The following is a 144,179-nucleotide window of genomic DNA, read 5'->3' on the forward strand; positions in this document are numbered from 1 at the left end:
TCCTTACCAGCACCCAGTTCCAGTTTCCTGTACACCTTTACCTACGTTCACGTTCACACATACTTCCATGCTGTTCCAGTCTTCCAGTTCACTCTTACCTTCATGCATCTGGTATCAGGTATCTCCAGCCAGTATTAGACTCCGTCTGCCTATTCCACCTTCCCACTTGCCCATAGGGTTCACTCATTCCTGCCTGCACCAGCCAGCATCTAGACTCTTCTGCAATCCTGCCTTTCTCCTCCCTGAGACACCCTCGGTAGTGGTGTTCACCACTCCTGGCCTGAGCCCATTCGTAACAACTACTCATTGCTGCTGCTTATATAAGGCTGCGTCGTTATGGAAACAAGTTAGAATCTTGCAGCTGAGCTGGGACTTGCCCGAGCAAGCTCTGGCATGATCAGGCAGAGTTTCTTGGTGTATTTTTTAAAACGTTAGTCTCTGTTACATGTTAAGTTGCTTATGGCCGTCAAAAATATGACATGATTTTTAAAAATCATAAAAATTACTGTCCAGCAAGAAAATATATGAATGCGAGATTATGTTTTAAAATTTCACAATTATTGTAACACAAAATTGGCCGTTTCTCAAAAACCTTACGTGGTTTACAAATTTCGAAGTAATATCTGTGATCAGCATCAAAAAATCTATTTGGAACACCAAAAAATCTGAAGGAAACAAAAACTTTGTTTACCAGTGTAATGTAATATTTATTTCAGTTCAACAAATAAAGCAAAGCAAAACCCGATAATCCCCCCCACCCCCTCACTCACACACACTACAACAAAAGAATGACATGAACGAAAACATTTTTTCAGTGCATATCCCTACAGGATAACACTGCTGGCCAGTACTATGTTTGCTATCAATCAAGTAATGGGCAACAATCCTTGCATTTTCATGATCTGAGATGAGTCCACAAGAGCACTGCAGCAAAGCTATTTAAAGAGGGCCTGTCTGTTGTTTGTCATACAGTCTCAGATTTAACATCTGCCTTTATGAACAGAGTAAGATGAGTGAGTGGTGGTCACTATTTTGTCTCCAGATATTTCAGGTTTTTCCCCAGAACATTATATTCATGCAGGATACATCTACAGTGCAGAAGAAATGGAAGATGGGTGTGTTGTTTTTTTTTTTACCATTTTGGATGCATAATTATACAAGTTCCCATTTTTAATCTAATGTTTTATCTTGTACATCGCTTAGACCTTATAGTGTTAAGTGATTTAATAAATTTTAGTAAATGTAAATTCAGGTCTCCCTGGTCTATTATCCAACCTCACAACTTTGTTCCTATCACTGCCCTGTATATCTGTCAGGCATGCCAACATTTTTCACACTATTGACCTCTACCACCTCTGTTGCTAGGTTATTCCAGGCATCCAACAATCTTTCATTAAGAAGGTTTTCCTGACATTTTCTCAGCCTCCTTCCCTTCCAACTGCCCTATCATGACAGTCCTTGAATTTCTTTCTCTGTGGAAAATTGTACCTTCCTGTAGTTTATGGAAGCTTGTTAAATATTTGACTATTTCTGTCATATTGTATCAATTGTATCTTACCCCAGCATGACTAAATAAAATTCTCCCAATACATGCTGAAAAGAGCGCATTCTTAAAGGAATCTTCAAGCATATATGGTGAGATTGCACACATATTCAGAAGTTCTGGTCAGAGGAAACAGAGGTAATCAATGTTGATTTGTCTAGATTAGTTAGGAAGTGTTATTAGTGTTGGGGCCTGTGGGGAGGGAGTGGATTCCGTTTTGGATATGTAATGTGGCCTGTTTTACTGCCCTGGTGAGTCTGTTTAGGATTATTAATTGATTTTTAATTCTATTTACTGCTTATACTCAAATGATATTGTAAGACTCCTGGGGTTTCATTTTTTGGGGAAAGAGCAGCATAGAAGTATGAAATGAAATATCTCCCTTTTCACGTCTTTTTTTTCCAACAAGTACGCTTGAGTGTCAGTGTAAGATTTATTTTACCGGACCTGTATCATTTTAGCAGTCCTTCTCTGAACTGCTTGGGGAGATAAGACTGCAAGAAAATAGATGGCTTTGTAGATCAAACTTCGCTGCCTAAGGTGACCTTTACTGTGTTGGTGTTTCCATTAGGCAAACTAGGCAGAAGCCTAGAGTGTCAGAATTTTGGGGACGGCAAACGTCTGCCAGCATGGAGGCCAAAGGGGGTGCTGTACCAGAGCCAATCCTACCAAAGTGGGGAACGTTGTGCTGGGGCCACTACTGCCGGTAGGAGGGAGAAGTGTGTTGTTCGAAGGTGTGTATGGCCAAAGGTTCACCAAATATTTTTGCACCTGCTCAGGTCACTACTAGTTAAACATGTTAGTAATTTAGTTTTTGTGCTATAGATATGTAGAAATAAAGGTCAATGAACAAGTTATAGGTGATACCTTTTTATTGGATCAAATACATTGGTAGCTAGCTTTTGAGAGCTAAACTTCTTTCATTGAATTAGTGCAGGATGAACTACAGATAATGCTGCCCAAATATAAGTAAATTATAGGTTGCTTTACAAGGATGGTGTGATGGTGGTTTTCAAAGCTGTAAAGAGCTGTAAAGTAAAAGGAAGAGGCACAGAGATACTGTTGATATTTGCCGAAATGTGAGAAAACTGCGGGAGACAGTAGAATTTACAGCTGTAGGAGGATTATGCCTGGTAAAGGCTGAGACAACCAATGTCTTTATAAGTTAATTTGTGTTCTTTTTAAAACCTTTGATCATTTTAGTTTTGAAAGTCTTAGTGACAAATGTATTAAGATAGTCCAATAAAATGGTATTGCCTATAACTTGTCTGTTGATCTTTATTTCTATGCGTCCTAGTGGACTAACACAGCAACCATGCTATTTTGTGCTATAGTTATAGTAAATAAACAGTTATTGAAGAACTCGATTCAGTCTGAGTGTATTCATCAGGACAGTTTGGGAACCTGCTGATAGCTACAGCCCTATTGTGTGGCTAATGTTTTGCATATTATACCCTACTCAGAGTACTAAACCCTTCTAAAGGGACGATATCTATCCCCCTACATAACCTTCCTATACACAACATTTCTTACAATAATTAATGCTATTTTGTATTTGAACTGTGTGAGAATGTAGTTTCTCTTCTCGTGCTGACCAGTAGATACCACAATTGCTCAATCATTATCTCAAGCCTCAAACTGAAAGCAACACACAAACAGCAGCACAGGGCAATTAATAATTTTGTGGCATACAATAATCATTAATACTGATCTTTAGAAAAACTCTAAGCCAGGACTTACCAAACCTGCCCTAGTGACCCCATAGCCAGTCGGGTTTTCAAGATATCCAAAATGAATATGTATAAGATACATTTTCATACACTAGAAATCCATTATATGCACATTTATCTCAAACATATTCATTGTGGATAGTTAATATAATTTTAATTTACGTTCATGTCTATCCTCCTTTTCCATAAACTGCCCAAGGCGGGTAGTATAAAATGTAAGGTTACCAGGACAGGTTTTGGAAATCTTGCTCTAAGCATTCATCAACCATACTTGATGAAAGTTTGGTTATGTGTATTGCCTACATAAATAACTTTTCTAATGAAAATATAAACTGATTTATTTATGTATTCTTTGGTTTCTCCATATTCCAAGAGGCTCAAGGACTTAAAACAAAGGTAAGGTGGTAGGTATTGATCCATGAAGTTGGAATAAATGTAATTCCTACTTCACTCATAATATTGCTCTATATAAGAGTAGTAGTAGCTTTAATTAGCCATAATGCCAAGGTCTAATTTCACCATTTCTACCACATTATTGTTTTGCATTTTTAATAATTAAATTGTGCTGAAAGGGCACATCTTGCTTTTCTCTACTTCCTGCCATTTTGTGTCCTGTGGAGATTTTGTATGCATTAATTTCTTTATACCAATAGTCAAAGACCGTGAAATCAGCTTGCATGCCACAAAAAGGTCTAAAATATGGATGTTGAGAGAAAATCATTCAGCAAAACATTGCCCTGAAGAGTCATATTATAAACACATTCATCCTGTATCAATTCCATAGTTGCCACAGTAACAACAGATGGCTCCAGACAAGAGACTAGGGAGGAGACATTACCAGACAGTAACCAGGAAGTCAGTCATAGACAGCGATGCTGGTACAGGAAAAAAACATTCCAGTGGTTGGCATTGTGGCTTGCATTTGCCAAGAATACCCACTGTTGGCTTAAATACTTGAATATATTGAAGAGGAGGGTGGGGGGGGGGGGAACCTTGAAACAAAACAGTAGCAGAAGAAGACTGAGTCAAGTTTTACCAGAAATTACACTCATGTGTGAATTTCCTTCAGATTTTGAAGAAAATTTCACTTTTTTCTCCATTATAGCTTTATATGCATTGTGCCTTAGAAAATTCCTGGAGGTAATATGAGAATTAAAGAGAAAAACAGTAGCCTGTATTGGGTATCCCATACTGTCATTCAAATTATGGTAGAGTGCTAATATTTACCCTTCTCTGCTTTTCAGTCTCACTTAGAGACAGTGGGCTCTGACATCTAAGTGGAAATGAAATGGAAGCCAATTAGCAAGTGATATTTCATACACCTTCCATAAAAAGATTGGCCCAATCCCCCTTGAAGATTCCAAAACCCTACATCAAGAACACCCCTCATCAAGCCCCCAACCCTCCCACACAGTTCAGCACCCACTCGGATCCAACCCAAGACCACCATAGACAACACAATCCTCTCTCCAACACCCCAGTGCAGTTCCGGCACCCTCTGAATCCCACATGTAGTCTGTAAGGGATTTTAGTCTTATATGGTTTATCTCACATTTAAAACAGATAAAATAATGTCCAAGTTCAAGTAAAGAGAGCAGAATATCCATATCTTTCTTGAGATGGATAATAATTTTTATTGTAGCAGCATAAAATATGCAGTGGCTTTATATATAGCAGATATTGTTTTGTTTCTGGTTTAACAGAGTAAATCACTCTTGTTACAAAGATTATGAAAACCCCTGAGTTTAACTCAAAGTTAACTTATACTTCTAAAATGCAATGCCAATATTCTATCCCAGCTTAAACTAGTAATTTATCAAGGTAATCTTATGCAGGGCCACATGAAGACATTGCAAAGACAGTTTTGGCTTTACCCCTCTCAGCTACAGTCAAATCCATCTGGAGAATCAGATTCCTGTCTTAGCACAGAGGGTAGCCAGCTGGACTTCTGGCAGGCAAACGACAGCAGACCCAGAACTTAAAGACGCCTTTGAAAGTTATGCAGGCAAAGATGAGGGGAAGATGGCTTAGCTCATCAGACTTAGGCAAGGATGAAGTCAGTAGGAGCGCCACACTTAGTGAAGTAGGGCTGTGCTGAGTTGAGCTGGGTGTCTAGTCTTAAAGCTTAGCTTTAGCTTTAGCTTTGCAAAACGTTTTGGGTGCTAGGTTCACAGGTGTGGAGTTTGTGTGAATGGCAGCAAGCAGTGCAGCAGTAGTGCGGCAGTGTGGTCCAAAATCTGTAAGTCCAGTCTCTTCTCCAGACTTCATATATGTGCATATGCATACGATCCAAACATTAATATTGATTCAATGCAACCACAGTCCACTGGTATGGGATTGGTGGGCCTCCGATATGACTTCATCTTAGCTGGTACTTGTTCTCATGAAGATGTTGACATAAGCCAGAAAACATATGGCGAACAATGCTGAGCCTCATTGCTAAATACAAAATTTGTCAAGGCCGCAAACTCAGTAAGTTTGTGTCTGGCAGTACCAGTTAAAGTGTAAGGAGAAGGCAGATTACTCAATATGAAGAATAGTAGCAGCTTCTCCTCCTGAGTGTAGTTATCACAAGCAATCACATTAAAACTGCAGGGATCATGTGGCTGGATCTCCATCTTATGTTGCTCAAGCCTGCAGAGTTTTTTTCAAACCTTATAGGGTGACTAACTTATCTCTACAAGTCCCAGCAACCTGAATACCTTGATTCTCCATGATGTAGTCTTAGCACTCCTCTTGAAGACCTTGCAGTCCTGGCATCTCACACCCCCTGAATGCAGACTAAGCCTCCGCAAGACAGTGAAGCAATCATCCAAAGGCAGACCAGACAAACTGCAAGACCTCACTGAAGGCAGAAAATTAATGTATCTAATAGAGGAGGTGATAAGTTTAAAAGGTTATAACAAAGCTATACCTCTTGAATCTTAAAATTAAAAATGCTTCTACCCTGGGTTTGATGAAACTGATGAAACTGATTTTTCAGGCTTCTTGTGAATCAAAGTTTATTTCATATAATTTTCTAATCTAGATTATACATATGATTTACAGTTGTATGTAAATGTTAAGGCACTCCTGGTCAAATGATGTGCTTCAATAAATCTTTAAGGGAACAGAAGTTTACATCGTTCTCCAATTTCTAATTCAAAATTGTTATTCATTTGTTGATTTTAACAGATCAAAAATAATAAAGTAGTGAATTTTTATGTTCATTAAAGATTTATTAGTCACCAGTACTGAAGCCCAAGGCGACATACAACTAAAACATTCATAAAGTATTTACATAAATAAAATATAACAGCAAAAACATAAACACACAAAATTAAAAAAAAATCAACTGGAATAAAATAAGAACTTCAATCCACAGAATACCTAGCAGTCATAGTCCAGCTGAAATAAAAAAGTCTTCAACATTGCTCTGAATGTTTTAACACAAGTTCTTAATCAAAGGCATTCAAGCAATGAGTTCCACAGCATTGAGGCTGCAATGGAAAAAATCCATTCTCTAGACTCTGCCAGCTACACTGATGGAACATCTAGAAAACCTCATTGTAACAATTGGAGGGAGCATAGCACTCACCCAAGGAAAGGAGTTGGATAAAAGCCTAGAAACTAACAGCACAATCTATTTCACACACGACCTGATTGTAGCCAATACAATTCATAGAATATGGGTCTATGCTCCCTCAGTTTCTTTCCTGAAATCACTCATGCTGTAGCATTTTAAAATATCTGGAGAGCTTTCAGGGCATAGACAGGCAACCCAACATAAATTGAACCTGCCCAATAGTTCTAAAACAAGATCCATGTAAAAGTAGTTATAGGTCCCTAAAAATAATCCATTGTACCTGAAGACTGGAAGGTGGCCAACGTAACCCCAATATTTAAATAAGCTCCAGAGGTAATCTGGGAAATTAGAGACCAGTGAGCCTGACTTCAGTGCAGAGAAAAATCATGGAAACTGTTATAAAGAATAAAATCACAGAACATTTAGACAAACATGATTTAATGGGACACAACCAGCATGAATTTACCCAAGGGAAGTCTTGCCTCACAAATCTGCTACTTTTTTTGAAGGGGTGAATAAACGTGGATAAAGGTTAACCTGTAGATGTGGTGTATTTGGATTTTCAGAAGGTGTTTGACAAAGTCCATCATGAGAAGTTACTAACAGGCCGATACAGTACAGTGTGCTCCGACGGAGCGCACTGTTAGCCTGCAATTGGACGCGCGTTTTCCCTTACCCCTTATTCAGTAAGGGGAGGAAAACGCACGTCCAACCGGCGGCACCTAATAGCGCCCTCAACATGCAAATGCATGTTGATGGCCCTATTAGGTATGCACGCGTGATTCAGAAAGAAAAATGTGCAGCCAAGCCGCACATTTTACTTTCAGAAATTAGTGCCGACCCAAAGGTCGGTGCTAATTTCTTCCGGCACCGGGAAAGTGAATAGAAAAGCAGTAAAAACTGCTTTTCTGTGCATCCTCCGACTTAATATCATAGCGATATTAAGTCGGAGGTCCCGAAGAGTAAAAAAAGTAAAAAAAAAAAAAAATAAATTTGAATTTGGCTCGCAGCTGTCGGGCCGAAAACCGGACGCTCAATTTTGCCGGCGTCCGGTTTCCGAGTCCGTGGCTGTCAGCGGGCTTGAGAACCGGCGCCGGCAAAATTGAGCGTCGGCTGTCAAACCCGCTGACAGCCGCCGCTCCGGGCCAAAAAGAGGCGCTAGGACACACTAGTGTCCCTAGCGCCTCTTTTTACCGCCAGGCCTAATTTAAATAAATTAACTTACTGTATCGCGCACACAGGAGAGTGTCCTGTGCGCGTGCCGGGAGAGCGGGTGCTTGTCCGCTCTCCTGCGTTTTTTACTGTATCGGCCCGTAAGTAAACTAAAAAGTCATGGGATAGGAGGTGATGCCCTTTCGTGGACTGCAAAACTGGTTAAAAGACAGGAAATAGAGAATATGATTAAATGGTCTGTTTTCACAGTGAAAAAAGGTAAATAGTGGAGTTCCTCAGGGATCTGTGCTTGGATCGATACTTTTAAATATATTTCTAAATGATCTGGAAAGGGGTATGATGAGTGAAGTGATCAAATTTGTAGATGACACAAAATTATTCAGAGTAGTTAAATCACAAGTGGATTGTGATACATTGCAGGAGGACCTTGTGAGACTGGAAGATTGGGCATCCAAATGGTAGATGAAGTTTAATGTGGACAAATGCAAGATGATGCATATAGGGAAAAATAACCTTTGCTTTAGTTACACGATGTTAGGTTCCATATTAGGAGCTACCATCCATTGGCTCAGTGTGCTGCAGCAGTCAAAAAAGCAAACAGAATGATAGAAATTATTAAGAAGTGAAAGGTGAATAAAATGCTGAATGTCACAATGCCTCTGTATCGCTCTATTATGAGACCGCACCTTGAATACTGTGTGCAATTTTGGTTGCCGCATCTCAAAAAAGATATAGTTGCACTGGAGAAAGTACAGAGAAGTTCAACCAAAATGATAAAGGGCATGGAATGGATCCCCTATGAGGAAAGGCTAAAGAGGTTAGGGTTGTTCAGCTTGGAGAAGAGACAGCTGAGGGGGGATATGATAGAGGTCTACAAAATCATGAAGGCACTTGAACGGGTAAATGTGAATCAGTAATTTATTTTTTCAGTTAGAAGAAAAAGGGGAGTTAGCAAGTAGCACATTTAAAACATTGGAGAAAATTATTTTTCACTCAACACACAATTAAGCTCTGGAATTCATTGCCAGAGGATGTGGTTAAGGCAATTAGTGTAGCTGGGTTTAAAAAAGGTTTGGATAAGTTCCTGGAGGAGATGTCCATAAACTGCTATTAATTAATAAGAAATAGCCACTGCTTGTTACCAGCATTAGTAGTTTGGGGTCTATTTAATGTTTGATTACTAGCCAGGTGCTTGTGACTTGAATTGGCCACTGTTGGAAACAGGATACTCGACTTGATGAAATCTTGGTTTGACCCAGTATGGCATATCTTATGTTCTAAAAAACGCAGCTTAAAAAATCCTGTTTTAACTACTGACTTAGGCCTGGATACATTATTCTCGCAGAGAATAGTGAATCCCGCGGTACCGGGGGTGAAGCCGGGGGGGGGCAGGCCTGCGAAAGCCAGCAGCCATCGCACCACTGCAGTGCGCTGGCTGCTGGCTTTCGCACCAAATAACTACACCATAAAAGGTGTTATTCGACGCAAAACTGGCGGTGATAAGGGCCCTTACCTTTTGCCGTCAGTGATCTTTCCACAGCATCGGCCCTGGTCCCACCCTGACTCCTCCTCTTATGGGGTCGACTCCACCCCGATCACCCTATCGCACGCAAAAAGGGACTTTTCGCGTGCGAAAGCTTTTGAAAATGACCCCCTTAGTTTGACTCTGAAAGGTCAGGTTAGAATCAATAAGGACACCCAGACTTTTAACTTGAGAAACAATAGGAATATCAATGGTGTCAACGTGAAGAGTAATAGGCACTATATTATTGTCAGAATGTTATAAAAAAATAAATTAAGTAATGATGGTATATGCAAACATTTGGACACTCTTCCAGTTGATTCATTAATACCTTTTTAAAATTTGTTAAAGCTCAAAAAATTTGATTGAATCACTAGGCCTTCACATAAGTGAAGACAAATCCATGATTAAACAATCTGACCCTTCTAACTTCAGGTTGTGATTGTTGTTCTGTCTACTTTCAACAAACAGGGGCTCCTCTAAGCAGCAGCTGTTTGGGAATTTGAAAATGAAAATAATTCATTCTTTCAAAGCAGGGGAAGGCTATACAAAATCTGTAAATGCTTTCAGCAAGCAATTTCAATTGGCAGAAATATTGTTTAGAGATGGAAGTTACATGGATCTGTTCATGTCAAGGAAAGATTGAGAAGACCAAGATAAATCTCTGATAACTATTCATATCTGCAAAATAGAACCAACAGATTACTGCAAATGACCTGATGACACTGGAAAAATTTCACAGTGCTTAGTATAGCACTGCTTATGCAACAATGATCTGCACATTAGATTTGTCAGAAGGAAACTTTTTCTATAAAAGTAATTGTTTAAAATATTCAAAATACAATATTGATAAGCCTGAAACTTTTTGGAACCAAATGCTTAGAGGTCAATTTTAATAGCCCAGCATGCGCCAAAATTAGGGGATGCACACAAAAATCAGGTTTATATACGCCCACCATATTTTCAAAGCACCAGGATGCTTGCGCATCTCAGGCTGCATGCACATCTCACTGAGATTCAAAAAGGGGTGGGTGCATGGGCGTTATGGGGCAATGCCAAGGGATGTGCCTGTAAATACTTATGCGCCTGGGTGCACACCCAGGTTCAGTGCCACATAAGTTTAGTTCTACTATGGATGAGGTGTAACTTAAAAAATAAAAACATTAGCCATTTCTGATGGGTTTAAAGGAAGTTCTGATGAACACGCCAAGCTTTATTGCATAATCTTATACAAGGCGCTATAGAAACAGGACAGACCTGTCACCTTAGATCAGATCTAAGGTGACAGGTCTGTCCTGTTTCTATTGCGCCTTGTATAAGATTATGCAATAAAGCTTGGTGTGGTCATCAGAGCTTCCTTTTAAACATGGTAACGTGCAATTCTGATTGGTTGCAGACACATAACAAGATGGCTGCTATACATTGAAACTCGGCCAGAGTCGGCCTTTTTTAACTATTGCTATTTTGTGCGAATAAAATAAGTCTGATCTAAGGTGACAAGTCTGTCCTGATCTTCATAAGTTAAATACTTCTTTCCTTTATCCAGTACTCCTCCTCTTAAAACATCTGTACATAAGTACTCTTCCTTCTTTCTTCTCCTGCTTCCCTTTATACCCTTCCCTGTTTATTGTATTTTCCTCTAAGTTCATTGTAAACCGATATGATGTTGTCATGAATATTGGTATAGAAAACTATTAAATAAATAAATAAATAAATAAATAAATAAATAAAAGGGAGCAACATCTGAAATAGAAACAAATCCATCTTTGGTGAAATTCCATTAATGAAAAGGAACCACTAGTTCAATAGATCACGACTGTCAGATGGATATGTACTTTATCTCAGCCTTCCAAGTTGAGAACTGTGTGAAGCCCCGCGTGTGCTACGCACTTTTTTCTCAGCTGTTGTCCTGAAGAAATTGTCGTGCCTTTTCTGGTGTATCCAGGACCTGAATTTGACCATTGCGCCATACTTTTAGCTTTTCCGGATAAAGTACGAAAACTGTATCTGTTTTTTGAAGAGCTCCGTACAAATAGGTGAGAAAGATTTCTGCAGTTCATAGACGCGGGTGGAGTAATCTTGGAACACTCGTATCTTTAGGCCATTGTAAGTCACGTCCTGGCATTTTCGATAGGATTGCCAGAGTTCCTGTTTGTGTCTAAAGTTCAAAATTTTTGCAATTATAACTCAGGGTTGGTTCTGCGCATCCGTTTTCGCTACTAATCGATGAGCCCACTCCACCACAATTTGCCCTTGCAGTTCAGGGAGCTTGAATTCCTCCAGCAGCCATTTTTCTAACTGAGAGCAAAGGTTGCAGTCTGCTACGGTTTCAGGGAAACCGAGATATCTGAGGTTTGCCCGCCAGTTGCGGTTTTTGAGATCATCCAGTTTGGTTTCCAATGAGGTAATTTTTAACTCCTGAGCCACTAGTTTAGTAGTATAAGCAGCGGAGTCATCCTCCAAAACTGCGATTCTGTTCTCCATCTGATCTATTCGAGGGGTGAGTTCTGTGAACGCAGAGTACATTTCTGTGAGTTGCTCTTCAATGCCCACTAGTTTTCCTTCAAATTTTTCATCTAATGCCGCTCTAACAGTTTCTTTAATATCGGCCAGGGTAATCCCTGCATTCAGGCCTTCCCTCGGGTTTTCGGGTCCAGCCGCCATTTTGAGGTCTGTGCAGCGTGGTTTTTCCTTCTCTTTTTTATTCCCTTTTGTGGCCATCCCGGGTATTGCTTTTTGCATATATCGGACTATGGACATATGCTCTTACCGTAGGTGGTGAAAATCGGATCGATGTTGGCATTGGTAGGTCAGATATTTATCAGTAGTGGGAGCGGGCACCCGGAGCCTGAAGAGAAACCTTTTTCCGGCTCACCACATCACATGATCTCCCATAGATGATCTTTATGTAACAAATGATGAACTTATCTCTTTTTAAACAATGTTTGACTGCACGACTAGAGTAAGGAGTATCAATTCACTTCTAGATTTAAACTATGAGGATGTATATATATATATAGATCCAAAATTGTTCACATTGGTTAAGGAGGGTCTCTCTGTCACCTCCTCTGGTGGACTGTACCATATGATCAATCACTGTCTAGCGAAAATCAGAATAAGAATGAGAATGCTCTACACAATGTTGTATAATAGGTGCTCTTAACTTCTGTGTAGACTAACAACTTTTATGCTCATTCAGAGGGAGGGTTTGGAGGTTTTTGACACATGATTGAATTATCTCAGGATTGTCACTACATGCCGGATTCTGAGGTCTTTCCTGCCCTTTAAATTCAAAAATCAGCTATTGTGTATGACTGGAAGTTTTGAATATTGGTGGTAACATCCTTTGTTTGGTGGATTCACAATAAGTTTCCACTTGCCCTTATTGTTTGGTATATGTTGATAACCAAGACTCTGCTGTAACACCTTCCTGAATGTAATTTATTTCTTGAAGCTGGGATAACATCTGCATAGTCTTGTATGTAAAATTTAGCCCATGACAAAAATGAATCTACAAGAAATGCTATTGGTTCTAACAAAGAACCCTTAGCAGACAATATAGGTCTGCCAGGAGGAGTAGTCAGTGATTTATGAACCTATTCTTACAATTTATTGTTTGTTGTTTGTTACATATAGCCTTGATTTAAACAGATAAGGACAAATTTTAAATCCCTTGCATGCATAAATAACAGGATTATGTGCTTGGCTGGGCCTTGAGTGCACCGCGCACATCTTTAAAGGGGCCCTGCCACACACGTAAACCCCATTGTGCGCAGAAGTAACAGGCTACAGAAAAGAGGCGGTGCGGTGGGTGGAGAGGGGTGGGGCTAGAGGCGGTTGGTACAGCGGCCATTTGCCATTATACTCGGGAAGGGATGGAAGGCGCGCGCAAGTTGCTACTGCTCCAATGCTACTTAATGCTACTTTCTATAGTTTACTATACTTTGTATCTGTTTCTTTGAATCTTCTTTTATTTTCATTGTTTTTTAAGTCAATTTTTAATTTTAATTTTAGTTTTAGATTTTGAATCTATAATTTGTTTAGTTTTTTATTTTATGTACATCACATTGATATACTTATTCAAGAATTGTGATTCATCAAGCCTAATAAATAATAAATACTACTACTACTACTAATAATAATAACCAACACAGGACAGTCTTAAAATCCAAGTGAAGACAGAGTATCAAGGAGTAGATGGTAGGGATGTGCAGCAGGGATGGATACATTCGATTCGGTATTTGTATTCGTCGGGACCCAAATCCGTTACATCAGTTTTCAGGGGACACTGATTCATCCATTAGTTACGTATGGTATTCGTTTCCCATTAAAGTTAAAAAAAAACCCCATCCCAACCCTTTAAATTTAATTAACTATAACCCCTCCCACCCTCCTGACTGGCACAATATGTCGCTGGCTGTCCTTTGCTCCTACCATGTGACAGGGGCCGACCAATGGCGCCGGTAGCTCCTGTGACATAGTAAGGGCAAAGGCTATCGGCACCATTTTGAATACCGGCAGCCGATGGCCCGAGTGCAGGAGATTGCTCCAGGACCCCCGCTGGACAACCAGGGACTTTTGGCAAGTCTTAGGGGGGTCAGGAGGGTGGGGGTTTTATTCGTTAGTGATACGTTGCATTCGTGGGGGTTCGCCATATGTTTCGGAACCCCTCAAATTTATTTATTTAACGTTAACGTTTCTTTTATACCGATGACCGTTCGCTGGAATGTAGGAAACAAATTCTGAATGTGAATCGAAGCTGGGCTTTGGTGCGCCTTACAAACAGATAAGAGGAGGGGTATGCATGTCCAAAGCAGAGGAAAGTATAATTGACTCAGACAATGTAGAGGAGAAGACAAGAGATGAGACAGTAGTGGAGAGGATACAAGGATCGATAGCCTGGAGATTCCTGAAGGTGTTTGTGGTGGCTGGTCAAGGCTGTGGGGTAGGATGGTTTAGTGTGAAAATTATTAGATGATGACCTGAGAGGGGAAGAATTGAGGTGGAGATATCTGTGAGATAGCAGTTGATAGAAATGGCTAGGTCAAAGCAGTGGCCATGCTTATGAGAAGGGGTTGTAGAATAGATGTTAGGATTAGTGGTGTGTGGGCCCTGGGCTAAGGTAAGAGATGGTACCGCCCACAGGGAAAAGCCCCGCGAGCCTCACCGTCCGTAGGCGAGGTCTCAGTGACATCAGACACAGTAATAGACTAGAGTCTTTATTAAAGAGAAAGAGTGACACATCCTGAGGAGTGGGGGTTCCAGAGAAGAGGTCTCACAGACCTGGAGACGCTGGGTCCAAGGATTGGAGAATACCCCAAGTGGATTCCTCTGTAGAGTGGTAGAGATCTGCAGAGTGGAGACACTGGAGATGTCTTCCGTAGAGATGGTAGTGGCCCGTGGAGTGGGGTACATCGAAGAAAGTCCTCAGCTGAGTCGGTAATGGTCCACAGAGTGGGGTACACCGATGAGGTCCTTGGTGGAGCTGATGAGGGTCTGTGAAGCAGGGTACACTGAAGGGAGTCCTCAGAGATGATAGCGGTCCGCAGAGCAGGCACACTGACGAGGTCCTTAGTAGAGATGGTAATGATCCACAGAGCGGGGTACTCACGGTGAAGGCCCTTCGTAGAGATGGTAGTGGTCCTCAGAGCGGGGTGCCCAGGGAGGTCCTCAGTAGAGATGGTAATGATCTGCGAAGCAGGGTACACCAAAGAAATCCTCTGCAGAACAGGAAGTGGTCTGCAGAACAAGGAACACCAGTGAGGTCCACAGTAGAGATGGTAATGGTCCGCGAAGTGGGGTACACCAGAGAGATTCTCAGTAGAACAGGAAGTGTTCCGCAGAGAGGTATACTCACAGACGAGAGTAGTGTAGGTTCCAGGAAAGCCCCGGGGAGCGGGGCAGGCAGAAGTCCAAGCGAAGGCCCTCTGAGGAGCGGATAGCCAAGACGAGGAGAGGGCCCCCAAGGAGTGGGTACCCAGGACATCAATGCTTGGAAGCAAGAACTGGAACGTAGATCCTCCTGAAGCGAGGCAGATTTAGCAAAGAAGGTTCTTTTTGCCAAGTCGTCGGTAGGCAGCGCCAGCAGGCTTAAATGTGGTGAAGGGATGACATCATCCCCTGAGGTTCCCGCCATGACGGCTTTAAGACTGGCCAATGCACGTACGTGTGCGCCTAGAGCAGAGCTTTCCAAAGTGTGTGTCGCGACACTTTAGTGTGTCGCCTGCAGTGTGCCGCGCAAGCCCGGTGCACGTGACACACCGGCAAGTGGGAGGTAATGTGGCCGCCGGTGGACCTCAACCCACTGGCGGCTGAGCAGTGAAGTTTCGCAGGGCTGGGCTGGGCTGTGCTGTGTGCTGGAGAGACACAGCAGGAAGATCGGCAGGGCCGTGGTGGAGCTCACATCACCACGGCCCGAAGAAAAAGGTTGCGTGTAAACGTGCAGGTGCTCCTCCTCCTTCCTGCCCACGCGGCCCCGGAAGAAAAATGTTGCCAGAGCTGCACGGGCAGGAAGGAGGAGGAGCATCAGCCGTGTGCAGAAGAGGAGCAGCGTTGTTGCAGTGGGCTAAGAAGAGGAGGAGGCCCGGTAGCAGGGTCCCCACCGCAGATCGGCCCAAGATGATCAGGGCCACCGCTGCCGCGGATCAGCCCAAGAAGATCAGGGCCGCTGCAGAGCCCATCCTGCAGCGACCCGTGAAGAGGAGGCCCAGAGGTAAGAGAGAGGCTGAGGGCCCGTAGAGTGCATGTATGAGATGAGTTGAGAGATTGTGTGTGTGTATGAGATGAGTTGAGCGATTGTGTGTGGGAGTGAGTGAAGTGGGAGTGAGTGAATGTTTGCAGAGACAGCATGTGAGAGCCTGTGTGTGTGTGAGAAAGACAGCATGTGACAGTGAGAGCCTGTGTATATGAATGATTGTATGAGAGAGAGCATGTGACAGTGAGAGCCTGTGCTTGAGCAAGACAGCATGTGGGAGTGAGAGAGAGCCTGGGTGTGTGAGAGTCAGACAGCATGTGCAAGAGAAAGACTGTTTATGAATGACTGTATGAGAGAGAGCATGTGAGAGTGAGAGCCTGTGTGTGTGTGAGAGAGAGAAAGCATGTGAGAATGAGAACTTGACTGTGTGTTTGAGGGAAGAAGATAGATGGAGAGAAAAGAAATAGAAAAAAAAGACAATATGAAAGGAATTGGCAAAAAAATAAGAAAGGGAACAAAAAAGCCTGTGACCAACCGATTAGAAAACTAAGATCAGACAGCAAAGGTAAAAAAAAAAAATTACTTTTTACTGATTGGCACATGTAATCTTTGGGAATGTGCAAGAGTAGCACTTTCTCTATGCGGATCTCACAATGTACGAGATCAACATGGAGGAAGTGGAAACCCACGGGGCCTGCACAGAGGAGGCAGCAGAATGGGCTTCAGTGCCAGTAGCAGCAATCAGCGCCTCCCCAATAGCCATGCAGCATCAGTGACAGTGGCAGCAGAGGAATGAGAGAGGCTCCGAGGTTGCTGGCAAAAGACAGAGAGGGGGGTCTGCCTTTAGTGTGCATGTGTAAGAATGGGAGTCTGCCTGGGGGTGTATGTGTGTGAATGCATGGGTGCCTGCCTGAGGGTGTGTCTGTGTATGAGAATGTATGGGTGTCTTCCTGGGATTTGTATGTGTGAGAATAGGTGCCTGCCTGTGTGTGGTGTATGTGTGTGTGTGAGAATGAAATGGTGCCTGCCTGGGGGTCTGTTGTGTGAAAATGAATATGTGCATGCCTGGGGGATGGTGAGGGAGTGGTGTGAAAATGAATGGGAGCCTGCCTGGGGGTCAGTTTCAGTGTGTGAGAATGACTGGGAGCTTGCCTGGGTGTGTGTGTGTTTGTGTGAGAATGATTGGGAACTTGCCTGGGTGTGTGTGTGTTTGTGTGTATGTGAGGGAGCCAGAGAGAGTGAGAGCATGAGTGTGTATGAGAAAATCCAGGGGAGTAAGAGTTTGTGTGTGTGTGTGGGGGGGGGGGGGGGTGGAGGGGGAGAGAGTGTCTTAGAGCCTGAGAGTGTGTCAGTGTCTGTGAGAGCGAGAGGTTATGGTGGATATAAGAGCATGAATGTGTATGTATGTGACAGTATATGTGTGAGAGAGAATGGAAATGTGAGTATGTGTGAGAGAGAGAGGATAACCTCCTAATCCTTGACAATATCAGGGTGACTGGAAATCAAGAGCTCCCACATATGGACAGCAGGGGCTTTTTAAAATCCTTATTAGTTTTAATTATTGGGTGTTATTTGATATATGTGCTGTTTTGAAATATTTTATTGGTGTTTGGGAAATTGTAAAAAATGTATATGATTTTAATTAATAGAAATTCTATTTATCAGTAGTTTTAAAATATTCTTTTATTAGTATGGTTTTACTATTATAACTGATACTTTATGTTTCTTGATTTTATTTGTTTTATGAGGAATGGTGGTTCTGTTTTTCCATTGTTAATACACAGAGTCTGGCTTCTTGGGGTTTCCATTTCAGTTTTTGTCTAATTTGTGCTCCTTTATTTTGTATTCTGTATTTGGTGAGGGTTTGTCTCAGCTCTGTGTATGTGACCATGATGAGAGATTCTGCTAGCATAGGGATCTATAGCAATCTGGTTTGTTTTGTTTCCTCAGTAGGTGGTGTATTGGTATTCTAGGACCCAGTGTAATATTTACCCTTGCTTTTTCACAGGTAGGGTTATTGTTGTTTGAGTCGTTGGTGTTATTACTGTTGTGTTACAATGGGATTGCAGTATAGATTTTGAGTGTCTTTTTTGCAAGGTTTACCAGAATTTGAAAATATCTTTTAGTATGATGAGCTGTAAGAGAAACATCCAAGCTCCATTGTTTGGGGGAATTTCAGTGGATGCACAGAGTTACAGAACTGGAGGTGCAGGATTTATATTGACATTCTGTCCCTTCCTATAAATTCCAGACTTCACTCTCATAGCCATATAGAATTAGTTGAATGAGGCTATCAAATAATTGTCTAGTGTGAAACTGGTCAGCTCTTTAAAATTACGCAGAAGACCCTTTGGACGTTTTTATTAACACCAAATATTCAAAAGCTGTGTTCATCCCATCAAGCTCATATTGCATGAATCCCGGTATATAAAAATGTTAAATAAATAAATAAATAAATAAATAAATATCTCATTAAAGAGGTAAATTGAAGAACACAATAACTTTGTTTTATTATTGTTATTAATAAATTATAACAATAACATTAATCTTGGAATATTATCTATTTTTAATATAAATGAAAGGTTTTCACAAGATAGGTTGTGTAACATTTTATTATGTATATATTTAAGGAAACATACATAAATTGTCGAAATACATTTTGTTCGTTTAACCTTTAACCTCTGGTTTGCTAGTAGACTGAATTACTGTGTCCCGAAATTATGTTTGTCTAAAAAGTGTGTCACCAACATGAAAAGTTTGGAAAGCTCTGGCCTAGAGACTACAGATGGCAAGATGGCGGTCGGCATCGTCTGTGCTGCCCCGGTAGGCCTGGGAGAGGTATGCAGGCCGTCAGTAACTGGCGGAGGCTGACAGTCTACCCCATGGAGTCAGGGAAATAACCAAAGAGGTGAGCAAGAGTGGTTGCAGCCGTCTGAGACCGACGGGATTAACAATAGAGTTGGAGATCAAATGAGGACATTAAGGTAAGGAGATTTGAGGCATAAGATTCAGAAGAATCATCAGCATGGAGGTTAAAGTCCCCAATAATAAGGGAAAGGGAAGATAATTTAAGGAAGAAGAAGAGCTAGGAATTATAGTTGGTGAGAAAGGAAGTGGGCGATTTATCAGAGGGTCAATAAATGACAGTTACCTGGAGAGTTAGTGGGGTGAATAGGTTAATGGAGTGGACATAAAATGGAATAAAAAATGGTTTGAAGTGAAAGAAAGTGTTGAAACCTACAGGAGGGGGAGAACAGCTCTCCAACACCACCTCTGTGGCCTACTGTGTGAGGTGTATGGGAGAAAAGAGAACCTCCATGACAGAGAGCTGAAACTGAAGCAAAGTCCTCAGGGAAAGCCAAGTTTCAGCCAAGACAAGAAGATGAAGAGAGATAAAGAGGACATGAATGTAGGCAAGCTTATTGAAAACAGAGTGGGCATTCAACAGTAAGCATGAGAAAGGAAGGAAAGAGGGAGGGTGGAGTGTAGAAGGGATGATTGGAAGGAAATGGTTTGATGTGCACAGATGTGGTGAAAGTTGTCTTGAAGGGCCAGAATTGGGATTGATATCCCCAGGTGAGAGCAGGAGAAGACAGAGAAAAGAGGTTTAGGTGTGATTACAGCAAAGAAGATGAGATGCTGTCAGAAAGAGTGGAGACGGAGATGGCTGGTTGAGAGGAAGGAAATATTGAAGCTCAACAGCAGTGGAAAGGGCAGAAGACAGAATGGCAAGTGAGGTAAAGATAAGGTGAATGGGAATAGTAACATAGCAACATATAGTAACATAGTAATGATGGCAGAAAAAGATCAAATGGTCCATCCAATCTGTGCAGCAAGCTTCGTATGGTAGTAACTGCTGCCCCGTGCAGGTTGCCCTCATATTTCTGTTAAGAGAAGTAACTTCCACTGCATGCAGGTTACCCCCAGGCCTTATGTTAAGGGTAGCAATTTAAAAAATCAAAACCAAGGAATTGTCAAACCCATAACAAAATTGTTGCTAGCAACATTTTACATGATGAGCAGCCTTCCTGATAATTCATACAATGCTGCTGCTTGAATATGCTTTCCTTTTGGACTTGGTTGTAGAAGCAGTCCTGCACTTTTCCCCTAACGTCTGCGTATCAGTACCCTGGACCAGAAAAGTCAGGGCCCAGCGTTGGTTGTCATTTGAATCCAATTCCCCCCCCCCCCCCCCCCGGTCATTGAAGCAGAGGATGATGCAACAGATGTGTCAAAATCATGTAAGATAATTTGTTAAGGGTAGCAATCTCCATGCCTTCTGTTAGGGGTAGTAGCTGCGGCTCCATGCTGGTTACCCGCCCCCCCCCCCCCCCCCCATTTTCCCTTTTCTTAATTTTCAACTCTAACCTTTAGGGATCCACAGTGTTTATCTCATGCCTTTTTGAATTCGTACACTTGATGTTAGCAGTGGCTTGCAGCAGAGAATAAGATTAAGGAGGATTAGCATCGGTAAATGTAATAGAACCATAAGAAATAAAGAAGGAAAAAAATCTACTGCCCTGAGGAAATGCAATGGCATGTACCTTCTGGCCAGCTGGTGGAATCCCAATGGGGTTGGTGTATCCTCTGAGATAGCTGGCCTGCAACTCCCCTATCTGGTCTGCTGAACAGGGAGAGTAGGATGGGAGCAGCTGAGTTCTGATGTGCCTTGTTGTGACTTCCATGGTTGGCCATTGAGGCATCTGGGAGAAGCATGCAAGTAGGCTAAAGGTTTACATAAATCTAGTTTTCTTAAATGTATTGCTAATACTAGAATTTGGGGGTTTAGCATGCTAGTTGATGATTCAAAATAATATGATCTTAATTATATAATTGATTCTCACCAATTAATAATTTAGGGACAATTTTCAATAGTCTGCCTAGGTACAAAGTCTGCAGGGATTTTGAGAGCATAGGGGTTTTTGTTTTTGAAAATTTGGTTGCAAAAAAGTTCCTGCATACTTTGCATCTTCTCTTTGTATATGTGGAGGAATGGGGAAACAAATGTCCACATGTGAATCAAAGTTCAGTTTCTCATGTATGCTTTACTCCCTTTACCTAGCTATTCCTCTGGAAATGCCCCTTTTTAATGTGGCTGAAAGTACAAGTGTTGGGAATCCTGCATGTACTTTTTAGCTGTTGTGAGGTGAAACAATTTTTAGCTAGGACAAGTTACATGGGTAAAAGGTTTTAAAAACTGTCCTCTTATGATTCAAAGAAAAATACTTAAGCTTCTGAATGGACCAGGTGTAATTAGGTTTTATATATTTATAAATATTATGAGGCCAATTATTAGCTTCTCCATATAACCTGGAGGCCCATGGAGTTTCCATTTGAAAATCTGTGGCCCAGCAGAGGCTGCAGGTAAATATGTACCTGCAGAATTTTCAGGTGCAAAGTCCCTGTCAGGAAATATATGCAGAGAGTTAAAAATAAACTGCCAACATGTTCATTACTAAGCCAACCGCAGTCTGCTCACAGCCCCACTCCTTTTCCAAACAGGGAATGTATGTGTGCAGTAGACATTGTGTGTAGTTTTCTCCACACAGGAGAGGGGACAATTTTCTAACTTTGATTTCTTCACAAAGAATGCCTTTGAAAATTGTCCTGTGTATGTGTGTGGGGGTGTTTATGGCGCCTTAAAATGGCTGAGTATAGAGGCCTAAATAAGACTCCTAATTAAGGCAGCTTAAATGGCTGAATATAAATTCCTAAATAGACTTAAGAAACCTAAATTTGATGATCTTCAACTTAGGTGAGGTATTGACTTTCCTAAGTTTGGGCACCTTATTTAGGTGCTTAATGTTAGAAATCTTTAACACTATAAATATACAAAAACTGGTACAATAATTGATAATTACTGTGACAATGTAAAAAATAATCACATATAAAATGAGTTTTATGACATGTTAAACCCTCATATTTCTGAGAATACCATACATATACACTGAACAAGCGTCTTAATTTTCAAAACACTTTCAAAACACTTTGAAATTATAGTGTTTGCTCAATATGTTTCAATCATAGGGTTTTTAGCATGTCATTTCTCATGCCACAATAGCTGTAAATTTTTATAATTTTTTCAAATTTTGTCAACCTTTTTGTTTTAAATTTTTAAATCTTTTCAGACTTTTTTTTCAAAAAGAAAAAACTATTCCTTCATCATTATAAATGCAAGATAAAGGTTTTTTTTTAACTTATCCTTCCTTGAACTTATCCTTTCCAGTGAACGTCTGTAGCCAAATAACCAATATCACAGCCCACGCCGGTCTTCTCTCGGCAAATGTTCAGCGCACAGTCCAATTTGTTTGAAAATGAACCGCCTGGTTTTTTTTTCGCTGGTGCTCAGCACGCAGTCCGTTGTTGGTCAACGACTGCTTTAACAGATAGCTCGACACCGCTGGTGTTTCACGACCTTCATCAGGGGCTAAAATTTCTACAGAAAAGAACAAAAAATGCAGTTCACAAGTGTTCAATCCTTTTCTCATGTGGAAAATTTTTTTAGGTCCATTCTTTTTGAATTGAACAGGTTATAGGTTCCGTGGAAGCGGAGATACTCAATGGTGGTATAGGGAGCTCCGATGCAGGTTTCCAATGAGGAGCTGTAGGTGAGACAGATTGGTAGATGTTAGATTACTCACACTCTTGTAGCTGTATTGGTAGAGTTCCCAGCAGGTAGAAGTATTGGTAGCAGGCACCAAGGTAGACAACTCAGGCCCTCGAGGAGCGAGTACCTGGATACTGGATAGGCACCTGGAAAGAAGCATAGGGCCCCTGAGGAGCGGGTACTCAAGTTAGTAGAACCCCGGAGGGTGGAGAGAGCTTCTAGCAGCAGCAAGAAGTGGCAGAGCAGCTTAGACCGGATGAGTCCAATCCTTGCTAACTCAAAGTCAGTCAGCAAATGGGCAGGCTAAATACCTGAATGGTGTGACGTCACTCGAGGGTGATGCCCCCGAGGTTCGCGCCATCGCTGGAATAAAGACGTGGGTGTCATGCGCATGCACCCTATGAGGCCCTCAGGTGAATCATGGCGAAATGCCTTGCCATAGCCGTTCCTGGGACGCCCTGGAGAGCTGCAAGCAGACGTGGCGGTCGCCATTTGACCGAGGCTGGTGGAGAAAGCATACATTGAGATGAGGCATGTGGGACGAAGCTGTCTGAGTCCGACGGACGCAACAGGGGTAATAGTGGTCTACCGCACACTATCGCCCCATAGCGCCATGGGAAAAGGTGTACTTATTTCCCCCGGTGCTGCCGGCAATAATGTGAAAAACATTATCGCCTGCAGCGCTGCCAGGAGATAACTCCGCCCAAACCCCCTCCACACTCTTCCCCATCCCCTAATTTGCATAATAACGCCACACGCAATATCAGCACATTGTACAATAGAGAATGACCCTGTGGTGATTTGACTAGCTAGCTTCTCGGTTTGTATTAGTGATATTTGTGAATAGGTTTCATAAGTTTATTTTATTTAATTTATCCTTTGTATAGATTATTTTAGGGAAAATTGTGTTTATTGTATGTTTATTATATTTATTGTATGTATGCTGCTTTTCTTCTTGTATACTGTGATGATAGTGTGCGAGTAAAGGCTTATTAAGTAATAAATGAAACCAACTAAATTAAACTAAACTACTCAGTGCCAGTGAAGAAGGGGGTATCACTTCTTTTAGAGACCATGCTGAATTATGTCAGACAAAATACATATTTTATTGATAGGAGCTGAACCAAATTTCACCAGATTTACCACATATGGTCTTGAGGACACCTTTCTTCTGATGAACAGGAGGCATGTTAGTCCTCAACTCTTATTTATTATATCTTACCTGAGAGTTTCCTGCTTCTTCTTTAGGCTTCCAGATCAATCAAAACTGGTCTAATGGGTTAAAGCACCATGACCATTCTTTAGCAATTACTCAGGGTTGTCTCCCCATTTTATAACCCTGTTCCCCTTCTAATTGAACCATTAAAGCAACAATCCTTGGCCAGGGGCATATGCGTGTCCTAAGTCTAGCCACAAGGTATTGCCAATTTGTAATAGTTGAAATTTCCTCTACTTTGTCTTCTTATAATCAATAGAAGCAAACACTCTTAAGACTATTCCGAGAAATGTTGTTATATGATAACGCAGTTCATGCTTTGTATTCTGCTACTAACAATATAATAAATCAAGCAGAATAATATTTTCTGATTTCAGACATCAATGAATCATTTCAGAGCAGAATATTTCATTCTTAACATACGAAACAAGGTTGTCTTAGGAATAACAATGCTGACATCCAGTGGTGTTGATGAAAGAATGTTCCATTATCTGAACTGTAAAATAATCCCATTGCATAGATTAATTCTTTATCTAAAAAAAAAAAGGAATATCATCCCATTCATTAATTAATCATAACCATAATTTATTTATTTTATTTAACATTTTTCTATACCGACATTCGCACGAGACATCACATCGGTTTCCAGATAACAGCAAATTCAGTCAACAGGGCTTTACATTGTAACTGATATTATAACTGGGGGGGAGGGGAGGGAAGGGGGCAGGGCAGTAACTTGGAACTAAATGAGTATGCTGGGAACAGAGGAGGGGAATAAGGGGGATTATTTACAAAAAGCAGGAGTTATTTACATTCTGTATACATTCTAATATGTACATTCAATATACACGGAGGGGGAGTGGGGGGGCTAGGTTAGAGAGGGATGGGAGGTAGGGGGGGTGAGAAAGGGGTGGTAGTGAGGATGGGGTGGGGGGTGGGGGGGAGGAAAGAGTCTGGGTGAGAGGTGGAGTGGATTAGGGGGGGTGTGGGGGGGGGGGAATGGATCTGGGATGGCAGTTTAAGAGTAGGCGTGCGTGAAAAGCCATGTTTTAAGTTTCTGTCTGAATTTCTTTGGACAGATCTCAAGGCGTAGACTGGTGGGCATTGAGTTCCATAGCTTGGGACCAGCTAAGGAGATGGAGCGTTGTTTGGTGGAAGCGAGGTGGGATAGTTTGGGTGTAGGAGTGGGTATTTTTGCAAGGTATGGTGATCTGGTTGGTCTTGATGTAGTACGAAGGTGTAGGGTGTCGGAGAACCAATGCATGTTTGGGTTGTGGATGGCTTTGTGTATGAGAGTTAGAGTCTTAAAGATGATTCTTGAGGATATGGGGAGCCAATGCAGTTGTTTAAGAATGCAAATATGAATGGATCCACAAATATCAGGAAATAAATGACATCAACAATTTATAAATGATTCCTGAAATAGAAGAGCGGTGGGAAGCTCATGGAGACCTCATATATTAAATGCCCAAAAGTTAGGCTAATGAGAGCTTATAATGGCGTAAGCTTGTCTTTATTTATAATCATCGGTCTCGATGAGCACATTTGAGAGGGCGCCATATAAAGTATAGCTGCCCCAATTATGCACTTAGAGTCAATTGTACTATGATATTGTACTTAACTTGCGAATTTTAATCTCCGGCATCGAGGTCCAAATGCTACTGAAGTTGATGGTAAAAGTGGAAGAAACCGACTTTAATCCGACACGCCTCCGAAACACGGCGTGTCGGATTAAAGTCGGTTTCTTCCACTTTTACCATCAACTTCAGTAGCATTTGGACCTCGATGCCGGAGATTAAAATTCGCAAGTTAAGTACAATATCATAGTACAATTGACTCTAAGTGCATAATTGGGGCAGCTATACTTTATATGGCGCCCTCTCAAATGTGCTCATCGAGACCGATGATTATAAATAAAGACAAGCTTACGCCATTATAAGCTCTCATTAGCCTAACTTTTGGGCATTTAATATATGAGGTCTCCATGAGCTTCCCACCGCTCTTCTATTTCAGGAATCATTTATAAATTGTTGTTTAAGAATGGGCATGATGTGATCGTTTCTACGCGTGCCTGTTAGAATGCGTGCAGCTGCATTTAGAAGGAGCTGCAGGGGGGTTGTGGCATTTTTGGGAAGGCCTAGTAAGATGGCGTTTGCATAATCTATTTTGGATAGGATGAGTGCCTGAAGCACAGTTCTGAAGTCACTGGGATGCAGGAGTGGTTTTAGGTTTTTGAGTGTAAATGTAAAGTGAATATAATGTAAAGTGAATAGTATGCTTTCATTCACCAGTTTTTAGATTTTGCTAAAAATATTTATAAATCTTAATGTTACTATCAAGGATTCATGAGTTTATTTTTTATTTATTTATTTATTTAGTGTTTTTCTATACCGGCATTCGCAATGGGAATCGCATCATGCCGGTTTACAATTAACAAAGGGGTGAGAAGGAAGAAACAATAAAAACATAAACAGGTGCTGAACAAAAGGTTGCAGTTACAATAAAACAGGGAATTACATAACTTGAAGCAGTGAAGAGGCGATAGGAAATTAACAAAGAAAACAAAATTACCAGTTAATGGTACTTACTAAGTTATGGGATTTTGCAAAGTTATTATTTAGTAGGTTAAAGGTAAAGTCTGAGTGTCAGTTAATGGTGCATTTGTTGTCATACCTTATTTATTTATTTATTTTAGATTTAAATCATAGGGGTGTACATTTGATTTTAACAAATGTAAAAAAAAGCAACAGATGAGGCCGATTTCAGTTCCTCAAAAAACTCAAGAAGTGTTATTTTCCAAAATGTTAGCAACAATTCAGGAGTTGTAGCTAAATAATCTTGGAATCACTGGATGCTTCTTAAAGGGCCACTCCAGCCCTAAAGATTCCCCTACCACCATGTACAAGAGCCCTCTGGAAATCTTGAGGGAGTCCTCCCCCACCTCCCACTGCCTCTAGAGGTGACCCTGAAGTGAAATAAAGTATTTAAAAGCTGTAAATTGATGCACCTTTCTACCCAAACCCCTTTTCCAAAAAAGTAAAACCCCCCATTCCATACACCCTATATAGAAGGCTGCCAACCCCCTACTAAACATTGCCCACCCTCCCTGCCCATACCTGGTAGTCTAGTGGGACTCTATTGGTATAGTGAGGCATAAAGGGCCTCTTAGACTCTGGGCCAGCAGATCGCTAAATATAAAATGGCATTGCTCAGCCTTTGTCCCATCACGTAATAAGGGCAATGGTTGAGTGGCACCATTTTGAAAAATGGAGCCTAGGGTATGGACCTTTAAGAAGATAGTGGCTCTCATGGTACTTTTCTGTGGATTATTTTTCCTCTCTGTGGAAAATTACCATGGCATATTAAATGTCCCCATAAGTTTGTACCTGAGGGAATGGAGGATGAAACAACTTGCTTAGGGTCAAAAGGTGCATCAACAGGATTTGAATGCTGGTTTTTTTTATGCCTAGCTCACTACTCTAACCAAAAGACTACTTCTCCACTACCTAATGCTCATCTTTATTACAATACCATTGCTTTCCCACTATAAATGTTTTTCTATTTTGTGGATAATTATGAAGCAGATATTTAAAAAATGAGGTGATGGGCCTAGAGGCCCATTTTGTTTTAGATGGAGAGTAAGGAATCAGTTTGGAGGTAAGGCTTGGAGGTCCTTTGTGTTTCAGGGTGTGAGACAGAGTCTGGAGGCCCACTGTGTTTTGGAAGGTAGGAAGGGTTTGGCGAAGGGTCTAAAAAGGCAGATGATGCTTTCTAGGATGTATGAAGTGAAAATAAAAATTGTTTTGGTTAGTTAATTTATTTTGCGGGCACCTCAATTTGTTTCTCTAGTTTAAAAATAAAGGAAAAAATTAGTTAATTTCTTTAATTTATTTTTTTATTTTACAATGACGTCAATAGGGAAAGGCCTCATTCGCTTCACTGTTAAAGAAAAATAGACTGGGCTCCATTGACTTAAATGGACTAAAATGGACTAAAATTGACTAAAAATAGACTGGGCTCCATTGACTTAAATGGACTAAAATGGACTAAAATTGACTAAAAATAGACTGGGCTCCATTGACTTAAATGTAAAAGAAAAATGGAAGGCAGTCCAGACCTGAGGCTGGGACACAGCCCAAGGCCAACGCCTGGATCTAGGTCTAGGCCCTATGTTGGGGCCCAGTCCAAAGCCGGGTTCTGGTCGTCGAGGGCCAGATAAGTTTTAACCCCTGATGAAGTCGCTAGTGGATGCTTGATTACATTGTCAAAGCCCAGGTCTAGGCTTGGGTCTGATGTTGGTGCCTGGCTCGAGGCCAAGTCTTGAGCACCAACGCTAAGGCTTAGGCCTGAGGTCATGGCACAAGTCCAATGCCAGAGCTTAGTCGAGGCCAAGTCCTGTTGCCAAGACCTGGGCCTAGGCTTCGGCCTCACTCCAGGGCCCAATCTGAAGTTAGGGCCTGGTCGCTGAAGCCAGGCTAACCACTGATCTGATGCCAGGGCCTGGCCAAGGCTGGGTCTAGGTTGCTGAGGCCCAGGCCTAGGTCTGAGACCTGCAGTCCGGCTGATGCTGGATCCTGTCACTGAGACCTGGGCCAGGGCCTAAGCCTAAGCCCAATTTGCATTCCAGCTCGAGGCTGAGTTCCAGTCACTAGTCCTAGGCCTGTGTTGCGACCGTCACTTCCCGATGGCTTCACTCCGCCTACCTTCCCTTTTTTGCGGCTCCTCCTGCTCTTCACGGATGCCTGGCTGCCGCGGTGTCCACCTGCCATCCTCTCCGGCGTCCCCGGACCAGCTTGGGCACTGCCTCCCGCCATGTTCTACAGGTACCTTAAGGCGCGCATACCGCGCTGCCCTCATTCTTATTTCCTCATTGTTGCATTCCTCAGGGTCATTCCCCCTGTCATGACATCATGCTGCCCAGATATTTAAGCCTACAGTTTATTGCTTAGCTGTTGAGTTAGCAAGGGGATGGGATTCACTCTCCATACCCAGCTACTCTGCCTCTACAACTTCCATTGGACTCTTTCTGCTAACGGGTACCCGCTTCTCGGGGGCCTCTTTTGCTTCTTTCAGGTCGCTATCAGGTAACCGGTACTTGCTCCTCGAGGGCCCATGTTCCCTGACCCGCTGTCTGCATCTATCTCTTCCTCTTCTTAGAAGAATTCGCTACAGACACAATCAGTGAGTACTACTATCATCTACTCCTCAGAGCTGTCTCCCTAGAACCAGGTACTCGCTCCTCGAGGGCCTGCCTCTATTCCAGTGCCAGTGCCATCTCCTACATGGAACCACTGTGTGAGTACTTTGCCAATGAGTCTCTCTGCTCCCAGGGATCTAGTACTCGCTCGCTCCTCGAGGGCCAGCTCTCCCTATCTCGGGGCTTCTCCATATTTGGGACTCTGTGAATGTTCTATTGTACTCATTCTCTCAGTTCTCTCCACTACAGCACTGCTACCAGAGGAACCGCTGTTCCAGCGCCCTGGGGAATACTAGCCCAGCCGGGCTACATCTTCTACTCACTACTGCCACCTCTGGTGGCTTCTCAAACTGTCTAAATAAAGAACTATCTGTGTTTGTGTCTCCAGAGCTGAGCCTGACCTGTGGCCCCTCACGGGACTTCCCCCTGTGGGTGTGGTCAGCTGCCACAGTGTCCAAGGGTCCACCAAAACCTCACTAATTATAACAGATTGCTAACTCCATGGATCTGGCACATCTCAATGCCCTGCAGGACATTCCAGGCCTGGCCCTGCTCATTGCTGAACAACAAGACGCATTGGAGAAACTCACTTCTGCGTTCCCTCAGCTGCACACACAGAAGAATCAAGGTGCTGCGTCCAGTAATGAAGGTCAGTTACCTGAAGTAACTATAAAGGTTATGGTAGCTCTGGCTGCTCCAGTTCGTTTCTCTGGAGAGATTCAAAGAGCTAGATGTTTCCTAAATCAGTGCTACATGCATTTTGCATTACAGCCTTCTCACTTCCCCACAGCCTACGCCAAGACTACTTATATTCTATCTTATCTTGATGGAAGGGCCTTGTCTTGGGCCTCAATGCTATGGGAAGGTAAGGATCCAAATCTGCAGGATATTGACGGATTTTTGGATTTATTTAAATCCATTTTTGATTATCCTGCTCGAGTGACTGTTGCTGGTTCTGCTCTGGTAGACCTGAAGCAAGGCAACCGACCACTGGCTGATTTTGCAATAGAGTTTAAGACTCTTGCTACGGAATTATGCTGGGACCCCAAATGTCTGAAAACCCTCTTCTTCAGAGGTTTGGATAATCGCTTGAAAGACGAGCTGGCCGCTCGTGAGACACCTGACTCGCTGGATGAACTAGTGGCTTTGGCTATTAGAATTGACCACCGGCTTCGTGATAAGGTGAAAGAACTCAAGCCTAGTAAAGGACTAGTTCAGAAGGAGGTTCGTGCTAAACCTGCACTGTGGATAGTTCCAGCAATACCTGTTGCCAGTGGTCGCAGTCACCTGACTTCAAAAGAGAGAAGACTTCGGAAGAGGCATGGCCTGTGTATGTACTGTGGACAAGCTGGTCACAATGTCCCAACATGCCCAATTTGTCCAGAAAACGGACGGGCCTAAGTCCTGCAGGAGGACTGTTCTTAGGCCTTACTATGCCCTCTCCTCCGCTCTCTCTCCCAGTCTCCCTGATCTGTGGACTGTCCGAACTTCAAACTCTGGCCCTGGTGGATTCAGGGGCAGGAGGCAACTTTATACTTCGATGCCTAGTGGAACATTTGAGGATTCCCCTCATCACTTTGAAGGTTCCACTGCTCTTATCATCTATCCATGGAAAGCCTTTGCCGGGTGACGTGACCTGTCACGCCGAACCGGTGACCCTTTGCACCGGAGCCCTCCACACTGAGTCAATTCCCTTCTTTGTATTAGAGAAGGCCATGCACCCTATCGTTCTGGGGTTACCCTGGTTGCAGTTGCATCAGCCTCAATTCGACTGGGCCAACTTGGAATTCACCCGCTGGGGCCCAGGTTGTCATGGCAATTGCCTTAAGGAGGTTTCTCCTGTCCTTTGCATGCCTACAACTCCAGTGATGTCAGGACTGTCACCTCAATACGCATCATTCTGTGATGTGTTCTCCAAAGAAACTGCTGACATCCTTCCTCCACATAGATCTTACAACTGTGCCATAAGGCTGAAACCGAACACTTAACTTCCTAAAGAGAAGGGCAACCAAGAAGGTGGAGGATCTTCATCGGATGACGTACGAGGAGAGATTGAAGAATCTAAATATGTACACCCTGGAGGAAAGGAGGAGCAGGGGTGATATGATTCAGACTTTCAGATACTTGAAAAACTTTAATGATCCAAAGACAACGACAAACCTTTTCAGACGGAAAAAAATCAGCAGAACCAGAGGTCACGAGCTGAGGCTCCGGGGAGGAAGACTAAGAACCAATGTCAGGAAGTATTTCTTCACGGAAAGGGTGGTGGATGCCTGGAATGCCCTTCCGGAGGAAGTGGTGAAGTCTAAAACTGTGAAAGACTTCAAAGGGGCGTGGGATAAACACTGTGGATCCATCAAGTCTAGTGGGCATAAATATAGAGGAGGTGGTAAAACACTGCACGGAGCGGCAGTAGCCACAGAGGCATTCACGGAGCGGGATGCCAGTGGCAAGTAGTTGTTCCACCTTCAGGCAGCAAAATACTGCACGGAGCGGCAGTAGCCACAGAGGCATTCACGGAGCGGGATGCCAGTGGTTTGTGTTCCACCTTCACGGAGCGGAAGGTTGGAGGGCTGCCATCTCCAAAAAAACAAAAAACAAAAAAACCAAAACAAAAAAAAAAAAAACAAACAAGCAAAACAGAGGTGGGTAAGAGTATGGGGCAGGGGTGTGGCTGTTTATTGTGGCAGTTGCTACCCCTGATTGAACTGGATGTTCATTGGGATGCGGATACGGCACTGCTCTCTGCATTGGTGGAGGGGTGGAAGGGAATTGGGGCCGGAGGGTGCTGGAAGCCAATAGTGACGGGGGAGGGGGAGAAAAAAAGGGGTGGGGGGGGAGATAAAAAAAAAAAATGGATAAACTGCGTAGCTTGCTGGGCAGACTGGATGGGCCGTTTGGTCTTCTTCTGCCATCATTTCTATGTTTCTATATATATATATGTTTCTATCCACTCTCTGTAATAGACAATAAGGCTATGTCCGAGTACATCGAGGAGAATTTACAGAAAGGATTCATTAGACCATCAAAGTCTCCAGCCGGCGCAGGCTTCTTCTTTGTGGGCAAGAAGGACTGTACTTTACATCCTTGTATCAACTATCGAGGTCTGAACGAGATCACGATCAAAGACCGATATCCCCTGCCTTTAATCTCAGAGCTGTTCGACCGGCTTCAAGGTGCCAAGATATTCTCAAAACTTGACCAGAAGGGAGCCTATAACTAAGTTCGCATTCACAGTGGCGACGAATGGAAAATAGCCTTCAACACTCAAGATGGTCATTTTTAGGGATGTGAATCGTTTTTGAACGATTAAAATTATCGTCAGATAATTTTAAAATCGTCCAAAATCGTTAGAGTACACGATACAATACAAATGCCCCGATTTATCGTCAGGGGCATTTGTATTGTTTCGTTAAATAGGGCACGGGAATTATTTGGGGGAGGGCGGGAAAACCGGCACACCAAAACAACCCCTAAACCCACCCCGACCCTTTAAAACCAATTCCTTACCCTCCCCCACCCTCCCGAACCCCCCCAAAATGTTAAGTTACCTGATGGTCCAGTGGGGGGGGGGGGGGTCCCGGTGTGATCTCCCGCTCTCGGGCCATCGGCGCCATTTTGGCTGCCACTAATTAAAATGGCGCCGATGGCCCGATAAAAAAAAACAAACACCCGACCCTTTAAATCGACCCCCCCACCCTCCCGACCCTTTTTTTTATGGAGGCCCGCGCCACTAAAAAAACAAACAAACCACCCGACCCTTTAAATCGACCCCCCCTCCTGACCCCCCCAAAACCTTTTAAAATTACCTGGTGGTCCAGGGGGGCCTCGGGGAGAGATCCAGGGGGGCCTCGGGGAGAGGAGAGATCCAGGGGGGCCTCGGGGAGAGATTTCTTGGCATCAGCTGTTCTAAAAAAAAAAAAATGGCGCCGATGCCCCTTTGCCCTTACCATGTGACAGGGTATCCGTGCCATTGGCCGGCCCCTGTCACATGGTAGGAGCACTGGATGGCGCTCCATCTTTAAAGATGGCGCCGTTTATCTAACTTATTTATTTCTTCTCTCTGTTGACCCAAATCCTTTGTATTTTGAGATAAAGAATTAGAAGTTTTTAAAACTACATCCATTAACTTACATATAGAGGCATCTAGTTTTTCCATATAGGACCATAAGCTTTCCATTGTCACATTTAGAGGTTTTGACCACATTTTATCTGTCTTAATTATTATATCCACATTATCACATTTACTTTTTACAGATTCAACATTTCTTGGGGTACTAGTTTCTATTAAATCAGAGGTATAACTTTCCACAGTACTTAGTTCTTTTTGATGTTTCACATTATTAACACCCACATTCTCATTAATCTCCCCTATTTCTTCTCGAGAACCTTTTGGGTTCAAGATTTCCTCAGAGATACCACTCGGTCTACTTGGGGGTATTACCCCTTCTCTCCCGGGCAGTGATGGAGGCTCCGGCTCCCCTGGGCTCAAAGCTATTTCAGTAGCCAGGGAGGAAACACTCCGTTCCAGTGTAATTCCTCCAGCGGCTAACACCTGAGGGGATTTCAATGGGTCAAGCCATTCTAATACGGACTTTTGCCCAACATCAGGAGTTGCCACCTCACTTGGAGGCCGTAATATGGCCTTCCTTTTAGTGTGTGGCATTGTTCCAGTAGTAATAGAGTTACTCCAGGCAGAAGAACAGTATTAATGGAAATGTGAGTACAATAAACTAAGATTTCACTAGGGAGACCAGAATAGGTTAAGATCAACCCTACCTGCAAATATACTCAAAGTATATCAAATATTTACTGGCAGTAGCGGCATAACCCCGGCAAAATCCCGGCAAAGCCCGGCTAAGTCCTGCTTAACTGCGCGCCCCTTTAGCGCGCGCGGCTTAAGCAGCGCGCCGGCGTCGACTGCGCGCCGCTAGCAAGTCATTTTTATGCAGTCACTTCCGGTCTGGTACACTCACGTGCCTCCGGATAGGAAAAGAAACAGCTGATGATGATGACCCTGCAATCCATCGGGGCAGCATCTCTACCCCCGGGTGCTTGCAGCTGAGCAGGTAATGGCGGTCTTTCTCCTCTGGCCTCAGAGCTACACCGCTAGCAAGTCAGTTTTATGCAGTCACTTCCGGTCTGGTACACTCACGTGCCTCCGGATAGGAAAAGAAACAGCTGATGATGATGACCCTGCAATCCGTCGGGGCAGCGTCTCTACCCCCGGGTGCTTGCAGCTGAGCAGGTAATGGCGGTCTTTCTCCTCTGGCCTCAGAGCTACACTGCTAGCAAGTCAGTTTTATGCAGTCACTTCTGGTCTGGTACACTCACGTGCCTCCGGATAGGAAAAGAAACAGCTGATGATGATGACCCTGCAATCCGTCGGGGCAGCGTCTCTACCCCCGGGTGCTTGCAGCTGAGCAGGTAATGGTGCTTTTAACTCATGGTTCACTCTAGGTTTATAAGTGAATTAAAAAAACCCTATGCACACTAAAGCCAGGAGATACGCCCATAAGTTGGGCCGGTGAGTGCCTAGCGGATTTTAAAAGCTGCCCATGGACGCATGTATCTCCCTCTATGCACAACAAGTCAAAATTTTAGAAAAAAGGGGTGGGGTGGGCATGCTCTGGGCATGGGCGTGTCGAGAGAAGGCAAAGAGATGTGCGTGTAAATACTTAGGTGCACAGGCACATGCCAGGGTCCCCTGGCTCATTACTTTACTACTGCCATGGGTGGCATGTTAAGTAAAAACACACAAAAAAATCTAGGCTAATCAGGGGGAAAGGTTGGCTAGTAAATTTGGGGGGTTTGGAAGTAATATTCCTTAAACTGGGTGAACTGGGAACAAACTGGGAAAACTAGCTATGGTGTTAGTGCGCGTCCCTTATAAAATGTCCCTACTCATGCGGGAAACACAGCATTTGTGTGCACATGAGCGCGTCTATTTAAAGTTGTGCGCACATTTATGCACATCCAGGCTATTTTATGGCATGTGTGCACACACGCGTTTATGTTATAAAATGGTCGCGTCTCTGGACACGGGCTAGCAAAGGCATGCACATGTGCACCTGCATACCAGTATTAAAATTACTGTCTTAGGAGGTAATTTTATAAATGTTTGTAAAATTAAGTGGAAAGTGCATGACCATATATTAGCCAGTGCTTCTCAACCGGTGTGTCGCAACACACCAATGTGTCGCCAAGCACCAGCTGGTGTGTCGCAGCTCCCGGTGTCCCACAGCCCCAGTTATACTTCCCTTTACCTTCTTCCTGTCCAGGTGGGCCCATTGGAAGCCTCCTCCCTTCTTCCTGCTAGTGGGAGGAGGAAGCCTCTGATTGGCTGGTGGGGCAGGAAGAAGGGGGGCATCTCATAGCCCGGGGGGTGGGGTGGTTTGAGGGGGGCTGGGAGGAGTGGCAGTGTACAGGCCCGTGGCAACGAAGAAGCCCAACACTATAGCCGCCACGGGCAGGAAGTGCTGAAATTAAACACAGCAGCGAGCCACAAAGAAAAGAGGCCAGCCGCGCCAGGAAGCCCGATAGAGTAGGGATTCCCCAAAGCGGCTGTGAGCTGCAAGCACGAAGAGGCCGGTTGCTCCGGGGATTCTCTCCACCCCCCCCCCCCCACACACACACATTCAACAGTGAGCGTGGCAGAACTGCATTTAAAGTAAAAGTGGCCCTCAGCCATGCTGATTACAGATGGGGCAAATGGAACTCTCAGCGACGGTAAAAGCAGGCAGATGGGGGGCCGCGGGAGTCTAGGGATATCCCGACAGCCAGAAGAAAGGCTTGAGTGCTGTGGCATATTTTTATAAAATAAATGTTTGCTGCTTCAGTGGGCTGAGAAGGCAGCGGCAGCACTGGGAAATCTGCCACTGCAAATTAAAGGGGAACACAGCATTGGGGCTTTAAGCAAAGTGTGTGTGAGAGACAGAAACTGGACAGGGAGGTGACTGTGAAAGATAGAGACTGGGCAGGGAGGTGACTGGGGTGTGTGTGAGAGACAGAGACTGGGCAGGGAGGTGACTGGGGTGTGTGAGAGAGACAGAAACTGGACACGGAGGTGACTGGGGTGTGTGTGAGAGATAGAGACTGGGCAGGGAGGTGACTGGGGTGTGTGTGAGAGACAGACTGGGCAGGGAGCTGACTGGGGTGTGTGTGAGAGACAGAGTCTGGGCAGGCAGGTGACTGGGGTGAGTGCGAGAGACAGAGAATGGGCAGGGAGGTGACTGGGGTGTGTGTGAGAGACTGAGACTGGGCAGAGAGGTGACTGGGGTGTGTGTGAGAGATAGAGACTGAGCAGGGAGGTGACTGGGGTGTGTGTGAGAGACAGACTGGGCAGGGAGGTGACTGGTGTCTGTGTGTGAGACAGAGACTGGTCATAGGGTTTAATTGGTGTGTGTGTGTGTGTGACTTGTGGGCCCTAAAGAAGAGGACCGTAAGGACAGAGTAGGAGAGTTGCTGGAGAGGGTAAGTAAAGGTGGCTTTTTAAGTTTATGATTCATGATTGACTGCCATTTTAATTATTGACTATTATGTGATGTGTCTGCTGTTTTGAAATATTTTATTGATATTTTGACAATTTTTAATACTTTTTATGAGTTTTAATTGTTTGATGTTATTCTGTTCATCAGCTGTTTTGAAACATTTATTAATATAGTTTTACAGTTATTTCTGTGTGGGGATCTAAAGCTGCTTGCTAGTTCTGTTTTCCTAATAAGAGGTGTATTAGTGTTTAGGACCTGATTTAATATTTGTAGTGTTGCCTTTTCATAGATAGGGTTGTTATGTGTTCCATAATGCAGGTGTAACTTTGTGCAGATTAGTTTCTGTGCATTTATTATTGCAGATCCTGGGACTGTGTTAGGTGCTATATTTCTCTTTCCATTTCTCCAGGTTTGCACTGCATGCAGAGTGGCTTCTTTTGGTTTTCTATTCCAGTATCTGTCTCCGTATTTATAATGTGTGGTCTTTCTGTACTTTGTGGTCGGTTCTGTGTGTGTGACCGAGGTGAGGTATTTTACTAGCATGTAAGCAATTGTATCAATCTTATTTGTTGTGTTTTCTCAATAGGATATGCATTAGTGGTAAATTATTAATTTTTCATAAGGAGGGCTATTGTGCCTGGGAGTTTGCTTTGCTTTTACTGAGTTGTCATCAGAACCAGAATACCTTTTTTTTGCATGGCGAGTTCTATAGATAATGCCCTAGATCTGCTCTGCATCCATTGTTAGGGATCAAGTGGGTTCCCATGGATGCAGAGTGCATGTTTACATATAGCCCCGTGACGGTCATATGTTCAGTGTGTCACGCATGTGAGAACCATCTGTCAGGTGTGTTCCGGCCGAAAAACTGTATTAGACATTGGTAACAGACACAAAAAAGGGGTTGAATTAGCACACGTCTGAAGCTTGAGAGCAGTAGCACCAGTTGTCAAGGTTCCAACCCTGACTGCTGTCCATTTGCTCATCTTTTGCATACATTCAGAATTCAATCATCTTGCTTAAAAAATCTATCTAAAGTGTGTGTGTGTGAGTGAGTGAGGGTGCTAGGAAAAAAAGCGCATGATTTTAAAGAAGTTGGGATGCAGTCCTATAGAATGAAGAAGCTAAAATCACAAAATATACAGCCAAAATTACATTGCCACTGATCCTGCCATAATCCTCAACCTGTGAGTGTACCAGGAGTACTTTTAATTTATTGGACAGCCTAAAAACCTAAAAAGAATTAAAAAGGTTTTAAAATGTTTATAGTCAGAGGATGAAGACTGCAGCAGGATCTGAAACAATGTAGGGGGTAGATTTTCAGACCGCGCGAATAGGCGTACTTTTGCTGGCGCATCAGGCGCAAGCAAAAGTACGCGGGATTTTAGTAGATACGCGCGTAGCCGCGCGTATCCGCTAAAATCCTGGATCGGCGCGCGCAAGGCTATCGATTCTGTATAGCCGGCACGCGCCGAGCCGCGCAGCCTACCCCGTTCCCTCCGAGGCCACTCCGAAATCGGAGCGGCCTCGGAGGGAATCCTCTAACGCCCTCCCCTCACCTTCCCCTCCCTTCCTCTACCTAACCCACCCGCCCGGCCCTGTCTAAACCCCCTCCTTACCTTTGTCGGGAGATTTACGCCTCCCTCTGGGAGGCGTAAATCCCTCTGGGAGGCGTAAATCCCCGCACGCCAGCGCCGGGACGCGACCTGGGGGCGGGTCCGGAGAGCGTGGCCACGCCCCCGGACCGCCCTGGGCCGTAACCACGCTCCCGGGCCCGCCCCCAAAACACTGCCGACACACCCCCAAAACACCGCGCAGCTCGGGCCCGCCCCCGACACGCCCCCGACACGCCCCCCTCGGAAAACCCCGGGACTTACGCGAGTCCCGGGGTCTGCGCGCGCCGGTGCGCCTATTGAACATAGGCGCACCGGCGCGCAGGGCCCTGCTCGCCTAAATCCGCCCGGATTTAGGCGAGCAGGGCTCTGAAAATCCGCCCCTATGATTCTTGCTGTATTTTTTTGTGATTTTAGCTCCATTCCATAGAACTGCATCCCAACTACTTAAAAAAAACATGTTTTTTTCCTTGCCCCTGCTCCCATCTCTTCTCTGTGCAATCACACCCACCAACCAACTGTTCACCTATTGATATCTAAGGCCTGGATTTTCTAAGATCGCAGGCCTTTATGAATCACGCAGTACCGGGGGGCGCAAAGCGGGAGGCGGGCCTGCGAAAGCTGGCAGCGATCGCACTTCCGCAGTGCGATCGCTGCTGGCTTGCACACCCAATAGCGCCACCGTGAAAGATGGTGCTGTTGGGCGTGCTGCTGGCAGCGATAAGGTGTCCTACCTTTTCGCCGTCAGTGAAGTCATCGCGGAGTCCGCCCCGCCGCCGCCTCGACTCCTCCTCTTCCGGTGCGGACTCCGCCCCCGACTTAGCTATCGCACGCGGAAAGGGACTTTTCACATGCGATCCCTTTGGAAAATGACCCCCTAAATTAGGTGGCAATTTTCAAAGCAGACTTCTGTGCAAAAATCTGCATGGAAAGTGGTCCCGTCAAATATACCTACTCACAATTACATCTGCTATAAAGTGTGCACAAAATTTTCAGGAAGATTTATGCGCATCCTTTTGAAATGCAAAAGACTAAGGGGCTTATTTACTAAGCATTTTTCCCATAGACACTGAATGGGAGAAAAGCCTTAGTAAATCAGTCCCTAAGTCCAAATGCTTCCCCAGTTCTGCCTCCCAGGAATTCCTCTGCTCATTCTGGGTAAACGTATGTGCATACAGTCTGCCTGCATATCAGGTGGGCAATTTTATAACAGTCCATTTCTGTGGGTAAAGCACTGTTTTACCCTGCGGAAATGCCTTTGAAAATTATCCTCTTAATGCTCTTTAACGAATCATGGTTTAGAAGTGCTGCTAACGCTCATGTTAAAATTGTGCATTAAATAGACTCCTAAATAGAACTACTGTGAATTTAATTCAGCAACTGATCTTACAAGATCTAGACCTACTTTCTGATTGTTTGCATCTACAAGTCTCTGAAAGCAGCAAAAAAATGTAAAAAAAAGTCTGAAAAAAATAGTTTTTTTTTTTTTTACATAACTGTCAAGTAATTTAGTTTAGAATTATTGTTAATACGTGGAATTACTTTGGACTGTTACATTCTGGATCATCAAAGCTGTGCTGCTGATGAAACACACGCTCATCAGTTCATCGAGCACACTGTGACTGTCTTTTCTTAAACATACACCAGATGTCACTGCAACTTCACAGAAATGTAAAGCCTCTAGTCTAAAGTGTACATCAATAAAAAAAAATAAGCTAATTTTAAAAGCTGTTTGGAAGTTAACCAAAAAGTTATAACAAGATAGGTCTTACTGTGTGCACACCCAGTTTCATTTTAATGACCAGATGACATGCAGGCTGAGAATTCTGCAGGCAGCATTGATATCCTGTATCTTCCAGGAGACATCTGCTGCATTTTCTCCTTTTTACTTCCTGGATTTCTTCCTGAGCCTTTTGTCTCTGGGCAGCATCAATCCTGCCACCATGGAGCAGAGAGAAACTGCAGCAGCAGCAGCAGCAGCAGCAGCAGCAGCATCCTGCTTGGGTATAACGAGCAGGCAGAGAAAGAGTGGTGCAGGGACTGGCAATAGAGCTGGTAACTTAATAGCAGTAGATGATGGCAGATAAAGATCATCTGACTCATCCAATCTACCCACTTTTTCCAGTCCACATTGCTAAGGATACATCCCACCTGCAAGCTATAGAGGCTTGACTACTTAAAGAATATCACTCCTTATCCATGCCAGGTTTTGTTGTCTTCCTCATTGGTCCTTATGATCCTGAATAGACGAGCGTACAAGCTCCCAAACATAGGGGCTGATGCAATATATTGTGCTTAGCCTAGTGCACAGCTTGACGCGTGGTTGGCTGCGCGTTTTGGACATGCTAGATTAACTCCTGATGCAATAATGGGACTAGCACATCCAAAATGCACATCAAAATCAGCGCATAGCTAATAATGCTCATCACATGTAAATGCCATGTTGATGAGGCTATTAGCTATTACCCTGAAGCAAAAAATCCCTGGGCCAGATTTTGTAACCTAAGCGCGGGCGTAGATTTGTGCGCGCAACCCGGCGCGCACAAATCTATGCCCGATTTAATAACATGCGCACGCAGCCGCACGCATGTTATAAAATCTGGGGTCGGCGCGCGCAAGGGGGTGCACCTTGCCGCGCCGAACCCTAGGGGAGCCCCGATGGATTTCCCCGTTCCCTCCAAGGCCGCTCCGAAATCGGAGAGGCCTCGGAGGGAACTTTCCTTCCGCCCCCCCACCTTCCCCTCCCTTCCCCTATCTAACCCGCCCCCCAGCCCTATCTAAATCCCCCCCTACCTTTGTTTTAGTATTTACGCCCCACTGTGGTCTGACGTGCACTCTATAACATGCAAAAATTAACACTAGTCCTGGAGCTGGTGTTAAATCTTGATGCACCCCAAGCCTCAACAAAACAAAAAATACTGCTTTTCTGTGGTTCTTCTTACTTAATATCATCGTGATACTAAGTAGGAGGAATCAGAGAAAGCTGCATCATGAAAAAACAGTCTTGTTGGCCATCAGGTTGGGAATACGGACACTCAGTTTATGAGCATCCGTTTTCCTAACCCGTGCACGGTGATCTTCCTCTCCTCTTACTATGCCTCAAAATAAGTACCTGGTGGTCTAAGGTCCCCCTAGACCCCTCTCCCATCCCTGGACCCCCTGCATACCTTAAAAACAATCACTGGTGGTACAGTGGAGTCCAAGAGCGCCTCCTAGCTTCAGGCCAAGTCAAAACCATTTTCCACAATGGCACTGACCAGCCTTTGCCCAGGCCACATTACAGAGACAAAGACCACTTGGCACCATTTTGGAAAATAGCATCTATAGGGTTTGGAGCTAGGAGGCTCTCTGGGCCCCCACTGCACCACCAATGTGACTTTTTAAGGTATGGGGGGGTCTGGGGTCCCTAGACCACCGGGTACCTATGTTTTTGGAAGGGGGGTTCCAGGGGGAAAGGGGATTGTGAGGGCAGTGGGGGGGGGGGGGGGGGAAGGGAATACTACCATGAGGGAGGTCTTTGGTTGGGGCAGAGGGGGGTTTTAATGCTAAGGGGAAGGGTTTGGGTAGGTGGGTGGGGTGTCTGTCACTGCACGAGTTCTGGATCTTTTTTTTTTTTTACCATTTTATTGCAGGTCTGACTTGACAGGTGCTCCTGGGTGGGCAGGGCTCTACCAAGTCCCCTGAGAGACATTTTTACATTTTGGGGGGGGGGGGGAGTTTCCTTTGGGCTGGGAAGGGGCACCATCGCACAGGTAGTTTCCACTTTACCTTGTGATTTTTTGTTGTGCGTTTCTCCTGTGATAAAAAATCATGCATCAAGATTGCTATGCTATTTTGCAGAGGAGAGGCAAAATATTGCAGGAACACCCCCTGAAATATTTGGCCCTCCCATGATGAAGCATTATGCCTTAGTAAATCACCCCTTTAATCTAATAATCAGTTGCCCCTCCTCCATTTTATGATCAAGTTTGTAATAATCTAAACAGCTACCAAACAGCTCGATCCAGTAAAGTCCGTGGGAGAGCGGACTAACGCCCGCTCTCCCGGCGCGCGCACCGGCCCCTCGCCGGTGCGCGCGATCCAGTATTTAAATTAGGCAACGCGGTGCAAACGAGGAAAAAGAGGCGCTAGGGACACTAGCGCGTCCCTAGCGCCTCCTTTTGGCCTGGAGCGGCGGCTGTCAGCGGGTTTGACAGCCGACGCTCAATTTTGCCGGCGTCGGTTCTCGAGCCCGCTGACAGCCACGGGCTCGGAAACCGGACGCCGGCAAAATTGAGCGTCCGGTTTTCGGCCCGACAGCCGCGGGCCGAATTCAAAATTTTTTATTTTTTTTTTTACTTTTTTTTTACTTTTGGGGACCTCCAACTTAATATCGCTATGATATTAAGTCGGAGGGTGCACAGAAAAGCAGTTTTTACTGCTTTTCTGTGCACTTCCCTGGCGCCGGAAGAAATTAGCGCCGACCTTTGGGCGGCGCTAATTTCTTAGAGTAAAATGTGCGGCTTGGCTGCACATTTTACTTACTGGATCGCTCAGGAATACCTAATAGGGCCATCAACATGCATTTGCATGTTGAGGGCGCTATTAGGTGCCGCGGGTGGGCCGCGTGTTTTCCTCCCCTTACTGAATAAGGGGTAAGGGAAAACACGCGTCCAGAGCAGGGTGACAGTGCGCTCCGACGGAGCACACTTTACTGGATCGACCTGAAAATTAGTAAACCTGTTACTTCGAAACTAGTGAGGCAGTTGTCTGAATATCTGACCATCTAGGACTCTATGGCCTTGCTGGACGGTACTCATCCAAAACCAACCTGCTGGTATTGAGCTGGTTGGTTTTTGGGGAGTTGTAGCCTACCAATTACAACTTGGCTATCCCATCCCCTGCGATGTTGCCAGGACATACTGTACTTTTAAGTCAGGGCTACTTTCTCCATCCTACCCCTTCTCTCTGCAAATTCCAGGGAGGGAGTCCATGCTGTGGGAAATCCTTTTTGGCCCAAGTGATAGACCATTTCTCCTTAAGTGTGTGCTTTTCTCTGCTATGGTATTCTCCTCAGGGACAGACATGCCTCATCTCTATTTCAGCCTTCTCCATCAGCCTCGGGAGAATGGCGTCCATAGCGTCTCCTTGCCGCACCCTCCAGCTTCCCCGGAGCGGCTTTGGCGCGGCGTCCCGCCATGTTTACCTGAGGCCTCCTAGAGCACGCGCGGACGCACACCTCACATCTTGTAGCAGTGTTGGCATGAAACTCGGGGGCGTCCCTCTTGAGTGACATCACTGCTTCCTACTACAAAAGGTTGCCCATTTGCTGACTCTCGCCGAGTTAGCAACGGATTGGATTCGTTCCGGTCTGAAGCTGCTTTGCTGCTTCTGCTGCTGCTGGAAGCTATCTTATCTTCCGGGGTTCTACTAACCTGGGTACCCACTCCTCGGGGGCCCTTTGCTTATTTCCAGGTGCCTATCCTGAATCCAGGTACTCGCTCCTCGAGGGCCTGTGTGTCTATCCTGGTGCCTGCTACCTAGTCTTCTACCTGCTGGAACACCACCTATCAGCTACAGAGAGTGAGTACTACTTCTTCCAGTCTGTTCATCTACAGCTCCTCGTTGTCTACCTGTATCGGGCCCTACACCTCCATTGTGGGATGGGTCTCCTTTACAGAGGCTCACAGACTGTTACTATCTAATCCATTCTCTACTGCCACCTCTGGTGAACTACACAAGCTGCATAATAAAAATATATTCTCTGTGTTTGTGCATCTGAGTCTAGCCTGGTGCTACAGTTCCCTACGGGGCTCCTCCCTGTGGAAGTCACTATCACTGTTGCTTCTAAGAATCCACCAAACACCTCTATATCATAACAGATTGCTAATTCCATGGATTCGGCTCAGCTCACTGCATTGTAGGCCATTCCAGGCCTGGCCCAGCGAATCACCGAACAACAGAACTCGCTGGATAGCTTGGCTGTGGCCTTTAATCTACTGCACTCACAGATGAACGCTTCTACTACCTCAAGTAAAGAAGAAACACCGCCAAAAGTGACAGTTAAAACTGTTGTACCCCTCTCCGCTCCTATTCACTTCTCAGGGGAAGCCTGGAGATGCAGGGGATTCCTTAACCAATGCTGTATGCATTTTGCACTTCAGCCTAATAATTTTCCCACAGCTTATGCCAAGACCACATATATCCTGTCTTATTTGACGGAAGGGCACTAGCTTGGGCTTCACCGCTGTGGGAGCGAGATGACCCCATCCTGAGGAACCTTGCTGGGTTTCTAGAACTGTTCAAATCTGTATTTGATGACCCTGCCAGGTACACAACCACAGGATCCACTTTGGTTCATCTACAGCAAGGTAATAAACCTTCACCAGACTTTGCCATCGAGTTTAAGACTTTGGCTTCAGAGTTGAATTGGGACTCAAAATACCTGAAGACTCTTCTTTAAAGGCCTGAACTCCCGGCTGAAAGATGAATTGGTGGCTCGAGAAATGCCTGAGACCTTGGAGGACCTGATGAAGTTAGCCACAAGAATTGACCTACGACTTCGGAATAAGGTTCAAGAGGTTACAGGTTCCAAGAGACCTAGCCAGGGAGAAATTCGAGTCAAAACTATACCTAAGCCTATTCTCCGGTTGCCGGCGAAGAAGAACCTATGCAACTTGGCTGTAGTCACCTGACTTCTAAGGAGAGAAGAACGCGGAGAAGATTAGGCCTCTGCATGCATTGTGGTCAAGCGGGCCATGCGGTACAAACATGCCCTATCTGTCCGGGAAACGGTCAGACCTAAGTCCTGTGGGAGGACTCTTCTTAGGTCTAACTGCACCTTCTCCTCCACTCTCTCTGCCAGTCTCTTTGATAAACGGACCTCTTGAATTCCAGACTCTTGCCCTAGTGGACTCCAGGGCAGAATGGAATTTTATACTGAGACATCTAGTGGAACATCTGCGTATCCCCACTATGACTATGACTATTAAGTCTCCGCTTCTGTTATCCTCTATCCATGTGGAGCCCTTACCGGGTGAAGTAACCCTACAAACGGAACCGGTCAGTTTAAGGACTGGAGCTCTTCATAAGGAATTCATTTCCTTCTTCATGCTAGAAAAGGCTATGCACTCCTTAGTACTCGGGTTACCATGGCTACAAGAGCACATGCTTCAATTCAACTGGGCTACTCTGGAGCTTTCACGTTGGGGCCCAGATTGTCATGGCAAATGTTTGAAGGAAGTTTCACCATTACCCTGTATGCCTACGACTCCTGTGATGCCTGGGTTACCACCTCAATACTCATTGTTTCAAGATGTGTTCTCTAAAAAAGCTGCTGATATACTTCCCCCACACAGATCATATGACTGCGAGATCAATTTGAAACCAAATACCGAACCACCTAAGGGAAGAGTTTACCCCCTCTCGGTGGTGGAAAATAAAGCGATGTCAGAATACATCCAAGAAAATCTGCAAAAATGTTTCATAAGGCCATCCAAGTCTCCTGTAGGAGCAGGGTTTTTCTTTGTGGGGAAGAAGGACGGAACCTTACGGTCCATGCATTAATTATCGTGGTCTAAATGAGATCACGGTCAAAGACCGCTATCCCTTACCACTCATCTCAGAGCTGTTTGACCACATACAGGGAGCTAAGATCTTCTCCAAGCTGGATCTTAAGGGAGCATATAACCTTGTTCGCATTCGTTCAGGAGACGAATGGAAGACAGCTTTTAACACCAGAGACGGACACTTTGAGTATTTGGTGATGCCCTTCAGCTTATGCAATGCTCCAGCTGTCTTTCAAGGCGTAATGAACGACATCCACTTTTCCTATGAGAATTGCTGCAAAGTCTGTGGATTAAAGCCCCCTTGGAGTGTACAAATACCAGTACTGCTTTGAAAATTGTCCCCTTAAAAGATAAATCAGTCTCTAGCTACAATACTAACTTTAAAGGAAAATTAAAGATGTTCTATGTAGTTGGATAAGACAATATAATTAAACTCACAGGAAAGGTGCTGAGCCAAATTCTTGATTACCATATCTGGCGCCAGGAAAGAGTTTTTCTGTGTGTTGCCAGATGGCTGCAGATGCACGGTAGTTTTTAATTTTCCTCTGGATTGCCAAATAAAACTAAGTAAAAAGGATGGACTTTGGTCTTCTTTCAACTTAACCAACTATCTATATTTATTTTATCACAATCCTGGGATTTTTTGAATGGTCCTAATTCTTTGAGTTTCAAGGGAATACAAGGAACTAATTCTCTTCTTTTAGGTTTGGCTCAAACCTAAAATGCAAATGCATGGCATCCAAGACTTTCTTCCCTTATGAATTCAAAATTATAAAGCTAATGAAAGGTGCCAATTGATTGATTATGATAGACATTATTCAGACTCAGATGATGCCTGCTAATGAGGTGCAAAGTCTGCGTTTACTCTTTTAAAAAAATTATTATTGTTTTTAAATCCAATCTGATCATAGAAACAGTTCACAATACAATTTGATGTCACCTCCACAATACATAATGCTATAAAGCTGACAAAAATCCATTGCCTTTTCTCCTCAGAAGATTATTTCAGGTCAGGTCCTATTCTCTCCCTCCTCCTGTTTTTTCTCTTTTGTAATTCCCTTTAAACCCTACCTTCCATTCTTCCTCTTATTAACACTCAAAACACTTTTATACCTCAGTCAGTCATTAGAGCCTTTTGATTATTGGGTTGTAAAGCAACTTTTCATCAAATTCTATGAAGCTACTAAGATCCTTTTGCACAGAATGTGTCCCAGAATCCTATCTAATCTTTGCCACCTACACCTTCCATCCAAAATGCCAGTCTTTCATATTTTGCATGTGGTTTTCCCAAAGCTGGTTCTATTTCTTTCTTCCATTCCATCAGTATGCTCTGTTTTTGCAATTAATACGGTTGCAGAGAGAAGCTTAGCAAGCCCTCGTACGCCCTGTCCCAGGGTCATTTTACCCAAGATTCTGTGTGAATTCTACATGTGCATACTTTCCCTTTGAAAATTGCCCATGGAAAAAGTACCTGCAAAGATCTATAATCTTCATTTTTCTGCAGGTGCACTACCCAACCAAAATAACACATGTACTTTTGAAAATACAAAGCTAGGTGCATGTTTGCCTTCCCTGACTTAACCCTACCCTGGGAACGTCTCCAGGATAATGAGGGTAAAAGAATGCATGCTGTGAAACCTGCATTCAGGGTAGGCAATTTTATAACAGCCTATTTATGATATAAGGCTCCTCCCTGGGTCATGCCGTGGTCCAAGGGCTCACATCACCAGCTTTAGAGACGACCGCGCCTCTAAAGGATCCTGCTACTACAAAGTAGCACCGCTGTGGACACAGGGCCATCAAAGCTATGTTCTAATTTCACAAGGGCTCTATAGTATCATGCTACAGCAATATAGTGCCGTTGGGGGACACAGGACCATGAAAGCCTTACTCCTCATGTTATCCTGCATTTGATCCTGATTGCAGATGAAGTTCTCAGCAGTGCGCTGAAGTCCTGCTCTGTAAAAGAGCAGGTGTAAAAGAGCAGGTGTCAGAACCTCCCTCCCACATTTTCCTATATCGTTAGTGCTCACATGTATCATGACAGCTGGGTCCTCCACAGCACTGTCTAATATCCTATCTAGGTGATGCATGAGGTCCGCCACCTTCACACCAGGTAGGCCTGTTACCAGGCGATCCTCATGCCCACCAGCCACCCAGCTGTCTTTATTCCTAATAATTGAATCACCAACTATGACGGCCGACCTAACCCTTCTCTCCTGGGTAGTAGCCCTGGGAGACACATGCTTGGTGAGAAAGGACAATGCACCACCTTGAGAGCAGGTCCTTGCTACAGAATCCTTTCCTGATACACCAGATTGATGCTCTCCGATCATGAGACCTTCTTCCTCCAAGGCAGCACCAGGGCTGCCAGTCTGAAGTTGGGACCTGGCTACTATGTCCCTGAAGGTCTCATCTATATACCTCTCTGTCTGCCTCAGTTCCTCCAGGTCTGCAACTCTAGCCTCCAGAGATCGGACTGGTTCTCTGAGAGACAGGAGCACTTTGCATAGGATGCAGACATACAGCTTCTCACTCGATGCAAAAGACTGGGAGGTCCCCCTCTTGCTGCTGGACTGCTGCCTTCATATCAAATTTGTTCAGTTCCTAGTTAAGTTTTAGGTTGCTATGGGAATAGAAATGTTTCTAATTCAGGTCCTTTAAACATATTAGTGTATTCACTTTATATCTGGTAGTGGCCTACAAGGGAATGATCAAACTCTCAATAAGATGTGGGGAATTCATGAAGTGAAGTTAAAAGGCTGAATGAGCGCCCTACTGTGCCTCTCCTAATGGCACAGTCCTGGGGGCTACCTCTCATCCTGACCTCGGGCCATAACACCGCCCTCCCAATTCATCCCCATGCAGAAAAGAGGAAAACTGGCAGTTGCCCCAACCTCCAGTGGCAGGCAGCGCACAAGCCAGAGCCTAAGGCAGGCCACAAAGATGGGAAGCAGAGGATGCATATGCCAGCAGATGGAAGGCACACCTCCTGGGCCTCCACCCACATGCCAAGAAGCAGCTAGGCTAGCAACCCAAAAGCTACCCATTCCACGACTCTCCAGCCCACTCCACAGGCCACAGCTCCCCGATGCCTCCAGGCCATCCTCAACGATATCCAGACATTCCACAACCACTGCCCCCCTCTGGCAGAAGTAGCAAGGTCCACCTCCCTGCACTGCACTCAGTTAGAGGACAGGCATGGACTGCCTTACCCATGCCACTGCTACCACCACACAACGCAAAAAATCGGCCTCCATGCTGATCCCAAGAACACATGGGCCACCGTACAGCAGCAGCCACGGGAGGTCAGCGACCGTGGGATTCAGCACCAGCAAATGGCCTGAGATTGACTGTCCCAACACTACCCCAGCATCGGCCCACCCCAGGATGAGGCGGGGCATTTGACGGGAGGAGATCGGGAAAGAAGCATGCTCCAGCCATGTGTCCACCTCCTTCCTCCCCCGGCCACCCGCTAGACCACCGGTTTGATTTCGCTCAGACAAAGAGCTCTGGATGCACGTCCCTCTTCCTTCCAGGTGAAATCCATCTGATGGCTGCACAAGGAGGTCCCTCAAGCCTGGAAATCTGCCCTGAGCGCCAACCAGCTCCAGCTGGTTCATCAGCATACATCGCCAGAGGCCGAAGGTCTACATCAAACAAGGGCCCAGAGGTAGGCCACGAGGGGGGAAGAGAGGAAAGACAATGCACGCCCTTACCCTAAAAACTGCCGAAAGAAGAGGCTGGGTGGTGGGACAACTCATCTTTAAATTCTGTTTGCTGGCCAAATTCCCAGCCTCTGCCCCCTCCCTTGCTCCAGAGGCGGAGCACCTCGCCAGTTGTGGCCTCCTCCTTAGCTGGGGGCAAGCTAAACCCCTTTAGCAAAATATTTTGAGAGGAAGGTATTACAGCTTTAGAAACAACTTGGCGATGTTTCTTCTGTGTCAAAAATATTGATATCAGGAGTAATGGTCTTTTTTCTTAACCACTGTTAAAGAGAATAGTATGATTATTTCCAGTTTAAAGTCAACTCATTCAATTTTGGATCCTTGTTCTTTTGTTATTGTAAAAAATATAAACTCAACTTCTTTTGACTATGTGAAACAAATAATTAATAGATTGCTGGAAGATGGTAGTGTGCCTACTAATAGAAACAGGCCACAGTAAGGACTGTTCAAAAAGACTTACATTAGCCGATAGAAAGACTAAGTGACTAAATGAATTCTTTGCTTCCGTGTTTACTAATGAGGATGTTGGGGAGATACCAGTTCCGGAGATGGTTTTCAGGGGTGATGAGTCAGATGAACTGAACGAAATCACTGTGAACCTGGAAGATGTAGTAGGTCAGATTGACAAACTAAAAATGAAACATGAAAATGAAAATAAGATCCAAATTATAAAAGTGAAAAACAAAAGGAATGAACAAAAAGCAATGCTCTACGGTCACACAAAAAAAATTAATTGTTATTATTATTACTCAAAAACCTCTATATATGCCACTAAAAAATGAGTAAAAAGTCAGCTGTGTTGTAGTAGTGGATTTCCTCAGTGCTGTTGATACAGAAAATGAGGCCCCAAGTTGCTCCTCTTACAGCCTGTGATAGTGTACTGTCAGATAAATGTGCAGAATGAACCAGCATGTCCCGAAGGGTTTTACCCCGGGGGTAGATAAACCACAGCGGACTATTAAAAGTTTTGTCAAGTGAGAGGGAGGTCCAATGCTTACGTGTAATATTAGTAATTTTAGCGCTCAAGGTGGAGAAAGGAAGAATACAATTGACAGAGTTCTCCATGGAACGATTCTGTGGTAAAAATAGAAAATCCTTATTTACATACAATGCACGTTTGTATGTCTTCCTCAAAACTTTTTGAGGGTACCCGCTTTCACAAAACAAAGCAATCATCTGCTTAGCTTGGGACATGAACTTGTTCTGTATTTGTATGTTTATATTCACAGAATGCTGTTATAAAGACGATTGTCCCTCCCGACGCAGCCTGTCGGTGAAACACGGGTAAAAAATCATACATGTGACACTCGAGGCAAAAGACTGGGAAGCCGCCCTCTTGCTGCTGCCTTCATCTCAATTTTGTTCAGTTCCTAGTTAAGTTTTAGGTTGCTATGGGAGTAGGAATGCTGTACCAATGTGTCGTCATATACCTCGATGACATTTTAGTCTTCTTTCAAGATCTCCAGAGTCATCGCAGAGATATTTCTTGAGTTCTTCAATGCATGTGAGACAACCAACTGTTCGCCAAGCTTGAGAAGTGCTCGTTCGAACAGGAGTCTGTGCCTTTCCTGGGGTATGTGGTATCCAGTCAGGGGTTTAGGATGGACCCCCAGAAGCTCAAAAGCATCAGAGATTGGCCTCAGCCTACGGGTCTCAAGGCCCTCCAGAGATTTCTTGGCTTCGCCAATTACTACCGCTCTTTTATTCACCATTACTCTACCTTGATAGCACCACTCACCGCCTTGACCTGTAAGGGCGCCAATCCTTCTCAGTGGTCAATGGAGGCCATGACTGCTTTTCAGGATCTCAAGTCAGCTTTCCTGAAAAAACCTTGTCTCTGACACCCGGATCCCACACGCACGTTCGTGGTTGAAGTTGACGCCTCTGACGTCGGAATTGGCACTGTGTTGAGCCAGTTCTCCCCCACTCACACGGTCCATCTCTGATTTTTTTTTTTCCAACGCTTCACACCTGCGGAGCGAAACAACAGCATCGGGGATAAAGAACTGTTGGCCATTAAATTGGCCTTTGAAGAATGGCGTCCCTGGTTTGAAGGAGCACAACATCAGATTACAGTATATACGGACCATAAGAATCTCCAGTATCTTCACCAGGCTCATCGCCTCAACAGCCGCCAGGCCTGTTGGTCCCTCTTCTTCACAAGATTCAACTTTATCCTACGCTACCTCCCTGGGGAAAAGAATGGCTGTGCCAACACCCTTTCTCGATCAGTGATCACTGAGGATCTGCCAGACGTTCCTCTACAAATCATTGACCCCGCAAGGGTTCTCCTTTCAGCCACCTTTCCAGTGGTTCCTTGTCCGCTATGACCCAAGGTTTTACAATGGGCCCATGATTCATTGACCTCTGGACACCCAGGTCAATCCAGGACTCTCTCCACTCTGCAATGCTACTATTGGTGGCCCTCCATGCGCAAGGATACACAAGCGTATGTGGAGTCCTGCTCCATGTGTGCGCGGCATAAGCCTCTGGCAGGGAAACCTTGGGGACTTTTACAACTGCTCCCTGTGCCCAGCGACCCCTGGATCCATATCGCCACAGATTTTATTGTGGATTTGCTGGTCTCCAATGGAAATAACATCATACAGGCTACCATCGATTGTTTCTCTAAGATGGTGCATTTTGTGGCTCTACCAGGTCTCCCTAAGGCACCTCAGCTGGCTAAGCTGTTTTTTAAGCACGTGTTTTGGCTCCATGGTCTCCCCAGACACATTCTCTTGGAACATGGGGTCCAGTTTACTGCGCGATTTTGGAAGGCCCTTTGCAAAAAATTTGATATTGACTTAGATTTTACCTCGGCCCTCCACCCTCAGGCCAATGGCCAAATCGAGAGGATGAATAGGACCCTTAAGCAATTCCTCCGAGCATTCGTAAGATTGCGGCAAGATGACTGGGCAAGCCTTCTTGTTACAGTCGTGGACCCTTGGGCCGGCTGAGACTGTAGATGTTATACTATGGGGACCCACAGGAAGTGTCACAGCCGGGAGGCGGTGCTGAAGAGAATCTGGAGGAGACTTCACCACTGGAAGCCCGAGGTCCCTCCAGGAGGAGCCTATGCAACCAAGGATCCGGACAGCGGCCGAAGAGGTGGATGGTGAGGACGGCTGGACCCAGGAGGCCAGAATAGTCTTCACCCTCAGAAGCCCGCGGCTCCCCCGGGAGGAGCCCGTGAGAGACCGAGCCGCTGGGACTTAGGAGAATTCTCTGGGCCAGCGAGTACTGGGTACCTGAGGTGGTGGAAGAAGCCGAAGTCGGAGTCCAGGAACGATGCCGGGTCAGAAGCCAGAAATCAGAGATCCAAACCAAAGCCAGGGACGGAAGCTGAAGACAGAGTCGTGGGACGGAACCGGGTCGGAAGCCAGAAGTCAGACGCCAAATACCAAAACCAGGAGCAGAACCTGAAGACAAGTCAGGAGATGAAGCCAGGTCAAAGCCAGAAGACGGAAGAGACAATCCAAGATCCCACGCAGCAACTAGACACTCCGAAACCAGAGGGAACCTAGTTGCAAGGCACTGAAGGTGTCTAGAAGCAGGGTTTAAATACCCTGATAGCGTCTGATGTCATCCAATGCAGGGCTAGGATTTCCCCGCACTGGTCCCTTTAAGAGGGACTCCTCCTCGTGCGCGCGCATCTAGAGGGCGGGGCTAGCTGCGGCGGATCGTCGGCATCTCTCCCGAGGAGGGAGAGGCACGCTGGAGCCCATGCAGGCCTGAGGAGGCCCCAAAATGGCCCAGGCCGTCCCTGAGATAGGTGGAGGGACCGGGGCACGGCCCAGGACCGCAACTGTACCCTCCCTTATGCCCCCTTCTCGGGGGTCTGGGCTCAGCCGGGTGGTTCAGATGAAACTGGTGGAGGTTCTTGTCCAGGATATGGGACAAAGGTTCCCAGGAATTGTCCTCTGGACAGTACCCCTCCCACGAGAGGAAGTACTCCCAACGGTGATGGTGGAACCGAATGACCAGGACATCTTTCACGGTGTAGATGACATCTTGGTTGGCAGTGGCGATGGTGGGCTTGGGAGGCTTGGCACAGGTGCATAGAAGGAATTCATAACCAGATATTCCTAGTACTCAACCATACTTTACTCCCCAGGAGGAGGACCGGGGCCGGGCGCTGTAGTTTGTCGGCGTACTTCTTCACCTTGGCAGACGCCAACCGGAGTTTTTCTTGGGTGGCGCTCCAGAGGTTGCACAGTTGTCGAGCCGTGAGCTGCACTGCGGGTGATGGCACCATCAGAGGTATTGGTAAGGGAGGCCGAAGCATCTTCCCGTAGACCACCTGGAATGGAGATAGGCTGGTAGCAGAATGCTTATGGCGGTTGTACGAAAACTCTGCCCAGGGTAATAGGGCGATCCAATCATTCTGGAGGTCTCCCACAAAGGCCCGAAGGAAGGTCTTAAGGGACCGATTAATGCATTCAGCTTGGCCGTTGCCTTGGAGGTGGAACGCTGTGGTCAGGTTGAGTTGCACCCCAAACTTCCTGCAGAGGGCCTTCCAGTACTTTGCCATAAACTGAGGGCCCCGATCGGAGGCTATATACAGAGGGAGCCCATGCAGGTGGAAGACATGCTGCGTGAAGAGACCTGCCAGCTCTGGTGCCATGGGTAACTTAGCAAGCGGTACAAAATGGGCCATCTTAGAGAACCTGTTGACTGTGACCCAGATGACGGTCTTCCCTTCAGAGACAGGTAGATCCACAATAAAATCAGTGGACAGGTGGGTCCAGGGCTCGGTTGGAATGGGTAGAGGCTGAAGGAGTTCCCAGGGACGTCCGTGTGGGGGTTTCTGCTGGGCACACGTAAGGCAAGATTGGACGTAGCTTTGGACGTCCTTTTTGACTTGGGGCCACCAATTAAACTCGGTCAGCAAGTCCAGGGTCCGGGCAACTCCTGGGTGTCCTGCGGTCAGTGAGTCATGGACCCATGCTAGCACTTTCCTACGCAGGTGAGTGGGCACCACAGTCTTGCCGGCGGAAGCTACCTCGGAAGCAGCGAGGAGCGCCTTGGCAGGATCAAGGATATATTGGGGTGGCGGTGGATTATCCTCGGTCTCTGCGGTGCGGGACAGGGTGTCCGCATGGATATTCTTGGAGGCCGGTCGGTAGCGAAGGATGAAATTAAATCGGCTAAAGAACAGGGACCACTGGGCCTGCCGGGGATTTAGGCGCTGAGCGTGGCACAGATACTCTTGGTTCTTGTTGTCCGTATACACAATCACTGGGTGCTGGTCCCCCTCCAACCACTGGCGCCATTCTTCGAAGGCCATCTTTATGGCCAGGAGTTCTTTGTCTATGATACTGTAATTTCAGCAGGTGAAAATTTCTTGGAGAAGTAGGAGCACGGTAGCGCTTTGCTGTTGCCTGATAGTTGGCTCAGGACAGCCCCATCCGCCATGTCGGAGGTGTCGACCTCCACCACGAACTGGCGTTGGGGATCTGGGTGATGTAGGCAGGTGTCTTCTAAAAATGCTTCCTTCAGGGCCACAAAGGCCTGGCGTGTTTCCGACGACCAATTTCTTGTGTCCGCCCCTTTCCTTATAAGTGCTGTTAAAGGAGCCACCTTGCTGGAGTAGTGCGGGATAAATTGTCTATAGAAGTTAGCGAATCCTAAGAATCGTTGAAGTGCTTTTATTCCTATGGGTTGGGGCCAGTCTCAAATGGCGGATACCTTTTCTGGGTCCATCCTGAACCCTGTGGCAGAAACAATGTAGCCCAAGAAAGGGAGTAACTCTTGCTCGAAGAGGCATTTCTCCCTCAAAATCTGTAGTACTTGCCTCACGTGTTGATGATGAGCCTTCGGATCCTTAGAGTAGATCAGTACATCGTCTAGGTAGACAATGATGGAGGAGTTGAGCATCTCTCGAAGCACCTCATTCATGAGGTGTTGGAAGACTGCTGGAGTGGTGCATAGCCCAAAAGGCATTACCAAGTATTCGTAATGCCCGTCCCAGGTATTGAAAGCTGTCTTCCATTCATTATTAAGACGGATGCGCACCAGATTGTATGCCCCACGGAGGTTAAGCTTGGTAAATACCTTGGATCCTTGCTGGACCAAGTCCTTGAGGATGAAGTTTCCCCTGACTCCAGAGTCAATCAGGGCTAGCATGTCGAACTCTCCTTCAGGAAGGAGTAAGGTCACCGGGACGGTACACGGGGAGGCAGAAGTGGTGTGACCTAGGGTTAGCTCCCGACTGCCCCTAGGTCCGAGCGTTTCCCGGACGCTCACTACAGTGGGCAAGGAAATGGTCCTTGCCAGCGCAATACAAGCACAGGCCCAGGGACCGACGTCTTCTCCTTTCTTCCTGAGAGATAGGCCCCCGGCCCACCTGCATGGGTGTGGGATCCAGAGCCCTCGGAGAGGCTGAAGGAGAGCGCCCGTTGCGAGCAGGTGTGGTTCCGGAGCTCCCGGGTCTGGGGGCAGACCGCCTCTCCCGGAATCAGTGTTGGATACGGCAGTCCACGCGGCCCGCAAGATCAATGAGGTCGTTCGTTGTCCGGGAGATCTCTGGCCGCCAACTCATCCTGAAGTCTCGGGGAGAGACTTTCCAAAAAGATGCCGTGCAGGCTATCACTTCCCCAGTTCAACTAGGCGGCAAGAGTCTGGAAGTCCACAGCATGTTCAGCCAAAGGCCGAACATGCTGACGCAGCTGGAGTAGTTCAGATGTGGCAGTGGGTCTGCAGGAGGCTTCGTCGAAGACCCGCCGAAAGGTGGTGATGAACTGTACTAGATTGGTCAGGCGGGAGTCTTGACGCTCCCACAGATTGGAGGCCCACGCCAGGGGTCTCCCGTCCAGCAGGGAGATAATGTAGCTTATCTTGACCTGGTCCGTTGGGAATTGAGCTGGAAGGAGATCGAATCGAATATAGCACTGGTTCAGGAACCCTCAGCAAAGCTTTACGTCCCCCGAAAACCGCGAGGGTGCTGGCATCTGTATGGGTGCCATTGATTCAGTGTTGGTCTCAGCTCCAGTTACCGGGGAACTGGAAGCAGTGGCTCCGCAAACGCAGGCCGCTAGTCCCTGCACCGTTGCCATCAGGGAGTCAAGGCAAGTTTGCTGCTGTCGCAGCCTCTGCGCAATACTCGGGATGGCTTTCAAACCTGCAAGATCCGCCGGGTCCATGGCCTTGCAAACTGTTACGGTCGTGGACCCTTGGGCTGGCTGAGACGGGGTCCCCACAGATGTTATACTGTGGGGACCCACAGGAAGTGTCACAGCCGGGAGGTGGCGTTGAAGAGTCTCTGGAGGAGACTTCGCCACTGGAAGCCCGAGGTCCCCCCAAGAGGAGCCCATAGGGACCCGGGCCTCTTGGACTTAGGCGGGACCCTATGCGACCAAAGATCCGGACAGCGGCCGGATCTTTGGTCGCATAGGGCCGGAAGAATCTTCATCCTCGGAAGCCCGCGGCTCCCTCGGGAGGAGCCCGCGAGAGCCCGAGCCACTGGGACTTAGGAGAATCCTCTGGGCCAGCGAGTACTGGATACCTGAGGTGGTGGAAGAAGCCGAAGTCGGAGTCCAGGAATGAAGCCGGGTCAGAAGCCAGAAATCAGAGATCCAAACCAAAGCCAGGGACGGAAGCTGAAGCCAGAGTCGTGGGATGGAGCCGGGTCGGAAGCCAGAAGTCAGACGACAAATACCAAAACCAGGAGCTGAAGCTGAAGACAAGTCAGGAGACAAAGCCGGGTCAAAGCCAGAAGACGGAAGAGATGATCCAAGATCCCATGCAGACACTCCGAAACTAGAAGGAACCTTGTTGCAAGGCACTGAAGGTGTCCAGAAGCAGGGTTTAAATACCCTGATAGCGTCTGACATCATCCGATGCAGGGCTAGGGTTTTCCCGCGCTGGTCCCTTTAAGAGGGACTCCTCCTTGCGCGCGCGTGCGCGTCTAGGCAATCAATTTGGGCAGGACTTATAATGTGTCTGCAGGGCCGAAACCACAGTGTCGTATACAAACTAAAAACTTGTGACCTGTTGTGCGGCTGCACTGCTGTTGAAACACTCTGCAGTCACATAATCTCTAACTGTGTTTGATGACTCATGCTGAATGAAGTCATCTTCACTTATGGTGCTACGTGGCATTACAACATAATCCAAGTAGAGATTCATGCCTTTCACATGTCTCTACTCAAGTCTCTGATTCTCTCTGAATTCTCCAAGGGGTCCCCAGATCCTGTCCCAGTGTCTTCTGAGGTTGATGTCACATACCAAGTTCGCGAAGTCTTGGATATCCGAAAGCATGGACGGAGATGGGAATACCTCCTGTCATGGGAGGGGTTTGGTCCTGAGGAGAACAGCTGGGATCCCATGGCTAACATCCTTGATAAGGATCTTCTTCGGCAGTTCCATGCCGACCACCCTCACAAACCCAACCCCCCGAGGAGGGGTGTTAAGGGGGGGTACTGTTATGCCTTTCGGTTGCAGACGGCTGCGACCATGAGTACTCACAGCTTGTTCTGCATTCCTACCCTCCCCAGGTCTCTTTGCTGCACAGGCCTGTCTACATTGCCGCGTTCCGCAGGCCTCCTCGTGGAGGCATGGACACCACTATTTCCGGCTCCGATGTCGGGTCCTCCTAGGCGTGCGCGCGCAGCACAAGTCCCACTTTGATGCCACTTCAGCGGGAACCTTGGGGCGGGAACCTCGGGGCGTCCCCTGTTGATGATGTCATCGGACTCCGGTGTTTAAGCTCCTGCTTTGCCCCCAACAAGCCGACTTGGCAACAAGTTCCATTTGAGTCCTACGCCTGCCTTGTTCCTGAGACGCCGCTCCTGCCTGTACCGTGGACCCTGTCTGTGCGCTCTACGGGGACCTGTTCCCTGGCCTACCCCACTCCTCGGGCTGGCCCCGCACCTCTTGAGTTCCATCTGGCTTCCTGCTCTACCTCGGCTCTCCTTGGGAACTACAGCAGCGACTTGTGAGTTCTCAGCCGACTTTCCCCACTCCTCGGGGTTGCGCCGTATCATTCAAAGGCTGTTTGCACCTCCCCGCTTCTCGGGCCGTGCTCCTCTACTCCAAGACCACCCTGAGCTTCCCCACTCCTCGGGGCTTGCTCCTTGTGATTCTACAATTGACAGCTGTCCTGCTCCATGGGCCTCTTTATTACTCAGCCAGCTACCCTCCGATCTCCAGGTACCTGTCTACGTGAGCTACTGACTTGGGCTCGAGCTCTCCACCCCGGGGTTTCGCCTACACTTTCCCTCTACACCCATGGTGCTGTGGCTCTGCCCCTTGGGCTGCACCATCAGAGAATATCCTGCTTGGCCTTTTGGGTGCCTATCATCCCATGATCTGCCTGGCGCCCTCTCTCTTCAGTCTCTCCAAGTGCCATTTACAGACTACTACCCTACAGGGGTCATCTGCTGGTCTCTGGGGTTCTCCCCTCGACTGTACACAGAGCTTCCCTATACTCCAACACCTCACCTCTTGAAGGTGCGGACCTGTGGGGCTCCTCCACATACATACTAATCATAACAAAACTATACAATGTGACAGTACAGCATATATGCAATACGGAGCATATATGTAACTAGCGGTCCCCGGCCACGCGTTGCAGTGGCAGAGTCAGGTTCTTTACCCTCCCTCCCCCTTCCCCTTGCTCATTTACCTCAGTCACTCATCCTCCTCCCCCTTGGTCACTCACCCCCCTTCCCCCCCTTCCCTCCTCTGTCCCCACTCCAACTCTCTCCCCTCACACTCACCTCTCCCCTCATTCTCCCTCCCCTGACACTCACCTCCCCCCTCATTCTCCCTCCCCTCACTGTCACCTCCGCCCGCCTACTGCCTACCCTTCAGATCAGAAAACCTTTGTCTTTCTATTTCTGTGGGAACCCCCCACCCCAAAAAAACCCCAAACCCAATCCCAACCCTTTAATCAAATAATAACCCCCCACCCCCTGCCCTCTCCCAAGACCTGGGAAATTAAAATTGTTGGTGCTACATGTGGTCTGTCCCTGGGCATCTGTGCCCGTTATGTAGCCAAATAGGGGAGTGCCTAACCAAATTTGCACTCCCAAATTTGTTTTGTGGTCTGGGGAGGGCTCTTTTGGTGCGTTTATTTATTTATTTATTTTAAAGTATTTATATTCCGTTTTTCAAAGCAAGGTTTTTTTGTCAAAACGGTTTACAAAGTAAAAATAAAAGATAAAAGATCGTGTAAGTTTAGTGTATGTATTTGTGTGTGAACCTCCCCCTTCCCCCAAAAACCAACCCTATGAGAAAAGTTCTCTTAAACTAATCACCCACACTCTCCTGCCCCCCTCCCCCAGCCCCGCGAAAAACAGTAGCCCACCCCCTGCCCCCCCCCAGAGTTGCTGAATGAATGAATGAAACCTGCTCCCCCCTCGTGACCCCTCCCCAAGATGTTCACAATAAATTCATTACCACCCCCCACCCTCCAGACCCCCCAAGACCTGATAAAAATGTCAGTCGGTAGAGCGGGTGTTCAGGAGTGGTCCGGGAGCGATGTATTGGCGTTGGTCCATCGGCTGCGAGCACTGAAACGGGTTCTGACGGCCCTTTGCCCTTACTATGTCAGTGGGGTGGAGCAATGGCAGCGGTAGGTCCTCTGACATAGTAAGGGCAAAGGTCCGCCGGCTGCCAGTCCTGAAAATGGCGCCGAGGGGCCCTCGCCCTTGCTATGTCACATGGGCTACTGCCGCCATTGGTGTCCCCGAGTGGCATAGTAAGGGAAAGGGCCGTTGGCGCCATGTTGATTGCTGGCAGCCAACGGCCGTAGTGCAGGAGATGTGTCCCGGACCGGTCCTGGCCCCCCGCTGGAGCCTCCCGGACTTCTGTCAGGTTTTGTGTGTGTTGTGAGGGCCTGGGAAGTAAATAAATTTGGCATGTGTGTGGGGGTGTGTGAGGAGGGTGGTTTTGTGTGGTGTTGGGAGGCTGTGGGAAGTAAATCAATTTGGCATGTGTGGGGGGGGGGTGTGAGGAGGGTGGTGGGTGTATTTTATCTGTAAAGGAAATAGTTATCTTCCGACGAAAAAAGTGCGCGAATATGTTAAAATGGAAGTGAAACGTGGACCTGGACTGGCGAAATGATTAGTGTAGCGTGTGTTAGTGTAAGGTGTAACAGATGGCGCTTACATCCAGCAGATGTCGCTGTTTTCTCGAAAACATTTTTAAACCTATTTTACCTGTCACAGGTGTGACATATCTGTAATGTAAGTACAGAAGAACCTTCCTGTATGCGAAATGAAGGTTGTGTCCAAATTTGAAAGGAATCGGTTCAGTAGTTTCTGAGATTAGCGATTTTGTCCAAACTATTTAACATTTTTATTTATAAAGATTAGAGTGGAAAGCATATTAAATGTAGTAGAGTAGGGAAAACCTATAATAACAAGCGCAGCAATAGAACCTCGTAAGGTAGAGATAAAAAACAGCAAGAAAGTTGACATACTGTAGTATATCATAACAGGAAATTTCAACATATTATTGGGAATTAGTAAAACTGGAATCACTCGATCTCTTGGTTCAAGCCAGCCAGGGTTAAGCAATTTCATTGAAAAATACAATGCTGTCTTTTTGCAGCAAAATAGTGGCCATATTCCCTCCTCTTCTATGAGAAGTCAGCTTATCAATGACAAAAAAGCACGAATCTTCGCTTACGCCAAGCCGCTTCCCAGGCCAAGAGATCTGCTAACAGCCATCGATGCTCAGCTCCTGAGTTCCTTCCTGGCCAGAAAGTCTGGTTAAGCACCCATTATATTCAACTCAAGATTTATTTATGTATTTATTTATTTATTTTAAGTCTTTTCTATACCGTTGTTTGGTGGGGACCATCACAACGGTTTACATTAAGGCACATAACAGTAAAGATACTACAATTTTCCGTTTACATAGGTGCCATAAGGTTCGGTAACATAGTTTGTTATCAATGTTCGTTGTTAAATGTGATTAATCATGTCCATGTCTTTCCTTCTCAGTTTTAAGTACAGAACTAATTTTACAAATGTAACTTATCCTTTAGTGATGGTGCGCTATATATTAAAAACTACACAGTGAATTTCTGCAGTGTGTATGGTTGTTTAATTGTTCGTGCTTTGCCCATCCCTGGCTTCTATTCTCCCTTCTCTTTTTGGAAAGCTTGTTTAAATAGCCAGGTTTTTAAACTTTTTCTAAAGGTTTTGCTGTCTCTTTGTAACCTTAAATCCAAGGGCATGGAGTTCCATAGAATGGGTCCTGCCAATGATAGCGCCCTTCTCAGAGGTTCGCACCAAGGTATATTGGACCTTTTCCAATCATTCGCCGTGTCGGACCAGTAACTTACCAACTCTGGCTGCCGCCTACATTGGGAATCCACAATACGTTTCACTTATCACTCTTAAAACCTGTGTTCCTATCCTGGCCTTCACGAAAGGCTCCTGCACCTCCTCTGCTGGTCGCTGGGACCGACACCACTTATAAGGTCCACGAAGTCCTTAACGTCCGCTGTAGGGGCCGCCGGTGGGAATACCTCTTTCCTGGGAGGGTTACGGACCTGAAGAAAATTCGTGGGAGCCAGCCTGTAATATCCTAGATAAGAAACTCCTCCTCCAGTTTCATCGTCCCCATCCGGGCAAACTCAGACCTCCAAGGGGGGGGGGGGCGTAGAGGTGGGGGGGTACCCGCAGCTCGGCTCCCCTCACCTGTTTCAAAGTAATCCAGCATCTGGTCCCTCGTCTCTGGCAGCTGTGGGCCGCCGGCTTCGCCCTCGGGCCGCTCCTGGTGCCTCCAGCTCTGCTGCAGCTCCTGATGCTCTGCGTCAGGCCTCTCTGCATGGCCCGCGGAGCGACACTATCCTGACCAGCGCCACGCCCCTCCCTAGGCACATGTGCACACAGCTAGTTGTTAAATAGGGCCCGTGATGGGAACCTGGCCGCGGTCCCGGATGATGATGTCGGCAGAGCTCCGGTATATAAGCCCGGGCTCCGCTCTCTCAAATTGCCTTTGCAACAGGTCCCCTCGCTAGTCGAGTACTTGTTGCCTCTTCAGTTCCTGGTTCCTGATACTGATTGACTTCATTCCTGTTTCCTTGTTCCTGTTCCTTCGTCTCTCCTTTGGATTGCTGACCTGGTTTGACCTCTGCATTGCTTGACTACTCCATTGCCTCTCTCCAGCCCCGGACCTCTACATCGCCTGACTACTCCATTGCCTCTCTCCAGCCCCGGACCTTTGCATTGCCTGACCACTCTGTTGCCTCTCTCCAGTCTAGGACCTCTGCATTGCTTGACTACGCCATTGCTTCTCTCCAGCCCTGGACTTCTGCTTCGTCTGACCATCATTTTTACTCTCTCCTCATCTAGACCTTAGCCTTGCTTGCCACTGCTTCCAGATTGCTGCCAGCCCTGATCCCAGCTTGCTTAAAGATGTCTCTTCAGCTTTTGTCCTGCACGTGGTTCATTCAGGCTTCGGCCTGCTCTTGCTCAGACGCCCTCTGTCAAACTGTGTTCCTATTGGCGCCCGGGTCTCCGGGACTCCGCCTCGTCCAGTAGAGACTGATACCTACACTAGTTGCTGCCTCTGGACTGACCTCGATCCACCCATTGACGACCTCTGACGGAGGCCACCTAAGTCCAGCTGGCCCCGGTACCCAAAGGCCTAACTCGCGGGGAACGAGGGCTGGTATTGTTGAAGCGCCAGCCAGCCTCCGTCCATCAGCCCTCTCCGCCTGCCGACGGTGGGGACCCATATGATCCCTCCTAAGGGTAGCATCAACCCCACCTCGGCCCAAAGGTCCACCTCCAGCGCAACAACATTTGCATGCTTAGCCTCCCAGTTTTGCAAAGTCCTTTTGCAACTTCTCACAACCCATTTGTGGTTTAATAACGTTGAATAATTTTGTGTCATCGGCAAATTTGGTCACCTTACTTGTTGCTCCCATTTCCAGGTCATTTATAAATATATTAAGAAGTAGTGGTCCCAGAACAGATCCCTGGGACACTCCACTATTCACCTTTCATCACTGGGAAAGTTTACCATTTAGCCCTATTCTCTGTTTTCTGTTAATCAATTGGCAATCAACAATAGGACACTGCCCCCTATCCCATGACTTTTTAATTTCCTAAGAAGTCTCTCGTTAGGGACTTTGTCAAATGTTTTCTGGAAATTCAGGTACAGTATATCACCTGGCTCACTTTTATCCATGTGTTTATTTATGCCTTCGAAAAAATGTAGCAAATTGGTGAGGCAAGACTTCACTTGGCTAAATCCATGTTGGCTTTGTCCCATTAAACTATGTCTATCTTAGGTTCAGCAATATTGTTCTTTATGAACATTTCTATCATTTTGCCTCACATGGACATCAGTTTCCTGGATCACCTTTGATCCCTTTTTAAAAATTGGCATTACATTGGCTGCCCTTCAGTCTTCAGGTACCATAGATGATATTAATGATAGTTTACAAATTTCCAATAGCAAGTCTGCAATTTCATTTCTCGGATCTTTCAGCACTCTGGGATGTATGCCATCTGATCCAGGTGATTTGCTACTCTTTAGTTTGTTAATTTGCCTTAATACATTTTCAAGGTTCACTGAGCATTTCCTCTGAATCATTACCTTTGAATATAATTTCTGGCATGGGTATCTCTCTTATGTCTTCCTCAGTGAATATTGAAACAAACAATTCATTTAGTCTTTCTGCTATGACTTTGTCATTCCTAAATATCCCTTTTTCTTTAGGGTAAATGTCAGTGACCCTAAACAGGATGTGCATCATGAGCTTGAGGCCTGTTGCTATGCACATAGACTGAGTAAAACGTACAGGCCTAAAGCATTACAGACATGGAGTTTGCAGCTATGTGATGATTTTGGCAACTTTATATGAGACTGTTTTTCACACAGAGGAGAAAAGAATTGTTTGTTTCTTTATATCAGAGAATTGTCATCACCGTCCAATGAGAGAGGAGAACCTTGGACACCAGAACTGTGAAATATGTCCTTAGTAAAAATTTTGTATCCAGCTATGAAATGGGTATTGTTCTAGCATCTTTTCTGACAACTCACTGAACTTTATTAACCCATATGAGAATATTCCTATGCATTGGGACTCAGATGACATCATTTGTATCCCACCAATCTTATGTCTATAGGAGGTGGTGACATCCAATCCAAATCAACATTGGACCTTATGGAACTGAATATTCAATGAGGTTTAACTCTTGGAAAAGGGACTCTGAGTTATCCAGATGGACTTTGATGTTGGACATTATCCAAAAGAGTGTTTGCTAAGGGCTTTTCCCTGTGTCTTTTCCACAGATTCTCTAAGCTCTGCCAAGAGAGCTTTATTAACAGACCTTATTGCAGTAAACCTGGAAGCAAAACTGAGTTTCATGTAATTGAGAAGTAGCTGTTCTTGCCAACACCCCTTGAAAGACTTTGGTAAGCTAGTAAAGTTACCCTTTTTCTGTCATCACATCTCACAGAGACATCTGTGAGAACTTTTGGGGTTTTATCTGTCATCCACCTAGAGGGGCTTTGCTGCATTATCCTGTGGTGTCAAGACAGATCTCTGGACTTATGCAGTACTTTAGAGGGTGAGAACACTGGCTTAATTACCATACGAGGCCAGCAGTAATAGCATTTGAGAAGATCTAAGGTGCGGAGTTGGTTGGGGTGTCCTGCCACGTGCGAGTCATGGGCCCACGCAAGGACCTTCTGTCGGAGCCTCGTGGGGATGACTGTCTTCCCAGGAGGCACTGTCTGAGAAGCAGCCAAGAGGACCTTAGCAGGGTCTATGATGTGTGCTGGTGGATCAGGCATGTCTTCTGCTTCAAAAGATTGGGACAGTGCATCAGCCTGGGTATTCTTCCCAGCCGAGCGGTAGCGGAGCTCAAAATCAAAACGGGTGAAAAAGAGTGACCACTGGGCTGGGTGTATATTGAGGCATTGGGCCTGGTAGAGGTACTCCAGGTTCTTGTGGTCAGTGAAGATGGTGATGCGCCCCCCTCCAACCAGTGATGCCACTCTTCAAGGGCCAACTTTATGGCGAGTAGTTCTTTGTCCCCAATACCGTAATTTCGCTTGGCAGGAGTGGATTTGTGGGAGAAGAATAAACAGGGACGAAGAGTTATGGAGTGGGCTATTTGGCTTAATAATGCCCCTACCCCTATGGAGGAGGTGTCGACCTCTAGGGTGAAGGGGCGATCCGGGTCCAGGTGTCATAGGCAGGGATCCCGGAGGAAAGCTTGTTTGAGTTCAGAAAAGGCTGAAACTGCTTCGGGTGACCAGTTCCTGGTATCGGCCCCCTTCCAAGTGAGCGCGGTTAGAGGAGCCATGAGCTGAGAATAGTGTGGGATGAACTGAAGATAAAAATTCGCAAATCCAAGAAATCTCTGGAGTTCATATAGGGTTGAGGGTTGAGCCCATTCCTGGATGCTATGCACTTTCTTGGGATCCATCCAAAAGCCTTGGCTGGATACAATGTATCCCAGAAAGGGTAGACTTCCCTGCTCGAAAGAACATTTTTCAAGTTTCGCGTACAGTCGATGTTCACAGAGTCATTGCAGGACTACCCGCACATGTTGGCGATGAGTCTGGAGGTTTGGAGAGAACACAAGGATGTCATTGAGGTAGACTACCACTGAGACATACAGGAAGTTGCGAAAGATCTCGTTCATCATGTGCTGGAACACTGCGGGAGCAATACAGAGACTAACTGACATTACGGGTACTCGTATTGGCTGTCCCGGGTGTTGAAGGCCAACTTCCATTCATCTCCCAGCCGGATGTGGACGAGGTTGTAGGCTCCACACAGGTCCAGCTTTGAGAAGACCTTGGCACTCCTGAGGCAATCCAACAGCTCCGAGATGAGTGGCAGGGGATACCTGTCTTACTTTGTGATAGCGTTTAAGCCACGATAATCTATACAGGGGCACAAAGAAAAACCCCCACCCCTGCTGGTGAGGTGGAAGGTTGAAAAAGCACTTGGCGAGGTTCTCCTGGATGTATTGTGACATTACTGCAGATTCTGGAGGGGAAAAGGGGTATACCCTGCCATGTGGGAGGGAATGGTTCCGGAAAGAAGTTGATGATGCAGTCGAAATGTCGATGTTCCGGCAAAATTTCTGCCTTGCTTTTGGAAAAAAAACATCCTCAAAGTTTTGGTATTGGGGTGGAAGGCTCAGAGGGGTGGTAACCAGAGGGATGGTTGATGCAGGCAGGACCCATCTGAGGCAATCCTCAAAACAGTGAGGGCCCCAACTGGGGAACTGGAGGGTTCCCCAGTCAAACTGGGGTGAATGCAACTGGAGCCAGGGCAACCCCAGGACTATCGGGTGCACAGCTTTCTCTAGGACATAACAAATGATGTGCTCCTCATGCAGAAGACCCGTACGAAGGCGTAGAGGGTTGGTGGTATACCCGATGTACCCCAGCAAAGGTTCCCCATAGTTGGAGGAGATATATGGGGCCAATCATGGGCATTGGTGGGAAGTTGAAGTTCCTTTACTAGAGCACAGGTAATAAAGTTCCCTCCACCCCCAGAATCCACCAGGGCAAATGTAGAAAATTCTCAGCCTTCCTCTCCAATGGATACTCGGAGTGTCAGTATGGGGGCTGTTTCAGTGCAGCCTAGGAGCATGTCCCCTCCAGCACCTAGGCTGGTCCATTTCCTGGCTTCTGTGGGCAACTATCCACCAGATACCCCCTCTCACCGCAGAAGAAGCAGAGACCAAGGCAGCGACAGCAAAATTTCTCCTCGGCCGAAATATGGGTTCGGCCCAGCTGCATAGATTCCTCTGGATGTCCTGTGATGGCAGTTTCCTGAGCCATTGGGAAGAGTGGTCAGGAAAAGGAGGATGCCAGGGGCACGTGCCTGCGAGGACCTCAAAGTTCCTGGGCTCGCTGTTGGAAATGCCGGTCGATCCGGCCCGTTAAATCGATCAGGGCATCTAGAGACTCTGGTAGAGGTTGATGCCACCTATAGAGGAAGGTCCCAATAGGATTTCGTCATCAGGAGGCGGATGCAGGTAATGAAGACCCAACTGGATCTTCACCTATACCAGCCCTCATTCCCCACAGGTTGAGCCCTTGGGTGCCTAAGCCAGCAGGTGTGGGTCTCAGATGAAGATGATCATTGAAGGCAGAAGCGAAGTCAGGAGTTCTAGAGGTTCGGGCCAGCAGCAGGCAGGAGAATCCAGGAAGGCAGGCTGCTAGCAAGAAGGCAGGTGGCTAGGAAGAAGAGTCGATGAGCAAGCAGATGGTCAGGGCAGGCGGCAGATGAAGTGGAACCTAGGGACGAACCAAGTCAATACATATTAGGTAGGTATAGCAGGTAGATGGAGCAGTAACACTAAGACCTCTGTGATGGTATAAGGGGTATAACATGGTAGTAGGAACAGTCAGGACCATGTGGTGGTATAAGTATTAAGTAGGCGTATGGCACAACTTGCATGTCCCCTATGTTGGCATAAGGAGTATGGCATAGGCAAATGCCAGCAAGCCTACTGTGGTGGCATAAGGGACATGGCAGGTAGGCATGTGCTAGCAAATCCCTTTTGGTAGAGTTAGGGGCATAGCACCTAGACATCAGGCAGTAAGTCCTTATGCTAGTAGGGATAGGTTGGATTAGAAAAATGCTTCACTATGATACCTTGTTTCCTTGATAACGTGTACTTCCAAGGTCTAACAAGTCAAACATGACTCACTGGGCTGGCTGCTAATAGCTATACTGTAACAATTCCTTGCTGACTGTTTTATATCTGTTCTTCTCCATATATTATAATGGTCATTGAAATGAATGGGAGAAAACCAAATGAAATAAATAGGATATGCTTAATTCAGGGGTTCCTTTCAATTAATTTCAGGGATCCGAAAGAAAAAAAGGTAGACACAATTCATTTTGGAATGTTCATTCATGTTAAATGAATTCACATCACTAACTGCTGGATGAATCCCTGTAGGACTTTGGAAAGAAGGGGACATCAAAGTGTTTAGAAAAGTATATGGATGAAGTTTTATTAGTATTTTATGATATTTTGTTTTTTTTAATTGGATGTATATGATATGTGTTTTGTTTTATTAGATTTAAGATAGTAATCCTCACTGAATGTTCAATACCAGGAAGTTGTGAAATATAAGATTTTATTAAAGAAAATAAAAAAAATTCTCATCAGAATCTCTTAAGACATCACATGAACATAAACATAGTGTGACTATACTGTAAAGTTGAATGCTGGACTGTGGGAAGAAGAGATTTTAAAACAGAGGTTTTTCTGTACTACAAAGCTAATAACCTTTTATTCTAAAAAAAAGTGTGAAAAATGTAAGAAATAAAATATATTAGGGCATAAAAAGAAAGCTAGACAACAAATAAAACCAAAAAATCAAATAAAAAAAATTTAGAAAATGGCAAGTTTATATTTTGAAGAATCTAGTTCCAAGGTGGCCAACTCTGGTCCTCATAAGCCACAAACAGATCTGGTTTTCAGGATATCCATGTATTTATTTCAGAATTCATAAACCTCCCAATTCAAAGTACTTGGTGGATAACAATTTACATACATATTAAGTACATAAAACTAAAATAAAATAATATCACAGAGACATAAAAACATGAACTAAAAAGAAAATAATAGATGATTTAAATAATCATATACAAATTAAGTATATAAAATCATGACATAAAATGAAATCTTAAGAAATATACATAGAGTGAAAAATAGAAAACAGACAGTGTCTGGATTATAACAGTTGCCTCCATATTTATACCTCATTGTCAAATGGTTGTTTGAAATAAAAAGCATTTACTTGCTTCCTGAAAGTGGTATAACATTGATGCTCCGAATTTCCTCTGGCAGAATATTGCATAGTATAGAGCCAACTACATAAAAAGTTCTTCTTGGTTTTAACTAAATGCGCCTGATGAACTGTAGGAATATGTGGCAAAATATAGGCACTTTTTTTCATTTCTTACTAAAGCTTAACCCAAGTGTTTGCATACCACCTGGATATTTAAGTGTTGAACATAGTTCTGTGCTTCTATCAGTGTTCTTGATAAAATTAAGGACTGCACAGTTTATGTAAAATAGCAGGATGAACTAGATCAGAGGCTGCCAATTCTGGTGCTCGAGTAACAAAGGTCTGTTTTTCAGGATATCCATAATGAATATGCATGAGATATATTTTCATACAATGCATATTAAAGTACAGCTAAAACTTAATTTTAAACTGTGAATAAGTCTGACTGCACTGCTTTCTCATTTTTTCCCCAACCAATTTGAATTTTTGACCACAATGGCATTAGCATTTGACCCAAGCTTGCATCTATTTTTTAAACCTATTAAAATCTGGCAGTAAGTAAGTCTTTCCTCATCAAATAGAATGCAGGGAGACTGTGAGTATTATGCTTATCTATTTCTGACTGAAATGCACTACTAAATGCTTTCTATATCATATGCTATTAAGCCCCCAAAAGAAAATCCCAAATAAAAAGACACTCTCTCAATGCTTTTGCCACTTCTTAGCTGCCCTAAGTAAACAGGTCGTATTGGTATCTTTATTCTTTCATCAATACCACATTCCATATAGACAAAATCATTTTCAGTTCTGCCTTCTAGACGAAGTAAAAGCACTCTCACCTGCTTTTCTTTCCATACATCTCCATTTAGCCAGAAAGAATTTAGATCAGTTACAGATCTCTGGCTGAAACACTGATCTATTTTACTTTTGTGAATAAGTTTATCTAAACCTTCTTTTCTCCCAAGATAGAAATGTGCTATAGGTTGTTTGGAATGGCACATGTATCCATACTTCCCTCGAAAGGAATTCCTCATTGATGTAACATATTTTTCCATGTTTTTGAAATCCTGATCTAACTGGTTAAGTGAATGTGTCCAGAACAATAGTGAGGCTAGGAAGTAAGGCTCTGGATTTTGATAATTTGGACCTACTTCCTGAAGGACTTCTCTGAGGCGTAATTTCAGGGTTTTAATAGGACATATGAGTTCAGATTTTGGTTTAATGCAACTGAGAACTATATTTGCTAAAATAAAATTTAATTTTTCTTTCTTGTTTGTACTGCATTGATTCTTAGTCAAGAAGCTATATGCATATGCTATGTCTTCTATTTTGGCAGCACCTTTTTCATAGTTGAGATATTCCAGCAGCCCAGAAAACCGGTCAGCCTTGTCAGCCTCCAGGGCTATCCTATACTGCTCTAGTTGTAGCTGCAGGCTCAGCTTACATTCAGTGGATTTCTCTCTCAGCTGCTTTAGATCTGAAGGACAGAATAGGTTTGTGTATCGCCTGAAACATTTTAAAACCTTCCCACGTATATTGAGCTCCATTGTTTCCTTTAAAAAGTTCCTAAGTTTCAAATGAACAAAGTAATCTTCAAAAAAGTCAAATGCCTTTTTCAAACATAATTTTATGTTACTTAAATAGTAATTATAATCACTGATTGCAACATAAAATTCTTCATCATTTCTGTCCTGGGTAGATCTTGGAATATCACCTTTTCCTGACAGGTACTGTAGCAGCTGCTTTTTAGACAGCTCGTCATTTTTGATAAAACAAGGCACTAGCTCTAGAATGTCAACTGTATATAGACAGACCTCAATCTCTCCCAGATAGCCAGCTGTATTGTAAATGTCATACTTCCTTTTAGACTTTTGGTACAGGCAATCAACTCTTTCTGTTCCTTTTCTTTCACTTTGTTCCTGGCATTCCTTAAAGGCTTTCGAAGCACAGATAGAAATATCAAGAAGAAACTTCAGTTCTTCAACAGTTACAGCATTCCTTTTTGTATTTTCATCCAGCCAAAACTTTAACTGGGTTTTATAAATTTGGCCCAATGTATCTGACACAAAAGAATTGTCAGGGGCAATTTGTTTTGCTTTTTTGGCCCAATCAAGGGCAAGGCTGAAATCTTTCTCCTTAATATACAAGTGTCTAGCTAAGGCTTGGCAGATAAATGGGTTTTGGTTAAATCTAACAGTTCCCTCACTTAAAACACTTTTAACTTCAGCATTTCCTTCCTCTTTCTGTATTGCTTCAATTAAGGGAGAAAACAATGTGTTTGTTTTATCACCATGTTCTTTCCGACATCTAGAATACAGCATACTTTGCATATCTTGTACAAGTCTGTCCCTTCCTATTCCAATATCATAAAATAAATTTGTCCCTAAAAAGTTTAGCATAATTTCACTTTTATGCAAATGATTAGTGGTTTTCAGTTCTTCAAGACACTGATTAGCTATCAGTGGATGAATTATACGTACACCCGTGTACCTGCCATATTCTTCTACTTCAGTGCGTATAATAATGGTAGAATAGGTTCCCATCTTGTCTTCTAAGTATTCTCTACCCCAGAAAGTTCTTTTAGCAGTTATTCCTAGAAATTCCTCACTCTGTGAAACAGAAATAGTGGAATCTTTAACGAAAGAGTTTAATAATGCTAGGAAAGAAATAAATTGTGCTTGCTTACTAGTACTACTCAAACCCTTTAGTATGTTTCTAACTACATTTTCTATATACTCTTTATCAAAATTACTTTTCATGATCATAAAGGAATAAAAATCTTCAGGCTGTTGATGCTGCTCTTCAATTTCTTTAAGCTTTTCTTCAAAAGACCTTTGTTCCTTGGGAGACAGAGAGTGCATCAGGGCAACACTATCAGTAGAATGTTCTTTTGAGCTTCTCTCAGGATTCTGGGATCTTAAACAGTTCAGAATGATCACTAATGGACATTCATGCCTAATATATTTTTCAGCTACGGTTGCCTGAATGGAATTTTGCAAAATGTAGACATTTTCTTCTTCTTCAAAATCATCCACAAGAAGTAATACAGGCAAGTAATCTTGCTGCTTTGCTGATCCATAAGTGATTAAATTGGTAACCTGTCTTCCAATTTCTACAAAATCAACTGTTTTGTTTTTTAGAATTGCACATCTAAATGTTTTTCTTAACTCCCAGAGGACATGCATAGCTAAAGTAGTGCCTCCACAACCGGGATGATGATACAGAGTGATTATTTTTACACATGTTTGCTTGGGACTTTGAGACAATGATTTAATCAGAATTTCAAGTTTTTCATATCTGTCTCTTTTAATAAAGGGTCCAGAATAATTTTTGGAAGAAAAATAAAAGTTCCACCATGATACTTTACCACCTCGATAAAAATGTTCTTCTTGACATTTCTTGAATTTATCAAACGTAGTTGTATCCTTTTCTATCTCTGTGTGCTGACATTCATTCTCACAGAGAATTTCTAGAGCTGTCATGAAGTCTTCATCTTTCTTTTGCAGAACTGTAGAGGAGGAACCTGATGATGGCAAAAATCGCATAGCTGATTGTGTTACAGACTTTAATTTTAGAACAGTACCATTTATCTCTTCAAGACTTAAGTTAGAAATACACCTGTCTGCAATTTCATCTGCACTTATAGATCTGCCTGCTAGAAGGTCTTTCCATGTCATACAAGTTTGCTCACCTTCACAAATGCATAGTATGTCATCAGTTCCTTTCATTTCTTGATAAAAAGTACAGAATGTTTCAAGAATGGGATCTCCTGGATCTTCTACTATGGACAACAGCAAAAACACTACTAAAAATTTCCCTCTTGGCATTATGTCTTCTCGTGAAAGAAAAGAGATCAGTTTCCGTACTGTGCCAGCTCTTTCTCTGTGCCACAATTTAGGTGAGAGAGGATGATACTCTGAACTATTAAGGTCTGACCTACCATTGCAGAAAATCCAGCTGGTTTGTTTAAAGAGATTTAGGTTCTCAATTTTTTCAAAGGTTGATTTATCAATGTCTTTATATTGATCAGGAAAATGAAGATTCGCTGCTCGATTTTTGCTGTAAGACTTGCACACACCATTGCTCATTGAGTCAGGATCAAATTCAAGTACAGCAAACCATTGTATTTCTTTCAGAAATTCAAGATGCTTTATTTGACATTCATGAGACTTGTTAGCTATTAAGATATTATAGTTATAGTAAGAATCATCTAGTGTGTCTTTGTTACCTGTGAGTAGGCTAACAAGTCTTGAACCCTCATTTCCTCTTTTTGATTTTTCACTTTGTTTTTCTTCTGCAGTTTTTCGAGAATCATCTAATGATGCCAGGTTTGCGAGAAATGATTTGTACTCACTATCTTTTTTTCTGACATTAGCAAGGATGTCTTTAGAGCTTGCGCCATCTCGAATAAAGCAAGAAAGTTCTATGCTCTTCTTCCATCCTTTGTCTGTAAAGGTTTGTTGATATGTGGAGAATAATATTGACTTACAGAAGGAGTACTGTGGAACCACATCTACTTCAATGACAAATTTACCAGAGAGAGTGTTATTCTGATGCAATACATCTATAAATCTTGGTGGTCGAATACAATTTTGTGCTGCATTGTGGTCATCTGGTTTAAAGTACTGCTTCATCATTTGATGGAACCAGTCAATAAACACAACTTTATTATTATGCTGTACACCTATAATTTCACCATGTGGTTTGTCCTTTACTCCTAAATGAATAGTACCATTGCTACGGGAGTTCATACATGCTGCTGCAAATCTGAAGACCTCATTGCAAAATTTCATCTTCATATCTTCTTCTGTGGCATTCTGAGTGTTTGTGAAAAGTTTAAACTCATGCACTGGATCAATAAGATTCATTGGCCCTGATTCAGGAAGACATATAATATGATGTTCTAAATATCGTTTGCAGTCATGAAACTTATCAAATGGATATGGCATACATGATGGATTTAATTGACTGTTTTCTAAAAGTTGTTTGGTGTCACAGTTTAGAACATCTACTTGATCAACATCTTCTTGAGCAAACTTTCCAGTGGCCTTTGATGGTTCAAGCACTTTTACATTTAATGTACTGTTAATAGCAATCTCTGTTTTTTTATTCTTCTTTCTGCCTTGCTTTTTATTTACTACAACTTCCTTTTCTGTTTTTTCTTCTAGCTTCTTTGGTTTTTCTAATGGCCCAGCAGTTTCACTTGTGCAATCATGTGGAAATTTATTAAGTTCTCTAAGCTTCTGTATAATAGTAAGAGCAGGTCCATGTTTAAAGCCCATGTCTATAAGATCTTTTTTAGTTAAGGTTTTTAGTACTGAGCCTGTTATTTCTTGAATGTACAGGATTTCTCCATATTTATCATCTAGCTTTACATTCTTGGTTACCCAATATTTCACATGTTCTTTGGTCCAGTCATCCATAGTTTCAGGTAACTCTGTTGTAGTATTCATTTTTATTTTTATGTTGTCCTTCAAAGAAAGAAAAGTAATAACAAAATAAGAAAGATAATAACATAGGTAGTTTAAACTATTAGTACAGAAAAAGAGGTGCAAAACCACAAATTAATACAAAGGTAGATTCTTCTAGGAATGACCAAAAATAAATAGTCAATTATGCTATGCAAAGAATAACTCATAAATAATAAATATTAGCTAAATAAACTATAAATATATAAATTAATATAAAAATATAAGAAAGAGGTAAAATATATTACTTTGTTAAATAATTAAAATGCATATATTAAAATTGTAAGACCTACATATTAAAACTGAAGACCCAACCTGGTTATATTTCAGCAATAATGCATGTATCAGTGGTCAATAATTACCATATTATGCATTCATTAAAAATCACAAATATTTAGGAAAATCCAGATAACCGGTACATTTATAAAGAATAAAGATAATAAGAAATCAATTTTTCAAATAGATAAAAATTAGTAAGAAAATTCATAATTCTCAACTAAAAAATATAATATATATTGCACACAGCATACCTAATCAGAAAGTACAAGGTGTATCGGTGAAAGCAGGTTCACAATTGGTAGAGGATGGAAAGGTTCATGTAAACAATCTGTGAATACTAAGAAAAATATGAAATGGAAAAAGTAAAATTAAACTGAAAAATTAAAAATGAAAAGATAATAATAATAAAAATATAAAACTCAACATGAAATAAGTTTTAAAATATAAAATTATAAATAATAATAAATAAAATCTCCATCTATGTATATATGCACATATGCACAAGAAAAAGATCCAACAATGCTAGACACTTAAAAAATATCAATATATGTGAAAGAGTCTAGCACAAAAGTGAATAAGGATTGTGAGAAAGCATCTAAGGAAAATCTCATATGGTGCCTTAGATAGGCTACTGATGCCTTTAGGGCTACTAATACTCCAACCCCACGATTGTGGATGATGGATATGTTATAATCATTGGTTACCCCAGAGCGTATGATGCTTTCATGATTTGTAAAGCTATCACTGAAATCAGGTATGAGTCCACTAAAGTGGATGTGCTGGTATATAATGTCGTGTTTTACCAGGCTGTTGTGCTCACTGCTATGGCGCCAAGATCATGGATGAAATATCTTCATGCTGTCTGTGTATCAATCCTGACATTGCAATGTTTCGAAAATCAATTCTTCGTCAGGGAATCATAAGCATGATGTCGGCACTTTAAACATTAATCTTGGCACTGTCATAGATACCTGAAATGATAATATGCAACACAATCTTTAAAATGATGCAATAACATCTACGTGTAGACGGAGGTAAACTGTGATGGACACTTACTTAATTTGAAGTGGTCAATAATGCTTCTAAGATTGAGACTCCTTGCGCGCTATAAAAAATGTTAGAGACATCAATAAATGTGCATATAGTAAAGAACAAAGTTAGGTTGAGAAATCTCTTCAAAGCTTACGTGTGCGATCTGGGTCTGCTGCATCCGGCCGATCTGACATTGACAGTCGGCGGCTATAAGACGCTGACTTTTAAAACAAAAAAGTCCCGCCGATTTTGGGAAAGCGGAAATAACGTGTGTGTCCAAAAATGGGCATGTGCATCATAAGGGGGCCATTTTGAATTGGTTGGAAAACACCAGAGTCTAAAAACGGGCTTGTGCGTCATCTGGAGGCCATTTTGGCTGATTGGATAAATCTAAAGTTCCAAAATGGGCTTGTACATCATCATGTACAAATGTCATACAGCAGCCATCTTAAGAAGGTGAAGCCTCCAAAAATGGGCTTGTGCATCATACCGAGGCTATTTTGAATGATTGTGTGAAACCAAAGTTCCAAAAATGGGCTTGTACGTCATACGAGGCCATCTTGAGGAAATCAACAATCACAAAAATAAGCAGATATATCATCACAAGGCACTATGGAAGCACTGAAATCGCAATCCTGAAAAGGTGCTAAATTAATGAAAACCATTCCACTTTTTCATTGAGGCTGAGGGGCTCTATGCTACAGAGCAGGAAAATCCATTGAGTTTCTTTGTAATTGAGGGTAGATTGTCTGTCTCCCCCGCGCCATGCATGTGGAATGTGTTCATTTATCAACCACCGTAAATCTTCAAAGGTGTGGTTGTAAGTTAGGCAATGGGTCACAACCGGTGCTTTTGTATCCTTATTTTTGAGACAACTTTTGTGTTCGGTTAGTTGGGTCCTGATTTTACGTTTTGTACGACCAACGTATATCAACTGGCATGGACATAGAAGACCATATATTACGAAGCTTGTGTTACAGTCAACTTGTCTTCTATGGATTGTGATACCACTTTTAGGATCCGTCCAACTTGTACCTGTGAGTGCTTGTGTACAAAATCCACATTTTTCACATCGAACCTGACCTTCAGCATTTGGACTGAATTTGATAGAGGGAGCAGCTCTTACTACGTGTTGTTTTATATTAACCCCCCTGGAGTAAGAAAACATCGGCGGTGGCTGGAAATTTTGATGTGGACTAAGGACGTGCCAATTTTGTAAGATCACACGTTTGACAAATTGAGTAGAGATTATGTGTGGTAAAACACAAATCAAATTGGTTTCTTGTGGTCTATGTCTATTTTGTAGTAATTGATCCTGGTCTGAAAATATGGCTCATTTGTAAGCCCTTTTAATGCTGTAAACGTTTAATGCAGAAAACGTTGTCTAAGACAATTCGCTTGTGTGAGAAAGTCCTGTTTGCTGGAACACATTCTTTGAATCCATAAGAATTTTCCGACCCGCAGACCCTCTTTGAAACGTCGTGGGTGGTGGCTGTCGAATCTAAGAAAGTTATTCCTATTCGTGGATTTACGGTATAGAGTGGTCTGAATTCCAGTAGATGTTTTCATAATGAGGATGTCAAGAAATGCTAGTTGATTGTAATGGTACGATAAAGTGAACTTTAAATGTAGATGTGCTTGATTGAGCCAAGTGCTAAATTGTAATTGATTGTCTTCTGTGCTCATCCAGATAAAAAATATGTCATCTATATATCTTGACCATTGACTCACATGTGTGAAAAATGATGATGGATAGACTGTGGTTTCTTCGAACTTGGAGACAAATAAACATGCGATGTCAGGAGCTACTGGGGAGCCCATGACCACTCCATGAGTTTGTAGAAAATATTGTTGTTGAAATGCAAAGAAATTATTGAAGAGGACCAATTCTGTTAATGACAATAAAAACTCTGATGGAATGCGTCGAGGTTGTTGTCTAATGCTTCCTCTTGCGGAACATTTGTGTAAAGTGCTTCTACATCTAAGCTGACCAATAATGTTTCTTGAGGTATGGGACCTAGATGGGAAAGCTTTTGTAGCATATCCGATGTACATACGATGAAGCCTGTGTGACAGCAGGTTGTAAAAACGTGTCTAGAAATGTGGCTATAGGCTCAAGGATAGACCCATTAGCAGATGCTATGGGTCTGCATGGTGGATTGTTGACAGTTTTATAGATTTTCAGGACACCATATATGACAGGCATCCGAGGATGCTGTACGTTCAAAAAGTTGAGTTTTTTAACAGTCAAAAAACCTGAAGTTGAGGCTTCTTGTAAGAGTTGAATGATTTTAGCTCGCACTTCAGGGGTTGGATCTGTGGATAATTTTTTATAAAACCCTATATCTTGGAGTTGGCGCCACATCTCCTTCTGGTAATCTTCGCAGTTCATGATAACCACAGCTCTGCCTTTATCTGTGGGCTTAATTATGATCTCTGAATTGTTCGATAAGGCTTGTAATGCTTCATTTTCTCCATGGGATAGATTGTAGAAGTCTCGTGCTCGACGCGATTCCATATGGGCAACATCTGCAAAAACTAACGTTTGAAAAGCTTTAATTTGTGGGTCTATTGGACCTGGTGGTAACTATCTAGATTTAGGTTTAACAATAGACATGTCTTGACATCAGGCTGTGCGGAAAAGTATAGTTTAATCATTAAGGACAGAAAAAATTTATATAGTGCTATTCTACATCGAAACGGGTCATGTTGGTTAGTTGGTACATATGATAAGCCTTTACTTAACACTGATTCTTCATCAGGGGTCAAACTATGATGTGATAAATTTACTAACGGCGATTGTCTTGCTTCTGAGAACGTGTGAATGGTTTGTGCCATGATGTGTCCTCCTCCGATGCATGTGATTGGTTAGTTTTCTTGCCTCGAGCTCGAAAAGGTCTGGACATTTGTTTACGTCTGTCTAAAAAAGGTTTCGTGGATCTGGCATCTGAATGTTCATCTGAGCCGTCTGAGGAATCATCCGAGGCTGCAAAAGTAACTTGTCTAGGTTTAGGGGATGCTTCCTCTTGAGGGTGCAACCAAGAGAAAACATTGTCATTGGCATAGTCATTTTTGTCCCTATTGAATTTAGAAACTTTATTATGTTTAATATCTGTTAGGGATGTGAATCATTTTTTGATGATTTAAAACAATCGTCAGATATATTTAAATCGTCAAAAATCGTTAGAGCCGCGATACAATAACAATTCCCCCGATTTATCGTCAAAAAATCGTAAATCGGGGGAGGGGGGAGGGCGGGAAAACCGGCACACTAAAACCCACCCTGACCCTTTAAAATAAATCCCCCACCCTCCCGAAGCCCCCCAAAATGTTTTAAATTACCTGGGGTCCAGTGGGGGGGGGGTCCCGGCACGATCTCCCGCTCTCGGGCCACGGCTGCGTTAAAAGAAATGGCGCCGGTGGCCCTTTGCCCTTACCATATGACAGGGCAAAGGTAGCACCAGCACCATTTTGGTTCCTGTCACCTGACGTCACGAGTGCAGGAGATCGCTCCCGGACCCCCGCTGGACCCCCAGGGACTTTTGGCCAGCTTAGGGGGCCTCCTGACCCCCACAAGACTTGCCAAAAGTCCAGCGGGGGTCCGGGAGCAACCTCCTGCATGCGGGCCGTATTGCCAATATTCGAAATGGCGCCGGTGCTACTTTTGCCCTCACTATGTCGACATAGTGAGGGCAAAAGTAGCGCCGGCCGTATTGCCAATATTCGAAATGGCGCCGGCGCTACTTTTGCCCTCACTATGTCGACATAGTGAGGGCAAAAATGGCGCCGGTGCCATTTTGCTCTCACTATGTCGACATAGTGAGGGCAAAAGTAGCGCCGGCACCATTTCGAATATTGGCAATACAGCCCGCGTGCAGGAGGTCGCTCCCGGACCCCCGCTGGACTTTTGGCAAGTCTTGTGGGGGTCAGGAGGCCCCCCCAAGCTGGCCAAAAGTCCCTGGGGGTCCAGCGGGGGTCCGGGAGCGATCTCCTGCACTAGTGACGTCGGGTGACAGGAACCAAAATGGCGCCGGCGCTACCTTTGCCCTGTCATATGGTAAGGGCAAAGGGCCACCGGTGCCATTTCTTTTAACGCAGCCATGACCCGAAAGCGGGAGATCGCGCCGGGACCCCCCCCACTGGACCCCAGGTAATTTAAAACATTTTGGGGGGCTTCGGGAGGGTGGGGGATTTATTTTAAAGGGTTGGGGTGGGTTTTAGAGTGCCGGTTTCCCCCTCCTCCCTCGATTTACGATTTTTTACGATTTAAAAAAACCAAAAACCATGACGATCAGATTTCCCTCCCCCCCCAGCCAAAATCGATCGTTAAGACGATCGATCACCCGATTCACATCCCTAATATCTGTTTTGAATTTATGAATGGATTGTTGAAGTTCTTCTAGAGATGATTGGATGGTAATAATGGTGGCACTCTGTATTCGTCCTCTACTACTACAATCTCTGCTTTAATTTCTTCAGAGGTGATTTTAATGTATTCTATAATGAGCAGCATTAAGTCCAGCGAACATTTGTTCAAAATGGCTGCCAATTTAGCTAGAAAATCTGGACGATCGGTGAACATGAGTGGAGCTTTATTCATCCGCAGACCTCTGGGAATAAGTTGCTGCTTGACGTTTTCAATAAGGGGCAGATTTTCAAAGGGGTACGCGCGTAAGGTACGCGCGGATCCCCCAAAAACCTGCTCCAAGTTCCCCCTGCGTGCGCCGAGCCTATGTTGAATAAGCTCGGTGGCGCGCGCAAGCTCCAGGATGGGCGTAAGTCCCAGTGGCGTGTCGGGGGCATGTCACGGCGGCGCATTATTCGTGGGCGGGGCCACAGGTGTGGTTCTGGGCCAGGGGCATTTTGGGGGTGTGGACGAGGCCTCTGAAACTGCCCCGGGCCAGGGAATCGAGCAGCTGGGGCAGGCGTAACTCTTCAAACAAAGGTAGGGGGGTTTAGATAGAGCTGGGGGAGGTGGATTAGGTAGGGGAAGGGAGGGGAAGGTGCGGAGAGGTGGAAGGAAAGTTCCCTCCGAGGCCGCTCTGATTTTGGAGTGGCCTCGGAGAGAAAGGTTGCAGGCTGCGCAGCTCGGCGCGCACAGGCTGCCGATTTTGCACAGCCTTGCGCGTGCCGACCCCGGATTTTAATCTATTTAATCTATTAAAATCCGGCGTACTCTTGTTCGAGCAGGCGTACTTTATTAAAATCTACCCCTAAGTGTAACCCCATGTATCTCCGCTCTAGCATTTCTTTTATATAACTTCATGAGATCTCCTAAGAGGTCTAAAGCGGGTGGTGGAGTGGCCGCGTTAGAAAATAATGAAGCTTCTTGGGCTATGGAGGCTATATAATCCGCTGAGTAGCTAAAGGTGCCCTTCCAGTCTGTTGCCGCCATGAGGAACAAGGAATATATTGTATAAATACACAAGAAAAAGATCCAACAATGCTAGACACTTAAAAAATATCAATATATGTGAAAGAGTCTAGCACAAAAGTGAATAAGGATTATGAGAAAGCATCTAGGGAAAACCTCATATGGTGCCTTAGATAGGCTACTGATGCCTATAGGGCTACTAATATTCCAACCCCAACTTGCACTCACAGGTACAAGTTGGACGGATCCTAAAAGTGGTATCACAATCCATAGAAGACAACAAGTTGACTGTAACACAAGCTTCGTAATATATGGTCTTGTATGTCAATGCCAGTTGATATATGTTGGTCGTACAAAATGTAAAATCAGGACCCGACTAACTGAACACAAAAGTCGACTCAAAAATAAGGATACAAAAGCACCGGTTGTGACCCATTGCCTAACTTACAACCACACCTTTGAAGATTTACGATGGTTGATAATTGAACACATTCCACATGAGTGGTGCGGGGGAGACAGACAATCCTCCCTCAAATACAAAGAAAATCAATGGATTTTCCGGCTCTGTAGCGTAGAGCCCCTTGGCCTCAATGAAAAAGTGGAATGGTTTTCATTAATTTAGCAATGTTTCAGGATTGCGATTTCAGTGCTTCCACAGCGCCTTGTGATGATATATCTGCTTATTTTTGTGATTGTTGATTTCCTGAAGATGGCCTCGGTATGACGTACAAGCCCATTTTTGGAGCTTTGGGTTCACACAATCATTCAACATAGCCGCGGTATGACGCACAAGCAGATTTTTGGAGGCTTCACCTTCTTAAGATGGCTGCTGTATGACGTACAAGCCCATTTTTGGAACTTTAGGTTTATCCAATCAGCCAAAATGGCCTCCAGATGACGCACAAGCCCATTTTTGGACTGGTGTTTTCCAACCAATTCAAAATGGCCCCCTTATGATGCACATGCCCATTTTTGGACACACACGTCACTTCCGCTTTCCCAAAATCGGCGGGACTTTTTTGTTTTAAAGGTCAGCGTCTTATAGCTGCCGACTGTCAATGTGAGATCAGCCGGATGCAGCAGAAAGCGCATGAAAGCTTTGAAGAGATTTCTCATCCTAATGTTGTTCTTTACTATATGCACATTTATTGATGTCTCTAACATTTTTTATAGTGTGCAAGGAGTCTCAATCTTAGAAGCATTATTGACCACTTCAAATTAAGTAAGTGTCCATCACAGTTTACCTCCGTCTACACGTAGATGTTATTGCATCATTTTAAAGATTGTGTTGCATATTATCATTTCAGGTATCTATGACAGTGCCGAGATTAATGTTTAAAGTGCCGACATCATGCTCATAAGTGATTCCCTGATGAAGAATTGATTTTCGAAACATTGCAATGTCGGGATTGATACACAGACAGCATGAAGATATTTCATCTATGATCTTGGCGCCATAGCAGTGAGCACAACAGCCTGGTAAAATATGACATTGTCTACCAGTACATCCACTTTAATGGACTCATACCTGATTTCAGTGATAGCTTTAAAAATTAGGGATGTGAATTGTTTTTTGACGATTTAAAATATCGTCCAATATATTTTAAATCGTCAAAAATCGTTAGGGCCACGATACAATACCAATTCCCCCGATTTATCGTCAAAAAATTGTAAATCGGGGGAAGGGGGAGGGCAGGAAAACCGGCACACTAAAACACCCTAAAACCCACCCCCGACCCTTTAAATTAAATCCCCCACCCTCCCGAACCCCCCCCCCAATGCCTTAAATTACCTGGGGGTCCGTAGCCTTAAATTACCTCCGTAGCGGCGGTCCGTAGCTAAATCGGGGGAAGGGGGAGAGCAGGAAAAGCGGCACACTAAATTGTGTAGTCTTCAGCCGGCGCCATTTTGCAAAATGGCCGCCGCAAAATGGCGGCGGCCATAGACCAAAACGATTCGACGCAGGAGGTCGTTCCGGACTCCCGCTGGACTTTTGGCAAGTCTTGTGGGGGTCAGGAGGCCCCCCCAAGCTGGCCAAAAGTTCCTGGGGGTCCAGCGGGGGTCTGGGAGCGATTTCCTGCCGCGAATCGTTTTCCGTACGGAAAATGGCGCCGGCAGGAGATCGACTGCAGGATCGACTGCAGGAGGTCGTTCAGCGGGGGGTTCCGGCATTTGGGGGTGGGTGGGGGATTTAATTTAAAGGGTCGGGGTGGGTTTTAGTGTGCCATGTTTTAGTGTGCCGCTGGACCCCCAGGTAATTTAAGGCATTTGGGGGGGGGTTCGGGAGGGTGGGGGATTTAATTTAAAGGGTCGGGGGTGGGTTTTAGGGGGTTTTAATGTGCCGGCTCACGATTTTAACGATTTTCACGATACTTTACACACCCAAACAGCAACAATACGATTCCCTCCCCCTCCCAGCCGAAATCGATCGTTAAGACGATCGAGGACACGATTCACATCTCTATTAAAAATCATGAAAGCATCATATGCTCTGGGGTAACCAATGATTATAACATATCCATCATCCACAATCGTGGGGTTGGAGTATTAGTAGCCCTATAGGCATCAGTAGCCTATCTAAGGCACCATATGAGGTTTTTCCTAGATGCTTTCTCACAATCCTTATTCACTTTTGTGCTAGACTCTTTCACATATATGCACACGTGCATTTCCCAATATGCACCCAAATTAATTTGGTAAATTATCCAAAAATATTAATAATATAAAAATATATAAAATACTAATATTGAAAGATAATAATTGAACATTGATATTAATAGCCATCAACATACCAAGGATCATGGATACCATTTAATTCATATATCTTCAATTGAGCCTTTTGTTCTGTTGCTCAATCATAGGGCAAACGTGCCTATAACGACACAAAGATCATCTACATAAATCCATGCTGTAGATCCATAAACAACTGCAAATGTAAAAAAAAAGTATCACTATTAGGTTCTTATATCTTGCAAAGAATGTTGAAAAAAAAAGGGGGGGGGGAGGTTATATTGAATTAATACAAAACATAAGAACATAAAAAACAATTTTCAATAATAACTGTGTAACACACAATCCATATAGGTATTAGAATATAACAATAAAAAGCTGACAATAACACTAGGGTAGATTTTTAATCATATGCACGTGCATGTTATAAAATCCAGGTCAGTGTGTGCAAGGCAGGTTAGAATTTTGCAAGTTTCACGCAGTGACGCATTGCGGCCTTCCCCAGTTCCCTCCCAGTCCGCTCCAATTAAGGAACGGACTGGGAACTTCCCTATCCCTATCCCTATCCCCTACCCTAACCTCCCTTCCCCTTCCTCTCTCCTTCTCTCCCCCTATCCCTATCTACCTTCCTCTCTCCTTCTCTCCCCCTATCCCTATCTACCTTTATTTTTTTTATTTTACCTGTTGCTCCTCCAAAGGAGCAGTAGCAACTTGTGCGCACCTACATCCTGCACAGGGGCAAATGGCGTGCCGGCCATTTAAAATCAGGCTATAAGAGTACTATTAAACCAAAAAATTAATATGCAATTGTAACACCCTTGGGCATCAAACTATCTTGGGCACTGTCACGTGGGTAGCCAGATGGTCAGGCTATTGGGGTTTCTGCTTTTAAAGATGCACACCCAGAGTGTCTTCACCAGAAAATAAATCAAAATAGAAACATGATTTCAGAAGGACTTTTATAATTAAATTAAAGAATTTTATTTTGCTGCCAAATGGATAATTTTCTAGATTCTTCACCTCTAGAAACAAGTGTAATTATTGAACAAACAAACCTTTCAATAATGTCAATAATTTCAATGAGAATAATTTACTTCTGATGCACAAAAACAATTTTTCATATGTGACTCTCACTCTAATCTTAACACAGTTTAGAATAGAAACCAGTTCCTCTACAAAGATTACTTCTTAATGAGAACAAATGTTGAATTTCAATTTTAATTCAAGAAATCTGATTCTTTGTGTTAACTTGCTTTTACAAGCTCTTTAGGCAATTCTGGAATTCTCCAGGAAATCGGGGGGCTCGAGACGACTGGCCGAGCCCACCCCTGTAACGGCGCACCACCTGCGATGTGTGGCGGCCGTCGGGGGGCAGGGACGAGACGGGCGAGGAGGACGAGAGTGGGGCGGGTCATCGGCGGTGACACGGGCGCCGCTGATGATGCGTCCCACTCAGGGGCACCGTGTCATCGGTGGGCGACGGCGGCGCGGGCCGGTGACACGGCGCCCCCTTTAAAGGGCCGTGATCAGAGTGGGCCCGCCCTTTTTCCCCCTCCTGAGGACCCAGACGGACGGAGGCCACGAGGCGAGCCCGGGCATTGCATCGTGTCCTGCAGCTATTTGATTCGGCGGTGATTTGGCCCAGCATCGTGTGCCGCGGATAATCGCGATTCGGGCGGTGATCCGGCGGCTGCGGTTCGGGCGGCGATTCGGCCAGAGGAGATTCGGGCGGCAGCGATTCGGGCGGCGAGGACAGTAAGGGACGGCCAGCCCGAGGGCACAGCAGCGACCGGGTGGAGAGGCAATCGCGGTCTGTGAGTGCCCGCAGAAGGGGAGCCACGTGGAGCAGGCCAACTGCCGGAGGGAGCAGGAGCGATCCAGGAGATCAACGAGGACCGGCAGAGAGGGGAGCCACGTGTAACAGCAAGTATATAAAAAAAAAAAAAAAATATATGTGTGTGTATATATACACATGTATATGGATAACTAAAAAATGGATTATAAAAAAGCGTCTGCATGGCAGGGAATTTGGGAAATTGGGAATGTTTAAAAAAAAAAAAAAAAAAAAAAAGAACTAACAATTTCTCCAGGGGAGGAGGGGCGCAGAAGGGTAAATAAGCAAAGGAAAAATCTTTTGTGATTCGGACCCTGTCCCCGGAGTGCTCCATGAGTGCCGGGGCAGTAGAGCGGGAGGGGGTTGATGAGGCTGCAGGGGAAGGAGGAGGAATAGCACGGCGGTCAGAGCGGAGGACGGGGGGCCAACGGCCGCCCTGAAGTGACCCACCGTGAACATGGGCAGGCTCTCTGCTCTTTATGGCGGGCCCACGTGCCCCGGGGTCTATGTTGCTGAAGCCCGGAGCAGGGGAGGCCGCAGGAGGGCACCAGTCAGGCGTTGGAGGAGCGGGTAGGGCGGGCCTTTTGTATTCGAGGCCCATGCTGTATTTTACTGTGTGTAAAAAAAAAAAAAAAAAGGGGGTGATGGGGGCCCGCTGGACACAGGAACTTGTGATCGTGGGGGGCCACAAGATGGAGTGGAAGGGGGGGAATGCCTACCTTGGGGGGAGATGGGAGACAGATAGGAGGGAGGTGGAGGAATGCTCGAGAACAAAAAATTAAGAGGATAAAAAAAAAAAAAAAAAAAGAGGGGGGGGGGGGGGTGGATGGTTGAAATATGCAGACGGGGACTGGAATGTGAGATTAAATGTTAGGAATGTGAATGTTCGAATCTGATATTAAATGTTATATTTAGCAGCAGATTAATGGTATGGATGACAAATAACAATCCACTGATTTCTTGCGGCAATCATAGGCAGCATGTCACCACGCAGAACGGCAAGAGCTTCGCAGAGGGCCAAGGCAGCAGGCAGAAAACAGATGGTGACCAGATCCTCAGCACCCATGAAAGCCAATGACAAGCGGGGAGCGACCCCCAAAACCGCACCAGGGAGCTTGCGTGGTGCGAAGAGAACAAGAGGAGCGGCCAACAGAGGAAGAAGGGGCACCATTAGGTTACCGGACCAGAGAAGAGGGGAGCAGCAAGCAACAGAAATCGAGGAAGCAGCAGAATTGGAAGCAGTGGAACCAGCGAGAGGGGAGGCGACCGGAGAGAACACTCGCGACAGAAGGAGTGCGCACGAGCCACGGGCAGGACCCCGGGGCGCCCGAGACACTCGCCGCACCACGCCAACGGGCGGGACGAAGAATGGTACACATACAGAATGAGTCACCCGAACTTTCAGAGCAGCGGGCCACGGCCATGGGAGCAATGGGGATACGACAATCAAATGGATCACCGGTGGCAGAATCAGGACGGCGCAGGATGGTATGATGGCCCCAGATCGGGCTGGGGTGATCCAGGTCCATACCGTGGATGGGGTCCGGTGAGACGACCATGGGAGTGCCCACAGGCTGAATTGACCAGCCAACAAGTCCGGTCTTCATGGGGACCCTTGTCGGCGCCACCGCTTGGGCCATCACAGTATCAAGAAGGGGATCAAGAACCGTGGTCTGTCAGAAACAAGGGTGGCAACGAAGTAAGAGCGGACACACCAACACAGGCTTTGGACGCCGTAGGGACAGAGGGGCAGACCATACGGAGAGGGGCCCAAGAACAGCGATGTGATGAGGAACAACTATCGACTAGTCAAACGGCACAGCAAGCACAGGCTGAGCAAGGCAGTGCGGGTGAGTGCGGGCACAAAGAAGGGGACAACGGGCAAAAGCCGATGCCTTCAGGGTCGGGGCACACGGGGACGGAAAGTAGCCAGGTCAACAAAAAGAAGCGCAAGGCGAAGCGCAGGCGTAGGGCAAGCACCAGCTCCGATAGCTCCACAGGCTCATCATCTTCAGACTCGAGTTCAGATAGCGAACAGCACGCACCGAATAAAACAATAGACAAAGAGACAAGGGGGCCACCGGCGCTCACAACATTGTCGGAACTCTGGGAGGAAGTTCCCAAACAGTTGAGGAAGAAAATATGCAGGAAAAAGTATATTGATATATTTAGCATTCTTCACGGGCGACGAAAATCGGATGAGCGAAAGAAGTCGAAAGACTCAACAACAATAAAAGATAAGGAAATCAGAATACCCAAGAACATAATCAACTGGACGAAGGCATTCTTATATATGACTAGCGTGGTTGGGCGGAAGGACCCGTCGCAATACGGACCCATGCTGACCTATGCGGTCAACATCATGAGAGCATACCAACAACACGAGGGCTGGTCATGGTTGAACTATGACGAAAAGTTCCACGATAAGATGGAGGAGAACCAGTACATGACTTGGGGAACGCAGGATGTCAGCCTCTGGATAGAGCACATGACGCGCAAGTCATCCGACCAAGGAATGCGAGCAAGGAGCGCAAGAAGGACATCACCTTATAGGCAGACCACAAGACAGGCAGCGACTCATGATAACACTTGTTGGCGATTCAACAAAGCCGTATGCTCATTTCAAGATTGCAAATTTAAACACGTTTGCACTAATTGCGTAGCGCCACACCCAATGATAAATGCCCAAGACGGGCAACGGAAGGGAGTAAGGCGAAATCAAACTGAGAATCTGCAGTTCGGAAAAGCTCCTTCACCAGTTCAACTGGAGGCTATGGAACCATGGCTAGACTTGTACCCGAACAAAGAAAAAGCAGACAGGATTATGCAAGGATTCAAGGAAGGGTTCATCATCCCTTTTCAAGGACAAATGCAAACAACAAACACAGTCAATGCACCATCAACAACAAGATACTGGGACATAGTCCACGAGAAGTTGGAAATGGAGCTAGCACTTGGAAGGATAGCAGGTCCATTCACGCAACAGCCATACCAGCGCATGTTCGTATCACCATTAGCAGTAATTCCCAAGAAGGAAAAAGGAAAGTTCCGACTTATACAGAATTTGTCATTCCCACCGGGCCAGTCAGTAAATGATCACCTTCCCCCGGAGGAATGTTCCGTGCAGTATGCATCATTTGATGTGGCGGTGTCGATGTTACGTACATGCGGAAAAGGGGCCCTGATGGCAAAAGGAGACATAGAGTCCGTATTCAGGTTACTTCCAGTGCACCCCGATAGCTTCCCGTTGTTGGGATTTACGTTCAACAATCATTACTACTTCGACAAATGCATGCCCATGGGATGTTCAGTCTCATGCGCATACTTCGAGCTATTCAGCTCATTTCTGCATTGGGTTGTAGCAACAAGGACGGAATCCAAAAACATCATCCATTACTTGGACGATTTTCTATTCGTGGGCCCACAAAATTCTTGCACATGCGGCGACCTGCTTGCCGACTTCCAGAAGGTGGCGGAGGAATTCGGAGTGCCATTGGCCAGCAACAAAACAGAGGGTCCAACAACGATCTTATCATTTTTGGGAATAGAGTTAGATTCGGAAAAAATGATGGCTAGATTACCGGAAGAAAAACTAGACAAGCTGCGTGACATTTTACAACAGACGATCACGGCAAAGAAAATAATGCTCCAGGTCGCGCAAGCAATCTTGGGAACACTGAACTTCACTTGCAGGGTGATTCCCATGGGCAGAGCCTTCATGCGAAGGTTAGCTACAGCGACAGTAAGGATAAAGAGACCGCACCATTATCTTCGGATATCAAAAGAGATAAGAGCGGACTTTGAAGTATGGAATTCCTTCCTAAAAAATGTAAACAGTGTGGCAGTCATACAAGACCCACCAATGTCGAGTACAGAATTGAACATACAAACGGATACTTCAGGCGGTTGGGGTTTTGGAGCACTATGCCAAGGGGCGTGGTGTGCCGAACCATGGCCGGAGGAATGGAAAGAGAAGGGTATAACGAAGAACATAACCTTCCTGGAGCTTTTCCCCATATGGGTGAAGTTAGTATTGTGGAGCACGAAACTCCAAAATAGACACATTATTTTCTGGTGTGACAACCAAGCGGTTGTTCACGTTCTGAACGCCCAGTCGGCGAAATGCCCGATGGTAGTCAACCTGCTGAGGGAGATAGTTTTAGAGGCATTACGCTACAACATAATTCTTAGGGCTAAACACGTCCCAGGGGTCTTGAATGGCGCGGCTGACGCTTTATCTCGTGCTAAATGGCATTTATTTCATAAGCAGGTACCCATGGCAGAGACAACAACAACCGCAATGCCGGCACGACTATGGGAAATTGGTCGGCAACGAGAGAACTACTCAGCAGATCGGTAGCACCGTCAACCTGGGCGTCATATTGTCACGGTTTTGAGGAGGTAACCAGCTTCTTGGAGAAGAATGGGTGGAGACGAGGACCAGCCGCAGAGGAACTTATGATCAAATTCATAGACACATCAAAAGAGAGCGGAGTATCCAGAAATGCCGTCATCAAGCGCCTAGCAGGAGCAGCTTTCTTTTTTAAGGCACGCGGGTGGGGTGACCCCACAAAATACTTCATTATAAAGAAGATGCTGGCAGCATGGGCAAGGAAGACCGGCGCAACCAGGGACGGGAGACATCCTATTACACATCACAGGCTGAAAATGCTATGGGGGACCTTGGCAGAGGTTTGCTCATCTGCATACGAGACCAGGTTATTTAGAGTCGCATTCACGCTGGCTTTCTTTGGAGCCCTACGAGTCAGCGAACTGGTGGCCCCCAACAAGAAGGACGATGGACATGGCGGATTGCTGCGCAAGAACGTCGAGTGCACAGAGGTGGCCCTAAGCATAAAAATACATAGGTCTAAGACGGATCAGCAGGCGAGAGGCACCACGTTATGGCTAAAACGGGTTGTGGGTTGTGATACATGCCCCATCTTAAATGCAAGAGAATATTTGGCCGTACGACCGGAAGGAGGAAAACACTGGTTGATTCATAGCGACGGCTCTCCCTTGACAAGATTTCAATTCACAGCAGTCTTTGGAGCGGCAGTAAACAAGTTAAAGTGGAATGCGACGAAATTCAGCTCGCATTCCTTCAGAATTGGAGCTGCAACAAGGCAGCACAGGCTGGTTTGGGAAAAGACACAATAAAGAAAATAGGAAGATGGAGGTCCAATGCAGTCAATGCATATGTGCGGTTGGACAGAGTGTCTCCTGCAAATGTTAACCAATCTTCTGATTATATTTTACAGAGCAACAACGAGTGCACCGAATAGCATGGATTGTTGGTCACTCGTACATTCGTTGGGCGGCCAAGCGAGCGATCGGGCGACCCTATGGACAGCACCTGGGATTGGCAACGCAAGGGTGGGTCGTTTCATGGACAGGAAAGCCCGGCATGCGATGGGATCAGTTATTGCCCTTGTTACGGCACCTGAAAGATTCCAGGGCGGCTCCAGATGTAATGATCATACACCTGGGGGGCAATGACTTGAGTGCGATAACATGCAAGGGTTTGATCAACAAGGTAAAAAACGATCTAAATATCATAGCGGTGCTGTACCCAGAGACAACCGTGGTATGGTCAGAAATCATACCAAGGCCCAAGTGGAAAGACTCCAAATTATGGAATAGAGGCAGAAAGAAAATTAACAGACAAATGGAGCTGTGGACAAGTAAACGAGGGATACAGCATATCAGACACCAATGGGCGGAGGACAGGTGCCCGGGATTATTCAGAGAGGATGGTGTGCATTTGTCTGATATTGGATATGATATATTTAATAATGCATTGCAGGATGCCATAGAAGCAGGGTATGCAAGCAAGGTTCAGGCCGCAGCTAATTAGTTGAGTGGGGGACACGAGGCAAGGGTACCCCTACCTCGTGTTATGGCGGTTACCCGGGCTGGGGGATATATTGGAAGTGGTGCCGGCGGCATCACCGGACAGCGTGGGAGCCGGTCCGCGCAGAGGGAGGCGCAAAGGTGGGGCGCCGAATGCACCAATGGCGGGACCCCCGCCTGGGAGCGGGGACTCGGCGGGGGCCCATGGCTAAAGGACGCCTGGCTTGGTTACGGCGGGCAGTCACGGACAGCATACCGGCTCGGGTGGCCCCAAGGAAGTTGATTAATATGTTAATAGAAATAAAGCTGCGGCCTTTTGATACCAATAACTGTTTCAGTGTGGTCACTTGACAAAGTCAAAAAGTGTAACAAGTGGGAGGGCGAAAGGTGTGGAGAGGGGGAGGATGGCGGGGGTCGGCAAGAAAAAGGACGCCGAGCACAGGGAGTAAGTGGTGGCTGCCAGCGTTAATCGGGGGGCTTGAGATGACCGGCCGAGCCCACCCCCATAACGGCGCGCCACCCGTGATGTGCGGCGGCCGTCGGGGGGCAGGGACGAGACGGGCGAGGAGGACGAGAGTGGGACGGGTCATCGGCGGCGACACGGGCGCCGCCAATGACGCGTCCCACTCCGGGGCGCCGTGTCATCGGCGGGCGACGGCGGCGCGGGCCGGTGACGCGGCGCCCCCTTTAAAGGGCCGCGATCGGAGTGGGCCCGCCCTTTTTCCCCCTCCTGAGGACCCGGACGATACCCACCCACCCTCCCAAAAAGAAGGGCAAGGAGGAACGGCAGACTAGGAGCAAGGACAATAGCCAGAATACTTACTTGTCAGTTAGTGAAAACAAATATGTGTAATGTTGGGGTGATTGTCGCAGCTTGGTGGCGGGTGTTAGGCGGTTACCCGGGCCGGGGGATATATTGGAAGTGGTGCCGGCGGCATCACCGTCGGCGTGGGAGCCGGTCCGCGCAGAGGGAGGTGCAAAGGTGGGGCGCCGAATGCGCCAATGGCGGGACCCCCGCCTGGGAGTGGGGACTCGGTGGGGGCCCATGGCTAAAGGACGCCTGGCTTGGTTACGGCGGGCAGTCACGGACAGCATACCGGCTCGGGTGGCCCCAAGGAAGTTGATTAATATGTTAATAGAAATAAAGCTGCGGCCTTTTGATACCAATAACTGTTTCAGTGTGGTCACTTGACAAAGTCAAAAAGTGTAACAAGTGGGAGGGCGAAAGGTGTGGAGAGGGGGAAGGGGGCGGGGTCGGCAAGAAAAAGGACGCCGAGCACAGGGAGTAAATGGTGGCTGCCAGCGTTAAGTATTAACAGCATTTATCTTTAACCTGTTTGAGCTCAATAACTTTGACCTCATGTGTGTCCATGTGCATTGCACTCATGCATTTTACCAAAATTGTGTCACAGTTCATTGGTGCATACTTATCTTTGATTGCTGGATAATAATATTTGAGAACGCTGCTTGTGAACACTGGGTAAAGAGCGCTGATCCAGGAATGAGTTGAAGCTTTTGTGGCTTGTGATCGAAGAATAGCTCACGCTGCTTGATGGCGCAGACAGAACCTGATCTTGTTTTGAAGTCTCAGGATATAGTGGTTCACCTACCACACTATCTCAAGCCAAATCAATATTAAAGACTGACTGCCTCACACCGCCAACCTTCTGCAGTCTATAGTGTTGCTAGCATGTGTGTGTATAAATTACACAAGTTCTTATTACTAGAAATCAAACAAATAGTTATAGGTGGGCCCCATGCCGCATGGCCGGAGCCCACCCTTGACGGCAGTGGGCCCGATGATGAGGACGGAGGGGGGGAGGGCAGGGGGAATATCGGAGTGGCTGGAGAACCCCTGCTCCTCCCCTTCCTACCTATTTCAGTGTGCTAGTGAGGGCAAAGACCGAGCAACGTCATGGCCCCGCCCCAGGGCTATGACGTCGAAAGGGGGCGCGGCACCCTCTGATGACGATTAAGGCCGCTTAAAGGGCCGCGGTGCGCCAAAAAGGATCCTTTTCAGATCGCTCAAGCTACTGAAAACTCAAGCAGAGGATAGGATTGCGTCCATTTTGTGTCGTGAGGGCCTAGGCGGCACGTTCACGTCGTTTCCGCGGCCTTCTCTATCCAGCACCCGGTCAGCTCCACATTATACCGGCTGCCTATCTGCGAAGCCCGGCGGCCGCAACGTGATTGCTTTCACTAGGCTGAGAGACCTGCATCGAGTGCGATCTCGTGGACACTGACAGCAAGCTCTGATCGAAATCTCCACGAGGCTGTTTAGACCGGCTGCGGATGCAAACACCTACAGAAACATCTTCAGGGGAATCCCTGCAGAGACTTCACAATGCAACCGCAAGTATAAAAAAAAAAAAAAAATTAAAAATAAAGAAAAATTTGATGTTTTAATGTTAACTCTCTTTCAATTTTGTTTGCCTGTAGATCCCACCCCTCCAGGGTGGTATCTACAGGCAGCCCTGACCACAGCTGGGAGGAGTACAGCCCCCCCCCCCTTCCGATCTCCAGGCCTTGGCCCGCCAGCCCCAGGTTAAAAAATAATTAATCAAATAAAAAATGTATAATAATATTAATAATAATACATAGAAAATGAATAAATAAATAGTATAAGGCCGGATGATCTACAGGGGAGGGAGGGTTGAGAGGTGTGGCCATCAGGTAAGGCCCGGAGTTGGCAGGCAGTGAGGCAGTTGGGTCTCTGCATGCCGAGGTCCGTGAGTTTGTAAACCACTTAAGGAGGGCGGCTATAAGTGGGTAGTAGTCAAGCGTTTGCGGTTCACATGTGTAAAAAAGGGGGGTTGCTTAGGATTTGCCTCTATGTGGATGGGGGGCTGGGCACCATGCGGTCCACATGTGGACAGGGTGATGGATTATAGGGGAATTGGCTCCATGTGAATAAGGGTTTTTGAGATCAGCGGCCATGCGGTACATATGTGGATGGGGGGCTTGCAGGGAACTTGGCCCACGCCCGTTTACTTAGTACAAAGGCAAGGCCCGCCAGCACCCGATGGCAGCGCATACAGTTTCCTTAGGGAAATGCCAGTGCTATTAATTGCAGCCATGTCATGGGATCTTCAGGGTGGGTGGGTTGCTGCCAGGTTTGCCCTCTCTCGTGAGCGAGATGCGGGCCTTGGTGGACCTGCCACAGCTGGTAAATGCAACAGTACCTCCCCCCCCCCCTTATGCCCCCCTCTTGGAGGTTTGGGTTTGCCCGGATGGGCTTGGTGGAACTGCTGATGGAGCCCTTTATCCAGGATGTTACAAGTTGGTTCCCAGGGATTTTTTTCAAGACCCTACCCCTCCCGAGAGAGGAGATACTCCCGATGGCGGCCTCTCCTCTGGACATCCAGGACGTTTCGTACTCGGTAGATAATATCTGTCTCTGAGATGACTTGTGAGGGCACTGGAGCCTTACAGGATGGCCAAGAAAGTACTAGAGGCTTGAGTAGCGAGATGTGGAAAGAGTTGTGTACTCCCAGCGTAGGAGGCAGATGGAGATGATAGGTCACTGTGCCAATGCGTCGAGCAATTGGGAAAGGCCCGATATACCTGGGAGCAAACCGCTGAGAGGGGAGCTTCAAACAGATATGGTGGGTGCTCAGCCATACTTTGTCACCAGGTTAGAATTCCAGAGCAGGTCTGATAGGGCATCTGAGGATTTCTTGGCCGTGCGGCCACTTGCGCAATCTTTGGTTAGTGCACGTCCATTAGGCCTGAAGGGCATCTGCAGTTTCCTGGGCTGCTGGAGAATGCACTGTGAGAGGAATCGGCAAAGGAGGCCATGGCTGTCTACCCTACAACAGAGAAAAAGGGGAGACACCCGTGGCTGCAGCAATGTGGGAATTATGAGAAAATTTGGCCCACAGGAGCAGTTGGGCCCAGTTGTCTTGCTGGTCATTGGAGTAAGCAGGGAGAAAGCACTTGAGGGAGTGATTCATCCACTCAGCTTGGCCATTGGCCTGGGGATGGTAAGCAGTGGTTAGGCTGATGGAGATTCCACATTTTTTACATAGTGAGCGCCAGTAGTGGGCGACAAACTGAGGCCCCCTGTCAGAGGCGATATCTTGAGCCACTCCATGGAGATGGAAAACGTGGAGAAAGAACAGACGTGCGAGATCGGGTGCATTGAGCAAGGTGGGAAGTGGAACAAATTAAGCCATCTTGGAGAACCTGTCCATGACCACCCAGATGACAGTGTTCCCCATCAACATTGGAAGGTCCACCACGAAATCGGTGGACAGGTGAGTCCAGGATTCTTCATGAGCAGGCAGAGATTGTGTTGCGTTTGTCGCTGCTCGACACCCTCACTCTGCCCTTCTTACCTCTGTGGCGACTCCCTCCGAGTCTGATGGACATCTGGCTGCCGCGGCATCTCCATGCCGTCTCCCTCCAGCGTCCCCGGACCGGCTTGATGCTGCAGATCTGCCATGTTTGCCTGACGACCTAGGGCGCACGCTCTGACTGAAGTAGCAGCAAGGGCGTGAACCGCAGGGGCGTCCCCCTGAGATGATGTAATCTGTTTCCAATATTTAAAGGCCTCTTATTCACTATCAAATGGAGTTAGCAAGGAGTGGAGAAGATACGGATACAGATACTGTTACGATTCCTCCAAGCTACTCTGCCTCCTCGGACTTACCAGAGGTACCCGCTCCTCGGGGGCCTCGCTCTTTTCTTTACTTTCAGATTACAGATAGGAACTGGTACTCGCTCCTCGAGGGCCCATGTTCCTGGAGACTGTGAAGATTCTCTACTGCCTGGAAGCTATCGCTGCTACAAACAATTGTGAGTTACCATCGCTCTCTCTGAACACCTGGAACCAGGTACTCGCTCCTCGAGGGCCTAAACCTTTCCAGCTCCTGAGCTCCATTGAGATCTTATGTGAGTTTATGTCATCTAATTCTGTTCATGAACTCTGCCTACTCTTCCTACTTACTTTCTACAGTTTCTCAGCAGCTCAGCCATCCTGGATCGCAGTTCCAGTACCTGAGGGACTACAGCCCTGCCGGGCATATCAGCTCACTATTGCCACGTCTGGTGGTTCCATAAACCTGTTTAATAAAAGAACTAATGTGTGTCTGTCTCCATACTCAAGCCTAGCCGGTGGTCCCTCTCGGGATATCCTCCTGGGGGCGTGGTCATCTGCCACCGACCCAGGGATACACCCACTACTATATCAGATTCATTACAGATTGCTACTCCTAGCATCAGAATCGCTAACAGATTTCTAACTCCGCCTACGGAGTATACAGATCTTAACTGAATCGATAATAGATTGCTAACTCCAGTGGATCCAGCTTAAATATGGGATGTTGTTAACTCCAGTGGATCCGGCTTATATATGGGATGCTGTTAACTCAGGTGGATCCGGCTTGGCTATACCGGGATGTTGTTAACTCCGGTGGATCCGGCTTATATATGGGATGCTGTTAACTCAGGTGGATCCGGCTTGGCTATACCGGGCCTGGCCCAATGCATCTCAGAGCAGCAAGAAACTCTGGAGAAACGTACTGCAGCATTTTATCAGCTACACACACAGAAGATACAAAGCACAGCTTCTAACCAAGAAGGTCAGTTACAGGAGGTAACTTTAACGACTGCTGTCCCACTGGTGGCTCCCATTCGCTTTTCTGGAGAAATCCAGAAGACCCGGGGCTTTCTACACCAGTGCTGCATGCACTTCACCTTACAGCCAACTTTAATTCCCACGGCTCTTTCGAAGACCACCTACAACCTGTCATATTTGGATGGGAGAGCGCTGTCTTGGGCATCTACCTTGTTGGAATGCAAGGACCCTATTTTGCCGGACATAGAAGGATTTATGGACTTGTTTAAATCCATCTTTGATGACCCTGCTCGTAATTCTGTTGCCAGTTATGCTTTGGTGGACTTGAAGCAAGGCAACAGATCTCTGGCTGAATTTGCCATAGAATTCAAGACTCTTGCAGCGGAACTTCGCTGGGACCCCAACTGTCTCAAGACTCTCTTCTGCAGAGGCCTGGATACCCGCTTAAAGGACGAACTGGCCGCTCGCCAGACACCTGACTCGCTGGAAGAATTAATAGCCTTGGCCACTCGGATTGATCACCGGCTCCGAGACAAGATGAAGGAACTCCGGCCTAAGGTGTTACTTGGGTTGAAACAGGCTAGTATTACCACTGTACCTCGGATAGTTCCAGTAACTTCTGCTGCTGATAAAGATGAACCAATGCAACTTGGTCATGGACACTTGACGTCTAAGGAGAGAAGAATTCGGAAGAAATGCGGCCTGTGCATGTACTGTGGTCAGCCTGGCCATGATGTCTCTACATGCCCCATTCATCCGGGAAATGGACGGGCCTAAGTCCCGCGGGAGGACTGTTCTTGGGCCATACTGCGTTTTCTTCTCCGCCTTCTCTTCCAGTCTTTGTGATCTGCGAACCGGCTACGGTTCAGACTCCTGCCCTGATGGACTCAGGATAAAATCAATCATATTAGTGACAACTTATATTCTATTTTACCCACATTTAAATACATGTACATTAATACATCAATTCATAATTTCATAATAATTTATGGAAAGTCATTATTTAACAATTTGATTATGAAATTATGAATTGATGTATTAATGTACATGTATTTAAATGTGGGTAAAATAGAATATAAGTTGTCATTAATATGATTGATTTTATCATGATGAGTGTGTGTGAATGGGTGTGTGAGTTAGATAGATTTTAAATGTTAGTTAGATGGTCAATAAATGATGTGTCAAATAAATGTAAAAAGTACAGTGAATGTATTTCTTCTTGTCGTGTTTTGTGATATAATTGGTTAAAGAAGACTTTTTAAAACTTACTCAGGTGTAGTTATACCTGATGGACTCAGGGGCAGGAGGCAACTTCATTCTCAGACGTCTAGTGAAAGACCTGAGGAGTCCCTTCGTCAAATTAGAAGATCCATTATTACATCACAACCTGAAGTGGGCTTTGGACATTCCTTTACATCGCCACTTCTCCTGGAGATCTCAGTGACATCCACAGCAGTTCACCCATGGCTGCTGATATTCATAGCGCCTTCTACGTTCACCTTGGCTCAAAGGCGTTCAACATCTATCCGCATTCACGGAATATAAACTTAGAGATATCTGTCACGTTCCATTCATTCGGAGGATGTGTCTGATGAGCCACAGCACATATTAGTTCCAAAGAAGATATCTCTGGCAACCAGCTAGTCTGTTTCCGCTGGTATTGCCATCATCTAGAAGTGGTTGGATGTAACCTAACATCATCACTTCCGCTGAAGTCTCAGTGACGTCCATAACAGCTATTTGCTATTGCGAATTCTACTTCATCTTTCAACATCAAATAACCATCTTCATGGATCATAAGAACCTTGAGTATCTCTGCCACGCACAACGTTTGAATTACAGACAGGCCAGGTGGTCTTTATTCTTCAATCGTTTTGATTTTGTACTTAAGTATCGACCAGGAGATCGTAACACCAGATCGTTGTCTCACTCGTTTCACTCAGAAGATGTGCCTGATGAACCACAGCACCTAATAGATCCGAAGAAGATATCTCTAGCAACCAGCCAGTCTGTTTCCGCTGATGATGCCATCATCTCTCATCCAGATGATACAACTATTTTGGCTACTCCAATATATATCACAAAATTATTAACACCAAACAAAAAATTCCCAAGGACTCAATACTTGAATCTTCACAATATCACCCCAAGGAATATTTATCTAAAAATCCCAACCCATCATCCCACAACTCACACACATTCATACTATGCACTCACACTCATTTTTATCTCTTATCTCCCAACATTAAAAAATTCCTCCACGTTCAAAACAGACCGTTAGATGATCGAGGGGTTAAAGTGGCACTTAGAGAAGATAAGGCCATCGCGGAAAGATTAAATGATTTCTTTGCTTCGGTGTTTACTGAAGAGGATGTTGGGGAGGTACCCGTAATGGAGAAGGTTTTCATGGGTAATGATTCAGATGGACTGAATCAAATCACGGTGAACCTAGAAGATGTGGTAGGCCTGATTGACAAACTGAAGAGTAGTAAATCACCTGGACCGGATGGTATACACCCCAGAGTTCTGAAGGAACTAAAAAATGAAATTTCAGACCTATTAGTAAAAATTTGTAACTTATCATTAAAATCATCCATTGTACCTGAAGACTGGAGGATAGCAAATGTAACCCCAATATTTAAAAAGGGCTCCAGGGGCGATCCGGGAAACTACAGACCGGTTAGCCTGACTTCAGTGCCAGGAAAAATAGTAGAAAGTGTTCTAAACATCAAAATCACAGAACATATAGAAAGACATGGTTTAATGGAACAAAGTCAGCATGGCTTTACCCAGGGCAAGTCTTGCCTCACAAATCTGCTTCACTTTTTTGAAGGAGTTAATAAACATGTGGATAAAGGTGAACCGGTAGATATAGTATACTTGGATTTTCAGAAGGCGTTTGACAAAGTTCCTCATGAGAGGCTTCTATGAAAAGTAAAAAGTCATGGGATAGGTGGCGATGTCCTTTCGTGGATTGGAAACTGGCTAAAAGACAGGAAACAGAGAGTAGGATTAAATGGGCAATTTTCTCAGTGGAAGGGAGTGGACAGTGGAGTGCCTCAGGGATCTGTATTGGGACCCTTACTGTTCAATATATTTATAAATGATCTGGAAAGAAATACGACGAGTGAGATAATCAAATTTGCAGATGACACAAAATTGTTCAGAGTAGTTAAATCACAAGCAGATTGTGATAAATTGCAGGAAGACCTTGTGAGACTGGAAAATTGGGCATCCAAATGGCAGATGAAATTTAATATGGATAAGTGCAAGGTGATGCATATAGGGAAAAAATAACCCATGCTATAATTACACAATGTTGGGTTCCATATTAGGTGCTACAACCCAAGAAAGAGATCTAGGTGTCATAGTGAATAACACATTGAAATCGTCGGTTCAGTGTGCTGCGGCAGTCAAAAAAGCAAACAGAATGTTGGGAATTATTAGAAAAGGAATGATGAATGAAACGGAAAATGTCATAATGCCTCTGTATCGCTCCATGGTGAGACCGCACCTTGAATACTGTGTACAATTCTGGTCGCCGCATCTCAAAAAAGATATAATTGCGATGGAGAAGGTACAGAGAAGGGCTACCAAAATGATAAGGGGAATGGAACAACTCCCCTATGAGGAAAGACTAAAGAGGTTAGGACTTTTCAGCTTGGAGAAGAGACGACTGAGGGGGGATATGATAGAGGTGTTTAAAATCATGAGAGGTCTAGAACGGGTAGATGTGAATCGGTTATTTACTCTTTTGGATAGTAGAAAGACTAGGGGACACTCCATGAAGTTAGCATGGGGCACATTTAAAACTAATCGGAGAAAGTTCTTTTTTACTCAACGCGCAATTAAACTCTGGAATTTGTTACCAGAGAATGTGGTTCGTGCAGTTAGTATAGCTGTGTTTAAAAAAGGATTGGATAAGTTCTTGGAGGAGAAGTCCATTACCTGCTATTAAGTTCACTTAGAGAATAGCCACTGCCATTAGCAATGGTTACATGGAATGGACTTGGTTTTTGGGTGCTTGCCAGGTTCTTGTGGCCTGGATTGGCCACTGTTGGAGGCGGGATGCTGGGCTTGATGGACCCTTGGTCTGACCCAGTGTGGCATTTTCTTATGTTCTTAATCCATTGCTGCTGATATCATCAATAACACTCTGCAAGATTCTTCCAAATCTCAAGATCCACCCGTCATCGATGCAGAAGATGAATTAGAAATTAAGATCAAAGAGAGTCTGATATGGGAAGGCTTCGGCTCCGATTTAATCTCTTGGGAGCCTCAGACCAATATCTTGGACAAAAAGATGCTTCATCAGTTCCACCTCGCGCATCCTTCCAAACCAAAGCTTGGTACCCGAAGAGGAGATCGCCCTTTGAAGGGGGTAGTGTTGCGTCCGTCACTGCTCGACGCCTTCACCTCCTTACCTCTGTGGCGACTCCCTCCGGGTCTGATGGACGTCTGACTGCCGCGGCATCTCCATGCCATCTCCCTCCGGTGTCCCCGGACCAGCTCGACGCTGCAGATCCGCCATGTTTGCCTCATGACCTAGGGCAGAGTATCTAAATTCAAGAAAGCATGGGAGAAATACAGGGGATCTCTAAGGAAGTGTTGCTAAATTAATTGGACGGATAGGCAGACTGGATGGGCCATGTGTTCTTTTTCAGCTGTTATGTGTGTTTCTCTATGTGTTAAAAAATATTTCAGTAGAAGCAAGAATGCCCACAATTAAATAAAAATTTGACTATAAAATGTCATACAGTTTTATTGCTCATGGCATCTGTGTTTAGATCTAATGCAGACTGGATGAGTATTTTGTCCTTCAAAGAAAGAAAATTAATAACAAAATAAGAAAGGTAACTAATAATTCAGGCAGTTTCTATTATTAACCTTCACTGTGTTTTATTTTTTAAGAGCATATTTTCTTACTTTCATATTCTGTGCATACCGTTAAAATAAGATGCCAAGATTTCTTGACACACCGAACATGCTCTTGTTACGTTTGGTGGCTCACAGGACATCCCTACAAGCCATCTCACTCACCCCCATCACTGATCCACAAGAAGGATAGCAGGAAATTTTCTCCTGTAACAAAAGACAAATACTCTCCACAAAAATACTCAGTCACTCCAATCAAAGTCTCCTCAGTCCATCCACTGGATGTGCGATGGAAACAGAAGATCCTTCATAGTCCTAATCCTTTCCGGTGTAGGGAGAGATGGATTTAGGGATTTGGTGCCCCAGCCTAGGCACTTTTGGTGCTTTCAGCCCCTGTTACCATGTCTCCCCCCTGAAGTTGGACAAAAGGTGGCAGATGTTCTAAGGCACAGTCCTCCTTAGTTTCCTGGGGCAGCTCAGGGATAAAGTCTATGGCAAAAATAGAAACATTCTGAAGCAAATTGGCAAACATTTCCATCTTTTATATTACATTCTAAAAGTAAACTAGCTTTACAGAATATTTGTATAAATAACCCTCATTCACATCAATCGACCACACGCCGCAAGTAAGAGATCTGGGGGTGCTTCTAGACAACCAACTCAACTTCACCAAATTCATAAATAATACTACCAAAGACTGCTTCTTCAAATTGCAAGTATTAAAAAAATTAAAACCTCTTCTACATTTCCGAGACTTCCGCCTGGTACTTCAATCTATCATCCTCCCTAAACTGGACTATTGCAACTCACTCCTCCTGGGACTGCCCGCCAGCACCATCAAACCACTTCAGATGGTACAGAATGCGACGGCCAGAATACTCACGGGACCACATCACCCCTATCCACCAATATCTACACTGGCTGCCGATAAAATTTAGGATACAATTTAAATCCCTCATGATGATTCACAAGGCTCTGCACAACATCTTCCCCCCTCAACCTATCCTTCCAAATACAGCAACACACTTCCAAAAGACCAATCAGAAGGGCATACCAGAACATGCTTCACACCCAACCGGCAAGAACCTCACTGAGGAAACGAGCCCTGTCCACTGCAGGTCCCCCTCTTTGGAACCTGCTCCCACCGGACCTCTGCCAAGAACCGTGCCTTCTGACATTCAAAAAGAAGCTAAAGACTTGGCTATTCACCCAAGCTTACCCTGAGAGCTAAAAACCGGTTGAAGCGATAGACAATATACTTACCTCTGTATTTATGTTTCCGAGTTTGAATCCCAGTTACATTTAATCGAGTTTATGAATGTCTCCCTAAAAGTTTTCCTGTCCTGTGTGTTATTATATACCGCCCTTGAGGCAACTGTTTTAATGTATTCCACCCCTGAGGCGACTGTTTATTGTATCCCGTCCCTGAGGCGACTGTTCAGTTCCTTGTAAACCGGTGCGATATGTATGCTATACAGGAACATCGGTATATAAAAATTAAAAATAAATAATAAATAAATAAATAAATAATATAATATAATTTATTTTCATTGGTGAAGAAAAGTGATCTCAAATATCAGTACAGAGAGGAGACCTCAGGGATGGGAAGAGGAAAGGAGGAGAATCAAGCATGAGGTGAGGAGAAAGGAAGAGGAGAGTAAAGAGGACGAGGGATGAGGAAGATTAGGAAATTTGGGATGTGGAAGAAGAGGGAGAAAGAGAGGATGGTTCTTGGATTGAAGAAAGAGAGGAGGGTGTAGGAAGAGCTGGGGAGTGGGTTCCAGGATCTGGGGAGAAGAGAGAGGTGGAAAGGAAGGAAGAGAGGTTCCAGGACCTTGGGGTTAGAACCCAAGATCAAGGGCAGGGGCGGATTGACCTATCGGGGGATCGGGCTTCCCCCAGTGGGCCGGTCACTCCTGTCATGTGATTTTTTTTTTTTTTTTTAAATTATAAAGTTTCCAGCCAAAGTATTAGGGGGCGCCGCAAGCAGTGGTATCCCAAGGGGAACCAATGCCCCCGGGCGCAGGGAGGCTCATGCGGCCACCAGTGACACGCATGTAGCAGGCAGATCGGCAGGGCCGTGGTGGAGCTCACGTCACCACGGCCCGAAGAAAAAGATCACGTTTAAACGCACTGATGCTCCTCCTCCTTCCTGCCTGCGTGGTCCCGGAAGTAAATGTTGCTGGAGCCGTGTAGGCAGGAAGGAGGAGAAGCATCAGCGTGTGTAGAAGAGGAGCAGCACTTGCGCTTATGGGCTGCCGCGAATCATCTCAGCGGCCGGAGAAGAGGAGGCCCGGTAGCAGGGCCGCTGCGGCCCGAGAAGAGGAAGAGGCTCGGTAGCAGAGCCGCTGCGGCCAGAGAAGAGGAAGAGGCCCGATAGCAGGGCCGCTGCGGCTCGAGAAGAGGAAGAGGCCCGGTAGCAGGGCCGCTGCGGCTCGAGAAGAGGAAGAGGCTCGGTAGCAGAGCCGCTGCGGCCAGAGAAGAGGAAGAGGCCCGATAGCAGGGCCGCTGCGGCTCAAGAAGAGGAAGAGGCCCGGTAGCAGGGCCGCTGCGGCTCTAGATGAGGAAGAGGCCCGGTAGCAGGGCCGCTGCGGCCCGAGAAGAGAGGAGGCCCATTAGCAGGGCCGCTGTGGCCAGAGAAGAGGAAGAGGCCGGGTAGCAGGGCTGCTGCAGAGCCCATCCTGTGGCGACCCGCGAAGAGGAGGCCCAGAGGTGAGAGAGAGGCTGAGGGTCTGTAGAGTGTGTATGTGTGCGTGCATGAGATGAGTTGAGAGACTGTGTGTGGGAGTGAGGACCTAAATGTTTGCAGAGACAGCATGTAAGAGCCTCTATGTGTGTGTGAGAGACAGCATGTGACAGGGAGAGCCTGTGCTTGAGCAAGACAGCATGTGGGAGTGAGAGAGAGCCTGTGTGTGTGTGAGAGAGAGACAGCATGTGAGAGCCTCTGTGTGTGTGTGAGAGAGACAGCATGTGACAGTGAGAGACTGTGTGTATGAATGATTGTATGAGAGAGAGCATGTGACAGTGAGAGCTTGTGCTTGAGCAAGACAGCATGTGGGAGTGAGAGAGAGCCTGTGTGAGTGTGAGAGAGAGACAGCATGTGAGAGCCTCTGTGAGAGCCAGATAGACAGCATGTGCCAGTGAGAGACTGTGTGTATGAATGATTGTATGAGAGAGAGCATGTGACAGTGAGAGCCTCTGTGTGTGTGAGAGAGAGAAATGCATGTGAGAATGAGAACCTGACTGTGTGTTTGAGGGAAGAAGATGGAGAGAAAAAAAGATAATATAAAAGGAATTGGAAAAAAAATAAGAAAGGGAAGGTGGGAAAAAAAAGCCTGTGACCAACCGATTAGAAAACTAAGATCAGCCAGCAAAGGTAAAATAAAAAAATAAATTACTTTTTAGTGATTGGCACATGTAATCTTTGGGAATGTGCAAGAATAGCATTTTCTCTATGCGGATCTCACAATGTACGAGATCAGCATGGAGAAAGTGGAAGCCCACGGGGCCTGCACAGAGGAGGCAGCAGGATGGGCTTCAGTGTCAGTAGCAGCAATCGGCGCCTCCCCAATAGCCATGTGGCAGCAGTGACAGTGGCAGCAGAGGAATGAGAGAGGTCCTGAGGTTGCTGGCAAAAGAAAGAGAGGGGGATCTGCCTTTAGTGTGTGCATGTGTATGAATGGGACTCTGCCTGGGGGTGTATGTGTGTGAATGCATGGGTGCCTGCCTGGGGAGGGAGTGTGAGAAAATGAATGGGAGCCTGCCTGTGTGTGTGTGTGTGTGTGTGTGTGGGTGAGCCAGTGAGTGTGAGAGCATGAGTGTGTATGAGAAAATCCAAGGGAGTAAGAGTTTGTGTGTGTGTGGGGGGGGGGGGGTGTGAGGAGGGGGAGAGAGTGTCTTAGAGCCTATCAGTGAGAGCGAGAGGTTATGGTGGATATTAGGGATGTGAATTGTTTTTTGACAATTTAAAATAATCGTCAGATATATTTTAAATCGTCAAAAATCGTTAAAGCCGCGATACAATAACAATTCCCCCGATTTATTGTCAAAAAATCATAAATCAGGGGAGGGGGGAGGGCGGGAAAACCGGCACACCAAAACAACCCTAAAACCCACCCAACCCTTTAAAACAAATCCCCCACCCTCCCGAACCCCCCCCCCAAATGTTTTAAATTACCTGGGGTCTAGTGGGGGGTCCCGGCGCGATCTCCCGCGATCTCCCGGTCTCGGGCCATGGCTGCGTTAATAGAAATGGCGCCGGTGGCCCTTTGCCCTTACCATATGACAGGGCAAAGGTAGCGCCGGTGCCATTTTGGTTCCTGTCACCCGACGTCACGAGTGCAGTAGATCGCTCCCGGACCCCTGCTGGACCCCCAGGGACTTTTGGCCAGCTTGGGGGGCCTCCTGACCCCCACAAGGCTTGCCAAAAGTCCAGCGGGGGTCCGGAAGCGATCTCCTGCACTCGTGACGTCGGGTGACAGGAACCAAAATGGTGCCGGCGCTACCTTTGCCCTGTCATATGGTAAGGGCAAAGGGCCACCGGCGCCATTTCTATTAACGCAGCCGTGGCCCGAGACCGGGAGATCGCGGGAGATCGCGCCGGGACCCCCCACTGGACCCCAGGTAATTTAAAACATTTTGGGGGGGGGATGTTCGGGAGGGTGGGGGATTTGTTTTAAAGGGTCAGGGTGGGTTTTAGGGTTGTTTTGGTGTGCCGGTTTTCCCGCCCTCCCCCGATTTACGATTTTTTACGATTTTTAAAAAAAACAAAACATGACGATCAGATTTCCCTCCCCCCCCAGCCAAAATCGATCGTTAAGACGATCGATCACACGATTCACATCCCTAGTGGATATAAGAGCATGAATGTGTATGTATGTGACAGTGTATGTGTGAGAGAGAATGGACATGTGAGTATGTGTGAGAGAGAGAGGATAACCTCCTAATCCTTGATAATATCAGGGTGACTGGAAATCAAGAGCTCCCACAGAAGGGGACAGCAGGGGCTTTTTAAAATCCTTATTAGTTTTAATTATTAATGTTATTTGATATATGTGCTGTTTTGAAATATTTTATTAGTGTTTGGGATATTGTAAAAAATGTATATGATTTTAATTAATAGAAATTCTATTTATCAGTAGTTTTAAAATATTCTTTTATTATGGTTTTACTATTATAACTGATGCTTTGTTTCTTGATTTTATTTGTTTTATGAGGAATGGTGGTTCTATTTTTCTATTCTTAATACACAGAGTCTGGCTTCTTGGAGTTTCCATTTCAGTTTTTGTCATTTGTGCTCCTACATTTTGTATTCTGTATTTGGTGAGAGTTTGTGTTCTGCATGCAAAGACTGAGATGAAGCATTCTTTTAGCATGTGGTTTCTCTGTAGGGATCTGTGTAGTAGCTTGGCCTGTTCTGTTTTCCTGATAGGAGGTGTATTGATATTTTAGATTCTGGTGTAATATTTGTGGTATTCTTTTTCATAGGTGGGGTTGTTATTCTTTGAGTGTTGGCAAATAGTACTGTGTTGATACGGGAGGACCATGCCGAAATATAGGGGTGTGTACATATATATGTAAATTATATTGTATATGTAACTCCATCATTGTATATGTAACCCCATCATCGCCAAACCTATCACCGACATTATCAACTGCTCAATCTCCTCTGGCACATTACCCAGCTTACTCAAGCAAGCCATAATTAAACCCATCCTGAAAAATCCCACTCTTGACCCAATGGACCCAGCCAACTACCGCCCAGTCTCCAATCTTCCCTTTATCTCTAAAATACTAGAAAAAGTCATCAACAGGCAACTAACGACCTATCTTGATGACCACCACATCTTATTCCCATCGCAATTCGGCTTTCGCCGTTACCACAGCACTGAAACGCTACTCACCTCCCTCTCTGACCACATCCTAAAGGCCCTTGACAATCATATATCCTTGCCCTTCTGGATATTTCCACAGCATTCGACACGGTCCATCACATCCTACTAATTGAGCGACTAAAAGAAATAGGAGTAACTGACACCGCCCTCTCCTGGTTCAAATCATACCTTTCCAACAGGCAATACCAAGTAAAAAGCAGGCCCTGCCAATCGAAACCTGTCAACCTGCAACAAGGAGTCCCCCAAGGCTCCGCCCTCTCCTCCACCATGTTCAATATATATACCTTTTACCCCTCTGCCAACTGCTATCAAGACTCGGCCTCCCACACTTCATATATGCTGACGATGTTCAGATCCTGATTCCTGTAACTGATACCATACCCATGGCCCTAAAAACTTGGGAAACCGCTCTCGCAGCCATCAGCTCCCTGCTCGCCAACAATTATTTAGCCCTCAATGCCTCCAAAACGGAGCTCCTCTTCATCTCACCCCCTCACAGCAACCACTATTCCACCCTCCACCCACCTCTTCCCACCTCCACATTCACCCAATAAGTGCGAAGCCTTGGTGTCGTTCTTGATAACCACCATAACTTGAAGAAATTCATTAACTCAACATTGAAAGAGGGTTTCTTCAAGCTCCACACACTCAAAAAACTGAAACCCCTACTCCACATCAATGATTTCCGCACAGTCCTGCAAGCTACCATTCTTGCCAAGCTTGACTATTGTAATGCCATCCTCCTCGGCCTCCCAAAAAACGCCCTACGGCCCCTACAGATGCTCCAAAATTCAGCAGCTCGCATACTCACCAATGCCCACCGAGGAGATCACATCACCCCCGTCCTCAAGCACCTACACTGGCTGCCAATCAACTCCAGGATCATTTACAAAACACTCACCCTTATCCACAAAACCACCTACAAGCATGGCATGTCCTGGTTCAAAGATCACCTCCGATTCCACCCCCATAACAGACCCACCAGGGCTCAGCACCTTGCCACAATGCATACTCCCTCTCCAAAGCTGTCCAAACTTAAATCCACCAAGGCACGTACCCTCTCCCTAGCCGGACCCACCTTCTGGAACAGAATGCCCCCAAACCTGCGCTTAGAATCTTGTCAAAAAGAATCAAACAGAACCTCAAGACCTGGCTCTTTAAACAGGCTTTCACCTAATCCCCCCTCACAATCCCTCTATTACCACCTTTTCGCTCCTTTAAAACTCTATCAAACTATTCAGTATGTTCCAGCTAGTACCCCCCCCGATCCCCCTCCCACTACACATCTTACCTAAATCTATATTACCAGCTACCATTCACTCTCTTCTACCATAAACTATTCCAGGTGTATCTCTTTACACCTTGCCTCCCTCCCACTGCTTAAGTCCGATTTCCTATGACATTTGTTACAATCATGCATTGTTACCCACTTTTATCTTAACCGCTACAATTTACTCACTGTAAAATTTTCCCTGCCATCTATTCCAATTATTCATGCTTACATTGAATTAACGTTCACTTTGTAGCCAGTTCGCTATATAGCCTGTTGTGTTACTTGTTCAAGCTTATCACGGTTACCTTATTAACGTTCACTTTGTAACTTGTTCTCTGTAAAGCCTGTTGCTATTTTTAGTTATCTGAGAACCGAGATGATGTTCCCAATGTATCCCGGTATATAAAAACACTTAAACAAATAAATAAATAAATAAATCCCCCCGGGCCACTACTTTCCCTCAATCCGCCCCTGATCAAGGGAGGGAAGATTTGAATTCCAGCGGGCTGGGAAGTGAGGAGAGAAGTGGTCCTGCTTCTCCTTAAATCCCCTCTCTAATATACCACCCAATGTGACATACACTTAAGGGTGGATTTTAAAAACCTGGTGCGCACCAAAATGGGCAGATTCATGGTGGCCAGGCCACGGGAATTTTCAAACATCCGCAACCACGTGCCTATCTGTCTGTATGCACAGAAGAATGGGTTTGGCAAAAAGGAGCAGGCTGGGGGTGGGGTCTGGGCAGGGCATGATGCTCAATTAGGAACTGTCCTGCTGAAGTGTGCGTTGGCAGCCAACCGGCCCGCGCAACCTGCTACTGCTCCGGAGAGCAGATACGTTTTAAAACAAACAAACAAAAAAAAAAAGTTAGTGGGGTATTAGGGGTCGGGGTGGATAGGGGAAAAGGAAGGCAGGTTAGGTAGGGGGTTGTGGAAGTTCCCTCCTAGTCCGCTGCTTTATTGGAGCGGACTTGGAAGGAACTGGGAAAAGGCCTAGTCCGTCGTCGCGTGCATAATGTAAAACTGCCCCCCTTACGCGCTTAAGTCAGCATTTGCACGCACATGCGCGCATCGGCGTGTGCATGCTATACAATCAGCGCATTTGTGTACATATGCCGGGAACCCCTTGCACATGGACCCCCGTGCGCGGATCTTAAAATTTACCTTTTAGCATCAGTCCCTTCTCTCGCACACACAAAAAACTCTTCCCCCTTGTTCCCCCCTCACACCCAGACCTATACTCCCCAGCTGATCCTCCTCTTATCTCCCAGCCTCTCTTCCACCCTCAGATGCTCCTAATCTCCCTTTGCTCTATTTGCTGCAGGCTCACTCCCCTTCCTCTCCTATTCCCTGCCTCCTGAGCTGGATCAGGAAGCAGAGGGCTGTTCTCTGCTGAGTGATATCCATCCCAGCTGAAAGGCAGCAAACTATCAGCCAGCCAGCCTGCTGCTCCCATAATTCTGCCAACCTAGGCACAGGCCTAGTGTGCCTAATGACAAATCCAGGCCTGGATATTTGGGGATTTTTTTTTCTTCTTGAGAAAAGACCAGGGGATCAGCAAAAACACCAAAGAGTGAAATCCACAATTCCTTAAGTAAAATTGCAAATACCTTGAAGCAACGTTGATTGTGGACCAAACAGGTAGGACTGCCTCCTTCCTAACCCAGGGGACACTAGGTTGTGAGGCCTAGTCTACCAGAAATTAGGGGACAAAAAAAAAAATCACTTCTCCTACTTAGACTGCTAACTCAAATTGCCACACTGATCTTCCAGCATGCTTGCTTTTGAACAGACAGGAAGGAGCTCACCATTCCAGCAGCCTCACAGGGGTTGCTATTAGGAAATGTTATGTTCTGCTCCTAACTCCTCTACCACATGTTATAAATTAGGTCCAGCTTGTGGAGACATCTGTTATTTGGGAAACTATATGGAGCCAATTTGCCTTGCTTATGCACTATGATCACTATTCATCTGTATATGCTATATGAGTCCCTATCTATACTTTCATTATTTTTCTTCTTTCTTCTTCTGTTTGGGGTTTTTTTTTTTGTGTTTTCTCTTTTTCTCTTGGGCCAACTTTCATTCTTATCTGCTATCATTTACTATGTTAGAACAAGGTTCTGGCTACATCTGAGCCAGATGCCAAAATGATGTCACTTTGGCGCCGCTCAGGAGGGCTGGCACCAGCGGCGGATTCCCGAGGACGACCGGCCTGGGTATTCGCCGCCCAGGCCAGCCCAGAACACATCACGTGGTCTGCCGAGCGCGGCTCTGTCACGGCCGCACACTGCAGACCATGTGACTGGAGCGATCGGCCCACCGGGGGATGCCCGATCCCCCGATAGGCCAATTCGCCCCTGGTTGGCACCACCATTTTCAACAATACAGAGAACAGGTAGGAGTAGGTAGGGAATGTTGCTGCTCTTTACAAGGCACCAGATCCCTCGGAAGGGATAAGTGGGGACTGGGGAAGTACCTGGCAAACAGGCCGATACAGTAAAGTGCACTCCGGCTGAGTGCACTGTTAACCCGCGTTTGGCTGCGTGTTTTCAATGCGCTAGCTTTACCCCTTATTCAGTAAGGGGTAATAGCGCGCCGAAAACGCGCGTCCAACCCCCTGAAACTAATAGCGCCCACAACATGCAAATGCATATTGATGGCCCTATTTGTTATTCCCGCGCGATACAGAAAGTAAAATGTGCAGCCAAGCCGCACATTTTACTTTCAGGAATTAGCGCCTACCCAAAGGTAGGCTTTAATTTCTCTCGGCACCGGGAAAGTGTACAGGAAAGCAGTAAAAACTGCTTTTCTGTGCACCCTCCGACTTAATATCTTGGCGATATTAAGTCGGAGGTCCCAAAAGTTAAAAATAATTAAAAATTAAAAAAAAAAAATGTAAAATGGGCCCACGGCTCTCAGGTTGAAAACCGGATGCTCAATTTTGCTGGTGTCCAATTTCCGAACCCGTGGCTGTCAGTGGGTTTGAGAACTGACGCCGGCAAAATTGTGCGTCAGCTGTCAAACCCGCTGACAGCCGCCGCTCCGGTCCAAAAAGAGGCGCTAGGGACACGCTAGTGTCCCTAGCACCTTTTTACCGTGGGCCCTAATTTGAATAATTGTATTTACTGAATCGCGCGCACAGGAGAGTGGCCTGTGCGCGCCGGGAGCTCTCCCGCGATTTTTACTGTATCGGCCTGAAAGTGATTTTGTAGAAGGCAGGATGGTGGGTGGTCAGTGGAGAGGAGGCCAAAGCTGGGCCTGGTTAAGCCCAGCTGGTTAAGCCTGGAACCTGTGGGCATTTTGACCAGGGTGAGGAGAATTAGAAGGCCCCAGCTGGGACCAGCCCAAGATCTGAGGCTTGCACAAAGGTGGGAGGGAGTCGGAGGACTTAGATGATGCCTATTTTGATTTTTTTTTGTTTTGTTTAATGTTGTTTTCTTAGTTCAACAAATGAAGCAAACAAAAAAAAAATCCATTATACAAACCAAGGAAACAAACCCCCCACTCCCCCCCCCCCCCGAAATAAAATTGTCTTTGCACATCCCTAGTGAGAGCACTTCCAGCTGGGTCTATGCATAGGAGCCATAAAGGAAGGGGAGCCAGTTAAGTCTGAGACAATAAGACCGACCAGTTTCCTGTAAAACGAAACTGATACTCACAAAGCTTGCCAGATGTCTGGGAGGGACCTCTGATAAGGAAGGTGTGGGCTTATTGTTAGAGCAGTGAACAACAAGTGACAGCAGAGTTTCAGGGACTTGTGAGTTTAAATCCTCATTTCTGGTGACTCTCTGTGTATCTATTTTTACATTAGATCGTAATGATAGAAATATATATCAGATAAAATCAGATCGTTATGTATAGGTGACCACTATTATGATTCTAGTGGCAAGAAATATGTGGTGTTTTTGTACATGTTTATAATTGGAAAAATGATATGCCATTAGCAGCTAAGAAGTATTTTGGATTAAAAAATAACCCAGCAGATATCAGACGTTGAAGACTGAATATTGCATCGATGTCTCTGAACAGTGTCTGAATGCTGCATAAAGTGCACGTTTGCTCTCATTTGCACTATGAATTGAGATGCGACATACTAAAGGTAGCATTTTATTAAAAAGTGACTAGGAACCTATAATAGTTAATTATCTTGTGGCTCATTGTGAAGCAAATAGTATTTTGGATACAACATATCTTAGTTCCATGTCTTCCTCCAGGCTTAAACTTGGAGTGTCAATATCTCAAACAATCATATTGGAAATTTTTCTGAATTCAGAGGCTGAACTGGTTGAAAAAGGCTTTCTAAGTATTTGTAATTAATACAAATATTTTTAGAAGCGACAGTAAATACATTGTTGCATTTGAGATGTTGGCTTCACAATGAAGAGACAATTATGGCACTCAGTGTAACACAGACCTAGTAAAATATATGCTGTTACATTTCAAGGGGCCGATGCAATAAAGGCGCGTAGAAAGCAGGCGCTGAACAATCAGCGCCCACTCTCTTAACGCGCACATGGTGCTCCAAAGGGGGGAGGGGGCGCCATGCAATATTTAAATTAGGGGGTCACGCTAGGATCTTAGCGCTGTCTGCCAGTAATGAAAATGGCAGTTGAGTTTATCGGCGGCCATTTTCATTACTGACAGACCGCTGAGTTATGAAGACCTACACCGGTAAACTGGGCCTGAAATGCACATTTATCTTTTTGCATCGGGAGTGAATGCTTAATAGTCTCATTCACATGCATTTGCATGTGATGAGTGCTACTGCATTCACTCCGCATTAGACAGGGGAAAAATAGGTGCTAATCCCCTTATTGCATTAGGGGATTGATTAGCGCCTATTTTTCACACGTCTAACTGCACGTTAACAGTGCGCTCAGCTAAGCGCACTGTATTGCATCGGCCCCCAAATTACTATATTTAAATGACTAAATAATTGTATGTGCAGAGTGCAATAATCAAAACCTTTCACGTATTTTTGTAAAACTTGTTTTAGTTAATTTATTTATTTATTTTATATAAAGGCTTTTATATACCGACTTTCTTGATACAAATCAAATCAACTCAGTTTACATCGAACAAGTAGGAACTATAACCAACCAAAAAATAGAGACAGTTTGAAGGAGTATAAAGTTACATTATAACCAGGAAGTGTTAACTTGGAGTAGGAAATGAGAAGGGGTACGAAGAAAGAGTATAATATACATTGGAGTATATGAGGGAGGCAAGGGGCTGTTTTACAGCACGCGTACTTTTTCCCTCATAAAAAAGGAGTGGGGACAGGTCAGGGGAGGTAAAGTACACTTAGAAATTTCAACATATACTCTCTAGTACATGCTTTACACTTGCTCCCATACAAATACCATGAAAATGAATATGAGACTGCAAGACCCATGGGCAGATTCAAAATTGCCACCATAGGTATTTTATTTCCTCATATTTTTATTCACACTTTTCAATTTGTTATTGCAATTATCCGCTTGCATTCTAATTAGCTAATTTTTCAGCTACTGCTCTACAGGGTATCTTGTTTGTGGTCCTATTCATCCCCTCATCTACCCATTCTGGTGCTCGTTAAACACTAGGGATGTGAATCGCTTTTTAACGATTTAAATTATCGTCCAATATTTTTAATATCGTCATTAATCGTTGAAGAGTGCGATACAATAGAAATTCCTCCGATTTATCGTAAAAAAAAAAATCGTTAATCGGGTTAGTGCGCACTAACGGGAGTTAGTGCGCACTAACAGAAAATGATACAATTTGACACTTTTCAGGTCAGTTAAGGTCAGTTAGGAATGAATATGTATTCCTATTGGCTGCCCTCTTATTTAGTGAGGTTACCAAGGTTCCCACTGAGGTGATGGTTTAATATATGGGGGATGGGAAATGGAAACGGTTGGTAGCTTGACAAAGGGAAGGGAAAGGGGGAGATGAAGGGCCAAGCAGTCCCACTCTCTGGTCTCTGAAGGACAGATCTCTTCAGAAAATCAGAGCTGCTGAATGCAGGGGCTGCCTCCCCATTCACATCCCTTCCCCCCCCCCCCCCCCCCATTCACTGTGCTCAAGTTTGCAGTTCCTGTGTTAAACTAAACTTTTTTTTCACTAGAGTAGAATAAAATAAAATGAAGTACTTTGTGTATTAAACTAAAGAAAGTAAGAAACTTTACATAACATGAAATTAAGTACTTCTCTATAGTCTACTTTAGTGAAACAAAACATTTAATAAAGAAACTTGCAACCTGAGCTCCAAAACATTAACATACTATAGAAAAACTAAACAAAAAAATTTATTATTAATTTATTATATTTACAGTGGTTAAATTTAAAGAGCAGGCTGAGGCTAGACTGGCTACTGGCTAGTGGCTACTGCTGGCACTGTCACTGCTGCAGCCTGCTGGCACTTTTTTTCTCTTTCTGGCTAGTGCACACTAACAGAAAATGATACAATTTGACACTTTTCAGGTCAGTTAAGGTCAGTTAGGAATGAATATGTATTCCTATTGGCTGCCCTCTTATTTATTGATGTTATCAAGGTTCCCACTGAGCACAGTGAATGGAAATGGTTGGTAGCTTGACAAAGGGAAGGGAAAGGTGCTGATTCCTGATGAAGGGCCAAGCAGGCCCACTCCCTGGTCTCTGAAGGACAGATCTCTTCAGAAAATCAGAGCTGCTGAATGCAGGGGCTGTCTCCCCCTTCACATCCCTCTTCCCCCCCCCCCCCATTCACTGTGCTCAAGTTTGCAGTTCCTGTGTTAAACTAAACTTTTTTTTCACTAGAGTAGAATAAAATAAAATGAAGTACTTTGTGTATTAAACTAAAGAAAGTAAGAAACTTTACATAACATGAAATTAAGTACTTCTCTATATTCTACTTTAGTGAAACAAAACATTTAATAAAGAAACTTGCAACCTGAGCTTCAAAACATTAACATACTATAGAAAAACTAAACAAAAAACTTTATTATTAATTTATTATATTTACAGTGGTTAAATTTAAAGGGCAGCCTGAGGCTAGACTGGCAACTGGCTAGTGGCTACTGCTGGCACTGTCACTGCTGCAGCCTGCTGGCACTTTTTTTCTCTTTCTGGCTAGTGCGTGCTATATCTGGTAGCAAAATGGCCACAGGGGACAGCACCAAGCACCTCTAGCTAATGAACATTTCCTCAAATGTTACTTTTAAACCATTAAGTAACAAGTTTTGATAGTGCGCACTAACTCGCGTTAGTGCGCACTATTCAGAAAAACGATTTTTTTAAAAATAAAATCATGCCCATCCGATTTTTTTCTCCCCCCAGCCAATCCAGATCATTAAAACGATCGGGTACACGATTCACATCCCTATTAAATACACAGAACCCATAGATGATCTTGTCCTGCCTGTGTTCTGACAGTTCCTGATTAACCCACTCCCCCCTCCTCCCAACATAATCACCCTCCTTCTCCCCCTCCCGTATCATTATGACTTTCCTTTCTATTGAGGGCTGGAGAGGACAGCCATGTTATGGGCTATTCATCTCTAAAGGAAAGTAAAATGGGCACTTAATCATTTTCTATCATAGGTTAATGGACGCTACTGAAGTAAATATTACCACTATCTCTAGTTTGCGGACTGAGATACAAAATTTAATATTCCCTAATTATTGTTTGCAAACTAAAGTTTATTACATTTTGTATTGAACATGAAAGTTTTGATACAATTATTACACATGCAGCACAATATTAGATCTACAAACTCAAGCACATGCATATAGAACTTCGTTTGATTTTTACACAATTTGTATAAAGTCTTCTTCCCACCAGTTCCATGAAAAGTTTAGCGTAAAGCATCACAGAAATATTTGCAAAGTCATGTGGTCTATGTCTTTAAAATGAAGAGATATATATCATACTTTGGCACTTACCCCAATACTAGGAAAAAAGTCATAACATTTATAAAGATCCTCCTTACTGGTACCAGAAATAAAGGTGAGCTTTTTCCTCCAGCTCTCAGAAACTTCACTAGCTCTTCACCTCTTTCAAGATCCAAGATTACACTGCTCTGTTTCTCTTTCCAATAATCCTCCAACCTCACCACCCATTAATCCTCTTTGAGTTCCCTCTGTTCCGGTCACCAGTCTTACTCTTTATAAGGAAAGTGTTCAGCATTGCTTTGAAAAATCCGGAAGAACCAATGAGGAAGTAAGAAGATCATAGACGAGGGTGCATCTTTTCAGCTAGAAGAGAAAATTAGCCAGAGAATCTCCTGTCCTTTGATTAATCCTATTAGCTGAAAAAATGCACCCCTATCTATATTCTTCTCAGCTCCTCAGCAGTTCTCTAGCTATTCTATTTGAAAATGTATTTCCCTCTAATCTGAATTTTCTTGATCTTTGGGGCTTACAATCATTAAATTAATACATTACAAAAAAAAAAACAACCATGCAACAGAGCAACAAAACCACACAACAAAATTATTTGCACAGTTTGTTTTTCAATCTTTCGGTTAACTTAGAGGTGCCCACACTTGCTTTTCCCCCAGCCACACCATTATTTTCATTGTATTATTTTTACAGCATATGAGAAACATCAAAGCATTTTGGTATATACATATATGGAAAACATCATTTGTTATTTTATTGCATTATGTGCATTTAGCTTTCCTGATTTTGTGTCTACTGTTTCTAATTTGAGATACCTGGATTTTCTGCAGGTTTTTTAATGTAGCTCAAAAAGTAATTTTTTTCTGCATGCAAAAATAGTTTCTGTATTGTTTGCTGATTAATGAAGATAAAAATGAAAATAATTTTAAACAGTGATAGTGCCTTGTGGTTCCTTTTCAAAAATATCCTGTTCAAGAAACAGAGAAAATTAACTTCCTCCTATTTTCTTTTGCAAAGAAAGATCTGATTTTCACATGAACTACATAAATACAGTACAGAATGTTGTATCTCCTTTTCATTCAACAAAGTTGGTATTATAACTCTGAGATGAACATTAGTGAATAAACATTACTTATTTAATGCTATTAAAAAAAACATACCTGATGTTTTAAATTCTCTCGGGCTTGTTAATTTCTTGCTTTTGTAGCAACAACATTGTAACGGAAATTGTTCTAAGCATCAGCCCACTTTCCTAATGAGTCAGAGAAAGAATTTAGTTTTGCTGCAATTTTAAAGGTACAGTACACAATTTATTGACAAAAGAGAAGTAGACGAGCACTCTGCTGGTAATCAGTTTTGTGTAACAAGAATAAAATAAACCGCCAATATACTAGGAGCATTACCAAGCTATAATTGTTTAGCAATAAACTTTGATGCACACCAGGAGCCTGAACTGAAAATCTCCCTATGTTTTCCTGGAAAGATAGCTGTTTCCCTAGGATGTCCCTTATAAAACCACTTGGATTCAATAGAGTAACAAATTTCTATCCTGTGGCTATCATTTTCAATCCTATCATGCATTTTCCAATATTTTTTTTCTAATATTTAAAGTGGCAATGAATGTAACAATATATGGGTGAATATTCAGAAAGTTACATGCCAAAATATGGACAAATATATGTGCATGCTTTATATAAGCACAAAATCAATATTTTCAAAATGGGTAACCTATGAGTGTGTATATCTACCTTTACGAGTAAAAGTATGCGCAAAAAATGGGCATGTTAGGGGTAAGTTGGGGTGTGATTTGCACGTATGTGGATAAGTCGCTATTTTAAAAGTGACTTAAGTGTGCACGTCATCAAAACTACACGAGTAGATTCACTACAGCTTTTTAATGCAGTTACCTCCCTCTGAACCATGCGCTGCTGAGCAACTATCAGCTTTCCCCCAAAGGTTCAATCTTTCATGATGTTGCTGTTAGAGGGCTGGCTTCTTCAGGTTAATGTACATGGCGGCAGACTAGGGTGTGGGAATGAGTGTGACTGGGACAGACTAGGCCATACTGGGGGGTGGGGTGAGAGTGAGTATGTCTGGGACTGGACATTATTGGGGGGGGGGGGGGGAATGACGGTGACTGGAACAGACTGGGTCATACAGGGGGTGGATGGGTGGGAATGTGTTGGAGATCCTAACCAAAAAATGACTCTAATAGGCTTAAGGATACTCATGGCACAACGGTCGAGGAGGGAGAGAGAACAAAAGAAAAGGAGAGGTACCCTTTATAGAGGGTATGCAGGACTAGGGCATCATTTTTGGATCTGTCAGAGGAGCAAGTCATTTTAAGGTTAAGATTGAACAAGAAAATCATATTGTACCTATCCCAGCAGTTAGAGTGGGACCTGCACCCGCAGAGCCCAAGCCTTGCTAGTATATCTGAAGAAGAGGTGGCTCTATAATGAGGCAGGGTGAGGTGGCCGCTTCAGGCAGCAGAAATTTGAGGTGGCAAAAAAATGCCCCTCTCAGAACGCCGCTGTGGTGTCTGCCTCACACTGTCTGCCCCTGCTGTGGTTGCCTCAGCTGGCTGGGGGCCGCCACCAGAGCTCAGGCTGGCGGCAGCTGAAGAACGGAGAGAGGCTGCGTGGCTGAAGAGAAGAGGCTGCCGTCTCACATACATATGCTGTCTCACACACAAACACACACACACATACTTGCTCTCACTCTCCCCGGAACACACTAGCTGACAGAGCCTCTTCTCTTTGGTGGTGCAGGCCCCCAGACCGCAGCCTTCTATTTTCTGCCTTGCGACCCAGCTGACAGGGGCCTCTTCTTTTCAGCCACATGGCCCAGCTCACAGTGGCCTCTTTTCTTCAGCTGGGAGGCTGAAGAGAAGAGGCCCCTGTCAGCTGGGCTACAAGGCAGAAAAAGAAGGCTGCAGTCTGAGAAGAGGCCCTGTCAGTTGGTATGAGTGTGTGTGTGTGTGTGTGTGTGTACAAATTTAGCTTATAAGCCCTCTGGGGATAGGGAAATATCTGCAGTACTTGAATATAATCCACTTTGAAGTACAATATAAATGTATGTCTGAGAAAGCATATGTGTGAGCAAATAGCATGTGAGTGAACATGCGTAGGAGCAAATAGTGTGTATGTGAAAAAGAAGCTGAGGAAGCCTCTGTTTGCATGTTCTGGGGAGGGAGAGAATGTGCACACATGTATGTGTGTGTGAGTAAGCAAGTGTGTGTGTGTTGGATGATAATCTCAGGGTGACTTGAATTTAAAAGTTCCCAGGTATGGAGAGCAGGGACATTTTTTTAATCCTTATTAGTTTTAATAATTGAGTGTTATTTGATGTCTTCTGTTTTAAATATTTTATTTATTTGGTTTATATTCTGTATTTAAGGGCATTTGGAAATAATTAAAAAATAATTATTGGGTATCGTTTTCATCAGCTGTTTTGAATATTTATACTTTTTATGATTATGGTTTTACTATTATGATTTATTGTTTATATTTCTTGATTTTGTTTGATGTTTAATGAGGAATAGTAATGTTTCTGTTTTTATACTGTTGCACCACATACGTAGTCTGTCTTGCTACGGTTTCCAATTCAGTTTTTGTCTGCATGTTTCTAGTTATACTTTGTCTCTTTATTCTGTATTTGGTGAGGGTTCATTTGTGTTTTGCATGTATTTTGCTAGCATATAGTTTCAGCTTGGTTTGTTCTGTTTTCCTAATATCAGGTGTATTGGTGTTTTAGGCCTGGTGTAATGTTTGAAGTGTTGCCTTTTCATAGGTAGGATTGTTACTTTTTGAGTGCTGGCAGTTAGTGCTCTTTTCATATGGGAGGTTTACTGTATTGTAATTAAGTTTACTTAAAGCTTTCTGAGGGCCAACATGTTTACTATAGTCCCAATTTTTGCAGAGTTTTCAGGTTGGTACCACAGTAGTGCATGTAAATAATATACATGTTTTAAGTGATATTTTTACCTTAGAACACTGAATATTCTTTTTGATGTAAAATCTGTTACTATAAATGCATATTTTTTAAATTATTTGTGGGAAGGTTGGGACCAGAAGTGTGTGCAAGGCTGGAAGTTTCGCCAATGACACCTAAGACCCTCACACCAATTCTGGCTGCTCTGGCTCCATAACAGAAGGCAGGATTCCATCTGGAGCTGAGCTACTTTGGGTTAGTGGCTCTCCCCAGTCTTGGCCAGGGCTTAATTTTCTGTTTTTATAAGCCCTGGGAACAGTAGGGGGGTCACTTCTTGTCCCCTCTTCCCTGGAGTCGGTAGGCAGAGCAGATCCTGAAGAACCATAAAAGCAGTAGACTGTGTAGCCTGCAGTCATTAGGAATGCATTAGAGTGGTGGGAGGGGTGCAGAGAAGTGGAGGCAAGTTACAGGCACAGGTCGGATTGGGGAAAGCCTGGAGAAAGTGCCTATGCAGTGTTGAGGAGGCTTCTGTCTGAGGTGACTGTACTGAGCTCTGAGAGAAGGAGCTGATTCTGGAACCAACGAGTCTCTTATAGAATGAGATTGGGAAAGGGAGGGGGCTGCTGCAGAATGGGGAAGGGCTGACAGCAAGCAAGAACTTTACACCATGATGCAGCAGTGCTGGACTGGGAGCACTCACTGTGGGGCCGATGGAATACAGTGCACTCAGCCCAGCGCACTGTTTAACCCACTGTCAGACGCGGGTTAAATAGACGCTTATCCACCCCCTAATGCAATAGGGGGATTAGCGCCTATTTAATGCACGTCCGACACGGAGTGAATGAGATAGCGCTCAACACATGCAAATGCATGTGAATGAGGCTATTACGCATTCACTCCAAATGCAAAAAGATAAATGTGCGTCTCAGATGCACATTTATCGCTCAGATATTAACGCCTGCCTGGAGTAGGCATTAATAGCTGAGTGCATTGAAAAGAAGTACAGAAAAGCAGCAAAAACTGCTTTTCTGTACTTCTTTTTTAAAGTAAAAATAAATAAATAACTTGGCAGACTGCCGAGTTATGAAGAACGACGCCGGTAAACTCGGCGTTGGTTTTCATAACCGGCCGTCTGCTAGTAATGAAAATGGCTGCCGATTACTGGCAGACAGGCCGGTTATGAAAACCAAGGCCGAGTTTATCAGCGTTGGTCTTCATAACCGGCAGCCGCGGCGGGTCGCGTTAGCAAGGAGGTGCTAAGGTCGCGCAAGTGAACCTAGCGCCTCTTTCCTAGTACAATCCCCTAATTTACATATTGCATGGTGCCCCCCCTTGCAGGTGCCATGCATGCGTTAAGAAAGCAAGGGCTGAAAAGTCAGCACCCGCTTTCCGCAAAGAATATTGCATCGGCCCCTGTGTGAGCACATAAGCAGCAGTACAACAGTAGCATGTCAGAGAGAGTGTTTGTGTGTCTGTGTCAGAAAGTGTGAGAGAGACACACAAACCCATACACAATTTGTCTGTGAAAGAGAGCATGTGTGTGGGTATCTTTGTCTCTGACACAGACACACTCTCAGAGTGTGGGTGTGTCTGAGAAAGAGTACATTCTTTGTGGTTGTTAGTGTGTATGTGCCAATAAAGTTTCTTCATTCTAAAAAATCTGTTTGTGACTGAGCGTGGTGTCTGATATTGGCTGGCAGTGTCATTACTTGCAGCTGGTTCAAGAGCCAGTTCAGGAATCCAGAATATGTCTCTATAAGAGATATAAGCAGATGTGTAGGGGGCCCAACCAGTTTGCATGGATGGAATAGGGGCTGCAACTCTGTTCACCCATGGTCTCTAGAATGGGTTCAGCTTCTTAGTTATTTAGAAAAGATTATTTTGGAGATATTTTGGCTCAATTCTGCTGGGTTCTAGGGTTGACTTAGTATTCCTTTTGGGAGCTGTTGATATACATGTTGCAGGGAAAGTGCAAGAAGGTGTCAGATACCCCATGAGCCAGTTTTGAAAAAGTCCCCCAGGCCAATATTTTCCTGCAATCAGTCCCTGGCTGGAGCTTAGGCTGGCAGCGGCTGAAGAACTGTTGTGTCCGTCGGTCTTCGACGGCTTCGCCCCGCCTACCTCTCTCTACTTGCGGCTCCTCCCACTCACCTTGGACTGATGGCTCCCATGGCGTCTGCTTGCCGTTCTCTCCGGCGACCCCGGACCAGCTTTGGTGTTGCCTCCCGGCATTCTCCTTCAAGGTACCTCTAGGGCGCGCGCGTGCACGCCGCCCTGATCTTTGACTCTACGTTGGCGCAAACCTCAGGGACATCCCCCTGTTCTGACGTCACGACTTCCGGGTATATCTGCCTACAGTATTTCCTGCCCCCGTGGGCGTGGTCAAACTGCCACAGTGTCCAAGGATCCACCCAAACACCATTAACCATAACAAGAACAGAGAGAGGCTGGAGACCACCACGGAAGCTCAGGCCGATGGTGGCTGAAGAAAGAGAAGAGGCCCCACGTGAGAGAGAGGCAGCTTGCTTGTGTGTGTGTGTATGCACTTCGTGAGAGGCAGCTTGTGTGTCTGTGATTTTGAGAGGCAGCTTGTGTGTATGTGCCCGTGTGTGAGGTAGCTTGTTTGTGTGTGTGTGTGTGAATGGCAGCTTGTTTGTGTCTGTGTGTGTGAGAGAGAGAGGCAGCTTGTGTATGTGTTTTTGCACTGCGTTAATCCATGACAATCTCATGATGACTGTAAATCAAAAGTTCCCAGGTATGGAAAGCAGGGTATTTTTTTTCCATATTAGTTTTAATTATTGTGTATTATTTGATGTATCTACTCTTTTTTTCAATATTTTATTGGTATTTGAAAAATTAAAAAAATTATATTTTGAAATATGTTCTTTTTATTAGCATTTATTATATTTATTGATTTGATTTTACTATTATGTTTTATATTTCTTAGTTTTTATTGTTCAATGTTTTATGAATAATAGAAATGTTTATTTTTCTATTGTTGCACTGCATACAGAGTCTGGCATGTTGCATTTTCCAGTTTAGTTTTTGTCTGCACGTTTAAGAACATAAGAACATAAGAAATTGCCATGCTGGGTCAGACCAAGGGTCCATCAAGCTCAGCATCCTGTTTCCAACAGAGGCCAAACCAGGCCACAAGAACCTGGCAATTATCCAAACATTAAGAAGATCCCATGCTACTGATGCAATTAATAGCAGTGGCTATTCCCTAAGTAAACTTGATTAATAGTCGTTAATGGACTTCTCCTCCAAGAACTTATCCAAACCTTTTTTAAACCCAGCTACACTAAATGCACTAACCACAGCCTCTGGCAACAAATTCCAGAACTTTATTGTGCGTTGAGTGAAAAAGAATTTTCTCCGATTAGTCTTAAATGTGATACTTGCTAACTTCATGGAATGCCCCCTAGTCCTTCTATTATTCGAAAGTGTAAATAACCGAGTCACATCTACTCATTCAACACCTCTCATTTTATTTATTTTATTTAGCTTTTTTATATACCGGCATTCATGAGCAAGTCACATCATGCCGGTTCACATAGAACAAGGGGTGCAGTGAACAGTATAACTAAACTTGTGCAGGGGGGGAAGCAGTTACAAAAAACAGGGGAAAATAACATGGAATGAGCAGAAAGGGGGAGAGTGGGGTGTAACAGGAACTGTAAGGGAAGTATAAATAAATTTAATAATTATTTACAGTACTATATAGAGACATTGTTATATGAACTGGAGGGGGTTATGAGCTGTCCGGGAAGGCTTGTTTAAAAAGCCAAGTCTTTAGTCTCTTGCGAAAGGTTGGAAGGCAAGGTTCTAGGCGGAGATTAGTAGGAATTGAGTTCCAAAGTGCGGGTCCAGCTGTCGAGAGTGCCCGGTCTCTTGCCGTTGTGTGACTGGTTGATTTTGTGTTCGGAACCTGGAGGGATCCTCGGTGTGCTTCTCTGATTGGTCTTTGAGAGGTATGAAGGCTGAGTGGGTATTGAAGGTCCAGGGATGAAAGGTGGTGGATTGACTTGTATATGATTGTAATAGATTTGTAGAGGATTCTGGCCTGGATGGGGAGCCAATGAAGATTTTTTAAGATGGGTGAGATATGGTCTCTTCTTTTGGAGTTTGTGAGGATTCTAGCCGCTGTGTTCTGAACCATCTGTAGCGGTTTGGTGTATGAAGATGGAAGGCCCAGAAGTATGGCGTTGCAATAGTCTAATTTAGCAAAGATTATTGCTTGAAGTATGGTTCTGAAATCTTGGAAGTGGAAGAGATGTTTAATTCTTTTTAATACTTGTAGTTTATAGAAGCAGTCCTTGGTGGTCCGGTTTATATAAGCTTTTAGGTTCAAATTGTTGTCAATAATGGCTCCTAGGTCCCTGACTTGAGAAGATAGGGGGATGTTTGGTATGAAGGTATGTTGATTGTTGTTTTCAGGAGTAATGAGAATAAGTTCTGTTTTGGAGGTGTTTAGTATGAGGTTCAGGCTGGAGAGAAGATCATTGATTTTTGATTGGCACGTATTCCAGTATTCCAGTGTTTTGACTAGTGTTTCTTTAATGGGAATTACTATCTGCACATCGTCTGCATAGATAAGGTGTTTGAGATTTAGATCCGTTAGAAGTAGGCACAGTGGGCGTAAGTAAATATTGAATAAGGTAGGTGATAAAGAGGATCCCTGTGGTACTCCTATGGGGGCATGAAAACGGGTGGATTCCTTATTGTGTATTTTCACTTTGTAACCTCTGTTGTTAAGGAAACTTTTGAACCAGGCTAGGGCGGACCCTGTGATTCCAATGGCTGATAGTTGTTTTTATGAGGCTGGTGTGGTTGACCGTGTCGAATGCAGCTGAAAGGTCCAACAGGATCAGAAGGAATGAATGACCTTTGTCAAGACCCAGAATCAGGTGGTCCGTTAGAGATACCAAGAGGGATTCTGTGCTGGCAGCTTTGCGAAATCCGTATTGTGAGGGGAAGAGGAGTTTGTTGTCTTCGAGGTAGTCTGAAATTTGCGAGTTCACTAGTTTTTCCATTATTTTGGCTATAAATGGTAGATTGGCGATTGGTCTGAAGCTGTTCAGGTCTTTGGGATCTGCGCTTGGCTTCTTTAGGAGCGGTTTAATTGCTGCCATCTTGAGGTCATCTGGGAAGAGGCCTTGTGATAAGGAGCAATTGATGATGTCTGCTAGTTTTTGTGATATGATTTCTGGGATGGACAGGAGGGATTTGGAGGGAATGTGGTCAGCAGGGTGAGAGGACGGTCTCATTTTGTTCAGGATAGATTGGACCTCTTTGGCTGATGTGGGTTCGAATTGGTCCATCTGCGGGGCTGCATTGGTATTGTTTGGTGCGGGGGTCGAATAAGGCGAGGTAGTGATGGGTAGCTGCGATACGAGCTTGCTGATTTTGTCCTGGAAGTACTGGGCCAGTTCCTCGGCTTTTGATTGTGCTTGAGTGAAAGGAATGGTTGGAGTGGTGGGTTTTGTGAGGTTTGAGACAAAGGAGAAAAGTGCTTTGGCGTCAAAGACTAGATCATGGATCTTGTTTGCGTAGTAGTCCTTTTTGGACTTAGAAGTGGCGGATTTGTACTGGTGGAGGGCCTGTTTATAGGCGCCATGGGTGCTCGTGGAGGGGGTTTTACGCCAATTACTTTCTTTCTTTCTTAGGGTAAGTTTCAGTTTTCTTAGCTCTTCCGTGAACCAAGGTTGGTTTTTTTGCGGGTTTGAGTTAGATTTTTTTGTTGTGGTGGGGCAGAGCTTGTTAGCTATGTTTTCCGTAATTTTGTTCCATGATCGAATAGCAGTATTAGGATTGGTGAGATCTATGTTGGTCAGTTGAGGGATTAGTTGCATGCTGAGGTCTTCAGTGGTGCATGTTTTCCTATATTGGAAGGAGGGTTGAGGTTCGTGCTCCCTGATGATTTGATTTAAGGTGAATTTGGTAGTGATAAGAGAATGATCCGACCAGGGTATCTTCTTACATTTGGGGGGAGAAGGATGTTTTATGCCTGAATTAACAAAAATTAGATCAAGCGTATGGCCTGCTTTGTGAGTGGGTTTTTTGACTATCTGGTTAAATCCTAGGGCGGATAGGGCCGTGAGTAAGGATTCACAGCTGTGTGAAGGAATCGGCTCGTCAACGTGTAAGTTGAAATCTCCCAGGATGATTGCTGGGGTGTCCAAGTTGATGGTGGTAGTAATTAGTTCGATGATCGGGGAGGTGTCAGTTTCCAGGAGCCCTGGGGGGGCATAAACTAATAGGATTTGGAGTTGATCTGAGGAGAAGAATCCGATTTCTAACTTGGGTTCTGATGTAGCTGAATGTTGTTGTTTGAAGCCAAGGCCTTTTTTTGTAGCTAGTAAGATGCCCCCTCCTCTTTTTTTTAGTCTGGGGAGGGAGAAGATGTTGTAGTCCTGCGTAGGCAGTTGATTTATTATTGCAGTGTCCGTGGGTTTGAGCCATGTCTCAGTTATGGCGCATATGTCAGGTTTGGCCTCTAGGAGGTAGTCATTAAGTAGTAGGGATTTTTTTGTTAGAGATTGTGCATTGAAAAGACTGAGGGAGAATAAGGTAAGACCTAGGAGTTGGGTGATCGGAGCAGTTAGGATTGGCATCAGGTTTATAAGTGAGCGTTGTCTAGGGTGCCTTAACGGTATCCTTGTAATAAGAGAGGGGTGTTGAAGGATGGGAATACAGGCGATTGGGTGCATTATCGTGTGCTGTGAGTATGGAGCGTGTGTTGGATGCGTAGTTTGATTGTATGTAGAGGGGGAGATCTTGCGGGGCAGAGATGTGGACAGGAGCGTGGAGGGTGGCACTGAGGTGCTGCACTAAGGGGCGCACAAAGGGGCAAGCCCCTTTGTCGTGCTCCTTAGGCGCGCAACGCACGGCGCGCGGCGCCTGGACGTGTGGTGAATTTAAAGGTCTCCTTGCTCCCTCTCTATTGGCTGCCCCTCGGAGGTCTGCGATTGGCTGCTAGCCCGGAAGGGCTGAAGAATGGCGTCGGGTCTGAGGCGGGCGGAGTCTCGCTGTCGGCGTGGTGAGCGGCCGAGGTAGGTGTGCGAACAAGGCCTTACCTCGGCTGGTCTCGGCGCCGGCTGCGCAGGCCTCGCACGATCTCGTCTCGGGCCGGGCGGGTGAGAGAAGGGAAGGAATCGCGCCGCTTCGCTGATTTAAAGGGCTCCTTGCTCCCTCTCTATTGGCTGCCCCTCGGAGGTCTGCGATTGGCTGCTAGCCCGGAAGGGCTGAAGAATGGCGTCGGGTCTGAGGCGGGCGGAGTCTCGCTGTCGGCGTGGTGAGCGGCCGAGGTAGGTGTGCGAACAAGGCCTTACCTCGGCTGGTCTCGGCGCCGGCTGCGCAGGCCTCGCACGATCTCGTCTCGGGCCGGGCGGGTGAGAGAAGGGAAGGAATCGCGCCGCTTCGCTGATTTAAAGGGCTCCTTGCTCCCTCTCTATTGGCTGCCCCTCGGAGGTCTGCGATTGGCTGCTAGCCCGGAAGGGCTGAAGAATGGCGTCGGGTCTGAGGCGGGCGGAGTCTCGCTGTCGGCGTGGTGAGCGGCCGAGGTAGGTGTGCGAACAAGGCCTTACCTCGGCTGGTCTCGGCGCCGGCTGCGCAGGCCTCGCACGATCTCGTCTCGGGCCGGGCGGGGTGAGAGAAGGGAAGGAATCGCGCCGCTTCGCTGATTTAAAGGGCTCCTTGCTCCCTCTCTATTGGCTGCCCCTCGGAGGTCTGCGATTGGCTGCTAGCCCGGAAGGGCTGAAGAATGGCGTCGGGTCTGAGGCGGGCGGAGTCTCGCTGTCGGCGTGGTGAGCGGCCGAGGTAGGTGTGCGAACAAGGCCTTACCTCGGCTGGTCTCGGCGCCGGCTGCGCAGGCCTCGCACGATCTCGTCTCGGGCCGGGCGGGTGAGAGAAGGTCATGATCTTAAAGACCTCTATCATATCCCCCCTCAGCTGTCTCTTCTCCAAGCTGAACAGCCGTAACCTCTTCAGCCTTTCCTCATAGGGGAGTTGTTCAATCCCCTTTATCATTTTGGTTGCCCTTCTCTGTACCTTCTCCATCGCAACTATATCATTCTTGAGATGCGGCGACCTGAACTGTACACAGTATTCAAGGTATGGTCTCACCATGGAGCGATACAGAGGCATTATGACATCCTCCGTTTTATTCACCATTCCCTTCCTAATAATTCCTAACATTCTATTTGCTTTTTTGACTGCCACAGCACACTGAGCTGGTGATTTTAAAGTATTATCCACTATGATGCCTAGAACTTTTTCCTGGGTGGTAGCTCCTAATATGGAACCTAACATCGTGTAACTACAGCAAGGGTTATTTTTCCCTATATGCAACACCTTGCACTTGTCCACATTAAATTTCATCTGCCATTTGGATGCCCAATCTTCCAGTCTTGCAAAGTCCTCCTGTAATGTATCACAATCTGCTTGTGATTTAACTACTTTGAATAATTTTGTATCATCCGTAAATTTGATAACGTCACTCGTCGTATTCCTTTCCAGATCATTTATATATATATTGAAAAGTACCGGTCCAAGTACAGATCCCTGAGGCACGCCACTGTTTACACTTTTCCACTGAGAAAATTGACCATTTAATCCTACTCTTGTTTCCTGTCTTTTAACCAGTTTGTAATCCACGAAAGGACATCGCCTCCTATCCCATGACTTTTTAGTTTTCTTAGAAGCCTCTCATGAGGAAACGCCTTCTGAAAATCCAAATACACTACATCTACCGGTTCACCTTTATCCACATGTTTATTAACCCCTTCTTTATGGTCTCTTTATTCTGCATTTGATGAGGGTCTGCCTGTGTTCTGCATATGTGACTGAGGTGAGGTATTTTGTTGGTTTGTAGTTTCTTTGTAGGGATCTATAGCAGCCTGGCTTTTTTATTTTCCTAAAAGGATGGTTATTGGCATTCTTGGTTTTGCAGCGTTGCCTTTTCATAAATAGGGTTGTTATTGTTTGAGGGCTGGTAGTTAGTGGTATTTTCATATGGGAGGTTTACTATTTTGTAATTTAGTTAACTCATGGCTTTCTGAGGGCTAAACCTACATCTAGCACATAGTACAATAGGCTTAATATAATATGAGTTTCAATTGTCTTTTACTTTATTTTGCAGGGTTTTCTGGTTGGTACCACAGCAGTGCAATATAATAGATAATATACATGTTGTGATATTTTTGTCCATTTTCATGTAAAACCTTACTATATGTATAACTTAACTGTGTGTGGAGAGGTTGGGGGCCGGGGGCACGTGTATGCAAGGCTGTAAGGTTTGCTTAAGTTGCCTAATGCCCTTCCTTCAGTTTAGCTCTGCACTGGCTCAATGTAGGAGTTGCAGGATTCCATCTGGAGCTGTGCTGCTTGGGCCAGGCTCTCCCCAGCCTCACTCTTGGCAAGGATTTAATTTAATTTTCTTTTTCTTAAGCCCTGGAGGAAACTAGCAGCATGGGTCACTTCTGGTTCCTCCCTTCCCTGGAGTAGGTTGGCAGAGCAGAGACTAGGGAACCAGAAAAGCAGCATTCTGTGTAGCACACAGCTAATATAAATATGCTGGGGTGGATCCCTGACAAGTGGAGGCAAGCTACTAGCCTAGGGGCCGATGCAATAAATTAGTGTAGAAAGCGGGTGCTGAACAGTGGGCCGAAAATAAAACAAGTGCGTCGAAAATAAAACAAGGGCAGAGTGGGCTGACACTACTGGAGGAGGAGGAGGAAGTGGAGCACATGTCCTGCAGGTTTGGGGAAAGAGGAGGCTCCTGTGGCTAATGAGACAGGAGCCTCCTCTTTCCCCAAGAGACAATGAGAGTCATGTGTGTATGGAAGAGGGAGAGAAGTGAATGAGTTTATATGTGTGATTGCATGTATGGGTGTGTGTGGAAAAGGATGAGGGAGGGAGCAGGAGCGCCATCTCATCCCTTGCCTCAGGCAGCAGAAAGCCTTGAGCCATCCCCAATCTTAAGGTCACTACCTCCTGGCATTTTTGGCCACTAGCACCTTCCAGACACCTAAGGGTCACAGTTCCTGGCTGTGTTTCTCAAGAAAACAGCGTACTATATTTCTTTCCCTTAGAGCAGACAGCAACAACAAATAACTGATTTCTCCCACATTGCATGCTTCCCATCTGCCTTGAGGGACTATCGATTGCACTCACATCCTGATAAGGGCCCCAGGGGTCGACGAGGTCACCTACTGCTTCCTCTCCCTCAATATGCAGGTGGTCTGAGAAGCCAAGAGGATCCAGTCACTATGCATAACATAGTAACAAAGAAATGACAGCAGAAAAGGGCCAAAATGGTCCATACTGTCTGTCCAGCAAGCTTCTTATGTTAGTATCTGCCGTGCCATGCAGCTTACCTCATGTTTCTCTTAAGTGTAGCATCTGCTGCTCCATGCAGTTATCCCCAAGCCTTATGATATCCTATAAAAATGTATTGCTAGCAACATTTTAACTGGGTGATGAGCCTTTTTGAAAATTCAGACAGTGCTGCTTGAGATGCTTTGCTTATGGACTTGGCCGTAGAAGTGGTCCTGTGTTTTTACCCTTTTGTCTGCACATCAGTTCCCCAGACTGTAAAGGTCGGGTCCTTCTTTGGTTGCTGTCCCCTTTTCCCCTTTGCCGATGAAGCAGAGAGCAGTTGGAGTTGCATTAAAATTATCAAGTCTTATTGGTTAAGGGGAGTAACAGCTTCACAAACAAGTTACCCTCATACTTATCAGTTTCCCAGACCGTAAAAGTTGGGGCCCTCATTGATTGCTGTCTGATTCCAATTCACCTTTTCCCCCTGCCATTGAAGCAGAGAGAAATGTTGGAGTTGCATGAACAGTTAAGGGTAGTAACTGCCACACCAGCAAGTTACCCCCATGCACCCTTTTTCTTCATTTCCATCCTCTAGCCTTTAAGGATCCACAGTATTTATCCCATGCCCCTTTGAATTCTTTCACTGTTTTCATTTTCACCATCTCCTCCAGAAGGGTACTCCAGGCATTGACCACCCTCTCTGTGAAGAAATATTTCCTGAATTTGGTTCTGAGTCATCCTTCCTGGGGTTTTATTTCGTGACCCCTACTCCTATTGATTTCTTTCCAATGGAAAAGGTTTGATGTTTGTACATCTTTAAAACCTTTCAAGTATCTGAAAGGTCTGTATCACATCTCCCCTGTACCTCCTGTCTTCCAGGGTTTACATATTCAGACCCTTCAGCCTCTCCTCATAAGTCTTCTGATACAGACCCCACACCATTTTTGTCCCCCTTTTCTGGACCGCCTCCATCCTGTCTTTATCCCTTTTCAGACAAGGGCTCCAGAACTGAACACAGTACTCCAGGTGAGGTCTCACCAAGGACCTGTACAAGGGCATCATCACCTCCTTTTTCTTAGTGGTTATTCCTCTCTCTATGCAGCCCAGCATTCTTCTGGCTTTAGCTATTGCCTTGTTACATTACTTCACCATCTTCAGATTGCCAGACAGGATCCCCCAAGATCCTGTTCTTGGTCCATGCACATCAGACTTTCACACCCCATCCACATACAGCTCTTTTGGATTACTGCATCCCAAATACATGACTCTGCACTTCTTGGCATTGAATCCTAGTTGCTAAATCTTTGACCACTCTTCAAGCTTTCTTAAATCAGTTTTCATGCTCTGTACTCCTTCAGGCATAAACATTCTGTTGCAGATCTTAGTATCATACGTAAATAGACAAACTTTACCTTCTATCCCGTCCGCAATGTCGCTCACAAAGATATTGAATAGAACTGGCCCCAATACTGATACCTGTGACATTCTACTTAACACAGCTTTTTCTTCAGAGTAGATTCCATTTACCACTACACACTGTCTTCTATCGGTAAACCAGTTTATAATCCATACCACTACCTTGGGGCTCAGTCCAAGCTACTCATTTTATTCACAAGCCTCCTATGTGGGATAGTGTGGGATTGCTGAAATGAAAGTAGATCACATGGAGCCTCAATCCAATTCTCTAGTTGCTCGATCAAAAAAATTAAATTTGTCTGACAGGATATTCCCCTGGTGATTCCATGATGCCTTAGGTCCAGCAGCTTACCAGATTGTAGATAGTTCAGTATCCTTTCTTTCAGCAGCATCTCCATTTATTTTCCTACTATCAAGGTGAGGCTACCCAGCCTCCTCTCTGCTACCGCTCTTATGAAGTGGGATCATAACTCCTCTTCTCCATTCTTGCAGCGCCACTCCCGTTTCCAGGATCTATTGAACAGTTAATTCAATGGACCCGCCAGGACAGCTGAGTTCCCGTAGTACCCTGGGATGTACTTCATCCAGGCCCACGGCCTTGTCTCTTTCAATTTTCTTATCTCTTCCCATACATTCTTGTCTGTAAAAAGAGTTGTGTCTATCTCATTCCCTTCTATGGTCTTGTCAACCAGCAAAGGTCCTTCTCCAGGGTTTTCTTTAGTGAATACCTAACTGAAGTATTTTTTAAATATTTCTGCCTTTTTTTGTTTGTCTCTACACATTGTTCCTTTTCACCTTTCAGTTTCACTCTACCACTTCGAGGTTTCCTTCTTTCTCTGATATATCTGAACAATATTTTGTCACCCCTCTTTACTTCTTTTCAATCCTTTCTTCCCCTTGACATTTTGCTTTTCTGATTTCTTTCTTCATCTTCCTCAGTTTCACCCGGTATTCTTCCCTGTGTTCCTCTTTTTGGGATCTTTAATACTTCCTGAACGGTGATCTTTTTGTCTATATTTTTGCAGCCACCTCCTTTGAGAACCAAATTGGTTTCTTTTTCCTTGTACTTTTATTTACTTTACTAACATATAGATTTGTTGCCTTAGCAATAGCTTCTTTTAATTTGGCCCACTGTTCCACCCTGCCCATTTTCTCCCAGTTTTCTAGTTCTTCCTCCAGATACATCTCCATTTTGTCAAAATCCGTATTCTTGAAATTCAAAACTCGGGTCTTCATGTGACTTCTTTGTATCTTATTCACGATATCAAACCATACCGTCTGATGATCATTTGTGCTCAGGTGGGTAGCTCTCTGGACATTAGAGACATTATCACCATTTGTGAGCACAAAGTCAAGTATCACATTCTCCCTCATGGACTCTATTACCATTTGTTTGAGCAGAGTGCCTTGGAGGTCATACACTATCTCTCTATTTCTTATAAATTCTGTAGAAGTGATACTCCAATCTACATCCAGCAGATTAAAATCTCCAATGAGCAACATTTCTCCCTTTTCCCCACCTTTTGGATGTCTTCGATCAGATCTCTATCCAGATCTTCTGCCTGAATCTGAGGCCTGTAAACTACTCAGATATAAATGGGAGCATCATCATCATATTTTAGGACAGGCCATAATTCTTCTTCCCTACCCGACATCTCTTGCATTTCAATTGCTTGGATATTGTTTCTGACATAGATCGCTACTCTTCCCCCTTTCCTGTCCTCTTTGTCCTTCCTTAATAAGTTTAGCTCGGAATGGCCATAGCCCAGTCATGTGACTCTATCAGATATGTCTCTGTATCAGCAACGATGTCCAAGTCCATTTCTACCATTAGAGCTTGCAGGTGTGGGGTTTTATTGCCCAGGCTATGAGCATTTGTACTCATAGCTTTCCAGCTTCTCTCCTTCAGCTTACTGATCTTCTTGGACATCTTTTCTGTCCTATTCAGCTGCTTTTTGTTAATTTCTTCACCATCCTCTTGTAGTCTGGAATTCATGACTACTTCCAGGAAGGGCAATCATTGGGAGCTGGCTTCTAGGCAGGAATGCACTTATCACCACCACACAACAATTAAACTGTTCTTTGTGTCTCCCTTATATCTAGGGATGGTCCAAGAAAACAAACCGGTAACCGATCCAATATGGCTAACAGCAAAGAACAACGAGGTGGAATCGGTAAAACATGGACTTTATTGAAATGGCATGCAGCTACTCGTCGCCGTAGCAAATGCTAGGCGAGTAGCTGCATGCCGTTCTATCCAAGAATTTACGATATCACTGCCTGCCTAGTGATCTATGGTTGAAAGTATCTGTTCTTAGAACAGGTTGATATTCAGCTTGCTTACTCATGTCTTTCCAACTACGACACACATGATACCTGCACTGATCTGAGCCAATTCAAGTGGTTCAAAAAGCCCCTGAGGCAGCTCGTAGAGCGAAACTCGGCCAGAGTTGGGCAAGTTTCAATAAAGTCCATGTTTTACCGATTCCACCTCGTTGTTCTTCCCTTATATCTAGGTACACTTACAGCATTGGCCCAGGAGGACCTCTCCAACTTCAACCAATGAACTACCCCACTGTTCAACACTAAGGGATATCCAGCTCTTCTCTTTCCTGTATTTTCTCTTGCAGATGATACAGGATATTCACTCAAAATCTGGTTCATGGAGACTTCCGGGATGATGTCACCGGAGGCGGCAGGGTAAAGAAAAGCTCCGGACCATCTCACCCACCATCGGCTCCCATCCCCCTGGGGTGAAATTCGTTTTCAACAATTTTTTACCTGCAGAGGGGCAGTATGATGTGGGCTACTGAATCGCTGCAGTTTGAGGTGAAAACGAGCAGTTAATGACTGGATATGAGCCTGAGAAGCTGGCAGCCTTCCTCCCTGCTAACTGTAAGCTACTTCCGGTTCCCATCGCCTGTATCCGCTGCCATCCACGCGTTTAACTCTTGAATTTTCATTTCTTCTTGTGCAGAGGATAAAGAGGACACTTGTGGCTATCAAATCGCTGCAATTTGAGGCGGAAACGAGGGTCTAGGGGCCCGGGATGAGGCAAAGATCAGCGCGTACTGCACACACTCAGCAGGAAAACGTGGCCAAAATGGCTGCCGGGGTGGGGGAAGGGGGGATCTTAAAGCTACAGTAGCAGAAGTTTCAGAGGAGGCTCTCATTAAGATATCAGCTATGGTTGCTGAGGCATTAGAAGCTAGACTCTCAAATATACAATCCTCTCTACAAATCTCTATGGAAGAGGTTAAGAATGCTGTGGAAGGGCAGGCTAAAAGGCTTGATGAAGCTGAGCTAAGATTGTCTGCCCAAGAAGACAGGTTACACACTGTGGAACAGCAAGTACAAGCTCTGTCTGCAGCAAATATATCCTTGTTAGACCGCTTAGATGATCAAGAGAATAGAAACTGGCGGAATAATATTAAGATCATCGGACTTCCCGAATCTGTCTCTGAGCAAGCACTGTATGATCTTATTGAAAATTGGCTCCCGGATCAATTGGGTCTGACTTTAACTTCTGGCTGCTTGCGCTGCGAATGGGTACATCAGATGGGGCCACCCAGGGATGCTGCAAGCAAGCCACGACCTGTGATGGCCAGAATTTTAAACTGGTCACACAAAATCCAGCTCATGCGAGCCTTTCGACAGCATTCTGGGGTGGAATAACAGGGACACCGGCTCCTGCTGTTCCATGATTTCTCTGCAGTAGTGGCAGCACAACGGAAGGCCTTGTCCCCTGCATGTACGGAGTTGCATAAGAGAGGGATATCGTTTGCGCTCCTGTTACCTGCCAAGTTAAAAGTACAGCACAAAGGTATTGTTCATTTTTTTTCTAAGAGGGAAGAAGCAAATTCTTTTATATCATCGCTGGAGCCTGGAGCTGTTTCTTGAATGCCACGGACTAGGTGTCTTTGGATCAAGATGCAATGTTATCAAGTCTTTATTTTCTCACTGACAGACTGACTTAGGAATCTCATACCGGGGATACTCCCTGTATCTTCCTGGCACGGTTGTTTTATCTGTTGTTTTGTTGCTGCAGATGGCATGGATTTTGTTGCTCAGCTGCAAGTTCATTTTACTGCTGTTTTTATTTTTTTTTCTGTAGCAGGAATCACTCTTGCATCCTTTTGTTGGAGCACGGCTCTGTTCTCTGTATTGCTAAGGCATGTTAAACTCCGTTTCTAACTGGACCGCGTACGCTTGCAATGTTCGTTTGTTCGGTTTAGGAGTTGTTTAAATCTTTTACCTATAAGTCTGCTCAGCTCATGCACTTATATTAGCAGCAATCTGTTTTGCGGGTAGAATTAGAGAGTGGGGGGGAGCTGGGCGGGGGAGAGGGAAGAGGGAAGCCCATGACCTGAAAGGGAGAATAGGTACTTGGTGCCTCTTATGGAGCAAGATGTTCTGGGTATGGAAATGTTCAGTATGTTTGTGGTATGTGTGGATTTGGACGATGTTTGAATGCATTAGTATGGATCTGCATGACGGGAGGGAGGGGAGGGTAAAAGGGGAAACCCAGGAACCTTTATACTTTTCCATTTTGTTTGTGCTGTGTATGGACTTTGTCAAGCGGTGGGAGATGGGATGCCCAGGCTGGGGGTGTTCGGTCTGCCTATTGTAATTGCTTTTCTCTTGTCACAATTTGTATTTTTTGAGCCCTTGGCCAGCTGACATGGTATCGGTTAAGGTAACTTCCATGAATGTGGATGGTATTCATTCTCCGATTAAACGCAAACAATTATTATCTTTATTCCAGCTCTTAAAAGCTCAGGTGGTCTTTCTACAGGAGACCCATTTGACAGAGGCAGAACATCAGAAATTAAAGAGGGAATGGGTGGGCAGCTGCTACTCTTCGTCTTATTCTTCTCGAAAGAGAGGAGTGGATATACTTATACATAAGCAGGTACCATTTCAGCTGGATAGAGTTCTGAGGGACGTGGAGGGTCGATATGTGGTGGTGGTGGGGACACTTTACCAACAACACATAGCTTTTTGTAATGCATATGCCCCAAACCTATACTCCCATGATTATTTTGTCAATCTGGTAGGCATTTTAACTAAATTGCCTGACTGTGACCTTATTTTGGGAGGAGATTTTAATACCATTATGGACAAGCAAGTTGACTGTAAACCCCCGAAGCCAATGAGTAGTAATGACCTTCATTTGGATATCAATTTTCTTTGTCATGAGTTAAATTTAATAGATATTTGGAGACTCCTGCACCCCGGGGATCAAGATTTCACTTTTTATTCCCACCCGCATGGCACTCACTCCCGGCTGGATTATATTTTGATACCTGAAAAATTTTTTCCTCGGGTTACCGATGCCACCATAGGGACTATTTCCATTTCCGATCATGCTCCGGTTTCTGTCACTTTTTGTCATGGTAAGTCCCATCCCCCGGCCTTTTCGTGGTGAATGCCTCCAGACTTGGAATCTGATGTACATTTTCAAGAATATCTTAAGCAAGGTTGGGAAGAATATATTCATTTTAATAATAAGCCCGATATCGCCCCACAAACACTTTGGCTGGCTGGTAAAGTGGTAATGAGAGGTAAAATTATAGCCTATGTTGCCACGCGAAACAAGCAGTGGAATGCCGAAATATTGCACCTTACCACAGAGTTAAAACTAGCGCAGGGCAATTTTGCAAGAGATTCCACTGAAGTGAACAAACAAGAGGCAGATCGGGTGCGCAAAACTCTAAATAATGCTCTGCATCAAAGAGCCTCCAAATCCCTCCATTATTTTAAATACAAGCTGTTCAAACAAGGGAATGTACCTGGTAAACTCTCGCCAATTTAGTAAAACCTCGAAAGACAAAATCCTTTATTACGGGGGTTAGGGGGCGTGATGGAGGCTATTACACTCATCAAAAAGACATTGAAGCCCGTTTCATAGATTATTATCAGACATTGTATGCCTCCAAACCGCACAATTTGTCTGTGTCGACAGAGTTTTTTCAAAATTTGGTTTGGCCTTCACCGCCTGGGGATCAGCTCCAGGCGTTGAATGCACGCATCGTAGACTCTGAACTCTTTGCCATTATACAGAAACTCAAAAAGGGGAAGGTGGCTGGTCCAGATGGACTTAGCAATGAGTTTTACAAAGTCTTGAAGTTTCCCTTGTTGCCGAGTCTTGTATCCTATAACAATTCTTTGCTTCAAGGTTCACACCTCCCACCGGAAGAAAATTGTTCAACAATTATTCTTTTATCAAAGAAGGGGAGGAATCCCGAGGATGTGGGGTCTTACCGACCTATTTCTCTCATTAATGTTGACATTAAAATCCTTGCGGCGGTACTAGCGGCTCGGCTTAGTAATGTCTTACCTACTCTGATACATTCCGATCAGACTGGTTTTATACAACGGAGACAAGGGGTTCAAAATGTGAAACGTCTTATTGCAGCCCTCAGTTATCACTCGCAGGAAGAGGCCCTAATCCTTAGTCTAGATCCTGAAAAAGCTTTTGATTCCCTATCCTGGGATTATATGTTTTGGGTTCTTACACAATATGGGATTACAGGGGACTTTGTTTCATGGCTACGGGTTTTATACAGCAACCCCAGTGCTTACCTTCTCATTAACGGAGGCTTGATGACCTCCTTCCCCCTAAAATGTGGGGTGCGTCAAGGATGTCCGCTCTCTCCTTTGCTATTCGTCTTGGCAATTTGAGCCTTTAGTGGAAAAGCTTCGCCGTGCTACCGGATTCTGGGGGATTAGTTTGGGGGGGCACCCCGTTAAGCTAGCTTTGTTTGCTGACGACATTTTATTATTTGTAGGCCGGCCCCAACAGAGTGTGCCTGTTATACTTTCCATTTTCACACAGTTTAAGGAAATCACGGGCCTTCGTATTAATTTTTCCAAGTCCGAAGCTTTAGCCTTAAATTCTCATCTCCCCTCCTCTTGGTCTGGTTCCTTTCCCTTTACATGGGCCCCCGGGAAGTTGAAATATCTGGGGGTTTGGATCCCTAGAGAATTGGATCAACTATATGAGCTCAATATCCGGGAGCTTCAGGCCAATATCCTGGACAAAGAGATGCATTGTCAGTTCCACCTCGTGCATCCTTCAAAACCCAAGCCTGGTACCTAAAGAGGAAATCACCCTTTGAAGGGGGGTACTGTTGCAACCGTCGCTGCCCGACGTCTCCACTCCGCTCTCTTTACCTCTTTGGCAACTTCCTCTCTGCTCGATGGAAGTTTGGCTGCCGTGGCGTCCTCTTGTCATCCTCCTCCGGCGTCCCCGGACCGGCTAGATGCTGCACATTGCCATGTTCCCAGAATGCCTAGGGGTGCGCGCATGGCGCAGCCCCGACTGTAGTACCAGCAGTGGCGCGAATCTCAGGGGTGTCCCCCTGAGATGACGTCATACGCTCCGGATATATAAGGTCTTTGAAATCGCTAATTAATCGATTTAGCAAGGGTTATCCTACCTAAGCTACTCTGCCTCCTCGGACTTACCAGGGGTATCCACTCCTTGGGGGCCTTGCTCTCTCTTTCCTTTTCAGGTCGTAGTCTGAAACCGGTACTCGCTCCTCGAGGACCCTCGTTCCCTGACTTGCTACTGAACACCACTTCTGCCAGGAAGTCATCGCTGCCTACAACACCAGTGAGTTACCATCTCTCTCTCAGAGCTTTCCCTGGAACCAGGTACTCACTCCTCGAGGGCCTAATTTAGTCCAGCTCCTGGGCTGCTTCTAAGAGAATATTGTGTGAGTGTTACCACCTAGGTTCTATACCTGAACTGCATATCCTGCCTACTCACTATATTCAGTTTCTCTACAGCTCAGCCATCCTGGGATCGCTGTTCCAGTATCTGAGGGACTACAGCCCAGCCGGGCGCTACCTGCTCACTACTGCCACCTCTGGTGGTTCAATATACTGTTTAATAAAAGAATTAGTGTGTGTCTGTCTCCAACCTCTGAGCCTGACCGGTGGTCCCTCTCGGGATCTTCCCCCGGGGGCATGGTCATCTGCCACCGGTCCAAGGATCCACCCACAACTATCCTAAATAATAACACCCATTATACTTTTACGCCAGTCTTTAAGTCTTTAAGGATTGGAGAGGGCATGGTTTAGTAACCTTGGCCCAACTGTGGGATGAAGAAGCAGGTATGCATACTTTCCAGACTTTGGTGGAAGATTATGATATTAATCCAGACTCGTATGGCCAGTATTTACAGTTGCAACACACCCTGGGAACTCGGCTGAATATTGCGTGCCCACTGCGACCTTTAAACGGTACGGAAAAATTCACTGCGGATCCAGATGCAGGGAGGCAACGTGTGGCATTGATCTACTGGGGTCTCCTAGAGAGTAAATATGGTGTTGAAATGCTCCAAGCCTTTATAGATGCTTGGATCAAAGACCTAGAAAATTATATGAACCTCCACTCACCACATTTCTATCTGTGCTAGGAGGGATGCTTTGATGCTATAGCTGTTACATAGAACTTATAGAACCCCAGTGTTTTTAGCAAGGGTATACCCAGGTTCAGATGAAGCTTGCTGGAGGGGTTGCAGGGAAGTTGGAACCTTTCTGCTTATGTGGTGGCAATGTCAGAGCATGCAACACTTTTGGTCTTTAGTTACATAAGAACATAAGAACATAAGAAAATTCCATACTGGGTCAGACCAAGGGTCCATCAAGCCCAGCATCCTGTTTCCAACAGTGGCCAATCCAGGCCATAAGAACCTGGCAAGTACCCAAAAACTAAGTCTATTCCATGTAACCATTGCTAATGGCAGTGGCTATTCTCTAAGTGAACTTAATAGCAGGTAATGGATTTCTCCTCCAAGAACTTATCCAATCCTTTTTTAAACACAGCTATACTAACTGCACTAACCACATCCTCTGGCAACAAATTCCAGAGTTTAATTGTGCGTTGAGTAAAAAAGAACTTTCTCCGATTAGTTTTAAATGTGCCCCATGCTAACTTCATGGAGTGCCCCCTAGTCTTTCTACTATCCGAAAGAGTAAATAAATAACCGATTCACATCTACCCGTTCTAGACCTCTCATGATTTTAAACACCTCTATTATATCCCCCCTCAGTCGTCTCTTCTCCAAGCTGAAAAGTCCTAACCTCTTTAGTCTTTCCTCATAGGGGAGTTGTTCCATTCCCCTTATCATTTTGGTAACCCTTCTCTGTACCTTCTCTATCGCAATTATATCTTTTTTGAGATGCAGCGACCAGAATTGTACACAATATTCAAGGTGCGGTCTCACCATGGAGCGATACAGAGGCATTATGACATTTTCCGTTTTATTCACCATTCCCTTTCTAATAATTCCCAACATTCTGTTTGCTTTTTTGACTGCCGCAGCACACTGTACCGACGATTTCAATGTGTTATCCACTATGACACCTAGATCTCTTTCTTGGGTTGTAGCACCTAATATGGAACCCAACATTGTGTAATTATAGCATGGGTTATTTTTCCCTATATGCATCACCTTGCACTTATCCACATTAAATTTCATCTGCCATTTGGATGCCCAATTTTCCAGTCTCACAAGGTCTTCCTGCAATTTATCACAATCTGCTTGTGATTTAACTACTCTGAACAATTTTGTGTCATTTGCAAATTTGATTATCTCACTCGTCGTATTTCTTTCCAGATCATTTATAAATATATTGAAAAGTAAGGGTCCCAATACAGATCCCTGAGGCACTCCACTGTCCACTCCCTTCCACTGAGAAAATTGCCCATTTAATCCTACTCTTTGTTTCCTGTCTTTTAGCCAGTTTGCAATCCACGAAAGGACATCTCCACCTATCCCATGACTTTTTACTTTTCCTAGAAGCCTCTCATGAGGAACTTTGTCAAACACCTTCTGAAAATCCAAGTATACTATATCTACCGGTTCACCTTTATCCACATGTTTATTAACTCCTTCAAAAAAGTGAAGCAGATTTGTGAGGCAAGACTTGCCCTGGGTAAAGCCATGCTGACTTTGTTCCATTAAACCATGTCTTTCTATATGTTCTGTGATTTTGATGTTTAGAACACTTTCCACTATTTTTCCTGGCACTGAAGTCAGGCTAACCGGCTTACGCAAGAGATTACAGAAATTATGGGCTTTCCTATCTCTATTGGGCCTAAATTGGGACTTCATGGTAGCTGGGTGGGCTCTTTGATACTGGTTAGGCACAGAACTTTGTTAGGCCAGCTACTATTGATGGCGAGATTTACTATAGCTGCTATCTGGAAGACTAGTCCCCCTTTGGATTATTGGCAGAATCATATACTTGACATTACAGAAATTGAAAATTGTGCCATGATATTAAAAAATTACCTTTAAATATGAGCAAGTTTGAGATCTATATCTATACACCTACTCTGAAAGACCTACATTGGCTCCCCATCACCTCATGAATATAATACAAAGCTCTCTCCCTCATCCACAAATCTATTATAAATGATAATACACACTGGCTCAATCCCCCTCTTCGACCTCATGTCTCAGCTAGACCAATTCGAACTACCCTCCAAGGAATGTTACACACACCCTCCCTGAAACTCATTAGACTATCCTCTACCTCCAAAAGAGCCCTTACCCTAGCTGGCCCTTCCCTCTGGAACTCTATGCCGCACGACTTATGCACTGAAACCTTCACACCAAAGTTAAAAAAAAAATAAAAACATGGCTATTTCTACAGGCCTTCAACTAGAGACCTCAATGCCACAAAGCTATCATTAGTCTTTCAACTGCTCTCCCCCAGTTCCCAATGAAGTGCCATTCCCAGTCCGGCCTCAATGGTGCTCTCCTTACTTTTCTATCCTACCCCAGTTTTTCTCTTCCCCAGCTTCTAAATGCCTGTCAAGTCAACTTTTGTCCCTCTGCACCCTTCTCCCAACGCTCCGATTTGCAATTACATAGAAACATAGAAACATAGAAATGACGGCTGAAGAAGACCAAACGGCCCATCCAGTCTGCCCAGCAAGCCTCACACATTTTTTCTCTCATACTTATCTGTTTCTCTTAGCTCTTGGTTCTATTTCCCTTCCACCCCCACCATTAATGTAGAGAGCAGTGATGGAGCTGCATCCAAGTGAAATATCTAGCTTGATTAGTTAG

At 45.1% G+C, this 144,179-nt stretch overlaps 1 protein-coding gene across 6 annotated transcripts; it reads right to left on the reverse strand.

Annotated features, from left to right (window-relative positions):
* Positions 1-68,691: 68,691 nt before the first annotated feature.
* LOC115084259 (sterile alpha motif domain-containing protein 9-like) lies at positions 68,692-118,668 on the reverse strand. Of its 6 annotated transcripts, XM_029588885.1 has the most exons (6): positions 118,578-118,668; positions 84,311-84,444; positions 76,169-76,217; positions 75,916-76,083; positions 75,364-75,449; positions 68,692-74,836 (listed from the first exon to the last, which is right to left on the reverse strand). In XM_029588885.1, exon 6 carries the CDS (start codon positions 74,816-74,818, stop codon positions 70,001-70,003), a length of 4,818 nt encoding a protein of 1,605 aa, XP_029444745.1. In that variant the 5' UTR covers positions 74,819-74,836; positions 75,364-75,449; positions 75,916-76,083; positions 76,169-76,217; positions 84,311-84,444; positions 118,578-118,668; the 3' UTR covers positions 68,692-70,000. The 6 variants fall into 6 exon arrangements, with proteins under 6 accessions (XP_029444745.1, XP_029444749.1, XP_029444748.1 ...); XM_029588889.1 differs by lacking the exons at positions 75,916-76,083; positions 76,169-76,217 and having other exon boundaries at positions 68,692-71,974; positions 74,753-74,836; XM_029588888.1 differs by lacking the exons at positions 75,916-76,083; positions 76,169-76,217 and having other exon boundaries at positions 68,692-72,888; positions 73,057-74,836.
* Between the last annotated feature and the right edge of the window lie 25,511 nt (positions 118,669-144,179).

The sequence above is a fragment of the Rhinatrema bivittatum genome, chromosome 2 (genome assembly GCF_901001135.1).
Source record: "Rhinatrema bivittatum chromosome 2, aRhiBiv1.1, whole genome shotgun sequence".
Classification (NCBI taxonomy): domain Eukaryota; kingdom Metazoa; phylum Chordata; class Amphibia; order Gymnophiona; family Rhinatrematidae; genus Rhinatrema; species Rhinatrema bivittatum.

Excerpts from the sequence above, each read along its gene's own strand:
- LOC115084259 (XM_029588883.1), bottom strand. The coding sequence starts at position 74,818 with ATGAATACTACAACAGAGTTACCTGAAACTATGGATGACTGGACCAAA.